At 40.3% G+C, this 144,179-nt stretch overlaps 1 protein-coding gene and 1 long non-coding RNA gene across 10 annotated transcripts; one reads left to right on the top strand and one right to left on the bottom strand.

Annotated features, from left to right (window-relative positions):
• The first annotated feature begins 28,619 nt into the window (after positions 1 to 28,619).
• epha7 (eph receptor A7) lies at positions 28,620 to 119,232 on the top strand. Of its 9 annotated transcripts, none has more exons than XM_042389558.1 (17): positions 28,630 to 28,993; positions 30,601 to 30,665; positions 31,292 to 31,961; positions 51,197 to 51,352; positions 60,560 to 60,895; positions 94,367 to 94,491; positions 96,270 to 96,438; positions 98,584 to 98,728; positions 100,739 to 100,794; positions 103,489 to 103,602; positions 104,052 to 104,237; positions 104,623 to 104,684; positions 104,892 to 105,101; positions 105,901 to 106,116; positions 111,542 to 111,735; positions 112,375 to 112,530; positions 114,671 to 119,232. In XM_042389558.1, exons 1-17 carry the CDS (start codon positions 28,900 to 28,902, stop codon positions 114,783 to 114,785), a joined length of 3,069 nt encoding a protein of 1,022 aa, XP_042245492.1. In that variant the 5' UTR covers positions 28,630 to 28,899; the 3' UTR covers positions 114,786 to 119,232. The 9 variants fall into 9 exon arrangements, with proteins under 9 accessions (XP_042245499.1, XP_042245500.1, XP_042245492.1 ...); XM_042389557.1 differs by having other exon boundaries at positions 28,631 to 28,993; positions 103,477 to 103,602; XM_042389562.1 differs by having other exon boundaries at positions 28,631 to 28,993; positions 103,477 to 103,602; positions 105,967 to 106,116.
• LOC121881830 lies at positions 40,514 to 117,131 on the bottom strand. Its single transcript, XR_006091928.1, has 4 exons — positions 117,064 to 117,131; positions 62,425 to 62,461; positions 42,610 to 42,844; positions 40,514 to 40,589 (listed from the first exon to the last, which is right to left on the bottom strand). It is a non-coding gene; the product is annotated as an uncharacterized LOC121881830 (long non-coding RNA).
• Positions 119,233 to 144,179: the final 24,947 nt, after the last annotated feature.

A 144,179-nucleotide genomic window follows, 5' to 3' on the forward strand; every position in this document is an offset into this window, starting at 1 on the left:
CCAGTTTAAAGTTGGATCACATAACCTGAATTATGCAGACTCATATAAATATCTCGGTTTCTATATTGACGAACATATGGATTTCATAAAAGGTATTAAGATTCTTGGTGAATCATCTTGGGAGGAATCATTGGTAAAAGTAAAAATTTGAAGGATATGAGTTTTCAAACTTGCTCTAAACGGTCTCAAGCTTGTGTGTGTCCTGTGCTTGATTATACTGCCGGGGGTTAGAGGCCTTAGCAATATCTCTGTGTGAATCAGTGCATAACAGTGCTATAAGATATTTTCTGTGTGTTCACAAAATATGCACCAAAGTCAGCTATAGTGGGGACATGGGATGGGGATCATGTGAGGCTCGTTGGAAGATGTGTATGGCTCAGTTATGGAATTGGTTGCTTAGTATGGGAGAAAGTAGGTTGAAGAGACAAATATTTATCTGGGATAAACAAATTATCGGTTCTGGGTCTAAAGATGTGAGCACATTGTTCTGCTACCCAGGGTTTGGTGAGGCTTTTTTTTTTTAAAATGAAAAGGTCAACATTTGTTTGTTTAGAGAGTCTGTGTTTGCTCAGAGCAAAGGGCAGTGGGCTGACAATATATGGACTAAACCAAAACTGTGTATTTTTATGATGATAAAAACTGAATATGGTATGGAGAGTTATGTTGTATGTAATTTATCTAAAAAGCAAAGATCTCTATGTGCCCAGCTGGTATTTTCCCTCTGACTGTTGAAACTGGACAGTTTGTTAATGTAGAAGAAGAAAAGCGGATTAGTCCGATGTGCTCTAAATGATATAGAAAATGAGTTCCTGTTTGTTTGCTACTGTCCTTTTTTATTGTGAAATGTGCCATGCTTTGTTTAGTAAGATAAAAATAGATATTGATTATGTTAATATAGATGATGCACAAAGACTGAGTTGGCTGTTCACATATGAAACATGCAGTTATCTGTAGAAAGCCTGGAAGAAGAGGAAAAAAGCTCTGTATGGAGACAATCCATAGATATATAATAGTTCTTTATGTGAACAGTTCATTTGGGATTTTTGTTTTGTTTTGATTTCTTTTCTTTCCCTTTATCCACATGCTTTGTATATGCAATACCAGAAGATGTATGTTCTATAAAATAGTGGTGTCTTGTAATCCCAAGTGGGATGGGCCAAATGTTTGTCATGACACAGAAATATAAATAAAACTAAAACATGCTGGTGTTACAGTAATTACAGGGCCATGTTGTTGCCACCTTGCGGCACTGAAAATATGTTAAGTGCTAGTATCTCTGCAAACATGTTAATACTTGTTTGTGCCTATCCGTTGCCTCATCACAGCTGTTCAGGATATACTGTATTAGCATCAAAGCAACGCAGAGTGTGACAGTGAGTCACAGCTCCAGCTAAATGAGTAAAACACCTAGCCTTTCCTGTTACATGCTGTGCAAAACAGGCCGCCACACTACTTACAAGGAACAGTCAGATTTGAGTCAGAGCAGACGCGTGAGTGAGGAAGGGATCATGGTGTAGAAATACATCCTAAACGTATTACCAACTGGAAAGTTAAAATGCAGGTCTGGACTGGAGAAAAGTAAAAAGTCAGACTTTCTGGGTAGATCCCACGCCTTGGGAAAGCTGACGTCATGTATTCTGTGTTGCTCAGATGTCGGACATAAACAGGGCACAGCGGTCTGCGGATGATGATGACAGGTTATATGATGCACTACTGAGTACTGTTCTTTCAACCAACACGCACTCCCAAGTACATGTAGAAACTTCTTCACGGGGAGTACAGATAAGTGGGGGAGGGTGGCATTCGATCCCCAGGTGGACAGAGCAGCAAACTGGGGCTGTGAGTGTGTCCATTTCTACCTGCTGGGAGAACTGGGGGAGGGAAGTCCTGTGGGTATTGAGCCTCTCCCCAGCCTGTAGAAAATGTTCCATAAACAGCTCTCGTCCTTCAGGCAGCCAGCTTCCATAGGTGGATCAGTAGCAACTCAAACAAACGAAGGAAGCACTGTGGGAGGAAGAGGCTGGATGCTTACAGTATTCTCAGACAAACACAGCGTTCCTTACTGTAAGACTTCCTGAACACCTCACAGAGGCATAAGCACAGACTGAGGGCTTTAATAATATCCCCATATTCAGATTCCATCATTTTATTAAAGCGGGGCAAATTGATAAGTAATGCATTTGTAAGGAAATGAACGGGGGAATTCCTGAGCGAATAATGTGGTTTTGCATATTGTAGAGTGCTTATTAATTCCAAACACATCTGTAAAATTTGCCAAATGGGAGTAAAATTACAATTTGTGTCGGCTGCCAGCAGTTAAAGACAAATGTGATTATTCTCAGTGATTTATAATCATCTTTGTACTGTCTTACTTTATATCTGCCAATGTAAAAGTGGTTGTCAGTGGTAATACTATGAAATATGTTATTTTCGCAGGGCTAGATTAACCTCCTATGGTGACAAAGATTATACTGTATGTCGACCCCACCCCCACCATCTATTTCTTACTGTGCAACTGTGCATTTGTGTATCTATGTGTTAGCAATTAGCATATAGTTTGTGGTAATTTGATTACGCCCACAGGCACCAAGCACAATATATATTCTGAAATATTTAAGGCCATAAAACTAGAATTTAACTCCGGGCCCTTCTCCAATATGGCACTTTAATATTAGGCAATAAGACAGGTGTCACCTTAAGGTCCTGATAATTTCAGTTTATAATGTAGTTTAAAGGTGAGTAAAGCTTTTTAAAAACAAAATTGTGATTACTTAAATACACTATTTGCCAAACAGTGAATCGGGTGCCTTTGGGCCCCTGAGGGTATAGGACCCCTGGGGAATTGCCAGCAGCCTTGCTCCTAAGAGATGGCACGGTAGTGTTAGATACACTATATTAACTAACAATATTGAACCAAAATAGCAACATTACTGGCTTTATACCAAAACAATGAGCTGAAAAACATTAAAATGCAGAGTAGAGCTGAGGGGAACTGCAGAGTTGGTGGTAATTCTTTAAGGGTTTTTCACTATGAGCCATTTTTTACTTTATGCTGCACATTTGATCCATTGTTTATATATATTCTTTTCTTAACTGGTTTTATGCATGAAATATATTTCCAGGAGAAACTCAAATATCAAGGTAACAATCAAATATGAATTTCTGTTCATCTTCTCGGATTTCTACTGATTTGCTGCAATCATATACTTAAAAGCTCAACAAATATTAAGCACATCAACATACTTCGTCCTGGATGAGAATGCTTGCTGAGCTATAAAAAGCACAAAACACATTAAAAAGTGGTATAATATATAAAGTGGAAAGCGTCCAAGTTAACCAAGCTGTCATCTCGGTTTCTTTGCCAAAGTCGGAGCTGTCCCTTCCAAATTTAATGCAATATATTAACTAACAGTGGGTGTATAGTATAAGCACTCATATGTGTGTGTTGTGGGTGTTTCTTTCCGACTGAAAAAACAGAAATGGTCTAAATGGACACTGCTCATATTTGTCATCTGAGAAGCTATTAGCTAAAAGAGATACACATATGCTCTGTGGGGGCATACTGCAATGCTTCTAATGAACATAGGTTGCATGTGGTGATGTTGTGACTCTAATAAAACATATCAATCTAAAAAACTTTGAGATTGAAATTTAATTACTAAACACAGCTGGCGGATTTAAAATAAACTGTGATAATCCAGAAAATGTAATATCAAATATATCCTTTCATATTGTCTGCATTTTTCACCATGTTAGCAGTGGGTCCTTATGAGGGTGAAGTTAGCTGATCAGTCTTCGAGTCCTTATCTCTGTCAGAAGCAAAGGCAGAAGTGGCATGATGTTGATAGGGGTGAGGTAATGGTGGATAGTTCCGTGTACAAAGTATAACACTCGACACCAGAGACTATCATGTCCTAGCAACAGTCAATGTTATTTTAAAGTGTACATATTATGAACATTTCCAGCTTTAAATTTTTGATCCAGGGCTCTACTGTAATATGTTGGAATGATTTACAATTAAAAAAGCTCCTTAATTATCTTATATTGGCTCTTTATGCAGCCCCTCACTTCAGCCTCTGTCTGAAACAGGTCATTTGAGCTCCTGTCCCTTTAAGGACCCCTCCTAAGGAGTCCACTCTGTTCTGATTGGTCAGCTCTCTGAAGCTGTCCACCGGCTCCGGACGTTACGTAAACAAACAGTAGTAGTAGGATTCTGCTTCTTTTTCTCCTTCATTACTCAAATGGAAACTTCTCTAATACATCCTTACATGTTCGAGCCCAAATCTGATCCAAAATATGCAAGTGAACAGTGTGAACAACCTTAGCAACAACCTTAGCAACCATGGCTACCAACGGATGTCCATTTAAGGGCATGCATTAACAATCTGACATCAACATGAGAAGGAAGTAGAGGTAACTTTGCAAACAAAGCGTTCAGAGCAGGTTGGAGCCCTCGCCTTTTGACTCTCAGGGAGTATTTTACATACAAGTGTAGGGAAAACTGCAGCAGCAGCTGCTGTTTACTAAAATTTACATATCTATAATCTTTACCTAAACTTAACCAAGTAGGTTTAGTTGCCTAAACTTAACCAAACCTTAGCCATAACTTAATTGTGCAAATTGTTTTAATCATCATATGGTTAATTTATGAAGGCTAAGACAAACAATGAAATTACATGTTTAAGCATGAGGGCTTTGTGTGTCATTTATACGTATCTATTTCATCCCAAAATATGCCTCACGATCAATGGGTTAACATATACAGTTTGTCTTCAGGTTGGCTCTAGGAAAGGCCATGGGGTTATTAAAGTCAAAAGGGTTAACCACCCACAGATAGACCCTCCTGGGTTCATCCTCTGGGGAGCATGAATGTGCTCGGTAATGTCATTACAATCTCTACATTAGACTTTGAAATTTTAGCCTGACAGTGATGCTTATAGAAAAGGTCAGGAGGTCACCAACATCATCAAGAATTGTCCTCTGGGGACCATTAAAACCTGGATCACATTTCCCAACAATCTGGTCTGTATCTGTTGACATGTTGTGTTCTGGATGAACAGACCTACTGAGCAACCAGTAGATATCACCATCCATCTATAGACCTGGCTAAAAATCTCCATACAACTCTTCTCTGAGGGAAGTATCATACATCCATGACCTGCAAGCACCTCTGGAGCAGTGCCCTCTCAAAGATCATTTTCATGACATTTCTGCTTTATTAGACAGTTCACGGTGCGACGAGATGTAGGGAAAAATGGGAAACACAGCAACAAAGGTCTGAAGCAGAATTTGTATCTGAGTCACCAGAAAAATTTACAAATGCTCTTTATGGAGATTTTGGCCCGTGCCCCTCTTACAGTCCCTGGCATGAGAATTAGTGCCCCATTTCAGGTTTGAACAGCAGCTGAGCAGATTTTTGTATTTGCCAGGAAAAAAAATGACCTGAAATAAATTCCAAAGGGAAAGTGTCTGTGCTCTAATTCCTGTGATGACAAACTGCAGGTAAAAATAAAGTTGACAGCAATCTGATGGAATGTCTGAGCTGCTTAGTTTTGTGAGACATCAAAAAGATGAATGATCGTATGTGACAAATGTCAATGTGGGATATGTGGAATTCTAAACAAATGATTATGAACTGCAGTGAAAGACGAGTGGGGACAGAGAGAAAAGGTGAAAACTCGTCTACGTGTGCAAATTCTGTGGGCGGGACGCGCTCGGTACATTCTACACACTCTCGCAGCTCACACTTTCATGGTTGAGTCTTGGTGACAGGTCATGAAAGGAAAGAATGTTGAGAGAGATATTTATCAGGTCTGAAAGATGAGAAACGGTGACAACAATCAGAGGAGGGAAGAGGGGAAGGTAACAACAGGTTTGGTTAAAGGAACATTTTTCTGTTGGATACACTCATGACAGCAGGATCACATTAAATTAAACTAATCGGTTGGCAACAGCTTGTTACCTCACAAAGATTTCATGTTTTGCTGAATTCTGAAAGGTGGTGAGATGGACTGGTTACCTCTTACCTGCTCACTGATGACCAACTTTGACTACAAATATGTTGTTGTTGGGGGAATGATATCATCGGGGGTGATGAGGAAAGAAGCAGCACAGACAAGGTATTTTTTACTATTTTCTACATTGTAGAGCAATACTGAAGACTTCAAAACTATAAAATAACACATATGGAATTATGTAGTGAACAAAATACTGTATGTACATATTTAGATCCCACAAAATAGCCACCTTTTGCTTCGACGACAGCTTTGCTATGTGAGGGCTGTTTGACCAACGAGGAGAGTAATAGAGTGCTGCATCGGATGATCTGGCCTCCATAATCACCCAACCTAAACCTGACTGAGATGGTTTAGGATGAGTCGGACCGCAGAGTGAAAGAAAAACAGCCGACAAGTGTTCAGCATATGTGGCAACTCCTTCAAGACCGTTGGGAAAGAATTCCAGGTGACGACCTCATGAAGCTGGCTGAGCGAATGCCAAGAGTGTGCAAAGCCGTCATCAAGACAAACAGTGGCTACTTTGAGGAGTCTAAAATATGAAACATATTTTGGTTTCTTTAGCATTTTTTTTGGTTTACTACATTCCATAGGTGTTATTTAATAGCTTTGATGTCTTGAATCGTCTTGAATGTGTCCAAACCTTTGTCTGGTACTGTATATATATATATATATATATATATATGGCTCCAATATAGTTCTTTTAATCATTTTATAGTATTTGAATGTATTCCAATTCAAATATGAAATAATATAGAAAAATTACAAAGGCAGGATTCTTGTGATTTTGAAGCGAAAGCACATATTCAAAAGCATTTACTGATTAAGCAATATTATAGTCAATAGACTACAAAATCTAATCTAACTTTTCTATTACAAAGTAAAATGTTCCCCCCCAGCAGTGGTCAGTGCTGACACTCATGCTACAGTATTAATGAACCATAGCAGCACTTTCACTGGTGCCTCAATTAGTCGCATATTTGTGGAGGCAACACATTTTCTCTGCCATAAACTGTACAGTGGGGACACTGTGTCTCCTTACTGTATACCTGAGGTGCAGCGGGCAGCTCCGTTTGACCGCTCAAAGCCATGTGGATGGATGTGACCAGCATACATATATTTTGAAAACACGTCTCCCCCACAGAGGGAGGAGGAGAAGATCGGCGTGCCCGTGCAGGACTTGGATTCAAGCCCTCTCGACTGCTCGCCTGAAGTCATGACACACACAGAAAAAAAAAAAAAAAAAAAATCGCTTTAAATCTAGAAAGATCATCAAGCCCTGACAAGCCACCGGAGAGGCAATCGACACATTTAAAAACACTGTATCCGCTTGTGTTGCGTCGTGCAAAAGTTTTGGACTCTGAAACACTGCAGCGGAGAGACTAATGGGATTATCATGAATATCATGTGGCGATGTGGCAGCTACACTGATGACTAGCCCAAGGGTGCGGAAAAACAATTATTGTGCAAAACCACCAAGGGGAAAAGAGGGAGCATTTTCAAAAGCCATGCATTTTCTCTCCCCCTTCATCTTCATAACCTGTGGAGAGAGATGCTCGGGAGACGCTGTGCTTTAATCGCTGTCACAGGATGTCACTCATGTTTCAGCAGTTTTGACAGGCCCCAACATTATCCCTCCAGCCACAGAAATGTAGAGCAGCGCGCACGCCAGCGGCTACTGTAAAGTTGATGAGCTGTTAAAGTGACTTATTATGATTTCAGATGCCTTATCTATTATGTCAAGGGAACAGGATTTCAATTTAACGGCAAATATAACTTTACAACCGGTCCGGCCCATAAAGTGTGATTTTCACACTCCCTTTGTTATACGGTGGCTATTATTAAGCAAAGCTCTCGAAGTGAGGAATAAGTGCTTCTCTTGTTCTTTGTAATCCCCTGATGCTTGTGATACGTCCGTCCTCGTCCCCCTTTTGTGTGTCGGAGTGACAGTTTCCATTTCACATGTTCAATCGGACATGTAAGAAGACGTGAAGCACAATTGTTTTGAGATTTAATTATCTGATAACATTGTATGAAGTATAGCTTTTCCAATTATTGTAAATTCATGTGTGTTGCCCTGTCGTGTCAATCCTGACTCCGGGTCAAGCTTTCTCCGTCTTCTCTGAGCATCTTTCGGATCATAAACTGATCGGTATCTCTGTCTCATTCTGCGTCTGTAGTCCACGTCCTCATATTTATCCTCTTAGTCACAAATCATACTGTCACTTTTTTATTGCTTTTATGTATTTTGATTCCACATTGTCTGCTCCCCTCAAGCTCTTCTTTGCAACTGTGTGTTTGCTCTCAGTCGTACAGGCCAAAGTTATTGTCATGTAATGTAGACAGAAGTCAACTCTCTGACCTGTTGTGTAAACTAGCCAATAAGGGTTCTAGAAACCTACGCATCTGCTGTTTTGTGTTTGCTTCTTTTGCAAATCTTTCAGAGGGGTTTCCTAACTGAAACCACAATAACTCATAGATTTTTGCATCAAAAATCACATCAAACTGATATTGTTCATGTTGTTTTTATCATTGAAATGAAAGAAAGAAATCTGAAATGCTCCTTTACCCTCCAAACAGAGGCACAATGTAAAGGAACTTATGCTGGGAACTGTAGTTTACATGATAAGGAGAAAGAGCCTTCAGTTAGCAGTGGTGTTGAAGAATAAGGATCCACAACATTTAGTGTTTAAAATGACCAGTGTTGTCATTTGTAGCTAAATTTTAAGCTGTTCAATGTACTACAACTGAATTGCCATTTATCTATCTATCTAGTCTACAAATTGTCATTAACAGTGTCACTTTTCTCAGGTGGATATTTGTTTGGTCTGGTTGTTAGTGCCCTGTGCACGTTTACCTACGTGCAGCCTGAACAAAGCCCCAAAACACAGAGAAGATGAGTTTTTACTTTGTTCCACATCAGAGTGGACATGTCCCAAAAGTCTAAGAACAGGGATTATGTTCGTTTTAACCATGGCTGTATTACAGGAACTGGATATTGGACTGAAAATGGTGCCTATTCAGTCCAATAAGAATGTCCCCACTGACTGTGTACAGTAGCATTTCTCCTGCTGGCCCCGCCCGCCAGCTCCCGCTCGGCCCATAACCTCTCCATTGCGATGATGTCATGTATTTTAAAATCACTTTTCTTGGCTCGAGCAAAGTTTTACAAATATAAAACCTTCAGGGATCAAAAATTAATAAAAGAAAGAGTCATAATTGACCTTATTGGCAGTTAAAGGTGTCCTGTCAACAGTTACAGATGTCTATTATAATGGTTGTCCATGTGGAAAATGCTTTTTGGGGCGGAGGGGATTTTTTTTTACTGCAATACCGTTCGTGGCCACTGGGCAAAATTGGAAGCAAGACAGAGCAGCAGCTCTGTATGCAGGTTTTATTATACATTCATAATTTTTACACATAGAAGGTGTAGCGTGAGCAGCATGTGTAGCAGAGCAGCAGCAGCAGCAGCAGCGAGTACTCTGTTGGTTTGTGTGTCTACAATGAAGGCGTTCAGGTACAGTGTGGAGTGTAGGTCACCCACACTTTGGCAGCACTAAGAGCTCAATACACAATCACATAAAAAACAGAGGAAAATAGACTTGAAGCCTGAAAATACGCTTCAAGTCACGGTTACACACGTATAGCACGAGTGAAACACGAGCCGTTATGCGGGCATGTAGACAGCTGGGTTGATTAAAATAGGAGCGTATCTGTTGGCAGACGGGCTCGAGACGGACGACTGAAAAACACGGCTGAGAGGCTTTCAGTGTAGACACGGTGTAAAGGCTCAATCTGAACGTGTTTCATCGTGAGTCCTGACTCAGTTGTTTGCTCGGCAGATTAATTGTAGTTTAACCCTTTGTGCCCAAGGGATGCAGTTTTCATCAAAATTCATACCTCTTAATCTCAAACCAGAACACACTGTAATAATCGATCTTTTTTGAGATCATAGAGAACAGTCACTTCTTATAACTTGAGATCTCGGTTGTTAATTGTTACATTTAGGACTTTTTCTACAGTCAAAGTAACACAGTCGGTTTTTTTTTTTCAGCTGCATGTCTGTGTGTGAACAGGAAGTGTTGAGAATGTGACTCCATGGAGCAGATTCAACATGATGTCAACAACAACAACAAACACAACTCTCTTTTCTTTCCCGAAAACATGACATCACAACTTGATATCAGTTACAATCAGTTTGACATGAATGTCCCATCAGCATGGTTCTTATATCCCTAGAACCCTGACAATCTCTTCTATCCATTCATGGACATTTGCACCATACTGAAAACTTCTGAACACAAAACCAAAATTTCAATTAGCATTTTTTATTTGTCTTGTTTATGTATAAAAAGCATGTATCGTGCTACTCACATGCAAAGTGATGACGGCATTTCTGAGTAGCCTAACTTGTCATGAATAAAACAAAATATACCAGTCTGGGTGACACATACAGTATAATGACTAGGCCCTGAACCTATAAATGAAGGAAATTAAAAACAAGCAAAACCACCCTTGGGTTCAAATTGTTAAGGTGTTTTACTTTTGTGTCTGTCATCTCGTGGAAAATTCATAATGTGGTAACAAAGGATTCAATGTTTAAATTAAGCCGCCACACATCCATGCTGGATTAAACAAAGTGATGTGATGTTGAAGCAATGAATTTCATACCTTGGATTTCTAATTTTAGAAGGAAATGTCTGTCTCAGAATATCCTTCCTTGTTGCACTTGTGTCTCAAACTGTCTCTTCCTTCTCGACATCCCATAACAGCCTTTAATAAACCCATTACTGGTTTCTCTTGGAAATGCTTATTGGCATAGTGGTGGGATTTATGCATGAAACATGCGAGGTTACAGGCTTCACACTATTTCACACTGGATATGTTTGGTGACAGCCAGCTGTAATGGATTCAAAGGTGTGAATCCATATGGATTTACTATAGGGAAGTAATAAAACATGTTGGCTCTTTTTTTTTCAGGGGGGGGGAGTGGGTGACCCAGCTGCAGACCCTAGAAGATGAACAGTCTTTTTTGGCTTATAGCAGGAATGCAGACACATTTCACATAATCGCAAATGTGCAGCTTCAATCCCCACCGTTCATCCAACACATTGAAATAAGGGTCTGCAGAGGTTTTAACGTTATGCTTTGCAACTTTATTATCAATCAAAAAGTTTCTGCTGTCCTTTTCTGCATTTATGTAGTCCATTTATTATTTCAAAACAAATGTTTAACTTGTTAATTTGCTCACATTTGCTTCCATATTATTTTATTGACTGTAGAAAATGACATTCTCTCCTCCTCTCTCATATAAGGTTTCCCAATTACCTGTATCGCTGTTACATCTCTGTTTAATCCCTCATTTCACTGTATCTGTGCTTGACTGCTTATTAAACTTAACTTCTTTTTTTTTTCTTTTACTTTCTTCTGTCTTGTTGAAATGTGTTTTTTTCAAAAGACCATTGTGGTTTCTGTCTCTAACCCTCACAGTGTTCATTTATTCACTCGGTGCTCTGCTGCTATCAGTTGTATGCAATTAGAGTAAACATGCAAAGCTGCTAATTCCAATGAGCCTCGAGCATGACGATATGTGACTAGATAGTCATCATAACACTTGGAAAAAGGAAGTGGGAAAGTCTCCTGGGCTCAGTATAAAAGCCATTAACCATCTGAAGATTTATTTCTAAAACACTGTTACGAAATAAAAAGAAAAATTAAAAGTCACGACCTGCAGTTCTTTACACAATATCTATCAAATCTAAATGCAACAGTCTCTTGACGTATTATTATGTCGACCAGAGCCAAGGACATAAGTTACCTGTTATATTCCATCATATTTATGAATATTTTGCCATTTTCTGAAAGCAACTTCTACATTTTATTGAAACCATACAAAAGATTCTTTATTGTATCTTTCAGACTGGGTGAACATCTCTCCTCCTCCCCTCCAGGGAGATGTCAGTACAATAAAGTATAATCATAATAATAATACAGGATGTTGAAGAACAATAATATACATTAAAATGAAGTATAAAAAAAAAGCAATGAGTAATAATTTTAAAAGCACAACAAAAAGTAGGACATGAAATAAAATACTCCTTCAGGGTACTGATGCATTTACTGTGAGTGTAAGTTTACTTTTTTATATTAAAGTTTTTCACTTTATTATTTCACTTAATATTTCTGTTTTTATTTCTTGTTTTATTTTTTTTTTTTAAACTTTTACTGGCAAATATGAATTTAAACTAGTTTATGCACCATATTAAGCTGAGTCATGCACAGTATTTAATATGTAAAATCTTGATTGTAAAGTAGCTGTCAGATAAATGAAGTGGAGTAAAAAGTAGAACGTCTTTGTGAAATGTAGCAGATTGAGTAAATGTACGTTGTTCACTTCTACAACACTGACTTCAATCCCGCAGCATGTTAACTTGGCGTGCTACTATCAGCATAATAAATGTTATATGTGAAGCATTACAAGTGTGTAAATGTGCACGTGTTTATACATTAATGTCAAAAGAATAGTTTAACATTTTGGGAAATATGCGGAGCCTATTTATTTCCTTTGAGGGTGAGATGAAAAGATCCGTATCAATCAATCAACTTGATTTGTATAACACTTCCAGCAGGTTAGTGCAAGTGTTTCACATATATCAAACTCATGTCTGTGTTACGTACAGCTGGAGTCAGAGGGAAGCAGTTAGCCTTGCTTTGTCCAAGGAAAAAAACAACACCCATTAAGCTGAATTACCACATTGTATCTTGTATGTTTAATCCATACATAAACAGACATTTTAAATGGTTAATGGACTGCATTTATAAAGCCCTTTTCTAGTCTACCGACCGCTCAAAACGCTTTACACTACATGCCAACATTCATCCATTCACACATATGTTCATAGACTGATGGCAGAGGCTGCCATGCAAGGTGCCAACCTGCTCATCAGGAGTGATACAGTGCTTTACAATGTTTCTAATGCTCACTCACCCATTCACACACACACACACACACACACACACACACACACACACCAATGGATGGTGGAGCCATCAGGAGCAATTTGGGGTTCAGTATCTTGCCTAAGGGCAGACTGCAGACTGGAGGAGCTGGGGATTTTGCCACCAACCTTCTGATTAGCGGACGACCCGCTCAACCTCCTGAGCCACAGCCGCCCAAAACTGACATCCCCAAAAAATGATAGTTAGAGTTAGATTTACACCTCTTGTACTTCTTGGTGAACAGTGGTGACAGTCGCAGTGACTGTGCACAGTTTCCTGGAGTTTTATCGTCATGACAACATTGCAATGTTTAGTTCCAACACGCCTGCACACAGGCCAAGACCTGTCCTCACCAGTAGTATCTGAGATGATAGACTGTTATTCATCTGGAAATATTATGACATGTTGCTCCCGTTAAAACGTCTAGTTGTCATTTTTAATGTTTCAAATTAAACAAACCAGATACACCATGTTTATTAGTGAGCTTCAGGTGTAGGCGTAGGTGGTAGGTGTATTTTCCACAGATGCCCAAGTTCAGACCAACTTAATTAAAAACACAGCTTCGTTTGAATGGGGGCAGTCCCCCCGCAGCTGGGGTGCGCTCTGGCAAAACAACACAGGGTTGAACCAGTTGAACCAGACTCAACTTTTGCCACAACCAACGAGGCACTGAGCTGACCAGTTAAATATGTGCACACGCACATTCCTGGCAGATTACTTTGTACCATGAAGGCCAGTTTTCTACTGTTTAACTCACCATTATCACAACAAAAGATAACATTATGCCAAGATAACTTAAAACCTCGGTGCAGAGTATTATCTGTCATATAAACTGGGCTTTCTGTGTTGTATTTCATGTCTGACTGGTACCTGAAGCAACACCCCCCCACCAACACAGCCCCTTGCTCTGCTTTAACGCAGTGCCGATGCACTGTAGATCACAAAATAAACACACAGCTCATGTAAATCCCAATGAATCTCAAACAGGTCTGACAGAAATAGTGCGCTGATGACATTTTTTTTCTATAACAACACTTTCAATCATCATAAGTGAAGCAGGCTGCTGTTTATCATGTGTTGATAACAAATAAAGTACGTCTCCAGTCTCGAACTGCAACACATGACATATATATTCACTTATGAGTCATTTTTAGCCAAACAACTAATAACTCTATTAGCCCTCCCCTACTGATGGGTAAAATGACACCTGCCCTTAGATACATAAATAAATTAAAAGAAATTAACAAAACATACAAACCTGTGTTTCCACTGCACCTGTTAACGGCTGCCTAATGAAAAATCCTGAAAAAACTGGCCCATGGTTGACCCTCAATGTTGACACTAACTTATAGGCTGAACAGTGTGAATCGACAAAAATCAAAAAAATGCAAGAATCAAACGTGTGATAAAGATGTGTATGCAAACCGATTGAAAACAAAAGCTCAAACTTAATGTACTTGATGTAGAGAATTTGGAAAGTGAGAAAGATGCTCTCCTCTCTACTCATTCAAACAGAGCTGTGTTATGGGTGCTGTCCATCTCCTGCTTCAAAGCTACATCCACTCTGCATGTCTAGCATTTCTCCCTGCTCCTTCCTCCGACCAATAATTATCTCAATCAGAAGATAAAAAGGAGCAGAGGGGCCGGGGCTAGATGTGGGCCGATCTCTTTAAATCTTACATAATCCCTCTTGTTTCCCTGAAGGGGGAAAAGAACTGAATCTGGAGTCAAAAGTGCACACGGGGTGTTTTAATGACAGGCACGAGCCGAAAAGTTTGGAGCTAGCCAGTGGCGTCTCATTAATATATACACACAGGCTGGAGCCGGTGTTAAAGGATGACTACCTGCTCCCATATTCCACCTCAGTCGGTGCTGATGTACTGCGGTTGAAACGAGTGGTGATGGGGAAGGAGTTTAAGAGAGCCGAGTGGCGATTGATGTTATAATGATAGCGAGTTTCTCCCAAGGCTGCTGTCTTGCTGCCGGAAAGCTGTGGGCCTGAGTAAAAATCTGCTGAGGATTCTACACATTTTCTCAGATTTGTCAGATGATGAAGATATTCTGTGAGGGCTAAAGTCCTCACATAGTTGTAACGTATACAAGAAAAGATTGCAGAGCTGTAGCACTTGAGCATAAAATTCTCTCTTCTATTTATGATGTAAGGAGCCATCTTTAGCTGCTTTTGTACTCACAAAGGGTGAAGAGTGATTGATTTCTTCCGATAACTTTAATCCTGGTTTAACCAAATGTCAAATATAAAAAAGAAAACTTCACAAATAAAACAAAGGACGCCCTGCATAGCCACAATCTCACCCTAATGTAACAAAATGTACTGAAAACGATCGATATTTGCTCAGCGTCACATTAAGTTAGGCATCTCTAACTGAATTCAGTCTGTGACAGGTGGAATAAATAGCAACACAATGCATTAACTAGGTTTTTTTTGAGTTGCTGTAATTTGCAGTAATCCAGGCGAGCTGACAGCAGGCATGCACTGCATAATGTGTTTAGAGGAATTTAAACAGCCACATTTGACATCACTGTCTGGTAACTTCTTCAGAATAAAATACACCACATTTGATTTTATATTCCTCTCACGTGTTGAAATATGTGAGTTTGTCCTCTAAGAAAATACAACATCCAAACATATCACCTGAAACACTGATGATTTCACACACACCTCATCCAGTTAATGTGGGTTTAATTGCTTTGAAGGGTGGACTTCTGTATTATGAAGCGTCAAGTTGGATATATCTGAGTGGTCAGAAGAATCTGAATTTCCTAGTTGTTGACTTGGATGTCCACATGGACGCCATTTACAAGTCAAAATCTCGTAATTACGACATAAACACAGCTTTACTTTCTTCTCCACTTGAAGGGAACACTATGGCCTGTGTTCGCAAGAATTCTGGTTTATTCTAGTAGGTAAATAGTATGTTGCACATTCATCCAATACGAACGTAACACTTATACTGTGTTGGGAATAGAAAGGTTAAACTCTTGTCATGTGACCAACATTTTGGGCTGTACAATGTTCACACTAATTTCAGTTTACTGTCTGCCCACTACTCCAGAATAATCCACACCACAGTTTATTTCCTGTTGCTATGACATGTTGGGATATAATAGATTGTTGTGAGTGAATCTGTAGGAAATGACATGGCTGACTTTAAAATAACTGAGGAAATATTTCCACCTTGGTGTTGTGAGAGGGCTCACATTAAGTCAGTCTTGGTCGTGGGCCCATTTTAAACTTGAACTTGAGTCTTTAAGCTTAGACTTACATTGTATTGTCTTCTCTACAGCTCTCAACTCTACACTGTTGCTCCAGAGGACACCGGAACTCTGGAACAACCTGCCAGAGGAGATCAGGTAAGCTAGCTCTTTATCTTCATTTAAATTAGCCAAAAAACACGTTATTTTGCATTTTCTTAAACTGTTTTTGTTCTCTGCTTTTAGTGCATGTGTTCTTTTAATTTCATCTCTTAAATGTCACTTATGATTTAAATGATTTGTATTTTATTGCACCATACATGTGTTGGTTTTATGTCTTTTGTAACACGTTTTGTAACTTGTTTTTGAAAAGTGCTATTATTCTTACTCTATACTGAACAAAAGAGAATAGATTTTGGCATTTTTGGCACATGGTTTGATGCTTGTGTGCTGCACAGCACAATGTTATAGAGTACAAAATGTTAGTTGAGTTCAAGGTTATACTCTGACTTCTGCATGCCTCTAAGCTGTACTTGTGAATGCGCGTGTCCGAGTCAAAAGAACAAAGGGCAGGAACTTTTCTGCATGTTTTTGGTATTTGCATGGACATTAATATATTTGCATGCCGTTAGGTATGTTAATTTTGTGTGGTTCACAACAGTGAAGTCATTTCAAAATGGCTTTTGCCTGTTGGAAGTTGTTACGAAACAGAGAAAAGCACTAAAACAAACTATTCTTCCAGTGGCAAAATGCAGCAAAATTCAGACATCGGATAGAAGGGAGGGATACAGAATTTAATTTTCTCATACCTACAACAGTTTCAGCTGCATGCTAAAACGCTCAACCTATTGTGCAGGCAGCTGATTAAAGAGCAATTGTAAAAAAAAAAAAAGAAGAGGAGGACATCTATTTCTCAGGGGTCGCAAGTGCCAGACAGGCAGCGTGGCTGAAGGCTGTGTCTGGGCCGAGGACAGCCGCTGGACAGCCTGCCCGGGGGACACGCAGGCCAAACATCACCAGAACTGAATGCTGTCAGCATTGCAGCACAGGCAGCTGGAGAAACAGTGAAATAAAACACCTTTCTGCTGAGCATCCTTCAGATTCAAGGGGGCAACCTTCTTCTTTTTCATGCCATGGAAAACGCTAACTGACACAGCCTGTACCCTGAACGCTCAGCTCTCAATGAGAAAGTTCATTTATAGGAGACAGTTAAGTAACTCGACACTGTTGCTACATTTGGATCTGGATGATATACAGTATACCTAACAGTCTGACGTGTTCAGTACCTGAGCAAGGCGATAGCAGCCTCGCGGAGCCTTGTTAATCCTGTTTCACTTCATAAAAAGAGATTTATAGCTCAATGAGCAGCTGAACAATCCTATCACTAAAGTGTGTTTGCAGTTGTGCCTTCACATCTCCGGCTGTACGGAACTCCAAAAGTATTAAATACATTTGAAGTACAATTTAAAAAATTAATTATGAAATAAAGAATCATGTGAATAAATAGAGAAAAAATCAATACAGTAAATCCCAACCTCTAATTGTAAAATTCTCTTTTTCTTATCAAAATAGCTATTATTATTTAGAAATGTTCCCTTTTAATGCCTTTTAATTATTTCCTCATGGCATTTTTTCCTACTTAAGATGTGTTCAGAGTGAATAGAACTCAAATTTTAGAAGTGGTGCAATTACATATATATAAACTCAATGCAGACGTGCTAGTATATGCTAAATTGCCTTTGAGGCTAAGATAACTCCGTCTTAGCAAAATTGTTGAACAAAAAGCTGAGCAAAATTTTAGGGTAAATCTCAAGGCTCTATGACTCCACCTGAGTCATGAATGCTCAGAGACAAGAAGAAAAGAAAAGGGGTCTAATAGTAAAGTGGGCTAAGCTCACCTCAAACACACACACACAAGTCCTCCACACTAAATGACAAAATACATAGTTTCTAATTTAAATAGCTCCATTTTATTATACAGTCATATAATCATTTATTTTATACATTGAAATTTATTTAACATGGACCCTTTGGAGTTCCATACTAGCATCAACGTCCTCTACATGCAATGCGGCAAGCTGTATGTCACACCACAAGCTATTAATATGTATAACAGCCCTATGTCATAGCATGCACACATTCTGCTTTGGTACAGATAATTGCAAAGAAAAATATGGTCCTTCATATAGCTAGGGTACTACTGCAGACACATTAACATTGACCCAAGAGTTCCTGACTTCCTCCACTCCTCATGTTTCACTGGGATCGTTTCTTTCGATTTTGTTTCCACAAGTCTGGACTGTGGGACAAGCTACAAGGACGCCATTTTAATCACTCTCTAAATAAACAAACAACACAATGACGGTGGAAGAGGCAGGCCCTCCGTCACGCACGAATGATGTCGAGTGAAACTGACCACATGTTTCCCATAACCGTAGATGTCTGCATATCTTCATTTGTCAACACTGATTTCGACAATCCCACAATCGTACCGACAAGAGCAGTGACACAGGAAATAAAGCGGTCGTCAGGGCGACACACCGCAGCGTTGTGACATTTCACTAACTGGAAGTGATGTTTCTGTAAAGCCCTTGTATTAGTTTAAAGTGAACGAGCAGCCGTGATCCTGGAATAATTTGAAATTGGACTATAAAAGCAGTGTCTTATGTGAGCAAGGCTGATAATTAGCACTTTAATTAATTTTCATTTGCATGGAAATATCAAACTGGAATTAAAAGGATTGCCTTCAAATGCGGTTGTCTTTAATGTGGATACTTCAATTACTACATTTCTGTGTTAGGAATAGTGAGAATGTTGAGTCATTTGAGGCTCCATTAGTCATGTTTGTGTCTCATTTTCCATTCTGGCTGCTGTTCTTCCTGTAATTACAGCAAAAAATGTATTTTTCTTCTGTTCTGCGGCAAAAATTAGTTAATTAATATCTTGTTCACTCTGAAGTTGCAATATCACACACCCTGTGACTTATTAACTTAGATACAACACACCAAACTTCTGCTGCACCGTACCTACATAACTTAAAACTAGAGCAACATACCAGACAGAAATGTGCTTAATAAATACAACTGCATATTCCTCTCTTTGAATCGCCTAATTGGATCACAAAGAAATGTGGATTTCTGGTGTACTTCCTTATCTTCTGATGAACCAATTTTCATAATTGTGACCCAAGGCACATGTGAGTTTAAACACAGGGGAAATGTTGAGTGGAATGATTACTCTTTCTCCGGCGCTTTGCATTTTAAAACTTCACCGGAGTCACAGACAGACTCCAGCAGGAATGTGATTATATCAACAAAACGGTGTCAGGTGCAAATGGCTTTGAGCTGCCCCACAACAATACCAGTTGAATTTTCAACACTTGAGATTTCCTCTGGGACAGGCATTCCATATTACTGATCTATAAAAAGAAGCAAATTGCCTGCTTGCACAACCAAACCGACAGGGCCTCTGGGCTGCTTCTCATGGTCGCTATTAAAGCTCTGGGTGGTGTTTTCCTGCAGGGCTTGACAGGCAGACTTCAGACTTCCCCCACCCTGCCTGCTGGATGCCAGGATCAGCCTGCACGGAGCCCAGGTTGTTCGCTACTTACTGACACAGCCGGAGAAGTGCATGGGAACAAGATACAACTGTGTACATAAGTATTTCCAACTTCTTTACACATCTCTGCAGTCTGTGTGACTCTCTCTTAGACGTGTAATTCGAGCCTGGAGGGAGAAGGCACTAGGAGAAGAGTTAAGTACTGTCTGCTGATGAGGACACTAGATGAATGTTGAACAGATTTCTCTGGACAGGAAAACACGTTGTAAATGTTTGTGTATGTGCTTGTGTATTTCATATGTTTTCCCACTCTTTTGAGAATTATGGCCCTTAAAACACTGAGAGCATCACGGGACACTAAAACTTTCCACTGACACCAGAGCTGGTGAAATTTATTGTGGTGTGTTGGCAACTCCTTAAGGCAGATTGACCCGCTGAACTGGTGCAGATGGAGGGGGAATCATTGTTATAGTATGAGGGATCAGGGCCATATGAATTTATAGGAATCCAAATTCCCCCACATTTCCCACCAGTGCCATAAAAGCATTTATTCATTTAACTTTAGTTTGACAGAAACAAAACTTAACTCAAGGTCCACTTATGAACCTCTTATGGACATTTCAAATGCATCTTGAAAACTTTATCGGTGGATCAGAGGAGTTTTCATTCATTTTCACTCACTGACAAAGATCATGAGATGCATTTCCTTCACAGAAAAGTAGCAAATGAACCTTAACATCAAAAAAATTTGTTTTACAACAATTTCCATGTTTAGAAATGAACTTTCATGCTCCATGTTCTCTGAAAATTAAATCTCATTACATGCTAGTCTAAATGCTGTTTCAGAGCCCTCCATAAATTCTGTCTCCAGGAAAATACATTTTATGGAGAAATATTAAACCTGTTGTATAATTACTATTACTATTTTATTTCAATTTACCATATTATCTAAAAGTTTTTAAAGATTTCGAGACTGAAAAATATCAGTTTCTGTCTGGAAAAACACTAAGACTGCAGTCTGCATGATCCCAATTTACAGTGTAATGTTTTGTACAAGGTACAAGATGCATAGTTAGGGAATAATGGGATAACAATCAGGGAACTTTATACTGTAAGTATTTTTGAACTAATGGGTACCCATTCTATTATTACAGATACAGCATGACCACTATGTCATTAAAATTACCACATTTTGACACACAATCAGAACATGGTTATGTGCCCTTAAAGGTATAGGGGCAGGTTAGGGATGTTTAATATATTTGTTAATACATAAACAGTGCATTTTATGCAAATATTTTTTCTTTCTGAATTTGTTCAGTATTAAAGTGCTGTAGCTACCATTGGACCCTGGGTTGGGGGTTTTACAAAAAAAAAAAGCTACACAAGGTGTGTGTTTTATAGGCTGATTCCAGTATTTTTAGAATCAGTATATTTATTTAGATAGATAAATACTTTACTATTTTAGGCTAACAAGAATTAAATTATACAAAAGTCTCATTCAGGAATTTTGACCTTTTTCTTAGTGTTGGGTAGCTAGGAGGTGTTCAGGGAATTTGTCCCCAGTATACTCAAAATCTTGTCTATGGCAATGTTTTCTTTGTTATTTTTCAAAGCATACAATAATACTCTGGGTGTTTGAATGTGTTTTTCTTACCATCCAAAGAGTCTTTGGTTTCAGTTCATTTAACTTACAGAGACTTGAAACATATAGTATTTAATCTAAACTGAAATCAGGGCACCAGCACACTTGACTGACAGACTGTTATTAATGTTTAATGTATTTTTATTTTATTTTCATTGTTTGTGACCTGTGTTGCTATTCTATATATATTATATACCATTTTATTACAGTTGTCTTCCTTTTTCTTTAGCTTTTGTCTCTTTTTATCAAGTTGTACCGTCTTGGAATGACAAGACTATATTTCATTGTATGCCAGTATAATGACAATAAAGATGAACTGAAATGAATCAATTTATGTAAGTAACTGTATTATGGTGTGTTGTCATTCAAAGTACGGACTATAATTTGAGAAGTTTAAGTGTCAACAGGTGTCAATTCCAAAGTAATAATAATAAAAAAACGATAAGTGAGATGGGTGTGAACTGGTCCTGTGCTGTCCATGAGTGAAGTTGTGTCATGTCAGTGATATCTGCACAACTGGGGGTCCTAGAAACACTAACTGGGTCTGTTAAGTGTGTGTCAGTCCACAGTTTGCCTCAGCGATACTTGCTGCGACAGCTGCGTCTTCTTCGAGACACTCCCTCCCTCGTCATTGTTGCCTGTTATGACAGACTGCCTACTGAACCTAAATTAGCTTGAAAAGGTTCCATTGGAGCTTACACACACTTAAGGTTTCACAGCTCTATCTATCTATCTATCTATCTCCGAATGACCTTTTACCGTGTCACACACTTATACTTTTCTCTGTTAGCCAATCAATTTGGCAACAACAAGGCAAGATGATACCAGCTTCATTACTGTCAGAGCTGAACATAATACCTCTAATGCTTAGTGTCACTTCCATATGAGGATAACAGGAACAGTTTAATTAGAGAATGCCATGGCAACAGTGAACATGTTTAAGTTAGGTACAATGAGGTGAAACAGACAGCTTCCAATTTGGTGAGATACGTCACACTAGTCAAGCAGTTAGGACTATTGTTAAGATACTCAGTGTGTTAAGAGAATGACAAAATGACAACAGTAAGGATGCACAGGCACTGTTCCCTGGGCTTCATCTTGTCCTTAAGGTTGAAGAAATACATGCCAAAGAGGAATCACTGAATCTTGAAGTCTATATTTAAGGAAGAAGCTTTAAGGAAGAAGCTGTAAGGAAGAAGATGTAGGATAATTGCCATTTCTTACATCTTGCGTCTCACTTTTGTAGGTCTGGCCATCATTCCATTCTATTGACCATTCTAATTTTATTGTATCCTTTATTCGTATTCCAAATAAGTTTGGATAACCTGAGTGTTTGTCTACAACCTGTATTCTCATCCAGCCCTGATCAAGAACTATCATGACATCATGGCATTTTATGCCTTTGGTAAACAGTGACAGTGGAGAGATGACAGGAGTCAGAATCAGATGGTGGTCCATGGCCACCGTCTTCACCCCTAATCCACTAGGGTGTCCCCTGGGAGATAGTAATCCATAATAATCTGGTGCAGGAATACAAGTTATATTTAAAGACACCGACTCTTAAGAATATCAGAATTATCCATAAACAAGGCTAAAAATGTACAGCCATGCCAACGGCTCTGAGGCTGTACTTGAGCTAAATGCTCACACCAGCATGCTAACAGGCTCACAATGAGAATGCTTGCATGTTACTGTTAACAGGTATAATGTTTACCATGTTCATAGTGTTAGCATTCTAACATTTGCTAATTAACACTAAACACAAAGTAGAGCTGAGGTTGATGGGAATGTCAAGAGTCTTGCAGGTAAGTCAGTAGGATTCATCCTCTAGAGGCCATAAATGTCTCTACAAAATTTCAGTTCATGTGATAGTAGTTGAGATATTTCAGTTTGAACCAAAGGTGGACCAAACGACAGAGTGACGTAGCCATCCCTCACAAAACTGAGGACATGACCTCAGTGTCCACCCATGAAACGGTAGCTACGGCCTTGGTACAATGTCATTGTAAGTGATAAAAATGATGTCCAGAGCTACAATAATAAGACACAAGTTGTAATAAATTATAGTTATCCTTTAAGGGAGTACAGATTTAAAATGTCTTGTCCTTAACCTTTAAGAAAAGCATTCCTAAAAGGATGATACCTTGCACAGGGGCAAGCAGAGAGCCGTTTTGCCATCCATAGTTTTTCCTAATAGTAGACCATATTTTCAGAGACTGTGTTACAATAGGATTGTTCTTAACATAGTGTAATTACAGAGGCATTGAAGAAAACAAAAGGGCAGTCAGGGATGTCAGATAGCACAAATTGTGTTCCATTTGTACCCAAATTGGATTTTCAGCATGCTCATCAGATTGAGCCCAAAAGGAGAGAGCATTAACGTTACACCCCCAATAGTAAAACTGTAAATGAGGTAGTCCCATTCCCCCACCTGGTCTTGACCGCTGCAAATAAGCTTTCCTAATTCTAGATGTCATCTTGTTCCAAATGAAAATAGAAATTAGTTTGTCAATGGATGTAAAGAAGGATTGTTGTATTAGTATGCAAATAGTTTGAAACGGAAACAAATTTTTTGAAGGATATTCATTTTTACAGCATTGATTCTGCCTGCCAGGCAGCAATAGGGAGATGGGACCACCTTTCAAGTTTATAAATAGCGTGCTCAAATAGCGACTTAAAGTTTGCTTATATTATATGGTAGATATATATTATATCTACCATATAATTATGGTATATTAAATAGTAGATGTGAGTATGAAAGGCTTTGGGCAACAGTTCACTCTTTGACAAGTTTAACCAGAAATCTCGGTATATTCTTTCAAAGTAGACATTATGTTGGGGATGGATAGATAGCGGTTTGTTACATATAAGAGCAGGTCATCCACGTACAAAGACACTCTGTTTTCCACCCCTCTTCTACAAATTCCCCCATAGCCCTTGAGAGAACACAGAGCAATAACCAAAGTTTCAATAGCAAGAACAAATAAAAGCCGGGAAAAGGGGCAGCCCTTCCTTGTCCCCCGTTGCAGGGGGAAATAGGGAGATCTGAAGGAGTTGGTTAGCACAGAAGCAAGAGGGGACTGATACAGCAGCTTGATCCAAGCTATAAAATTATCACCAAGGCCAAACTTTCCAACAACACCAAAAAGAAAGTCCCTTTCAACTCAGTCAAAGGCCTTCTCAGCATCTAGAGAAACTAGAATGGTTTTTAACAAACCCAGTCTAATCTGTCAATATGATTGATGGGAGAATTTTTTCCAGTTGAGTGGCAAGCATCTTGGTTAATAATTTGGTATCTACATTTGAAAGACTAATGGATTGGTAGGAAACTGGCTTCCTAGGGTCCCTACTTTCCTTTAATAAAACTGATATGGATGCCTGATAAAAGGTAGGAGGAAGAGTTTAAGCAGCAAAGGCTTTGTTAAAGGCATTGAGTAATACAGGGGAGATTAATTTAGAAAAGCTTTAAAGAACTCAGAGGTAAACCCATCAGGGCAAGGGATTTTAGAGCGATGCATACTTTTTAGTGCATGTGTTAAGTCTTGAAGCGAGAGAGGCTCATAAAGACTGGCTTTGTGGCTTGCTTCTATTATTGGAATTTGTAGTTTATTTAGAAAGTCACTTATTAATGAAGGGTCATATTTGGACTCCACAGGGCATGGTCAGAAATAACAACTGCTTCATAGTGCACAGTGCACAGTGCTTGACATGTGGCAGAAGTTTTCAGTCTATAAGAAAATAATCGTGAATATGATTGGTGAACAGGGTGGAAGAAAGAAAAGCAATGAGTAGATGGATTTTTGAACTGCCAACGATCAACAATCCCATAATCCTTTGGAAAAAGATTCTATATTCCTGATTATGAAAATATTCTATACTCCTTGCTGAGTTGGAAAGAGGTTGAATGGTTTTGGAGGATCTCTCCAGTTTTGGGTTTAGGACACAATTGAAGTCTCCCCCCATGATTAAACAACTCAAATTCAAATTGGGAATTGAAGACCATAATAAAGAGAAAAATTGATTGTCATAGTAATTTGGAGCATACACAGTATACAGATTAGAATAAGCGGGACATTGTATAGCTTCCCATCTACAGTTAAATACCTACCCTGGCTAGAAAAAGATTGGGAACAAACAAACAGAGTTTGCTGCCCCTCTGGATTTAAACTGGAAGCGCGACTGGTACACCAGGCCCACCCAACCTTTGTGTGACGGCCATGGTCTTGACTGCTCAGGTGAGTCTCCTGAAGAAATATTATGTCTGCCTTTAATTTTTTGAGATGTGAAAGAGAGACAGAAAGGTGAGGGGGCCCTTGCCCTTCTCTCTCTTTCTGTACATAATAATGTAGCTGGACGATAATGGGTCTTGGCTGGGCTCCCTTTTCAGGTAGTGATTGACTGATGGGCATGGTCAATCACTACTGGGGAGGGAAAGTTCTCAGCATGCAGAATCTCTGGAATGAGCTCCATCATAAATTTAGTGGGACAGGAGCCCTCTGATCCTTCCACGATGCCGATGAACCACAAGTTTTTTCGCTGACTCCTTCTTTCGAGATCAAAACATTTGTCCTTTAGCTGCTTCAGCTCTTTCATTTTCAATTCATCAAGGTGCTCCAGTTGAATGCCGTCAAGAGTGTCTGTGAGACTGTGTGCCATGTCAACTTGCTCAGCTATCACCTGGGCATGGTCCTGGCGGAGTCTGTTTATTTCTTCTCCCATCTCATGGTGAAGGCCTTGAAAACTTGTTGTTGTCTCTGAACGTATGACCTCAATTTATTGCCTCAGCTCTGTGCGAAGGGTGTACATTTCTGCCCTGAAGTCTGTCAGGATAGCCTCATGGGAGAGCTGAAGTTCCTCACGAAGAAGTTCCACTGTGAGTTAGCCGCCATTCGCCATCTTGTCTCACTCGTTAGCTTAGCTGTCTTAGCTGTTCACTCTTGTTATTCTCTAGATTATTTCTGTCCGAGCAAGGTGAGGTGGACAGTGAATTTTAAACAATATCACATCAAAATAATTCAACTATGGTCGAAGAAGTGTGTAAAATAAGTAAAAAGAATCCATATATGTGCAAACACTCCTAAATCCTGTTTCTAACACTGACTTTCCACTGACGGAGACATGGTGGAGTGATGGTTTCATGCAGACAGTTTATGATAAAGGAAACATTAATCCAGATTAATTCAACAATCATTAGTAATACAGTTCTGTGCAGAACTCGACTGTGTATCAAGGGCAAAAAGGATTAGCTGCAATTTGCATAATAAACAGGCCAAACAAACAAACACAAAACAAAAAAAAGCAAAGGTAAATAAACCTTGAAGTGAGTCCTTGTCTGCCTCTGTCCATTTTTATGTATACAATTTATTAATCAATATTTGTGGGCCATAATTACAGCTGTTTTGCTTGTTGGGAGGTAATGGAGATTAATTAGTGACCTGCAACAAAAGCTGTATGTATGAAGGGATAATGAGCTCCGCTTTACGCTTTAATTTTTAAGCGATATGCCAAGTCATCTGAGAAAGTGGAAAATTAACTTTAGACTTTTAAATTATGTTTTTTTTTGTTTGTCTTTGTTTGCTGTTTAAGACCCCCGGCGGTTCCATCTTCATGGTGAAAGTCTCTCAAGCAGCAGCGCAATAATGAATCAAGTCCTGCCGCGTGAATAGTCTGTCTCAGTGGGACTTTCCCTTACTTAAGGTGACCTTCCACACATAAAAAAAAAAAACACCATTTAATGTCTCTCCATCAGATGCAATATTTGGATCCAACATTAAAGGAAACACTGAATGAAAGCCTTTAACACTCTTCCGGAAACTTTTCAACTTGTTAATTAGTATTAGATCTTTGTATTTTCTTTTCTTTACGTTATCATTTTGTTTCTCCGTATTGTGATTCTACTGCTGCCACTTCTGTCTACTCTGTACACCCTTTGTCCCTTTTGTCTCATTAAAGGCTTTTTGAGGGAATTGCTTCTTAACCAAATCAAAAGTCTAAAGACAGAGGGCATCATATGATCGTGCAGACTGTAAAACATTAGCAACACATAGTAACACATAGCTGAGCACAAGCAGGCAGGATGAGGAGTGTTATCTGGTAGTTTTACATTGTGTCTTTATTGTGTCTTTTACTGTGAAGCACTTTGTGACATCTGTTCTAGAAAGATGCAAAAATATATACATTGTTACTTACTTACTGTCTCCTCACACACACACACACACACACACACACACACACACACACACACACACACACCTACAAGTAGGGGCTCTCCAAGATGCCACTAAAATATATATTTTAAAGCAGCACACTTTAGCTGCAGCCCGGTGCTCTATAATCATGTATATACAACACTGTGCAGGTGATCAGTTGAAGTGTCGGGCAGATGACGTCCCACTTCAAAATAAAGGCTTTCTATTCTACATTTTTACTTGGCCACAAGCTGGCTGTTTATCTGTTGCACTGCATCAAATAAAGAACAGCATTACAGGCATCGATGATAAGCAAGGTTGTAGAGACCATGAAATGTATTTCAGTTGATTTTTAATTGACATTTGAGTATCTTAACAAAAAATACCACATATGTTTTTTGTTGTTATGAATTTTACAATATTTTAAATTCAATAAAAATAATAATATGCTATAAAAAACAGCTTGTGCAGGGCTAGACAGTTTCCTAGTTTGCCTCTATAACACCTCCTCCTCCTCCTCAACACCCAACATGTGGGGCCAATATGTTGTTTAACACTCAGGCTGAAGTGAGTGAGTCACACATCTTTCATTAAAACAAAGCTCAATTCTAATTCATAATCTTTGATCCAGGAAGCAGTGAGCTCTGAAACTTTAAGTCTGTCAGTTAAAATAATAAAGCACCAAAAATAAGAAACAGAAACAAGATTTAGAACTAATTCCTCGCTAATTCCTGCTGGAGATATTGGTGTAAAGTGTGTCTTTGGAGGATATAAATCTGATATAAAACTTTAAAGACTGTGGAGCTCGTTGTTTGTTTGTTTGTTTGTTTTTTTGAGGAGCTGTTTCAGTTCCTGGCACATACTGCTGTGGTGTGTGTGTGTGTGTGTGTGTGTGTGTGTGTGTGTGTGTGTGTCTATGTGGAGACACCAACTGTGCTACAGCATCCCTTGCCCTTTTCCTGAAGAAAACCAAAAATATCTGCTCTAAGTTGTGACAACATCTCCTCCGTCGTGCATTCCCTAAAACCCAGCCAGCTCCACGCGCCTACTGGCCCTCGGTTTGCATGACGTTTCCTCTTCTTGCTTACAATTGGACAAGCTCTCCGCCTGTCACTTTGACTGACATCACCGGAGCCATAGACTCCTCCCAGCGGCAGCAGACGCTATTTGAGTGGGGAACAGCGGATTGTTGTACATAGAGCCGGTTTAGTGTCGTCAATGGGAAGCACGCGAGACGGTGGCAAAGCGAGTTACGGTCTAGATTGAAACCCGCGGCTGCACCATGCTCTCCACGTCTATCTCGTGTCTGTGGATTACATTTTGCCTTCATGTATGCTGTTTTGTAGACAGCGTGGAAGCACAGAATGCGAAGGAAGGTAAGTTCTTAAAGTTTGGACTCTCTTCCATCCCATCGCGTTACAGACATGCGCCAAAATGAATAGAGATGTGTCCAAATCCAGCAGACAGCGTTATGGCTTTTTCTCTTGTTGCTTTTTTATTCCACGCGATTTTTTTTAATAATTCCTTAAAAAAAAGTGGATGTTTTATGAGCCCGGCGCAGTCAGATGAGGCCAGTGTGCGGGGATGACAGCGCTGTCGGCTCCCGGGCTGTAGCGATGAGCGACCTCTCGGTGTTTTTACGCACGGCAATTAAACGCTGTAGAGCACAGATTACGCAGAAGCTTAGTTTATATCATACTTCATCACCAGTGCGATATTGGCACAAGTAGCCTGCTCATTATAGATTAACAATCTATCTTGCCAAACAAGGTAATATCAGCGGATCGATCGTCCCAGCAGGCTCGCCTCGATGGCAGAGAGTGAGCCCGACTATCTGGACGCAGTTTTCGGAAGGTTATTTCCTCCAAAGTGGCCTCGGCTCTAACAGTCCTGTTTAGTCTTGTATCTTGGAAGGAAGATGCCGCAGATTGACGCGGAGATGTAATCTATCTCAGACGCTCAAATTGGCGTGAATGAAGGCTATAAAACACCAAAAAAAGAGAGGATTTAAATAACTCAAAATGGCAAAAAAAAAATTTGGCACTTTTAATTTATCGGATTCCGTTTAAATTAATGACATTATGTTATGCGTAAAAACAGAAAATCACACGATAGGTAATGATTTTCTCACCACCAAAACTACAGTGTAATAACCGTGCGCGGTCTGGATGTGAGGCTGATATGAATTGTAAATCCTCGGTGTTTATATGCGGGATTTCGTGTAACCTCCACATCAGTCTCCTGGTAGATAGAACCAGAGCAATTTTTTCTTTTGTTTTACGGCGGTGCGTCCTGACTTGCGTCCCCTCTTTCACGACGGAGCTGTCTGCTGACACTGAACACAATTAAAACAAGTTCTTTTTTTAAAAATTTCAATTCGATGAAAGCCGCCGCGTTTCGCCGCTTTGCGCTCTCGCACGTTTTTCCAGAACATAAATCAGACTGCAATGACAAAATCTTCTTCTCTGGTTAAAACTGAAAACAAGCCGCCCGGTTGGAAGGTTTCACTGTAGTTTTATGACCGCTTCCAACGGAAAATATTCCTCAGTTTAAACACATGTACTGTGTGTGCGTCGGGATGGAGGAAGACGCAGCTCGTTTGACCTTAACGCAACTCCAAAAAATGAGTTTTAACAAACTGGTGTGTAAAATAAACCATCGATAAATAGATCCAATGCGCGTAAATCCTATGCGTAATGATTCCCATCCCGTTCTGACCCGTCTCTATTTCTAGTCTTTATTCCCTCTTTATATGTAATGCCAGTGTCTTCATTTGCGCCGCAAAAAGTTCCCCCCGCAGAACCGAGGACTTGTCTGCTGCAGCATACTATATATTCTTATTGCATGTTTTTGCTTTAGCTGCTGCTGGTAGAAATTAGGTCACGGCTATATGCTATAGATATAAATGTGTGGCCTATCAGTGATACCCAGCCCCGTGCCCCGGTGAGATTTAACCACCTGCCTCTCGGTTTCCTGTCACTAGTGATTCTGCTGGACTCCAAGGCACAGCAGACAGAACTGGAGTGGATCTCCTATCCTCCCAATGGGGTAAGTCTGCAGAATCTCTGCATCACTGGCACAGGAACTGACTCCATATCTCTTAAATATATGTTTCCTGCTTTCTCTGATGTCCCACATCTGTGATAGGAATAATAATATCCAAAGGTGTTAAATATACATCAGTAGCCTATATTTCTCTGCTCACAGACGTCTTTACATAACACCAGATACAGAATGCAAGATGTTGTTTCTTCTACTAAACTCTCACGGCTTTTGACATTCAGAGCACAAAGGCCTTTAGCAAACCACTTCCAACTCGCTAGTCTGATTAAAAGCATGCAGGCTGTGAAACTTTTTAAATAAATAATGTGAGTAGAAGCAGATAAACTGAGCGCAATCATTCTTTAAAGATGTGCGTGTGATAAAACTGCAACTGCTGATCTCCCTTCATTCACTGCTTTTTATTGTACATAGAACCATCTAAAATAACTATATTTCATACACCTTTGTCATATTCATTGCACTGTAATCACTTCCAGTCGACGTTTGATTGCCAATCATTAGACGTCTTTATGGAGGTTTCAGTCTGATGGTTTTCACTTTTTAAATTGAACATGGTGGCGTTCCCTAATGGACTGTGTTCATTTACAAATGTATGTCTTCTGTTTTTTCAGTGGGAAGAGATCAGCGGTTTGGATGAGAACTATACACCCATTCGCACATACCAGGTTTGCCAAGTCATGGAGCCCAATCAGAATAACTGGCTTCGGACTAACTGGATAGAGAAGGGCGATGCCCAGAGAATTTTTGTGGAACTGAAGTTCACCTTGAGGGATTGTAACAGTCTACCCGGTGTGGTGGGCACTTGCAAGGAGACGTTCAACTTGTATTACCAGGAAACTGATTCAGAAGTAGGCAGGAGCTTGCGGGAGAACCAGTACGTGAAAATTGACACGATCGCCGCAGATGAAAGCTTCACTCAGGGCGACCTGGGTGAAAGGAAGATGAAGCTGAATACCGAAGTGCGCATAATTGGCCCGCTGTCCAGGCGGGGCTTTTATCTGGCCTTCCAGGATGTAGGGGCATGTATCGCCCTGGTCTCTGTCAAAGTTTATTACAAGAAGTGCTGGTCTATCATCGAGAACCTGGCCACCTTCCCAGACACCGTGACGGGATCGGAGTTCTCCTCGCTGGTGGAGGTCGAGGGCATATGCGTGAACGACGCCGAGGAGGAGGCCGACAACTCTCCCAAGATGCACTGCAGCGCCGAAGGGGAATGGCTGGTGCCCATTGGGAAATGTATATGCAAAGCAGGATTTCATCAGAAAGGAGATGCATGTGAACGTGAGTGCCTGTATTTATTTATTTTTTCATGATCACAGTGAAACATTTTTTAAGTAGTAATTTAATTTACTCATCAGAATTCCCAGAGTTGTTTTCTTGTTGAACTAACTTTTAGAAATCAGTCAGGGGCGTCCTGGATTTCACACAACAAAAGGTGTGCCAAGAAAAAAAAAAAACCACAGGCAATAAACTGGGGAGTATTTGTGATTTGATTATGCAAAACAGGTAAATGACAATTTAGGCATCATTGGCTGAATAGTTGTGTTGGCAAATGGGATTAAAGCAGCTGATTTGACAGCAGTAAAGATGGATAAAATATTGAGGCCAGGCATCCGCAGTGTAATAACTGGAATCCGTGTTAATTGATTACAAGGCTTTTAATTTATAGCCACAATTCTGTTGACACTGGGATTAAATAATAACTGGAGTTTAGCTCCTCAGCTCAAACACTGCTCTCTTTCTCTACTGGCAGGGATCCAAGACAATCACTAGCAGAATACACAGGTCTAGAGGAAGTCCAGCCAGTCTTTCAGTATCTCTTTGCCCCGGCCGAATGACCCTGACAGAAAAGGAAAACAAATAGCTGGCGAACTGTGGCATTTAGGCCTCGGGATATTTATGAAGGAACCTAACAGGAAGGGCAAATACAGCCTCGGTGGAGCTCATTTTTTTGTTATGGTGCAGGATTGTGCCACCACAATTAACAATAACATGCTTTCTGTCACTCTAAATGCTCAGAGGATTATTTTCAGTGGCCACCTGACTTGAAAGATAAAAATCACTATGGATTAAGGGGGGTGGCTTAGGTCACAGAACTTAAGTGGCCTGCCTTGTCAGCCAAGCCTTTCTTTTTCTTTTTTTTTTTTTTTTTGCAAAGTGGGCAACCGCAATCTAAGCAGCTTATGAGAAGCAGCAGCCAGTAATAATTGAAGGGAATGCGTCTAAGAACAAATTAGTGTCCCTGGCAGACAAGCTTTTATGCCACGCTGTCATCCATTAGGGACCCCAATGAGGGAGGTGTGTTAATGAAATATATTAGGCCATGTAATTTAGAGCAACACAACCCACCTCAAGTTGTGCTATGTCTCTAATGTTAGTAGACTATCGCTGATTCAACCCCAAGGAGTTCCTTTTTATTGTTCTTGTTGTTTTAATATGCATAGATGGAAGATCCAGTTGTGCTCTTAGGTGGAAAGGAAGCCCATGATTTATTTCCACAGGGAGAGCGATGCAGCATAACAGCCAACAGCTCTGGCTTGTCAAAGTAATTCTAAGCTACCTTTTCTTATTATGTCCTGGTGCACAGCCTTCAGTATCAGAAGACTGTTGCACCTCTCTATTAATTAATTGTTTATGTGTCACTTAAACAAATACCTGTGGATAGAGGTGACAGTACAGTGAATACCCTACCCCTTAGGTTGTTTAAAACCTGAAGAAGAAGCCTCCTTAATGTGTATGTGGATCAAATTCCAGTCTTGACACTGCACCTTTATGAGCTTTATCTCCACTGAGGCATGAGAAGCCTTTGTATTAAGGGGTAGTTAATCTAAATAAAATGAGAATCACGGTGCACCATCAGCACTTCTTCCAGCGGCTCCACAGACATTAAATTGTCCATTCAGTAGTTTCCCCCAGAACAATCTAAAAGCTATTCAAAGTATTTCTATCAGCTGAACAGCAGAGCAATAAGTCCAAGTGGCTGTGACCGTTAAAAATGTGAGATCCTGGTTGTTGGATGTCGGACTTGTCTCGGTTGCTGTAAAAGTCTTTCAGCTGAGGGGACTTTCTCTAATGGTGCCTCATGGTGATTCTGCACCTTAACTATAAAGGGTTCAGTGTGCTTCAAATGAACTATTTTGTACAGTCTGTGGTTTGAACATCTCTAAAGGATAAAGTGTTTATACATGTTCCAAATTGGTTGACTTGAAAGCAGCGTGGAAAAAAATGCCGTCGAGACGTTAAGAATCGTACAAATTGGGATAACAGTGCACGCTTTCAAAAGCATTCTTGGTGTTGCACTCGGTTGTACACATATAAAGTAAAAAATAGTTGTGTGAGGAATGAAAAAAGACAGCTTTAGAGAAAAGCCAATGATTGCATAAACTAGGTGTGCATGTTTTGGAATGTAACAAAAATTGTTGCAAATCCCCGAATTCCTGCATCGGAAAAAAGAGTTTAGACAGTCTGACAGGCGCATCATTTTATTATACTGAGGCCGTTAAAGTGCTGGAGCCAGGAATTTAACATTTTTGACTAGCCACCAAAAAGGTGCAAATTCATTTAACCGTTCAAACATATTTTTTGTAGATGATCCAATGGAAAAACATTAAAATTGTCAGATGTAGCCTTCCAAAGTCTGACATGGAAAAGGTGTGGGGGGGGTTTCAGATGCCACTGAATGATCTGACAGTCGCTTATTTTGAAGCAATCTAGCTCTTTAAGACAGTCCTCAGCTGGCCTATTTTAGTATCTGCAGTGTGCTATGATTATGACATGGCTGCTGAGTAAAATATTCAGGCACAGGGTGGGTGCAGGTGGAGTAAGTGAGTTGAGCTGTCAGTCATGTCATTTGAGGAGCCCCCTGTGTGGATGCAAAGGCCTCCTCCGAAACGTGTTGTGATCCACTCATTCATCACCGTCAACGAAGAGGGACCCCTTGTCTTTTCACTCCAACCCCCCCCCCGCCCCCTTTCCCCTGTCTCTCTTTAACTCTTTGTGTGGCAATCTGTGGCAGTAAATGTCACTCTTCTTCTCCGCCCGCTGCGTTCAGTGGTCTCAGTGTAATGGGTGTTGAAAAAGGCCAGTTGAAGTGTCCCCGCAGCCTGCGCGGGGTTCATTTTGCGAAGTGCGTGTTGTGAAAATAGCGCCCATTCATTCGCTGGTCCTGTTTAGCACTGGCTTCTGGTTGCAATGGAGCCACAGAGTCATTTGGACAGAGAGAGGGCCCTTGTGGGAGGACATTGGCGCCTTTGTTCCGCTCAATCCCGGGAATGTATGTTGTCCGATTTTGACACATCACATCATTGTGGTACTAAGTAACCAGTGCCTGAGAAATGATTAACTGTTGACCCTCACCCAAAAAAGGGAGAGGTCTCTATCTGGTGGAAAACAGATAAAACAGGCTGTATCTCACTGCTATCGGTGCATGCTAACAAGAGAATTAATGAGAGGATACAGCATCCTGTAGACGCTGGCACCATCCATCTTGACTGTCAGAGAGTTGGACAGAAGTTAGTTGGAGACTGATTGATGACTGGGCCCCTGAGGGAAGAGACTGAGCAGTCGGGGTCTGACCACGACAACTAGCGTGTATGGAAGCCACCAGGCAGCCTGGGCAGGCCAGGCCCAGCTCCAGGCCTGTAGAAAAAGCTGCACTTAGCATTTCAAATGAAGCCAGGAAGCCAAGAGTCAGGAGGTCCTCATACATCTTGACGCTCCACTGATTGATAAGGTGTGAATTTAATACACCAAATGGCTGTCTTTTACAACTGCTCCAGAGCTTAATTATGCAAATGACAGGTGTGCTTGGAATCCACAGGAGCACCAAATGGACCTAAATCACTCAAGATTGAAATAAATTGGTGATGGATGGGAGCTCGTCCTGTCACTGCCAGTGTCTGCTTCCTGTGAATAGTATCATTCTTCTACAGCCCAGGGCTTTTCCTCCTTGTTGTCCCGGCATGGCAGGTAGCAGTCAGACTCACAGATGTGGTATTCTCTGCTCATGATGGTACTACCAATACATACAATGGCAGTTTCCAAAAATTGGTCACTCAGGGGAGGACTTTGAGACATGAGACACAAAAAACCTAAAATGATTAGTGGTGAACCAATTAATTAATTAAACATTGAAGTCATTCATTGAGTAAAATGCCAAACATTTGCTGATTCCAGCTCCTCAAATATGACAATTTGCTTCCTTTCTCTGCTTTATACCCTTGTGAATGGAATGTTTTTGGGTTTTGGACATTAAATCAGACAAAACCGGCAGTTCAAAGGCATCATCCTGAGCTGTGGGAACGCATGATTGGCATGTTTCACTATTTGCCAATTATTTTTCTAAGCATTTAGAGTGAGCTGAAAGTGACGTTTTAAAATGTCTTCTTCAGTCCAAACCCCAGAGATATTCACTTTACCATCCAAGTGAAAAGTTAAAACCAGTGATTATTTGCCATCTGTGCCTAAAAAAATACTAAAACAACGAATCGATTGTCAAGATTTACTTTTCTGTCAATCGTTTAATTTGATAATCAAATGATTTTTTAAGATCATGGGATTACTTAGTTCTAATTTGTATGTTCCGTGCAGCCCAAGAGTTACTCAACTCTATGGTCAACCATTGTCATTCACTTTCTTTCTTCACCCACTGTTGCCTGCATTGTCTCTACTTCAGTTACTGGAGGATTTCCAATGTCGCCCCAGAAAAGAAGGTTGTGCTCAATATGCTGTATGAAGGTGGACAAAACAATAGATTGCATAGTAAGTTTCTGCAGGAAAGGAGACAATGGTACAAAAAAGGCCAAGGAAAAGGGTGTTACGTTTCAGTTGACGTGATGCTGCTAAGAACATATTCTGGTCATGTAGACTTGTGTTCATGACAGGACGATATTACTGCATCTAATTCCTTCTCATTAGACACAGCGACTTCTTCAGAGGATGAAAAGAAGGCAGAATGTTTGAAATTGTGATTTGGCAAGCTATGATAAAGAGTATTTATTTTCCACATCCAGTGCCCCCTTTTTAAATATAAACTTCCAAATGAGAAGTAAAAGCAAGAATAAGTCGTTTCCCGGGATATGAGGACATCTTGCTAGAGCCGGTGCCAGCAGTGCTTTCTGTGGGATCCGGCTGCACTGTCAACACGTCAAATTAAGTACAAATGCCTCATTTTGCATACTGGGAGGCTCATTCACATAGTTGTTTGGCTTGGTAAATATTTATCTCCAAGTTATATTCATATGAAGCGCTTTAATTCATACACCGAGGCAAATGCAAAGAAACAAAAACCTTGTCGTGACTAATTATTTGCTCCAACTGGTTTTCAGGTTTATTGATATCACATTAAGGCTGGATCTAAAACGCACTATCTAAGCACAGAGAACTGAGCTTTAAGAGGGACAAGAGGCTGCCAGCGTCTGGTCACTGGTAATAGGTTTGTCTCTCACCTCTGCTGATAAGCTACAGCAACTGATTGCATACATGAATATCAAGTAGCTGATGGAAAAGCTCAATCCACTCAGCTGTTGTAGGCGCACAAACCTTGTTAAGAAAACACTTTGAGAAGCATCAGAAACAATCTTATCGTTACTTTCCTTCAAATTAGTAACCTTAAGGTTCTTTACACTTAACCCGTTGAACCCTGTGATGTTTTCACTCCCTTTATTTGCAGGCGTATTACATATATATCATTATATGGTCATATATCATATTTTCAGTGAATATGTTAAGCTATTCAGAAATACCATTCATTTGCATGTTAGTGGTGTTATACATGCCCTAGGACTGAAAAAAGCTTTTCCCAATTTAAAACTGTTTGATGAGGGTTTTCAACAAATGGCAAATACCTGAATATGAATAGAGATGAGGAGAGTGTCCATGTATCAAGGATATAAGAACACGTTGATAGGACATTCCGGGTACATCTCAAGTCTCTTAATTGCGTCCACGTTACCCTCTCTTGCATCTTCTCCTTGCGTCTTAGTCCTTCCCACTGAGGATGCATGGAGAGACGTGAGGAAACCATGCGAGGTGGGAGGAAACGCGGAAATATGTGTTTTAGAGAAATGAGACGTCACGTGAAGCGACGTCGGCGGATCACAGCTGATCAGCTGTCAGCTTTAACAGCTATAGAGACTTTTTATGGAGTTACCGTCTACACACATGTGCACTGTGCTGATACTAATAAAAGGTGTTTGCAGCTGTTTGTAGCCTGTTACCTGTGATGTTTAACAAACATCTGCACATGAATATAAACCTGCATTCTGTATTTATATTGTGTTCTGTGTCCTGCTCAGAGGCACAGGAATCATTTCAACTGGCAGAATACATTTATATTATTTATTCATTATTTGCGTCTGTATTTATTGATATTCTGATTGAGAATTCATTATTTGATAACTAAGAATATGATCAGAGTCTCTTTTGAACACTGGAAATTATTTATTAGGCTAAATTGTTCAGGCAAAAAGAAAATTATGAGACTCAAACCCGGAGTTTACTCTGTCATCTGTCTTCCCTCCGATACGCAAACCGCACTGATGTTGTGATGTATCAGATCAGTCCGATCAGCTGTAGCGTCCAATCAATAACTGATATCCAGGGGGGAGCGTCAGCTGATAAAAGACTTCCGTGAAGGCTGCTCTCGTGCGTCTTCGCTCATAGATCCTCAGAGATCCCTCTTCACTCCTCACCGCTCAGAGCAGGAATAAGACATCTGAGACGGCCTTCAAGATGTCGGACTGGAACAACTTGTGGTTCAAGCGAGGATCGAGGAGTGAGGAAATATCAAATAAGAGACTTGAGATGTACCCCATAAGCCTTAAAAATGTCAAAAAAAAAAACAGATGTACAAACAACAATCAACTGGATAAATGTTTAGCCTTGATTCAAATCAGAGGTATGACTCTCAGAAGATGTGGTGAGATTTTGGATGCAAATTGCGCCAAATCAGCTCTTTTATTCTGTTTCAAGTAGCCAAGAAAAAAAAAAAAAAACAGAGAGTGATGACTTATCAGTATCCAGGTCTTGGAATCTGACCTGCTAGTCCAAATTTGAGACCTTCTGTTGAATACACAGAATCAAAGCAAACATTCCTCATTCTCACACAAACAAAGGCATATGGTCAGCTTTACTGGTAAGAGACTTTGTTAACCCCCTAAAAGGGAGACCTCTGTGACTTTGTGTCAGATAGCATTATTTCCAAGGTGACACCAGGGTCCACATTTTGCCATGCATAAGGTCAGTGAATATTAACTTCATTTACACATGGCTGCAGACCAGCACAGCGCCACAATGGGGGCCTGCCTGTTGTGTTTAGTAACGTGAGCGCACCGGCTGACAGGACACTGTCAAGACGGAAGATGGATGATCGCAGCAGTTGACCCCTGATCGCTAGAGGAGTCACCTCTCCGGCCCCCTCTCCCTGCATGACAAAAGAGCCCCCCTCCCCGTGCAGCAGCCCTCATCTCCACTTGCACTAACAGGTTCAGACATCTTCATCGATCCCTTCTTCCATACCTCTTGCAATTCTAAGCTTTTGCCCTTTTTAGCTATCCAAACTGTGGTGCAGATGTCTTTTTTGTAATTGCTTGCCTGCTGACTGCTTGAGAGGGATGTAATCAGACAGGCGAACTCCATGTCAGAAGACAATGCCTCTGGTGTTCTGTGTAGTGTCCCTGTGGCATGAGGGGGGGAAAGTGATATGCGACTGGGTCCGGGGTCTCGCCACCTTAAGAGGCAGCAGGGAGGGCCCTGTTGTCAGCGGAGCAAGCTCCTCTGGGAGTCTTCAGACCACTGGCTCTGTACTTCAATCTTCCTTTAAGAGGGAAATCGATAACTTATTACATAACTTCACACTTTTTTTTCCCCACTTACACCCAGAGCAGAGGAAGCAAAACTTAAAATGTGCTTAGCATGGCTCTGTTGTGGGAAATTCTGCTGTTTCTTCCAGAGAGTGCTCAAAACCACTTTTTTGGGGGGGTATTCAGGATGATTTGATTAAATGTTTGGTCTATAAAATGTAAGCAAATAGTGAAAAATTCCCATTACACATAATGAGAATGCCTGTTAGTCATTTTCTGTCTGTCTATCTAGATTATCTGCAGGACTTGATACCTCTAGGTGTGAATGGTAAATATATAACTATGTATATATTTTGTTATTTGGATGAACTGACCCTTTAAGAGCAGACCCAGATTTGAACAACCACTCGTGGGCATCTGAGGCCAAGCTGGTGTCTTTGTGTGTCAGGGGAGGCCATGGGGGCCTGGCCGCAGCAGTGATGAGCGGCTGGTTTGACATTGTTCCATTCCTTTCTGTCACAGCTCTGGGACCAGAGGGAGGGGGGGGCGAGGGGGGTGGTGGTGGTGGTGGATTGGGATGGGCGGGGGCTGGGTCAGGAGGGTTGGTAGGCATTGGCACAATTCAGAGATAATGCTCAGTTGCTGACTGGGGACATTTTCACTGCCGATTTCGCTTGGGCTGCAGGGGGCTTTGGATCAGTCAGACCTTTGGACCCTGTGCTTTCATCCCCCAGAATGCAGAGTCCTCGCCTCATCTGCTGTGTCTTTTAGTACAGCTCCCTTTTAGAGCTGGCCACCTCATCCATTAAAGGTAGCCGCCTGGCTGGCCTTAAGGGCCCTCTCTCCTGTTTCCATGTGAGTTAAATGAACTAAACAAAAGACGATTAGGCAGGGACATTTTCCATGTCACTGAGAATCCATTTCAAAAAGCTCACTCCGCATGATAACTTAAAGAAGCAGAGACCTCTTAGGAGGACTTTGCGCACTCATGATACAGCTTCTGCTCAGAGGAGAGTGAGAGGCCATAAATTCTCTGATGTAATGGGTTTAATTTTAAAATGCCCTTCATTTTCCACATCCGAATCCATGCAGTAAATCAGCAGGAGAGCTGGAAGAGAAAACAGGTGTTCATGTTTGTTGTTTGTAATTTGTATTGATGTCAGCAGTGACCCTAATGCAGCTAAAGCAGTTGTCTTTTGTGAGATCATATTACTTCCTCCTGTGTATTTCACTCATAACCTTTGCAGACGCATTGATTCTACGGTCTCGGTTTCATACGCATGGCTTGATAGTTTCTTCATTTTCTCCACGACAGTCTCATTTACAAATGAACTAAAGAGACATTGGAGTTACAGTTCATTACAGGATCACCCCCCACTGAGGGGCAGGGCACAGCCTGTTGAGTTATACACTGTGAATTCTGAACTTGATACAGTTATTTCAGATTAAATGTTACATTTTTTCCCCACATTTGAACATTAGTTTAAATTTCAGAGACAGATTTAAGGGGTAGGTTCACAAAAATGCAGATACAATGGAGATAAATGGAATTCCTATTGCTGTACTCACAGGAATTTGAAAAATTACATTAGAGAAGAGTATTTTTATCTGAACCCACATGTACGCATAAATCATCCACCCGCCACCCATCCAAACCAATTATTTCTTCCAATTTAGAGACCCGCATCCGATTATCATTACCGTTACTTCTCAGTGGGATATATGTAAGTGTGATGATATGGTAACATATTACACTGAAGTATGCTGGTTTTAAATTAATAAACTTTTTTTTTTTAAAGTAAAAGTTCTTTTTTTGGCGTTGCAGTGCAGGGAAAACTTTGCTTTGCAGAAATGTTGTAATTTATTTATGACCAAACAGATGGTGGCGCTGCGTTTCAATGGAAGAGGAAGAAGAACACAATAATGACATATGGCTTCATGCAAGTGTTGATCTCTTTATGGTCTACTAACATCGATATTATTATTAATATTTTCCTCATTAATAATGTATTAATTCACCCACCCACAACCCATCTGCTATTAATCACAATGTTAATTTTTATGACCCTGCCCGCCTGATCTGCGGATTAACTGCGGTGCCCGCGGACATAACTGTGAATCCGTGCATGACTAATAGCTAGTGTCCTGGTTACTATGGATAATCTACAAAAAAAACTTTTTACTGGGACTATTTCTTTGGTAGAAAGAAGTTCCATTGACCTCCATGTTGTTGTGGTGGAATCTCAGAGAAAGATATCTTAAAAATCTGAGCAACTAAAACCAAAACTATGTAGATAGCTTGATAGCACTAGTGAGACTAAGTGAGAAAATGTTTTTATGTTATTTGGGTGAACGACCTCGTAAAATTTTGAAAATGCATAAGGCTAAAGTTAGTGGTTTTATGGTGAGAGTAGTCTGAAAGAAATATAAATGGAGATTATTTAAAATGATGGTAATCTCCACTTGTTCATTAGAAGAAGAAGAAATACTTTATTGATCCTCGTGGGGAAACTGATCCCCATCCTATTTACACACACTAGGAGCGGTGGGCAACCACAGTGCAGCCTTGGTCAGAGGCACTGAAAGTAGTATTAACCCTAATATACATGTCTTTGATGTTATTAGTGTTAGTATTAGTGTTATTAGATTGCTGTTTAATTCTAAATTGGCCCACTTTTAGGCTAAATGTAGTGAACTGGCTGTAGCAGTAGTAGCAGTAGTTAGTAGCAACATAGCAAGAGCATTAGCTTAAATTTTAGTATAACTTAATCAGTGGCTGACTTTGATCTTTGCTGTGTACAACCAATCAGGCACTTCCTTTGGGTTTTCTCTGCTTAGAGGGCAAAGCTGCATGCCCTCCAACACAGTGTAAGGGAATGCTAATCTTCTCTTTGTTTCTCATGGAAAGCTACTTATCTCCTGCTAAGCACAGGTACCTCGGATGAATGGGCCAGTTGTCTGTATGTGTGGAGTGCAGCAGCAGCCAGACAGAGCCATTCCAAGTATGTGTGGGGCAGAGGGAGGATTCGGCAACAATATGACATCAGATTTTTTTTTAACCGTTTAAACGTATGTTTCAGCGGCTCTGACTTGTTTTTTTTTTTGACGTCATTGTAGCCATGTCCTACCTTCTCTGCTTCCTCTGAAACCCACGGGAGGTGTTGGTGTTGTTTGGAAGGGGTTTGACATTGAAACTCTATCTCCGTCCCATGAAGAGATTTTCAGCACGGCCTCAGTTCTTTTCCCTTTTCTTTGTGTGTTCTGCCACTGTTTCCAGGAGCTGGGTAGGCGCCTCGCCTCTCATAGGTGGGAGATTAACATGTCTGCGGGCAAAAACCCAGCTGCTGAGCATCTCCTTCTTTACTGAAAGAGAAAAAAAAAAGGAGCTTTAGAGCAGTGCAGAAGACTCATAGGAAAAAGAAACATTTGACAAACACCTGCTGCTTCCTTTGTTGCTCCTGTGATCACACTCAAACACAAAACATGTTTGAATATGAAAAAAATTAGAGTGTAAACCACACAAATTCTGTAGCATAAAATGAATTCTTGCATACTTTGAATATGGTTTAGATGATACAAAGGTATAAACAAAATGTTAGCCTGCACTGCAGTAAGCTTAATAAATAACTCATGTCTCCCTTCAAGGTACACTTGATTTCTCCAAAACCTTTGCAGCTACAAAAATCCACACATCACCCACAAGATGAGATCAATTGAGCTGTCCTTTGGCTTTTCAAGTAGAAGAAATACACTCAGCTCGGATTTTTCTCAGGTCTGCCTGCCTGCTTTGCTCTGAAATTACTCACAAGATGTACTGCCTCTTACATTGCAGGGGAAAACACCACGGGCTTTAGTCCATAAAAGAGATGCAGCCATAGTTCAGCATGCATAAAATGTAGTAAACAGAGTCTGATGAATGTCCACACTAAGGCCTACTATTTATTGAGGCAAAGAACATAAGTCACATCTAATCAGAGCTGCACACATAGGCCTTAGGCTACATTAATGCATAAGAAATAAGCTCTGTGTGAGCTATTGACATCCCTCTCTATAGTCGTAACGCACGGTCATGGTCCTAATCGTACGCCCTGAAAGTAAAACCGAAAAACATAAAGCAGGAGTTGGGTTTTTAAATAGCATTTCATGGTCGTCTGAACAACCAGCTAGACACACACAGCATTTTGAAATATCTGACAGAGAATGTTTATGGCAGCATTGACATCAGATTGCAATGTAATAGAAGTGATCAGACAGGTTTGAGGGAGAAAATGTCTTTGTTTCTCACAAAAATGTGAGCGAGTATCCAACTGTCACATATTTTGATCATATTTAGGCAATGATCTTGTACAGCTGCTTGTTATTAGACGACATTTAACAGCTAAGTGTGGTCAGATTACCCTGCTAAATCCCCTATTAACCCTAGTAACCCTCTGTTCTTCCTCTATTCTTAGTAATGTGGATGGTATTCCCATGAAAAAATACTATTCAGCCCCAGGCTTACTGTATGCTAATTTGATTTAACATATTAATGTAGGAATAAAGAACATATAAGTGAAAAAAATGAACATTTTAAAAAAGATTTTGACACAAGGATCCCCTTCAAGTCAGGGCCTGGAGAAGCAGGATCTGCTTTAAGGTATCTATTATTCTTGTGCTTTAGTGATGCATATTCCCAAATTAGCACAAACTAGTTGACACACAGTAAAGCTGCAGCTTTTGTGGCCCCTGGACTTCTGGTGCCCCGAGTAGTTTATCACCAAAAAGTTCTGTTTTGTGTGTCTTTACCAAAACTCATATCAGCAAAAACAGTGTAGAAGACTGATCACTATCTGAGGGTATGTGTTGAGGACCGTGCAGCACTGGATGTCACAATCAAGCAGACAGAGGCAGAGACGCTGGAAGGAAACACACACTCATGTAAACCACTGGTGACAGGCTCCACATCTCACCAGGCTTGTGTTTAGAGTTGATATTTATAAAGACATTTCCCTATCGGAGTGGCAGCAGCCATGGCGACCGTTTTTACGGAAAGCAATGGTGTCTTTTTGAAATAAGAAAATAAACTGTTTCCTTTATCACGCTTGACCCGTTCCACCTGGCATTCATCAGCGGCGGGGGCCTGCATGTTGGTCCTGTCGGCTGCTCTCCTCCCTCTGCCTCTTTTATCACTCTAATGGGGTGCTATCTCCAGGCTGCTCTCTCCGGGTCTCCGCGGCCCCCGCTCGGCTCCCTTCAGCGAGCATTCTTTCCACATCCATCCCGACACACGGGCGGATTTAACACATAATCAGGCCGGACGGGAGGGCAGCCGGAGAAAGGGGGAGGCTCGGCCCTGACAGGACTCATCATGCTAGGACCGTGGAGACAGAAAGGCCCACACTAGTCATTCTCTCTCTCTTGCTGTCTGCAAAAAAACGGAGGGAATCTCCCACATTCCCACACTGCGGCTCACTTTGAGCCCCGTCCGTAGGAATATTGAGACAGATGGGGAGAAACTCAATATCCCAGCTGCCCTGCTTGGACCAGTTACTCCCCTCTGTGCTCAGCTGTAATAAGGACAGTAACCTTGATTGGATTTGTGGGCTGTAAGCAAGCAATGAAGGTTGTTTTCCAGCTTCTGAGAATACTAAGACAAAGTATTGTTAGAAGTTTTTTGATATCAGGACCAATACAACACATGGTTTTTGTACCAACATTGAAACAATACTTTTTTGATACTTTCGGACAACTAAAGCTCAAATCATATTTTTTGCATCCACATAGCCACAACGGTCCGCCAAAGTAAGTTTGGACATCTGGTCACGTCAATGATTGTTTGTATGAACGTCTTTGCCGACATGTGCGACATGTGTTGACTGTACACATGGACCATTCTTGTTCAGATTTGATGATTGACAGTTCTTGATACTTGATACTATGAACAGATTTAGGTCTGTACTCACAAAGTTTGGGGATTCAGTAAACAGCCCTAATGAATACATAGAAAACTAGAAAAGTGCATAGAAACTGAAAAGGTGCCACTGCATCACCCCATAGAACTTGGTGAGTACAGTGACCTGACTGGATTTGTGGGTTGTAAGAAAGCAAGGAAGGAAGTTGACTCCCAGTTTCTGTGAATTCTAGGAATAGATAAGGTTTGGAATTTTCTTGCCATCGTGATACCTGAGTTTTGGTCCCAATACCATGATGATCACTTTTTGATATCTAAAGCTCAAATTATACTTTCTGCATCTGCATAGCCATGAAGATACACATGCCACAAATAGTGTCATTTGCATACCTACATTGGTCACAAGAAACAAATCTGAACAAACCTTTGATTCATCGTCAGATTCCGACCAAGCATTCTTGATCAGTTTTGATATTTGATGCTACGGACACATTTCAGTTGGTACTCAAAGAGTTTCAATAAGACTGAATAACCAGCTGTAGTGAAAACTGCGTAGGACACGAAAGGGCAAATTTGGAATCCGATCTGTCAACAAAGACACAAGATTAACTCAAGAAAAAAAAACCCACTGAGTGCCATGGCGTCACCCCCAGACAAGGGAAATAATTATTTTCTATTTTGGCCAGGAAGGGATATGTCAGACGGGCGTATAAGGAGTCACTGCCGCTCCCCCCCCCCCCCTCCCCGCCCTGTCTGTCCCTCACCCAGAGTGTCATGACACTGCCAGAGCGTGAGAGAAATTGGATGTAATTCAAGAATGTTAAGAAGCTCAGCTCAGAGGAAAAAGAAATAAACCGAGATCTTACGAAAATACAGAAATCCGTTCGCTCCCTTTTTTTTTTTTTTTTTGTGTATGTGTGCCTGCTTAAGATAAGGAGACTTTGTTTTACTCTCTGGACTGTGATTGAGACACCATAGTCACAGGAGCATTTGATTATCTCTATCCCACCGCTCTCAGGACCTCTCCTTTCTCAGGCTCCTCTTCCTCTCCGTGTATAAAATTGCTGACTGCAGCTTGTCCCCCCACACATCACTGAATGAAAGTGCTTGACCACTGGAAGGGAAATTACAGATGCTGGTTCTGTAGCTTGCCGAGGAGTTGGCTGGAATGTAAGACTTGTATTTTTTTTTTTTTCTCTGCTTAACCCAAACCCGCTTCTCTAGGGACTGACTAATTTCTCAGTGTCGTAAATAAGCCGACTGTTGTGTCTGCCGCTGAGCTTTTTTAGCGGGCCCGTGTCAACAAGCACAAGCTATTAGGCGGCCTTTATCTGCGCCAGAAGAGGACCAGACTTACATAAATGGGAGTTTTTTTTCAAGGAGTCACTCTTATACACTTCATCCTTACAAATGTAATTACACGTTGGGCTCTAAGTCCTCTTGTCAAAGTCAGCACAACTTGTAAAGGGTCTTGGGTTTTGTATGGTGTTTTAACATGTTTGCGTGTCAGTGTTTGCCAGTAAGGTGTCAGTCATTTTGTCAGGTGAGAAGGCTATTGGGTGAACAGACTTGGTGTAATTGCTTTGTAGGTATTTCCACTCAGAAGGGAAGTGTTGCTGCGGGGACAGTCAACAAAGAACCTCTCACTCAATATCATCCCATCTCAGTGTCGGTTTTACAGAGTCTCTTCAGCATCTGGTGCCAGGAAGGGGAACCAGCCAGCAAATCAGTGTTCACTGCTGCTGCTGTTGCTGTTGCTGCTGCTGCAGCCGCCACTGGGGCAGGAATGCTGGGCAGGGACGGCTATGTTTGTACTTGTCACTCAATGCACTGGCAGCGGTGGGAAGAGCTGCAGAAACACTTAGTTGCCTATGTCATACAGGCATTTGATTTTGAGGCCTCATTTGCCGCTTTGTTGCTTCTGTAAATATTTCTGGGTGCCAAACTCGGTCGGACGCACTGATAAACACATCTGTCACTGAAAAAGCAAGAAAAATGAACCGTGTTTTGCTCATGAGCTTGAGTCAAAGGATCCAAGTTCATTACAACAGAGGTCTGGTTTCTGGAGTTTTGGCCATCGGTTATGATAACATTATCCTAAAGTAATTTCTGAGATATGGGGAAATGGCAACATTGCAACAATGACGTCCAACAGATGATCAGGCAGGTTCGATACAAGCTGACTGCTAGATTGCTTGGTTTTCTGTACTTACCTGTTCATTCGCTGCTGTTTGCTAACGTTGCATGTTCATGTAAAGTCAGTAGTAGGCCGTAACTGTTAACAGTGACATCCATGATTAGCTAATGTTACCTGCCCAGCGACTGCAGATGGGAAGTAGCAGTAGTAGAGTGTATGCTGATATAATTTAAAAATTTCACACACCTAAAAAATATGTTGGTGTGTGAACGTCTCCTATTACAGTTAAACAGTTTTATACATTTTAGAAAAGAGGGCACTAGTTGGTACTCAGCTAGTGCTTTTAGCTTGGGTATTGAAATCAGTGTTGGGGGGGAAGAAGCATAATCATAATAAGTAGAAATCACAGTCAAAGCTACAAAAATAATTTGCAATAAACTAGAATTTTCCTTTAAAGTTGTGTTTACTTCCGAAAGACCTCCCCTCCCAGGCCTTATACTCGTCGTAATCTGTCCTGCGGATCCCTTCATCCGCTGTCGTGGCGGTTGCGGTGGGAGACAGCTCCGGTCCCTGCCGGGCTTTCCCCCTCTACACACTGGCCACCCAGCAGACGGACTCTCAGAAACCCAAAGGCAAACAGACATGCTGGCTTATCAGAATGTTTAAACAGCCTGGCATGGTGGGAGAAAACAGCGTCTTAAACTGGATCTGGCCAATCTTTAACCTGCTGGAGAAAATGCTTCAGTGTCATTATCAACATCCATGGGGGAGTGTATACACAACGTATCAGATACTGCAACTAGACAGGGTTTACTTTGCTGTTTGTCTGAATGTTATCGCTCATCAGAATTGTACATACACTCAAAGCTGCTAAATATAATGAGTAAGCACTTACAGACTCTGCGTATGTATTTTTCGCCTGGTCAGCATTCAAGACCCGCCGCTCGCAGCCTCCTTGTGGCTCTGTTTTCAATTACTGGCTCAAAAAGGTAAAGAAAGATTAGAGATAAAATCATGTCTTTTTCCTCTTGGAAAAAAAAAGGTCTTGTTTCACAAGGCTGTGGCAGTGCGATAAATGGAGAATGACAGGGCTTTCATGTAGCTGAAATGGGGATACCCTGTGCCTCGGCCTCCTCTTCACGCCGCTGTGGAAGCGTTAAAACTCAAAAACTCTGATCCCTCTATCCTTCTTATTGCCGCCCTGTCACAAGAAGTAGAGGCCAATATTTTTAAATCCTCCTGGAAAAAAAAGGAAATAAAAAAAAATAGCAGAGCAGAATTGAGATCTGAAAATCGGGTGGGGTGACCCACTATGAAAATCACTGCTCATTTCCCACAGTGGCTCATGAAAAATGCATTTTAGTATAATTTGATAGTTTGTATGCAGAGCTATTCGTAGAAAATATAGATTTCTTGCAGATTGTTTAAGAAATCATGTGGCCTAGATTGCAGTTATTCACCAGGCTAAGCTCTGTTTTTGCAGTGTGGATTAGCCCATTTGGAGGCTAAAATAGCCAGACCCAGATTAGACATTTTACTCCTTAGTAGTATTTAAACATTAACTCAACAAATGCATGTGATTCACAGTGTGGGGGGGGGGGGGTTGCTGTATTTGTTTGGCATTTCCTTTCTGTCTTCGTCATGACTTGTTATCATGGCTCATTTGGAACCTACAAATCACTTGTAATTTTAGACACATGGTAGGTGGATGAATTAATTGAGTTTAAGAGTGTTATTTATTTTACTGTCTCACCACACAGACAGTGAGGAGGCTTCCTCGATTAGTCAGATCAGTCTTAGGTTTGTTTACCTACTTGGTCAAAGGTAAAATGTTGAAAAGATCCACATGCTTTCTGCTAAATGTAGACTTATCTCTGCTCTGTTGGAGAATGTTTCCTCTAAGAGATAGGACTCGTTATAAACAAGTCGGACCCCTTTACTGACCTGAGGATTCATCAGATTAAAAATAGTCTTGTTATTTTCCTTTTTCAAGTGAGAGGTTGTAGTTTATCCCTCGGTGAATGCTTCAACACAAGATTTTTGTAACACTGTCTCATGGCTCGGCCTGCTTGATGAAGCCTGAGGGGGGAAGGTTCATTCAAATACCGGCTGCATCAAGATGTGAACACAGTGGTTTGTTCTGTCATGCCCTCCTCGTGATGGGAATTCAGGTGCAAAGTGAAGACTCTTTCAGACAGTGTTTGCACAGGACTAATATAACCTGGAGACATCCACTTATTTGTTAACTGCTGAGATCATCAGTGAATATAATCCTGTGTGAACCCGGCTCTGCTGGGCTTTACTAAATAGAAAACGCTGTGTGAATTCCAGGTTGAATTTCTGGCTAGGGGTGGGTATCCTAACATGGCCGTATTAAGCCATTAGGGGGGCCAGGTGCAAGAATGAGCCCCCACTGACCCCCCCTACCCTTCATTACTACAGTACTGGAATACTAATTTTGTCTTCTTTTTTTTTTTCACTAGAAATATATTTTGAACAGCCCTTCCCACCAGAGGACCTTGTTTTCTGTAAACTCTGGTGAACATTTTCCTCTGGCAGAGAGAAATGCATCAACTACTGCTGCAATATGAGGATATTTCTAAATTGACAATAAAACAAGACAACAATTTAAGGGATCCTTATCAAAAATACTTATGTTATGAAAATGAATCACATTAAGTCTAAAATTGCCTCAAAAACTAATACCAGTCTGGCTACATTAACTAGTTAACACATGGTACAGCTGAGACTGTTAAGGGTCTGGGTGGTCTGGGGCTCCAGGGAAGTTGCCCACTTTGTTTGGTAATGAAACTTTACCATGACAGGAGTTTTCATCCCTATAACTAAATAATACATTTTTCAAGTAGAAAGTTTATGAATGTAAACATGTTTTTCCATGATATACCCATTTATTCGTTTAACAAAATACATCACAATTCTCAAAATGTAATATTGTTTTGACATAAGCAGTTGGATGAGAAATTTTCCCAAACAAAATATGAAATAAAGAATAGGTAGACAAGCTGGCGGCCATTTTCCATATTTTAAAGTTTTCAATACTTTCCAAGTCAAGTCAGTTTTATTTGTATAGCCCAATATCACAAATCACAAATTTGCCTCAGGGGGCTTTACAATGTGTACAGCATACAACACCCTCTATCCTTAGAAAAACTCCTCAAAATAAAATGTAAGTTGTGCTACACAAATTAGTTTTTTCATTCTTTTTTTGTTTAAGGTTGAGTTTTCTCTAAACTATGATATATTTTTCTAAAAAGTTTTTACCTCATCTGGCCTCAACAATTATTCAAATGAAACAATCTGAGATGTTTTGAAAGGAAAATCACTGGTGGAACTGTTCACCACTCATAGACGTGCAATCTGTAAGACGGGGTCGCAAGTAGACACTGAATCATTTTAAATGGTCAGAAACCAATAATACTCTATTCATCATCTTTTTCTTCTTTTTTTTAAATAAGGAAGTGAAAATTGTAAAAAAAAATTTGAGTACTGTACTTTACTTGTATTTAATTTCCACAAATTTCCCTACACAGATACAGGGGATCAACTGGTAAACGACATGACATTCCCACTTGATTCTGTACTAGTTTGTACAGAGCTTTCGACTCAGTGTTTCTGTCTTTGTCTTCCTCTCTCCCCCGGCCTCAACCCTTTTTATTTCCTTCCACAGCGTGCGGTCGTGGTTTCTACAAGTCCTCCTCCCAGGACCTTCAGTGCTCTCGCTGCCCGGCGCACAGCTTTAACGACCGCGAGGGCTCTTGGCGCTGCAACTGCGAGGATGGCTACTACCGAGCACTCTCTGACCCTCCGTCTGTGGCCTGCACAAGTAAGTCTGCCATGCCGTTGCTAGGTAAACACAGCGCAGATCACTTGCCGGGATCTGAATTTAAACAGCCACACATGCGTGGGGGAAAAAAAACACACGCCAGACCTGCTCAGTCAGTCTGCAGTGGCCCCATGAAAGCCCCAGATGTGTTCCATAGCAGTTCCTCTGCCTCCCAGTATGTCATTATAATTATGTTTGCAGGCTTGCATGTCTGTTTTCTGTCTTAGCTGGTTGCTAATGATGAGAGGTGCAATTTGCCATTTCCCGTCTGAAAGATTGCAATTACAGTCAGCAGCGGCAGCCCAGGCAGCACCCTGCGTCTTCATTTGTCCTGGCTAGTGTAACAGTTATGTGACAGCCATTGATGGCTTATTTACACAGGCCGGGGGATTCAGTCTGAAGGGTGGGGCTCATTTGCTTCCAAATCCATTCTCTAACACGTTTATTTCAAGGCAATGCTGTAGGTTTTTTTTTTCTCCTGTTGCCGTCAGCTACTGTGCATGGGGAGTGACACACCCTGCCGGGGCAATGTTAGCACTCTGCTTTATCTCTTGAGGTAAACAGCACCCCTAAACATAATCTGTGCACCTTATCTGTGTGCCTTCATTCTACTGATAATCTATCACAAGACTACTGGATAGGCCCACACGCTTCTGGCTGCTGGATACACAGTTATGTCATTCTTTTTTTTTGACGTATCTATTAGGAAGGAGACGGGCAAATTAACAATTCAGATTGTGGTTATTTATTTTGTACCATTTTCTGTTGATTAAAACACAACAAAGACACATATGCATGTGCGGGAAATCAGCATGCCTGGATCACATCCTGAGCAGAGCTGCTCTTTTCCTGCCAAAGTAGGCCAAGTCAGAATCTTTAATGTGTGTGTGTGTGTGTGTGTGTGTGTGTGTGTGTGACACAGAGAGAGAGACTGCTGCTGAGATATTATTCAAATAGTAGAATTTTATAGTGCTGCATTAGCTTGTCTATGCATTAAATCAGAGAATCAAAGAGAGGATTATATGGATTGGAGTTTGGACTTATTGTTGTAAATGTCATATGAAAAACAATTCTTTGTCATTTATGAGTGTCGGTAAAACAACACATTGAGCAACATCTCTGTTGTCCCTGCCTGCCCTTTTGCTCTTCCCATTCATTTCAACATATCTTCAGTACACAGACATGTTCATGTTGCCCCAAGTGTGTGTGTCAGTCATGAACTATTTGGTACAAGTTTGCACCTTTTCTTTTTTTAATTCCACCCCTTCGGAAGAATAATGTTGAGCAAGTTGTGGCATTATTATAGAAGTGAAAATAAATGATCAGGAAAGAATATTTTAGTTACAACACTGGGTGAGATAGAGGATTTGCAAGAAAAAATGATTAAGATTATAACTTGAATAAGAAAAGCTGAGCTATGATGTCCTACAAACATTATCTATCATTAAAACTTCAGCCTTCTATTTTGCATTTTAGCTGGCTGTTCTTCTCCATGTGCTCCACAAATGTGGAAGAAATGTTCTAAGCAACAGAAACTTTGCCTGTTTATAGGAATACTCCACAGGACACTTTTTATTAGCTTGAAGTCATTGTTAACATGTCATTTTAAGAAAGATGATGTCACTTTTGAAAAAAAAGAGATAGCACTGTCTTCTTCATAGACATAGTTAAATTAATAAGAAATAAAACACCCTCTTGTTCAACTCAGCCCACTTAGGAGTTTTGTTGCTACAGCCTTACTTATGGTGGCTAATGTTAGCTAATGTTAGCTAATGTTAGCACTCTTCTGTACTTCTGTGCTATGCTATGTTGAGCATGTCACAAATAAACATTTCAAGGGTTTTATCTCGGGCTGCAACTAAGGCTTATTTTCATTACTTTATCTGTTGATTATTTTCTCAGTTGGTTGTTTGGTCTATAAAATGTCAGAAAATGGTGAAAAATGTTGATTACTGTTTCCCTAAAGCCCAAGACCTCAAATATCCCAACCAACAGTTCATAACACAAAGATATTCAGTTTACTATCATAGAATACTAAAGAAATCTGAAAATATTCACATTTAAGACATGTTTAATCAATTATCAAAATAGTTGGTGATTAATTTAATAGTTGACAACCAATCAATTAATCAAATTAAGTATATGAGACATGCTTGTTTGCTGCTTGTGGTAAGATTTTTGCTCTTAGAAAATACCATTATTGTATAATCATAATCATGTTCAGCAAAAGTTACACTGTATAGTTTTAACTTAGTGAAGAGGAAAAAAATGTAGCTAGCTGTGTCAAATGGTTTCAAACAGGTAAGAACTGTGGAATGTCCTCACGTTGAACTAGCGTCACATGAAGCAAAACAGAGAGCAATATTATAGTGTTCCTTTAGCAAATTTGTCTTTTTAACTCCATTCCCAGAACCATCTGACACAAACAAGGACATAGCTCAGACTAAGCAAATTGAGGCCGGCCAAAGACCACAAATCACCAATCTCTCCGTGTAGCACAGGGGCAACCATACAGATCTTGTTCTAAAAGACAGGTCCATTACTCACTTCTCCAACCATCCTAATCGGATGTTAACGCTTCACTCTAACGTATCCCACTGATCAAGGGCAGGACACACATGCGATGGTAAGAAAGAGAAAGTTCCCACTTCTTTGCAGTGTCCTCTGGCTGTTCCCTTCTGGGTAATCACCTTGGCCAAGTAGCGCAGTAATTACTGAAGTTGCCTAATGCACACTTTCCATTATTCATTTTCATTAACTTTGGGTCTACACTTGATGACCCCATACCATTATATGTAAATATGTATTTTTAACTTGTATGAATAGCTTCGCCCTCCTCTACATTCGCCCAGTACAATTTTTTTTGCACAGCTTTCTGTACGTGCATTTCCTCATTCATCACTGGATTAAGTCAGTGTGACCAATAGTTACTGTGATTTCCTTTTTTCAAGCCTTATCCAGGCCAGGAGTGAATAGTAATTGAAAATGAATTTGCACTGCCTGAACAAATAGCTTGATTGACAGATTTTTTTAAATAGGGGTTTGTAAAGCTACCATATCGTAGGCCTTAGCAAAACAGTGAGATGGATCTCTGGCACACAGAGATTAAGAATGTGTCTATGAGGATTTGAGAGGAAATGAGATGAAGATGTAATGTGGGGACATGAAAAGCCAAATCCACGTTGAATAAAGATGAGGGAAGAAGAAGTTCCAAAAACATAGCTCCAAATACATTGTTTCCCATGTGCTATGTGTTGAGAGGAGGCGGAAGGAAGAAATGCTTTTGTTTGTCGAATGTTTGTCTAAGCCATTCATATGCAAAGTTGTGAGAAAATGAGATATATGGGGACAGCTATGGGGAGGCATTTTCTCTAGAGGCAGGGCAGAGACTGGAGCTGTTGACAGGTTGGGGAGTGGGCATCAATCATGCAACAGCTGTGAGCAGTGCTGGTGCAAGCTCGGGGCTGAAAAGGGCAGTCGTGAACAGTCGTGTCTTCCTTTCAGCCCTGCCGCCCCCCTTAAAAATGTGCCACCTCAACAAGTTGACGTCCATCAGAGGGTCCATCCTGCCTGGAGTTGCTAGGGGACTGTGATAGAATGTAGGGGCTTGTGTTGCTACCAAATATCAGAACCGGTGTTCATATTCTTTTTCATTCTGCTGAGGCTCAGACCCAGATTCACTTCAAGAGGATTCCAGTTTCCTTCATTCTGTTTTCCTGTCAAATGAGGATATTTTACCAACATTCACTTTCAGTTTTACCTCCGAGTAAAGTGGTCTAAATTGTTAGCTTGTTTACAACCTGCTTGATTGTGTATTGTCAGACTTCATTGTAGCAATGTCACCACAGTCCCAGATCTCAGTAATTACTGTGGTCAGGGCTGGATTAACCCACTGGGAGTGCCCGGGGCAAAAACCCCTCCCCCAGTTCCCCAAGTTAGTGTGGACATAATTTAGCAAACTTGTTGAAGAATATGCATTGTGTAAGTATAAAAGGGCCATTCTACATGATAGGGTAGGAAGTATGGTATAGGTAAAAAGTGTAGTAAAATGTATATTACTGGCAGAGATGCAGAAAGAATGCCTTTACCATTTTATGGTGCTTCAGTGAACCAAACACATTTTCAATTAACTTTGTTTAAAATACTTGCTGCCCAGTTGATTTAAGGCCTTTAGGGCCCTTAATGGTCTGGGGCCACTGGGCATTTGCTTGCTTTGCCCAGTTGGTAATTCATCCCAACCACCCATCTACTATCCATACCAAAGTTGTAATGACCCACGATTGTCCTGTAAGATTTATGCGGGGAAAACAAACAACACATCACCACAATGACCAAATCTGCAGTGCTATTAATTACATGGATGCGATACATGGAAATTCTGTTCTGTCCCCGTCCTGATCATGCACATGTAAAGTCAATGTAAATGACGGCATTATATTTCACTTGCATTGTAATTGGATGAGCTCATGCACAGTGTGATTGCAGCTTGTTAACTCACAACAACATTTACAATTACCACCACATATATGGTAACTGAGGAGTTTGTGTAAAGACATTACACAGTGTTTGACCACTGACAAGGGCTTCTGTCATTGTTCCAAGACTCATTGTTTTACAGATGTGACAAGGGAGGCACCATGTAGCTCCATAATGCTTTCATCAAATGTGTTTTGGCATCAGAACTTCATTTATGTAGATTTGTTTGCATATTTTAGTTGTTTACTATGAGTGAAAACTCTGAGCACAGAAAACGTGTATTGTTCAAATGCATTCTTAGTGATTCTTTCCTTCAGTTTTTTTATTCATGTCCATGTGCCATCATGCACTCTCCAGAGATGGGGCTGAAATGGAATTTCAGCTTGCAGCACACATTTTGTGCAAGTAGCAAATCCAATATTGAATTCAGTGTGGTAGTATTGAAGTAGTATTGAAATTTTAGATATTACAACAACAGCAGTTGGAGGTCCTTCAGCCAAAAACTCTTCTCCGAGCTCTTCTGCATGGCTTCCCTCGTACAGGTTTTGCTGCAGCCCCATCATTAGAGGCTGGGTCACGGGGTCACAACACACATTTGTAGAGTGAGGATTACCTCATGGGCGATTTGAATACCACTCACCCCTGCCGCCCCTCTTCCCACAGCTCCCCAATTAGAGCACAGCCAGCTAATAGGCTGTGGAGGGTTAAGGCAGCCCCGAGCACCTCTCAAGGCCGATAAGCGCCAGATTCTTCCCTCTTAAGCTTGGATTTACTCAGGTCTCACAACTCTGCACAGAGTCGAGATGGGCTTTGAAACATGACCTAAAAACTATCAGCTACCATACTATATTTTCTATATGGTAGATTATTGGATGTAGTGGATACTTCAGTGCACCAGGAGCCTTTTTCTCACCACTTTTACACATGGGAGTGCTTTGTTTATTCCACAAAATCACAGGTTCTACCTTAAAATCTCTGCAATGTTAGCATGCAAATGATTTAGCAGGAAACATAAATTGTACGCACATATACTTCATACTCATGCACAACAACAAAAACACCCTCACACACATGCTAACCCATGCTCGGTCACAGCGGCAGCGTTGGAGGGAAGCGAGCAAGTGATTGAGACATTTCAGGCTGTGGGGGCTCTGGCAGGCTAATCCGTGAAATGAAACTTGACTGGGAGGAGGGGTGAGAGGAGAGAACACGAAAAGATAAGACAGAGTGGGGGAGTGAGAGACAGGCAAAAAAGTAGAAAGAAGAGGGAGAGCAACAAGCCCTTGAGCTATAAGGATGAGCAGACAGACAGACAGCGGAGGGCTCAGGATGCGGCGCAAATCTGTGCTGCAGGTGAAGTAGGGGCAGAAGAGTTTCATATTCCTCAGTCCAGACAGAACATATATGGCGAAACAAAGAGACGCCAAGGAAGAAGAAGAAGAAGAAAGAGGAGTGGAGGGTTTGGTGCTCTTCAAACGAAATATGATGTGTCGTCTGACCATGACAGACAGAAAGTCTTTATACCATTTCTGAAAAAGACCTTTCGCAACCTTCTCCTGTCTGCTTCCTACTGCCCTGATTTCTCTCCCGAGAACTCTCCAAAAACACTTTCAGTCAGACAGTCTCTCCTCAAGAGCATTTGTGGTGTTGCACATGTGGCATTGTACACATAAAAAGCGATGGATGTCGTTGTGTGAAGAATGAAAAACAATAGCTTGAGAGAGAAGTTCAAACCCTGTTTTGGGAAGTTCCAAAAAAGATTCTGCTTTTGGAAAGGGAGTTTCAGTTTCATGATGTGACAAACACTTTGGAAGTTGGAAGTAAACCAAGGCCTTCAGAGGAGGAAAAGCACAGCCTGCAGTGTAGTGTGCACCTCAGAAACAATACAAAAGACAAAGGTCATACAGATACGGGGTCAGTCTAATCTAATTTCCTTTTTGGCCTGTTGTTGCAGAGAAATCGTGTATTTGATCTGTGGCACCTGAGACACAAATAAGAGTGGCATGGGCAAAATGAGATGTTATCATAGCCTACCGTGGTCATGGAAATGCAAGAATAAAAGATCCCTGAGGTTTGGGGCGGGGGGTGGGAGGTGTGTGTGGGTGTGCGAGTGAGTGCGCACATGTGCGTGGGCGTCTAAGTGCATATGTGTCGAGGCACACCTTTCCCTTTGTCCGCAAGGAAGATTGAGAGTGCGGGTCGAGTGTCAATGCCAAGGCTGAAGTCGAGTGGCGCTATCAGCAGTCACTCCTCTCCACTTCACCTGCCACAGCAGGCTCTTTCATCTTCCCAGTCCACAGTCTGTCTCTTATCTTAGCCGATAATCATGAATATGGATGTCTCCGTTGAGCCCTTACTTCTAATGGGTGGAACAGGGAAAAACAACTAAGTGCTGTATTAATGAGCCCGAATATTGTGATAGCAGTTTTGGCTCTATGCATACAGTATGCATGACCTATTTTGTTAGTTAATGTGACAAATTTAATGAGTTGAGAGGTCCCTCCCCAAGATTCCCTCAAAGAATATTTCCTGAGCAAACAAAATGATTTCAGTGTCCCAGTGAACAAAATGAAGATGTTCTTAAAACATTCATAAATAAAGAATAAAAGTCATATAATTTTTACTGCGTTGGGGGGCGATTATTTATATCAACATCTGGGCCATAAAAGGCAACATCCTGGAATTTGAGAGATGAAAGCCGCAATTTGTTATTTATTGTTTTACAAGATGAACTAATCTCTTTGCCATTACGTGAACGTTTATAAGGAAATGGTCTGCGGTCCTGTGCACTTTTGATGCCACAGAGCTAGTTGTTATTGTATGTCAAGTGAAACTGTATATGGCAGTTACAGGGCGGTGATAATCCAGGTTTAAATCTTGTTCATAAATTGTGTGGGTGAACCAGGCTTTAAGTCTTTTTTTGGGAGACATTAACTTTAAGTGTCCTGCTGTCTACATGATATACCTTTGGAAGGAAACCCAGTAAAGCCAATCTCTCCAGCTGGGATAGTGGTATATTTTTGGAGAACAGGAAAGACTTGGAGAGAGACTGTTTGTGGCTTCTGATTCCATGCTTAGCATTTGTCTGACCGTGTAACCATGTCTCCATCATTTCCATAGCAGCTGCAGCTTTTATGCTGTTAACAATCGCTTTGTAAACAAAGCCCATAGTCCATCTGGATGAATCACCACCTACGTTTGCATGCATGAAGTACACTGTAAAAACAAACATTTGATTATTTCATGGTTAAAGTATGAGTGACCAGGCTACCTTACAGTTTCACTTTTTACCCACCCAACTCTGTACTTCCCCTCAGCTCCACAGAGCTTTGCAGTCTCTTTCAAATCATTGTTTTGGAGTTCAGACCCACATACTTATATTCAGTCTCGCAGCTGTCATCAACCTAATTTCCAACAGTCAGATATTATCAGCAAAAAAGCTCTAATAAACTGACGCATGCTACCTGCTCAGCACCAAACAGCAGGCAGACAAAGTTACAGAACAGGTGGTGAAAATAGTGGAGCATTAGAAGAGCTAGATACTTTTTCTCAAGAGTTGGTGGAGACCAAAACAAAGCTGAAAGGAGAGTGAATATTGGACAAACATTTGTCAGGTGACCAAAAACAATTCCAAATTAATGCTAATGTTGCGCCCTCTCTGCTGGATGTAATAACAGCCATTATGACTTAAAAAAGCCATAACATGTGAAGTTCTAACCCTAACCCCCTAACCCCTAACCCTAACCCTAATCCTAACCCAAGTGGCAAATATGAACAAATAAAAGATTAAAGTAGCTTTAAAATTTTGAGTTAACTGAATGGTTTGGTCTCTTTAAGCCAACGTAACTATCACCCTCTAAATATAGATTTGAGAATCTTTGAGAACCGATGTCAGCCAACATCTGTTTTGCTATGTTGACCACCGTTTGTAGTCAGGCTTCATTTCTAGTTGTATTTTTTCAAAGGTAAAGCAGTTACAAATCTAATCCCTCATGCACTGCGGTGACTAATCATTACACCTTTTGCTGCACTGTTAGTATAAATACTTAAGTGCTTTGACACATGTATAAAAGGAAAAATATCAAAAGAGAATTGTATTCCAAATAAAATGCATGCTGGGAAGTATTAGCTAATAAGATAGCAATGTTTCTAAAATTAATTGGATGAGATTAAGTAACAAGACTGAAACTCATTATAAGTTCTGAAATGGTTCTGAATGTGGACCTGACTTTAAATAGAAAAACCTCTTGCACTGTAAAATCTCATAATCAATTTAATTACAAGACTTTACAGTGTGTAGAGTGGTGACGGTGCAATGAGGTGGAAGTGAAGTGTGGGGTTAGATGGGTACACAACCTTTTTAATGACAATTCATAAAAACAGTGACATAAAACTGTGTTGCATGAACTCTGACAATGAAATTATTCTCCCTTTGAAACTCTGGACTCCAACTCTTTGATTTCACAGCCTTCTAACACTGACCTTGGCGCCTGCCAGAGCTGACTTCCTTTCAGTGTACCTGTACCATTTTTTCTGGGTCTGAGTCTTATTATAATTGAGTGTCAGTGTTTGGCTCTAGGGCTGGAGCTGGCATGTCCTGTAGTGTTTTTTTTTCTTTTTTTTCTCAAAGAACAGTGAAAGCACAGATCCAGTCAATGCACACTCTTGGCTGTCACTTTCCTTGGCACGCAGTTATTTAATTCTGGCTTTCTCTTTGTCCACCTCTGACAGGGCCTCCCTCGGCACCACAGAACCTGGTCTACAACATCAACCAGACCACCGTTACCTTGGAGTGGAGCCCACCGGCAGATACGGGCGGCCGAAACGATGTCACCTACAGGGTTATATGCCGGCGCTGCAGCTGGGAACCTGAAGAGTGTGTGCCGTGTGGGCCTAATGTGGGATACTCCCCCGCACAGTCAGGATTAGTGGACACTTATGTGACCATCATGGACCTGCTCGCCCACGCCAACTACACTTTTGAGGTGGAGGCTGTCAATGGGGTGTCAGACCTGAGCCGCACACAGAGGCTGTTTGCCGCGGTTAGCATCGCCACTGGTCAAGCAGGTAAGGACTGCATAAAAGTATTAATAACTGATAATGTTGTGCTTCTGTGGGGTAGAAGCCCCTTTTGATTTAACTGTTGTGAAAGGAAATGTGTCAGTTGATCTGCTGAGTTTTTCTTGATAAGGTTTCAGTTTAAAGGAATAGCATAACATTTTGGGAAATGTGCTTATTTGCCTTCTTTCCGAGAGCTGGATGAGTAGATTGATGCCAATCTCATGCCTCTGTCTTAAGTGTGGAACTAGAGATACAAGGCTATTAGCCTAGCTTAGCAAAAACATTTGAAGCAGGGGAACTAGCTTGCTTGGTCCAAAGTAAAAAAAACAAAAAACACTTACCAAATCACAATGTATTTCATTTGCTTAATCTGTACACAAACTGAAATGTAAAAACAAAAGTTGTGGTTTTAGGGGCAGTTACATAAACTATAATTATATATTGAAAGAAGTGCTGGGCAGATGGATAAACTGTTCCTTAAGAAATAGTTTCCTGTCTCTGGCCTTAATGCTAAGCTAGGCTAACCAAATCCTACATCCAGCTCCGTACTAAAGGCACTGACATGAGGTTGGTATTGATCTTCTCATCTCACTCCTGGAAAGAAAGCCATATGTGTTTTTTTCGTAAATGTTGAACTATATTCTTTTGGAAAGTGTTTGGCTCACACTAGTCTATGCACAGTGTACAGGATTTGATATATGGTGGCATAGAGCTCATCTTTTGCTCCAGCTGAGAGAGCATTAGGCAATAAGGAACATGGCAATTGACAGTTTAATTTTGAAAACCTCTCACATGCAAACTACAGTAATGATTCCCCATTAGCATTAATGACCATAGTTTGATATGATCCATAATATTTCCAGTATGCATATTACCCAGATTAATTTAATGTGTATATCAGCACTACAGTGGCAAACATTATTAGCTTAGCAGTGATGTAGATTCCCAGTGGCACCTTAAGAGCCAGTACTGTATTTGCAGCTTGGTCTCCAGGGAATCCGCCGTAATTAAAATGCTGTATTTTGCGGTGACAAACTTTATTCATTATTTCTATGGATCCAGCCAACAAGATTCCTCTTTCACGCTCGAGCATCCATGAAACACACTTGGCCCAAAAGAGTGTACTGACTATGGTGATTAAAAGAAGCCCGGCTACAGCAAGAGCACTGAAGCTTTTTCTGAATGTTTTATTATAACCACTAATTACACCTGTCCTCTTCCATGTGATGGCCAGTCATGTCCTGCTGTCTTCTTACACCATCATCATACAGTACTAGTTGAGACACTGACATTATTTTAGTCATGTAAAGCTGCTCACTTGCCGCTTTTTTGCTTCAAAGTTCAAATTATACCATCTTTTACTACCAAAAATCAATAATATGAGAACAGAATGATTTATTGTACAATCAGCATCTCAGTTTACTAGATGTGTGCATTTGTAGGAAACACAGAGCAGAGAAAGGAAGAGGTTCAGTTGTGTGTGGGATACAGTGTTGGGGATGATGTATTGGAGCTGGAATGTACTGAGGGGTTACCTGGTCAAGGACACAAGGACGTCAAAAGAAGGACGACCTGCAGGAAAAAGTTAGGGAAAAAAACAAACAATTAACTCATGCTCTTTTAGAGTCACTCATAATTACACCTAGCATGTTCACAACAGACAATTACTTAGTTAACCCAATGAAATATTTAGCCATTAGCTAGTGTGGAAGGGTACACTTGGCCAAGGTGGTTTCATGTTTACCATTGCGAGTCAGTGGCACCATTTATAGTGCTATAACACAATGATCAGGTAGATGACACGTTGCTGATTCAATATGGGATTTTGTTGATTGATTCCTTGATTCACTTGAAGTATCACATGGTATCAGGATGAAATAGGCTCTGCATTAGTCTACAGACTATGATGCAATACTAACACCCCTCTTTTAAACCCAGACTTTCAAATCAAATTACTTGATAAGATGTCCCTATTGGCCTGATAGTGATCTAATCCTAGAAGGATGTTTCCAACTAGTGCACCGGTGTCTTTCTAGTACTAGTACGTGGAATAAAAGACAGAAAATCTAATTTCTCATTTCCTTTTAGAACCACCCATATGAGTTATTGCAAAGCTTTTAACAGCGTCCTACAGACTCCACTAGCAAATGGAGTTTGGTCAGTTGTTATGGAAATGGCTCAATTATCATCACGTGACAAGTGATGACACATTTGTCATTTCATAAGACCACTCATGATCTTGACAAAGGTTAAGGAAAGATTGCAGTTTGGGTGAAAATAAACATGTCATTAAGATTAAGAAACAATGCGGTCATGGTTAAAAGAAAGCAGCACTGAGAACAGGACCCGGTCAGTAGTCTTCAATGTCAAAATAAGAGGCTTGATCATCCAAATGCCACTTCCTCCCCTGTACAGGGTTTTATGGCTCTATGGCACCGCACCAGGTCTGCCTTTGCTTCTTGGTCAAAAAAAGAATACACTGTGAAAGAAACAAACATTTGATGGCCTAACTATCTGAGAAAAGTACAAAATTGCACATCTACATTGGAAAAGAGAGAAATAGTGGAAAAGTCCCTGGCATTCTGTGACCCGAGGAAGGCGGCAGAGCTACCCAGCTTTTGGCTAAAGTGCAAATCAGTAGGCAGCAGTAGGCTGATGTTGACGGCCATGTGAACACTCTTGTCTTGTTTCCCATCTCGAGCAGACATTAGCTCTATGCTGCAGTGCTCATTGTCCTGCTCACTGGACCCTCACTGTGTCCAGAGCTCTCTGGGCTGTTAGGAATTGCTTGAGTGCTTTGTAATTGGGACGTCGGAGCTTCCTAAAACAATCGGCCCTTCCCGAGCGAGCATGCAGGACCACTCATTAGAGAATGACTGCATTATTAAAGCTTTTATAGCTCATCATTCAGAATTGATTAACCTTTGCGTGGTGAGGCGCCGGAGCCCCATAGCAGTGAAAGAACCTTAAAAAAGAGAAGCTCTCTCCTCCATGCCTCCCATCTCCACCTCCTGCATGATAATCAGCATGTACATAGGTTTGTAGCTCGGGACTAAGGGAATGAACTTGCAGTATGTGAATACAGATGGTGATCCATGATGAGGAATTCACACCTCCCCTAATTACACCAAAGGAAACGTCTGAAGCGAAGCTGGAGCTACACAAGGTGCTGAGTGCTTATTGTTCCCAGAAACCTAATTACCTCTCAGCTCTGTCTTAAATGAGTTTAAGTAGAGGCTGCAAGTTCATAAGCTTGATTTCCTCAGCTCCGTCCTTGTAGCCGTTGAATGGAAATCGTCGCATCGAGGATTTTCGTTGTCTTTGCCGCCGCCGTACACTGCGAGTTAAGAGTGTGTTTCAATCAGCACTCCATTGTGAGCCGACAGCACCACAGAGCCGCCCTCGGAGGCACTCCGCGCCTTAGCTTTCCTCAAGCGCACTTGTAAACAAGGCCTTTGTTCTTCCAGCACACTTGTGAGTGGGCACTGCTCATAGAATAACCATTAATATTTATTCAAGCGGGTGTTCACATCTCTGAGCCAGAAAAATCACTGTGGAGAAGGGCACAGAAATAGGATTTGAAATTGGTTATGGGGAAAGGCTACAGGACCTGTGTGTGTGTGTGTGCATGTGTGTGTGTGTGTGTGTATACATGCTGTGTGTTCACATTCAACTTGAGACCAGTGCAATGGGGTTTAGGTGCGATCGGCAAGAGGTATAAACAATATAATGAGTGAGAGGAAGAGCCTGTGGAAATTGATTTTAATGTTGACTGCTTGTATTAGCCAGCAGCACAAAGCCTGTTACACTCAGATAGCAACTTTCACAATAGTTGAGCTGTGCTCCGAAGTATTCACAGACTTCATGGGTGAGTCAGAGCAGAAAAACAGGGGGTGTGACTTAGCCAGCATGCATGATTTAGACTGTGGCAACTAGAAATGCCTCAGAATGTAAAGAATGCCACGGCACTTATTTGAAACACATGTGATAGATAGAGACATCATTTCAAATTTCAGATCTAAAGCCCCTTTTCTGACACCAGATACATAACATCGCCGGCTTCATCTATTCGTTAATGTGTTCAGACAAAGCCGTCCTTTACGTAAATCTTTGTCATGACTTTATTCAGACATGACAGGACTGTTATTTGGGATTGAGCCGCAATGCTCGCGGGGTATTTGGCACCCGGTGCCTGAGAAGGAGTGGTGGAACAGCTGGAGGAGAGCGGTGAGTTCAAAGAACCCTCTTTACAGGCTGCATCAGCGATGGATTTTTAAAATGATTTTGCCATTAAAGCCTTAATTGATGAGCGTCATAAATCTGACGGTCACGAGTGAGTGTACTATGAAAATGTGTGTGTGTTTTATAACGTCTGATAGTGCACAAGCACTGAATGACAAGACGTTTAGTTGGGACTCCTTGTTTACTTCCTATTTGCATACAAGCTGTGTTTAAAGTTTGTTCATAAGTTCAGGCATGCCAACTGCTAGCATTAAAAATGTTAATCTAATAGAGAGAAGGCACATGTGATTGTTATTGTGGTTATATGTGGGATTGTTTTTAATAAAATTTTAGGCAACTTCTTTTGCTCTGTAGTTCGAAGGACAAAAAGTCATATTTCGACACACTGATCTGACATAAACCTCCTCAATTTAAAATAGTCTCATTCAGTGTTTTGTATTATAATTAATTCAATGTCAAATTTCTCATAATGCTTGGATATTTGATTTATTTTCTTTCATCTCTCCTGATATTTTATTCATTTATTTTATTTCTATATTTTTCATTTCTATACCTCGTGTTTCTTTTATAAACGGCATTCAGAGTGGAAGGCATCCAGGGAAACTTGTTTTAACTGCATATGACAATACAACAACTTGATGTGCATTTTCTTTACCTTCATTTAACTGCATTCAATTCAGACGTGTGACGTGTGTGTGTGAGATGTCAGATTCCCTTCCTGACTTTTTTTTTTTTTTTTTTTAAGTGGCATTTATTTAAACATGAGCTCAACATGTAAAATGACTATCACATTGATGTAACGAGGTCTGTCTGAAAGAGAACTGTAGATTGTGACTAAAAATGTCTCAGAATGCCAAGAATGTCATGACCGTCATTCCAGAACATCTGATAAGACAGAGATATCACTCAACTTGTAAATCAGCCTTTGTGTAAAAAAACTGTGAAGTTCAACACTTTATACATGCGAGGAATTTCAAAATCAGCGAGAAGAAGTTATCTTCTTGTGGTTAGTGTAAGTCATTCTCCACTTCATTTGTTGTGCAACACTGTGTGAATGTAGGATGATGTTATAGCCCCCCTCAAGTACCAACCTACTTAAACATTCAATGAAAAGAGCACGCTATTCCCTTTAGTACAATCTCTCTGTGCAAAAGAAAAAAAAAAAAAAGAGGCACCCAAGAATGTAAGCTAAGCATTCTACTTTGATCTGAAAAGCCTCTCTCCCTTTGCATTGCATGAGACACAAATATTCCTGTTTTGTTTGGCTGTTTCAGTCAAAGTCTGCTTCAGTGTCCTCCAGCAGTTTACTGTCTGGAGTTCAAAGAGGTAGATAGCAGAGAGTTTGATCATTATTTACCTCTACAAGACAGCAGTGATCATAAAAAAAAAAAATGAAATGTTGAAGGGTGCAAATTGATACCCCCCAGCTCCTCCTCGGTAATCTATACGACCGCTTTATTGACACTTTATCATCACTAAAAGGATATTTGTTCAGTGCGTTTGTGAAAGTAACACTTGGGGAAACAATAAGGCCATTGATTTATACCTTTTTTTGTTCTAATCTGCCATGGTGGCCTTAAACAGAAGGATTGATTGATTCTGAGGAGTCCCCACTGACCAGTGCCAGCCAGTGTAATTTTCTAGTTAAGCGGATCCTCCTTTGTAGCATTTGTCCCCGGTTTTACGTTACCTGGGAGCCCATTCTTTTCACCCCCGCCTCCCCTCTCCGCCCCCCCAGCTCCACATGCTCGCCGTAATTTGATGAGAGCTGGGCAAAGCAGTAAGATTCAACAGCTGCAATAAAACTGTGGTGGTCTCAGAGCAGCAGCTCGGAGCACTTAACCTGTAGCTTTTCTGTAAATGCCTCCTGATTTGTCTGTCACCCAATCCGTCAGCAATGAATAATTTTCATGGAAGGTGCACTTTAATTACTTTCCCATTTAAATGGCATTATCGTGGCCTATCTAGGTAATTAATCTCACCAAGTATCCTGTTTCAGCCTTTTATTGCTGGCAGACGAGCTCCCTAAATCCCCCTGAATCTACCGTGCTTGAATGAGCCCTCCCTCATAGAAGCTGGCGTTGCCTCTTTCCCCTTCACTTGGTCCCTATTGCAGCCATTGGACAGTCCTTTTCTCTTGGTGCAGGCAGCCTGTCAGAGCAACGGGCTGTTTCACTGCCTTGGAAAGGACACAGGCAGACACATCCATAAAGGGCTATAGTCAAGACCAGGCTTCCACCAATACCAGCTTAGAGGGCCAGTAATTGCAAATAGCTATATGTTGATATTCAGAGTCCTTAAAGGATAAGTCTGGTGATATTCTATATCTTTTTTTATTGTCAACAAATCCCATGAAAACACCAAACCAGCAGTGAATTGATCTACTAACAAGTATTGACTGTGTATCCTCTGCACCACAGAGCACCACTCTCATCCAAAAACTGTTAAAAACACATCAATGAGTCACACTGTTGCAATGGGTGACATGTTTCTTCATTACCATGAATAGACATACTGTAGTTTAATTCGACTCGGTCCCACACACACACACACACACACACACACACACCGTCCTGCTGCCAGAAATACTCACTCAAACAAAATGTGTATTAATCCACAGCTGAAAATAGTCCCCAACAAATGCACTATTCTTCCTTTTTTAGCTACATTTGCTTAACAGTGTCCAGCTGTTTTTGGGAAAGTACAGAGCCTTTTTCTAAGAATGAAACTATATATTTGTTACCTAAAAGTGTACATCTTCAGTAGGTCTCTGTTGACAATAGCAGCCTTATCTGGTAAAGTCGACCATTTGTACGCCTCAAACCTTCGAAGACGTCAGTATTCACATGTTAATATAGTGCTAATCGATCTAGAAAAGCACCATGGACATCATTTATGAGACAGATTTTTCTCATACTAGAGGAAGATCATACAGAGTGTATGAAATAAAGGAGTCTTCCTCTAGGTAGCAGAAATGGAATTGGTGATTTTAGGGGAATCTGCATGCTGTATTGTTAGACTTCTTGTATTATTGCAGATTTTACAGACTCACCTGTACTGTCACTATCAAACAATGGCAAAAAAAAAAACACTTGAAAAAAAGGTGCCTGGAACTGTTATTTTTCAGTCAAGACACAACTAAGATCAGAGCGATTCTCCTTTTGACATCACATCTTTTCACATCTGAACAATAATATTCCAGCTGCTTCAGAGATGCAGACGTGTGCCGGAGCTCTGAACTGGAGCCTGCAACGTCCAACTAGTTATTACAGAGGATCAGGAAAGAAGTGGAGTCAGCATTCTGTAGTGGACCAAAGGAAATCCAAGACATCAGCAAAAATCGTCTAAAGATTGAAGACATGCACAGAAACATGTTCATTCGTTCCAACAGCTAAAGAAAAAAACAACAAAAAAACACAGGTGGTTCTACTGGTCGGCTGCCTATAATATTCACTCAAACATCATCGGAGAAAGAGTTAATACTGAAAGTAAAATGTGATCTAATGTTTAGTTTTACTCATGCTGGTATAAAGCCAAACATATCATCAAATAGATTATTTCTAATGGTAGCAGTATTACTGTTATTACTATAATTGCAAGTCCAGTTATTAATGTTCTGTTTTTCTTTGATTCTCCCTCATTTCCCCTTGATTATTTGTGCTTCTTTCTCCCTCCGACCCTGTTTGTTGGTGTTTGGATGCGGCGTTATTATTAATTTGAGAACTTTGTCGGGAGAGCCATCTTATTTCATTTCTGAAAACTGTCGGAAAAAGTTGCAGCATTCTGATGTTTTGGTCTCAGCTGGGGAATATGTGGAAGTTAAAAAGGGAGCGCTGATTCACATTCAGCTTCATCCTATAGGCTGTGTTCCCCCGGAGCACACACAGACACAGCTTTAATTATTCAGACCAGCAGCAGAAAGAGATTGAGGCAAGGGGTTTTTTTTTTTTTTTTTGGCAGTCAATCTACTGTTTACCTTCCACATAGCCGCTCGGCATCTCAGTCAGACCCTCACCTTTCTGGAATTACGTCTTTTTTTTTCTCTCACGGACGTCAGCAGCTCTCATTTATCAGCCGAGACATTTGACAACTCATTTTTGCAGAAGTTGGCCACTTAACAAGTTTCCCAGAGCATTGTTGCATTTATCAGTGTGTGCGGGATATTAAATGTGTGTTAGTGTGTGTGTGTGTGTATTTTACAATATCTTAAACACCTCTGTAAACAAATAAGAATTTCTCTGCAGGCGTAAAAAAGAAGAAAGCACAGACATTGAAAAAAATGTTTGAATAGAATCGGCTGCGTGTTTACTTGTTGGCGACAGGCTGGCCGAGTGGTTAGACTGACAGACCGCTGAGTCAAAGGTTACAAGTTCAGCTCGCTCAGAATTACAGAAGACGCTTTGAACTCGTTTTCACTCGTCATGAATTTATTTCCTCTGTGGCAGAAAAACATGTTACACGAGCCTTCAGACACTCCTGCAGGTTAAACTGGACTAACCAAACACTTTTAGTGCTGACTGAAAACTTTTCAAATGCATACGATTCCTGAAGTAGTCTATTCTTTATAGTGTCTATAGTCTAAATGTCTATCTTCATCCCAGTGTTGTCATTAAGAGTCTGACTTTGCAGCAGGCACGTCGTTCTTTATGTTAAGCCTGAGAGAATAACTAATGTTCCGTTATTTGAGCCGCTCAGTCAGCAGTGAAGCGGTGATCAGCTTGACTCTGTCATGGATGTGACATGATTGCGTTACCGCGGCGATGCAGTAACCGCAGCAGCTCTACTTATCTGTCCATGAGATCTCTGAACCTCCAGTACGATGGATTGTATGGAATTTGATTTTTGGTGCTAAAAGTCTTGACATGTTTAGTTTATTTACGGTGATTTTGAAAAATGTTACTTTTTTACAGGTAAAAACAGGATTTTTCACCACAAATGAAGTTTGATTTTAAGAACAGAAGTGTGGAAAAATTAAACGTTGTAATATTTGTTAATACATTCTTAGTGGAGCAGCAATTCCTCTTAAAATGACACAATGCCACACAGCTGACATTTTAGTATGGAAAGTAAAACACAGTTTAAAAGTTCATCCAATCATATATTACTGTAATAACAGTGTTTCAACAACAGACTTAGTATATAACTACAACAATTAATGAAGAAGGTGAAGAGGAACACGATAGTCTTTAGTATGTGAACACACATACTGTACATGCATATATACAAACAAGATGAACAATTTTGGTGAGAAATTCCATTTTGGAGAAGTCCAGTTTTCATTGGAACTGCTTTCTACTGAAGAAACTGTTCACAGTGAGTTGTAGTAAGTGAGTTGTGGAATGTATAGAGTACCTGCAACACTTATTCTGTAAAGATATGTCATTTTTCAACGCCACAACCACCACAAATGCCATTATATTGGAGCGAGGTAGAAATATGACAGATATCTCAGAGCATGGGTAAATAAAACTAAAACTCTCTGCATGGCTTGATACTACTGGAGGTAAGTGAGAAATCATGTTTTTTTAATTTGGGTGAATGGACCCTTTAATGTGCTTAAATGAACTGGCTGTGTGAACAAGCGTTAGCTAACCTTGATAAAGGCTGCAACAGATACATACAAGCTTCTGCCTGAATTTGAATAGTAATTTCTATGTAAATAGAATAACATACATGAGCAGATTAAGGCATGAGCGCCTGAGCCTTCTCCACGCCACCACCACCACCACAGGGTGACAGATTACGAGCAGGGAATATTCGCTCAGTGAAATTACAGACCTGAGGGGTAGTTGATGAGAAATGTCACTGTCGACAAAAATGGAACTCTAATATATTCCATCTCAGGTTTGTTGGACACTTATTAATGTCTCTCAGTGAGTGCCAGTAATTAAGGTAGTCAGTCTGGTGCGGCAGATGAAGCGTGGGACAAATAACAGCGTGACCTGAGAACAAAAGAGCTGCAATGAGAATATACATATTTAGCACTGCCACGGAGCCCTCAGAGCGCACAGTGTTCTCAGGTTGAGCAACAAAAGCCCTCATTGTGGCTCAGAGCAATTATTCATCTTCTCACTTTTAAATGTTGATGATCTTTTTCACAGCTTGTGAGAGTTTCATCTCTAGCAACAAAATTGGATAATAATAGCGCCGTTTGGAAAGCGTTTGATGAAGCTGTGAAAGTTTTATAGGTTATAAATCGGTTAGTGCATCAGGTGCAAACAAAAAAAAAAACCCAACGTCATTAAAGTGTAAAGACTGTGTAACTTTAGAAGAGGAAAAAAGACACTTTGTTCTTCCTACAAATAAAAAGGCAAAGTCACATACAATAAATCACACCCTTTCTCAGTTTAATACACTGTTTTGCTGCTACAGCCTGGTATGACCAGTAGCTTATGGTGGCTAATGTTAGCTACTGTTAGCAAACTAGACAATTACTGTTTAATGGAAAGTACTGAATAAGGTCACTGACTTCATGACTCTAATCTACTTGTGCTTAAGTTAGTGCTACTGTTTTAGCTTGTCACGCATCTACATTTCAGTGGTTTTATCACAAAAGTAGTGAGTTAAACACAATATCTCAACAAGAAACATGTTTGTTGTTTCCTTTATGTGATTTCATTCTCCTCTATGTCTTTAAAGTAACCGAGCCAACAGAATCTTGGGAAATGAAGGGAAATTCATTGTGCCATTATCCTACAAAAGTTTAAGAAAAGTTACATAGACTCACTTTAAACAGTTTCATATTACAGTGATCTTAGCATGCTAATGTTTAGCAAATTTCTGTTGCCAAATGAGCAAACTAAAATAAAATAAAAAAAATGTTTTTGAAGTTTTAGGTTTACACATATGAGTTTTGTTTTTAGTACAACACTTAATAAATCATCACTTTGATTATATTATATGTGATTTTTGCATAAATTGACCATATTGTGTATATCAACCTGATTTATGTGTAGAAGTTCATTCTTGACATTAGAAGCAGTAATTTGACTACAAATCTAGACTTTCAACTCCATCTCATGGTCTTCATTATTTTTTTTGGTAAAATATGTATTTAATGAACATGAAAGGGCACAGTAAAGAGTCACAGCCAACTAGTGCTGACACAGTCAAGCAATCTATCAGTCAGTTATTAGGAAATCCATCAACAATATCACTGAATTATCAATTATCACTGAAGTCATTTATCAAACAACAGTGGCAGGATTTGCATCATTTCTCTCTTTTACATCACTGTAAACAGACTATCTTTGGTTTTGAGTGTTGGTCAAAACAAAACAAGTTGTTGTCAGTCTCTGTCAACTTTTGATTGCCATTTTCCACAATTTTCTGACATTTTAAAAAACTAAATGCTTAATTGATCAATCAACAGATCAATCAAAGATGAAGATAATTGTTAGTTAGTACAGCCAACAATAAATCACAAGAAAATCCAGCTGTCGTTGTCCTCTTTGAAAAAGTTCTAACTAAAAAGTTAACTTCAGCTTCCATATTTAAAGTTGCACTGTGTGATTTCAGGCGCTTACCGGTCAGTGAAGGCAGCTGGCTTTGGCTCTGGAATGCAGCAGCTCTCCATTTTACTGCCCACGGGTGACTGTAAGGCCTCAGTAAACACCAAAATACTTTCTTTCCTTCTCTCTCTTTATCTACTCGCTCCCGACTCGCATATACATTCACAGACACACACACATGCACACACACATACCACACGCACCCTGCCGGCATGCACCTGTGACTCCCAGAGACTCTCTTTATATGGAACACATGCTCGGGAATGTCACGGCCCTAGCTGCAAATGGCTCCGGCACTTTGCAATAGAGCCATTGGAGTGTTTCATTTCCTGCTGAAGGAGTTAAAAGGACTTCCAAGGGTAATAAAAGCCAAGCAGGGTTGCATGCCATAGGTGCCCAATAGGAGTGAATTCCCTGGTCAAAAACCGGACAAAAAAACACACACCCACACACAAACATACACACAGCAGCAATCCCAAGTCAATAGCTAAACTTTGATCGCTGTTTCCTGTAGGCGATGGTATTTTGTCTGGCGGTGCAGAGGGATTGTTTATAGCCCAGAGAGTGTTAGCATGCTAGCTGGCGGGCGAGGGCACATTTCATTTGTCTCACACAGGAAAAGAGCAACATCAGCCTGCATTTATCAAACTGTTGCGAGTGAAATTTTTTAGAGATTGTAGTTTTTGATTCAAGAAAATAAGTTTAAAGCTGCACTAATCAACATTTTTATACCATCAATGCATCAAAAGACTATGTATAGTGTGAAAGAATAACACCCTAACTCTGCAGTTCTCCTCAGCTCTATGGGGATTTTCAGCTTCATCGAGACAATAGACAGAGATGCAGTCACTCCGCTAAGTGGCCCCGTGGCAAAACTGAGTTGCGGGTCCCTAGGTGTTGACACCAGGCCCCTCGACAAAACCAGGCCTTGAGATTAGATGATACTTAATGTCGCACCCACTTTAAGAACCTTTTAATTTTAGTTCATTTTATTGTTCATTAGCAGTACATATTCAAATGTCAACAATCTGTTTGACACATAGTGAAGTTTTGGCTTTTTTGGGGGCCCCTGAAGGTCTGGGGCCCCTCTACCATGTTGGTAATCCAGCCTCGCTTCTGAGACATGTTTTGGAATGACTGTACAATGTAGATAATATGTTATCTGAAGCAATATGTATAATTCAGAATTCTGCTTTTTCTCACCATGTGTTAATTACTAGTGGAGATATTAAAGATTCCCCACAAATGAATTCATTTAACAAATTAATAGCACACAGGCTTTAAAAGAATAATAATCAGAGAAAATGTAAGAATGTTTAACAGAATGAACAGGCAGATAGATAGATGTAATCCTTGTGTCTTATTGGCTATTCCAGCGCCGAGTATAGTACATGTGATTAATCATATGTTCTTGAAAGCTGCTCTTTAAGGTTACTCCTATACTTTCCATGAAGTCTCTTGATAAATGTGTCCTATTCTTAACTTTTAGTGAAGAAATGTTTCACTCTTAAGTGAGCTCTCCAAGCATTATCAGAAGTTATCAGAACTTTGATGGTTTTGACCCTTGTATCAGATATATTTTCTATCTATTTGCGGTCTTGAACCTTTTTATTCATTTCCAGCGCTGTGACTGAGCTTGACCCAGATCATGTTTGCTAGAAAGCCTCGCTTCTCCAAATAGTTTGTTTTTCTTCCTCCTTGAGGTCTATGAAATGGTTTATGGTTGTAGGATTGGCAGAGGTTTGCATTGCGTAACACAATTGCGGTTGCAGGGTTTGTGGAGATTTTTTTTGGGGGGTCTGTGAGCATTACTCACTGGTGCTTTGTGAGATGAAAGAAACAGGGGAGATTGACAGCTCGGCTTTTTTTTCCCGTCTTTCATTGTCTCATCAGCATACTGTCTCCTGCAGTGAGGAAAACTAATTATGTCTTCAACCCCCTGCTTCACCCCCTCCCCTTTTATTCAGATCATCACACTTGGAAATCATAATGAGTTTGTGGCAGACCACTTTGGCTTTGGAGAAAGGAAGAGAAAAAAATTCAGAAAGTCCATTTGCCTCCACTCAAACAGGCCGCTGGCAATTACGGACAACCTTTTAACCCTGGAAAGCTGTCGCCTCAAATTCTTTCAGGGCCTGACCAAGACTTAGTTTAGTCCTGCACACCTGCTAGCTTCCTCAGCTGTATTTCTTGTGCTTTAAACCAGCGCTGTACCAAAACCTTTTTGTTATCAAAGCACAGGGTGTGTATGACAGCCATCTGGTAGACTGCTTTTAACTATTTGGTATAAAACAACAGTAAAAAGATTATGGCAGCCGAGGATCCGAAAGGACGTTGGTATTCGCCGTGGAGCAGATGGGCTTCACATCTGGACTAGAGGAAGTTAGTGAGGGCACAAGCGATGCTGTGACAAGGTAACACGGCCAAGAGCTCATCTCAAAGCTTCCCAGTCCCTTTGTATCAGACAATCTCCTTCACCCATCCATGCTCTCTGCTCATTCTGCTGCATCCTTGGACGGCCAGGACAAAGAGGTAGTGGGAAGTATTTTGGTCTAACTGAGACAACATGATTCCTGCTGGCAGAAAATAGTCGCCTGTTTAACCTTGTGATTTCAGAGATTTCAGAGATGACAGAATGCAAGAGCACAACACAGTTTAGTTGGAAATAGATCAATTAGAAAAAAGAGAAATCCAGAGAAACAACTTACAGGCAGGTGGATGTAGATAAGAAGTGTCCAATCCTTGGACAACAAGTTTTTTGGTGCACTTTCTTTGCCTTAACCTGCCTTTGGTACTTTTACTTCATTTAATGCATTCTTATTAAGGGTGTAACGGTATGTACCTCAGTTTTGGGATCACAGTTCAGTACAATTTCAGTATAGCGGGGAAAAAAAAAAGTTGGAAAATAACATTTACTTTTATTTTGAAAAATGTAGACATCCAACAATGGCTGACTGTCCAAAACTACTGAAACATTTTAGTTGTGCTGCAGTGGAAAAGGAAAACAACCTTTCTGTTTCTTGCAAGGAGTCAGGACACCTGCTGACAGCTGTGTTATGATGATTTATGGTCTAACTGTGTATAAAGTAGTTGAAACTAGCTCCACCTCCAGCAGCTAGACAGTAACATGCTGCTCTAACACTGATGCTTCACTATTAATAATCTAATGATGTCATATATGATAATATATAATGTATGGAAAAATTTAAAGCCATGTGAAAAGTCCACGTAACTGAGAATTGCAACTGCCTTATTTGAGCTGGATGTGTTATTTTCACTATTTATTTTGACACTCTTTACACTCTCTGGAACCAAGCAGCTGGCGTCTATGCGTGTTGTCAAGCAGTGAGGCTGAAGAGAGCTCTTCTTCTGTGAAAACTGTGTGGTGAAATGTATTCTCTAAAGAAAGATTACATCTAAATGAAAGTTGGAAGAGCTTGTATCCTTAGAGACCAAGCTAATTAAATTTGTAAATTCCCCCCCAAATCATCTCCCTATCACGCTGGTGGCTCGCCATCGAACACTGCCAAAAAGTATGTCACAATGTGTTAAAACCAGTATACTTTGGCAGTAGATATCTAGATGAGAAATGAAATTAAAGGCGTGCAGAGACCCCCGTGTTTTTTGTAAAAACACTCCTCTATATAGTGGCCAGGAAGAGAGATAATCACTTATTAATGTCATGACGTTATTTGATTTTGTCTACTATTCAAAATTAAATTACATCTCGCTTGCAAGATTCGGCGACTTAATGCATTGACTGGATGTATTTCAGCTGTATGGGCTTTTTAATCTGACATATTACAGATAACATCCTCTGCTTTCTGGCTGAAATTAAATCGCGGTTGATATCACAAGATGAATTTAGCCCGGAAGTCCAAAGTGTGCAGCATCTGACAGCCGCTAGAAACAAGTGCATACTGTAAAGTCCCCACACACTGAAAGCATGGTGTGTTGGAGGAGGGGAAGACTAACTCCCCCAGACTGCCAACATGGTTTTTGTTATTTTGTCACCTCAACCTAACTGAAGGTAGCCCGCTTTAAATTGTGTGAACATGCCTGACATTTGCATCAGAATAACTTACTGCTCTCCAATTAACTGGTGACAAAGTGGATTGGAGATACGCTAAGTAAACACACTGGACGTCTGACACAAAGAGGCAAAAAGCTGCTGTCTGTCATTGTTCAAGGGGTAATTGGGATGAGGTTTGGGAGAAGCTCAGCACCCTGAAAAGCAAATTCTCGTCCGGGCCCTCCTGCTAAGTCTTAAGCCTCGTCTCCCTCGCCGCCTATCAGACACAAATCACCAATTACAGTAATGGCAAATCCTGCGGCCAATACACAAAGGCTGACAATGATGTGACACCTTGCCAGCCTTAATCAGGATGTTGGGCTTCATTTCTCAATTTGCGAGTCTACTGTCACTGGCGTTGTTATGCAATTTTAAGCTGCTTTTACCCAATTTCAAATGGTGCTGTTATCCTTTTTGGACTTTGTTAGGAGAGAAACCGTCTGTAAGTGGGTTTAGTCTGTGTACATTCACAGCCATTAACTCAGATTTATATTTCTTGTATGAAAACCTTGACGTTTTTGTGTCACATCTTTTGAAAACTCCTGAGTCTGTTTTTTCTACTTTTGTCAGATGAAAAACTAAGAGCTGCCACAATATTCTTTGCCTTAAGTTTTTTGGGGGTTGATGTAAACTTGAGAAAAGTTGATATGAGGTGAGGTTGGTAGGCTCAGTGTTTCATGTTAATAAAAAAAAAAAAACACCATAGTCTGTGTTACAATTGAACTATAATGTGGTTAAAGCTACTGGTAGCTAATATTTTGTAGCAATTGTCAACATTTATCTATATGTTTGCATGTTTTTTCATGTCACTCATAGCTTTTATGCTTGTCAGGGTGTTTTTTGACCTATTGTTAATGTCAAAAACGCTCCATCAAAGGCCCTGTCATGCTAGCATGTTACACATGTTTGCATAATTCTTTTGTGTTAAGTTCATCTATGGTGAACTTTAACACACAAAGGTTTTGAGAGTTGAGCCTTGAAGGAATGGAGAGCAGCAGAGTCCAAAACAGAGAAAGCTATCTTTAACTTTCAGCTAGCTTAACTGCCAGTTAGCAAAGCAGCTAGCTTGGAGAGCTATTTTGGCTGGTGAGTGCAAGCATGTTCCTGGCTGGCTAGTCTGTTAGTGGTTAGCTCGCCAGCAGTGGTACTGTAGTTCATCAACTGTAACCAGTCACTATGTCACTAAGCTTGTAGCACTACCTGTGTCAGATGTGCAGATGATCCTTGATGTGCAACTTTCTGCTATGACCAGGTCTAAACACTAATTTTATGCTATTGCTGATATGATACCTGAATTCCATACATATACCAGAATGACTTTCTGATATCATACTTTGGAATCCAGGGCACAACTAGAAAATCCTCTTTTTATTTCACAGAAGAAACTAAACTTTGTTCACTGTTGTTTAAACAGACATATCACACATAAGCAGATAGAACTTACAGTACTTGACAGTGCGACACATTTCGAGCAATACCAAAAAAAGTACTGGGGTTTGATATCCAGCTCTAATTAACACCAGTATAAATTAAAATCTTTCAGCAGCTTGTTAATGCAGGCTGAGGCAAGTTGACACCTCTGCAGTCCGATAGGAGTAAAATCCTAAACCTCCTTCCATCATATCAGCAGGGGACAACACTGCCTGGCTGATATATGACTTTTAGCACAAGGCCAGGCTCAGCCTGATATACTGACAAACCAGCATACTGTATGAGTGTGTATGTGTGTGTGTTTGTGCTCCACACTGCTGGTGGTCCTCTTCTAGTGGGGAATCTGCATCACAAACAGCCAGCACCCCCTCTCACCCCCTGCTGCTGCTTTCTGAGCCTGAATCCACACAGCTCTGCTAGGCTGCAGCGCAGCACAGAGCAACTGCCTATATAGATACGAATGGTCCCACCAACTATTCTAGAGTTTAATAGTGAAGGATTAAGGCAATTCAGACAGATTTACAAAGGCAGCTTTTTTAATTGTCCCTGTGTGACTAATGGCAGTTGGGTTAGGCCGGGTGTTTTAGGAGACAACACAATGTGTTTGAGGCATTGACTGCTGATTATTTCCATGTGGAGGCTGAGAATGTATTTGACCAGAGCATGGCATTTGCAGCAGGGGAAGATTAAGAAATAGTTTTTTTTTTTATTTCTTCTCCGTACAGAACCACTTTGACAGCTTCTCTTTGTGCTGTACCTGCTTCTTTTTCCTCTTAAAGAAAATAGAAATAGATTCCCAGCTAAAGAAAAAAGCAGTTAAGTACAGATTGAGCTTTTTTTTTTTTTTTTTTACTTTTAGTCTGGCCAATCTCCAAACTTTAATCAGTCTGCCGACTTCAAGGAGGTCCAGTACTTTCCACAGGCGTCTTTCTTACCCAGTACGGAATGCGATTCATCTCCTCAGCCTGCAGTTTTATTTGAACGTTCCCTGCTTCTGTCGTTTTAAGCGGCTCTCCATAAGCTCACCACAAAGCCATGGAACAGCCAAAATGAGAAAACATTACACAGCTAATAGAGCTGTTACAAAAACTACCTTTCTGGATTGCCTAATGCCACAAGGTGCCACCTTGAGCGCACTGGATGTATTATGTTGCTCAGCTTATGCTAGTGTTTTGAAGTCCTCTGTTCTCTGGCCGTTATTCTCTCTCCAGCTTCACTGATGATCTCTGACATCTCATTAGACCGTCTGTTATCCGTATTACCCACACTAAAGCAAAGTGATCACGGTGGATATTGTTAACTAAATTTCTGTAACCAGCCAAAGAAGAAAAGAGTCATTATCAAGTCCAATATATAGTTGGCAGCAAAACAGAGACACTTTGCTCGAAGGAGAAAGTATGAGCTATGAGATTGTTTCCCAAGATACATTTTCAAGGCTAATTATCTCACAATAATGACATCATTATAATGATAGTGAGCCAGGGCTCAGACTGCTAAAGAATGAAGCTTTGTTCATGCAGCACTCACACATATTCCCTTCAACGCGCAGGTTGGTTTTTTTTTGTTTTTTTTTTACACGGATAACAAATAATTTCACACACAATAAGTAAAACATTCAAAGCTGCAGGTGTTTTTAAAAGAAGCATTTCTGCTCAGATTTATGCATCGAAACAAAAGCTTTCAATGAAAACACCAGCTTCAGATACAGTCCTATAATCAAGCTGGGATGTCCCATACATAGATGATTGAATTCTATGAGGAAATATTGTTTTTTTTTTGTCACATTTGTCCCTCAAGATGAGTAAGTTATTTCCTACATTTCCCAGACTTTGACAGCCCACAGAGAGCCGGTGTGAACTTGCTGCTGTCAACTGTGGGTTTAATGCACAGGTGGAGAGAGCAACAGTGAGAGAAAAAAGTCGAGTCGAGAGAAAGTGAAAGTCACGACCCTGACGGAAATAGTCTTGTGGCTGCAAGGGATTCTGCTTCAGTGGCTGGAGAAACCGGTACCTCTATTTCTTCTGTGGGTGGATTTCTCCCTGTATGATCATTGAACATCAGCGTGAAACGGCCGCTCTCACTTTTTAGAGCATGAAGCATTTCCATTTATTGTTATTGTTGTACTTTTTCAGTCAGTTTTTCTTTGGAATATGTACCATGTAGGGGTGTTTGATATGACATTATGTGCTGTGAGACGTTGTAAATATATCTACTGGACTGCTTTATGCAGTATGGGGATTTTTTTATATGATTTTGCATCAATGTGATGAGCTACGTTGATTTGTAAGGTATTTAAATGAACTGGATTTGCCAAAAAAGATTGTATCAACAGGAAAATAATCAGGAACAATGGATTCATCATTCAAGTGAAACAAAAAAAATCTGCACACTGCACAGATAGCTCCCAGTAAATTGAATTTGACAGAGCAACATTTGGATAGATCTTTATCTTCATTGTCAAAAACTGTCATTTTAAAAAAAAATTATTTATTAATTTTGCCCTCAAAGTGTTATTTGATCCATTTTGCACGCTCTACACTCTCTGTGCTTTTAACATTGCATTGTATGTCAGTGGTGCGATCTCCCTAACAAGTTTGCACTTGGTCAAGATACCAAGAAACAACTGACCTCTGGCTTCTGGAGCCCCGAGGTTAAGTAACTCTTCCACCCGCTTTAAAGATACATCTCTGAAAGCTGTTTTCATTTTTTTTAATTTCAACACTGCAAAGGCTATATAGGGCGGATTATCCCTTTAACTCAGAGCAAGCACAGCGGCAAACAGCTGCATCTCCCACCTCAGCGAGCCCTCCTGCTTGCTCTCTGTCCTCGGTCAAAGGTCATATTTGGTGGGAGTCCCTCGCAAAGCGCTGGCATCGGTTATTATCCTCTTCCTCCAGAACAGAATAGGAAAAGAGGATTTAGGTCCTGCTTTCTCTGGACACGCTGTTTATCTAGCAGGTGTTACAGCATTACCGGGCGTCTCGCCACGCAGTGAATCTGACTGTGCCCGGTGATTACGGCCAGTCACTTACCCTGGAAACCAGCGGTGGTTGGAGGGTGGGGCGGGCGGGGGGGGGGGGGGCGTAGGTGGGACAAAGGACACTGGACGTGCCTTTGTAGGGCAGTGGGAGCCAGGGGCTGATCTGTGCCGAGTTCAGCCGGGCAACCTGAGAGCTGGCTTTGTCTCTACAAGCAGCCGATCACTCAGCACGGTTTCGGTTGAAAACAGTTCGGAGGGGTAGAAGGCAGGCGATGCTGTTCTGAGCCTGGGAATAATCAGCTCTTGTTAGACTCTGTTGCTTTTTAGCACCGCAAACAGCTTTTACATGACACATGATAATAAATCATAGTTATGAATTTGATCTAAACAGATTGTTACACGCAGCGAGTTGTGACAAACCAACTCTGAAATTGTTTCAAAAGCATGTGATACTTTTTTTTTTTTTTTTTAAAGAATCCCGCAATATCCATAAGTCTCACAGAGACGGAGTCACCGCTCGTCTCTCTCCGTCATTAATCATAATCAGTTAGCTGCTTCCATAAGTTAACAGAACATAAAAAAGAAAAGATGTGGCTCAGGAGGTCAATCATTTAAAGGATCAACACTCTCTACGCAGTGATACACATGAGTTATCACCACTGTAAAGTATTCCTCAAGGACACGCCTGGTGTGTGTTTTCGTCGAGCGTGAGGAGACACACCCAGTCGTGAGCGTCGGTGCGCTGCCGTCTGGTTCCCTTCACGTCCTGTCATTCGCTTTTTTTTGTCTAAGCATAAAGAAGACATCAAGTGAGCTCATAGCAGACAGATGAGTGATAGAAGAGCTCACCGCGAATGACAGACACAAAAAAGCCAATCCCCAAAACTACAGTCAGCCACTAAGTAGGCTTTTGTGCAATCTTTTTTTTTTTCTCTCTCTCTCTCTCTCTCACACATGCCGTCTGGCTGGAGGCCTGTCTGGAGTGTCTGGCCCGGGGGTTACTCATCATGAGCGCGGCTGCCAGCATCAGGCCATCCCCTTGATTACAGGGCTGCTGCTGAGCCGGCTGGGCGTTCCAGTCTTATCCTTTATCACCAGGTGCATTTACTCTGGCTATGCACTGCTCAATTTCCTGCAGATGCACTCAAACCGAGTGTGCAGTCAAATGAGTTCTATACTCCCCCCCCCCTCCCCCCATAAGGTCATTATCACCGTCCAGTTTCTGTTTTCTCTGGCAGAATTAGGTATTGTCAGACAGAGCTTAGAAGGAGGCATTTATTGGATCAGTGCGGGATTTATTTATTTATTTATTTAAAAGTCAAAGCGTATACCTCAGAACCGCCAGCGTGAATGTGACCTAAGCATTAATACCTTCAGCATGAGGTACTTTTTTTTAAAACAGAGAAGTCAGAATCACAAGGGCATCAGGAGTCACTGCTTCATTACTCTCCCAGTTTGCCATCTTTTAATATTTTCCCCTTTTATTTCCCCTTAAGTTGCTTTAAGGTTGCTGAAATCCTCTTATTTCACACCATGTGACAGTATCACACTGTATCTATATTGTAGCAGCATGTTCCAACCCTTCACTGAGGCTGTGTGATGTTTACTCAAAGTGAAATATTCACACAAGACACAAGACTCCATGTTTTGATGCCTGCATCCATGGCCAGATGAACCTGCTACATGGCAAAAATAAACTGAGATCCCCCAGTCCACAAGTTCCCAGAGCTCAAGATGACATATTTATACTGCTTGTTTTATCCAACCAGCAATCCAAAACACAAATATAATCAGTTTACCATAAAAAGATCCAGCAAATATTCACATTTCTGTGACATTTTTGCTTAAAAAATGACTGAGGATCAATCATTTTTTAAGATTGTTGCTAATTAATTCTATAGTGGTCAACTAAAAGATTAAATGAATAATTGTTTCAGCTCTAAATAAATTTTTTTCTAGGAATACTACTTGGCTCCTTTGCTGTTGTGTTAAATTATTTTGAAATTTATTTGTGAATATGCAACATTTAAACACAATATGAAGGTCTTAAAATGAGATTAGACACGTAGTGAACTCAGGGCTTTTGGGGCGACTGGGGTACAGTTGTTAATCTAGATCTTGGTCTTGATGTTGGTGGCTCAGGGCAGCACTACTTCTTCTTCCTCTTATGTTGGACTGAGGGCAGACTGGACGCTACAGTGACTCACTATCACCTCTTGAGGTACAAAGTGGCATTACGAGACAGGACGGGCCGGGGCTAGCTTGTTAGCATGCTAACTTCAGTAGATATCTCTGCAACAAAATACACAGATGTCTTTGACATAACGTCAAAACTGTTATTTCTTCACATTCTGTTGATTATTTTTGTTAATTTTTGAATGTTTTCAATTCAAATTCTGGCCTAATCTTACATAGTGCACCTTTAAGCCATGACTAGGGTTTTTTTTTTGTGCTGTTTTTGTCTCCAACTAGTTTATTTTCAGTTTGAAGATGAAGGCGATCCCCCTAGAACGAGGTATGTTTGCACTCTTGCAGATCTGTCCCGCTTGCTGTGCGGCAGATTGTTTTCTGTCCTCTTGCAAAATGAAATATCAAAACATCAGCCTAATGCGGAAAATAACCAAACTTGGAATGTGTGGCTGTCACTTCATCCGGGCCGCGTACTGAACTTGTTGACAGATTCAAGGTGCTCAGCAACCCCGACTACAGCACCGAGGGAGCACATTCTGCACCTTACACAACTGTCCACAGCCATATGAGCGGGGTCATTTTGAGTGCTTGTTGGACTAGTTTCAGACTGATCTGATTTAACTGTATGGTGTCTGGGAGAGCTGCAGGCCTGGCCTCGATCTGTTGGCAATCAGCAGAGTGTGTTGGAGCAGTCTGCTCTGAGCAAAATTACAGAGGCGGCTAGAGAGGCCCTGGATATGATTTCCCTGGGATGGAGTCTGTCCAAGACTGTGATTAAAGAGCATATGAGTGCTGATTAATATGATCATCTTCCTGATGACAGAGGTATTTCTATAATAAATGGATGTTTATGATGCCAGCCCTCAGCGATCATATGTCCCCCCCATTCTACAGAATGGTGGCGGTGGGTTTAATTTGAAATTTTAATATTTCTCCAGCCGAATGCTAAACATTAGATTTATTTGCTGATAATAAGAGAAGAAGAGCAGTGTTAGGAGCAGCTGCCTCTGTGTGAAGCCACAGATAAGTGTGACTATAGGGGTTGAAACCTCAAAATAATAGCAGCGCCTAAGGATTGTGACCCAATGTGCCATCGGTCTGCAGCGCAGCGCGTTTTTGTGAATTATCTCACTTATCAATCCCCATAGAGCTCAGATGTCCAATCAGGGTTTCTGATTGGAGCGCAGGGGCCTCGGGGTGCGCTTTGACATTTAAGGGAAGCAAAGAGGTGGAAGGCCGTTTGGCTGCTTAGCAGCTCCTGTAAATATCCACAGTCACCGCGCTGGGCTCTCGCCATAATCGGCTCTGTGCCTTTTCACTCCGCAGTCTTTGTTTTATTAAGATAAACGATAAAGCCACTGTGTATGCAAACGCATATCTCTGCTTAGCTTGGTCATGTATTTGAAAAGACATGCCTTGCAGCTGCTTGTAGCAGAAAGGTCAGTGAGGCAGCGGATAAGCAAAGCCAAGCGTGTTTATATTATAACAAGTACCAGTGCTTTCATTTCTCATCTGGCCTGCGCCTGTTTGTTTCACAGTGTATTCTCTCTGACAGTCCATGTGCTGAGCCTGAGTTAGATAGCATCATTATAACACAGCTCACTAGCAAAAGGGATTTGGACAAGCATGGCATATTTTTATGACTTCATCAGGCTGTCTGGGCAATGAATTCTGTAGATCTCAATTCTGCAATTAAGAATGAGGATATCAGGCTATACATCATGCAGCCAGGCAGCTCTCAGGGATTTACTCTGATTAAGTGGGGTCCGATGGAAAGCGGTCCGTGGACAAAACCCAAGGTTTATTTACAAACTACACAGAGCTTTTCCTCTGTTTTTGACCCTGTCATTTATTTCCAGCGACCTCCCTGAAACAAGTCTACATCTCAAAGCGTTTAGCTTCATCACCCCACACCACCTCACATTACATTACATCCAGTACACACATGCTGGCCTGCTGTGCTTTGTCACTATAATTATGAGTGCCAGAAGAAGTCAACAAATGGTCTTATTTGTCAGCCAGGGACATTCATTATAAACAACTGGGCCCTGTGTTGCTTAGGTGAACGGTAAAGGATTTTAAATCAAGAGGCTCAGTTTTATGTCTGCGGTAAATACAAGGTTTTGGCACGATCAAGCTGCACTACACATTTAGTTTATGCTCCATGTCATTGTTCTTTGAGTCATATTGCTGTTTCCCATCTGTCCAGCTAATCATTACGACCTTCTAAAACATGACCTGGTTTCTGTGAGACAGAGGAGGAAATTACAGTTCACACCTGGCATTATTAAAATGCATCTCAACTAGGGCTGCACCGTATATCGTTTTAGCATCAACAATGCAATGTGCGTACGTGCCATGATGAGGACGCGTGACGTCAAGGAAGGCAAATGAACTCAAACACGTCGTGCTACATCTTTTTTTGCTGCTTGATACAAAAGAAAAACTTGCAAGATTCTCATTCTCCATGAGTTCCATTAGTCCAATTTAAGGGTTTTTGGATACATGGAGTTTGATCAGTTCCCAATCTGCTATATTGTGATGTGTATTGATATTATGGTTATTGACTGATATTAACTCATCACAGATATATTAGCATTGGCATGTACAGTATGTTGGTCAATTAGAAGAAACTGCAGTAGAGAAATACCAAAGATAATATCACATTACACAGGTTTGTCCACTGACAAGTTTATTTTAGAACTGTAAAACATTCTGTCCGGCACATATTTGGTTGCAATCCTTCAAAAAACAAATTTACCAACATTTGTTAATCAAAAACGTTTGTATATGTAAGTTGTTTATTTCAAATGATTCAAATTCATGTCAACCAATATCAGTATTGGATCTTTTAAATGATCAAATATCAATATCCGTGTTGGCAGCATTTAGTATCGCTTGGGCTCTAATTGTGATATCACATTTTATACATGACGCTGGAGTATTTTATGTTTCCTACTGAATTGGGACATTGAGTGAAAATGACTTTAAACTGGTATTAAAAATATGGCTCTCAACCTTATATTATAGCCATGTCCATTTGAGACAGGATCACCCCAAGATGCATTTTAGTGCCCAATGTGAACAGGGCCATCATTTCATCATTACTGGTATATGATTATGTAAATTTAGACTATGGCACAATGGAGTGGAGACTCTATTCTTGCCCCACATGAGGGCAAAATAACTATGGCTATTGCAACCCCAATTCTAGCTGACTTGAAGAAATCAGGGAGTGTGCTAAGAGCTGCTGATGATAGGCTGCCAGCCCTGCTCCCTAATTTGGACACTGACACGGGAAAGCTGAGTGCTTCTTCAATAAACGGGGTCCCTGCTGGCTTAACAATTATGTAACAAAGCTGACCAATGATTTCTGCATCTGTTACACCACTGAATGGCATTTTGATATTTTTATGAGAGCGCTCTGTGTGGGACAGCACTGCAGGTTAAAATGAGCTCCCTGTCAGGAGGCATTGAAGGGGCAATCATGCACAGTGCGCCTTATGTGTGCATGTCAGTGTAGCATGAATGCAATTTCCCCCACTGACCTTCCACTGTGATTCTGATTCCTGGCTTCACAGTAGCGCACAGGGCTATACTTAAGCTGTTAGGTGTGGGTGATGCACTCAGCAAAAAAACATTTACTTGCTTGAGCGCAGGGAGGATTCAAGGAGGGATTCTATTAACTGAAGAAATTCTCATTGACATCTAATGCGCCTTTGATAAGCACAGCTCAGACCTCAGACTGTTGACTGTTACACTTAAGAAAAGCTCTGAGGCAAAGAGAATTGGATTTGATACCTCTCTGTTGATCCAGAGAATTGATGTGAATATATGATGGTGGGGTCCTTGAACTGGGAAATAATGAGGAGAAATTTGATGGCTGTGTTGAGCTGTCAGCGGTGGAAAGCATCAGATATGTATTAATAATCATCCCGTCACCTCTGGAGCTGTCAGCCCTATAGAACATGAAAGACCCCGCCTAGGTCTCCTTCAAATCAGGCCTAGCTAATTGCTTTCAAACGGAGCCGCCTTTGACCTCCCCCGCATGGTCACTAAAGGTGTCCCTGCCTCGACCGGCATTGTTATGCAGCCGGCACTCCGTCCTCTGCCAGGCTCTTTAAAACTCTATTTTCAAACACACTTGGTTCAAGGGTATTTCATGCACCTCTCACCGAAGTGTTGGTGGTGAATAGGAATCATCGGGTTATCAAAACATTTCAGAAATTATACTGTTAGCCTTTGATGGGAGGACACGCTGCAGCTTTGGCCACAATGTCCACCCATTGTCTTCATGATCTTTCTAATGGAGAGCTTGTAAAGGAATGAGATTGATCAGAGTGATTCATAAAAACATCTACAAGGGTGTAGGTTTGGTTTGAAAAGTGGGAGGATACAATTGTTTTATGGGTTCATCAGAATTTTAGCAGAGTTTGCAAGCTGGAAAACCAGAACAATGAGCTGAAAGAGGCTAAAAGCTTTGTAGAACTGAGGGGAACTGCAGAGTCACTGATTCATCATAGTGGGTTCATCACTGTGAGTGGCACCTTTAGCATTGCACGTAGTCATTTGATGACAAAAGTATGATTGTGTCTTTGGATGAGGCATTGTAACTCTTTGAAACACTGTGGGATGTCCACAGTTAAAGCCCTGATCCCCTCGCAAAAGGAAAAGTGCTACTGACTGGATCAGCCCTCCCCTTTTCTGCCTGTTTAGGTCTAAGCAGAGGTGACACAGCACTGAGCAGCAGTTGCTGGTGAAACACATTTCCGTGCAGAGCCTCAGAGCCACGGGCAAGACACTGGCTCTGTAGCCCAAGAGCAAGAAACTTGTCACACCAGTTTTGACAGTTCCCCTCACATTTATCAGAGCCTGGGTCTATTATTGTCCTCCATCCTTTTACTTTCTGACTCACTGAGCACGCTCCGAGAGTGCACACGGAAACTAAACGGAATTCTGTTTTTAATTCAAGTATGCTCAAGTTGCGTTTGCCCACCGAGTGGACGGATGGCCTCCAGAGCTAAGCTGCAAGTTAGTTTCAGTCTGGCCAGCTCTGCAGCCAGACAGGTGGAGAGTAGCTCGGGGCAGATAACATCCTCCCACGCACACACACTCTCTCTGCTGGGTTCACACGGGCAAGCAAATACCCACACACCAACATACACAGGCATTCCAGCTGTAAAAACCAGCTGGGGTCGCATGAAATTTGGTGAAACGAGCACTTAATCTCAAAATGCAAATTGCATCCTCCATGCAGGAAGAGACAAACTACGAAAGGATTACACAGAGAAGAGAAGACGAGGAGCAGGCGTCAGTTTGACACTGAAACAGAGTAGTAGAAAGAGAGGTTATGGAGGTCAGAGGCGGGGCGGATTGTTCAGATACATTTTCTTTTGAATCCAGTGAACCACGTGCAATTCTCAACTCAAGCAGACAATGTTTCTGAGCGAGTGAAGTCTCTATTTTGATTCATAAGCAAGATTTAACCAAACTGCCTAGCCTTGACCTTAAAAGGGAATTCCACCAGGTGTGCACATAAAACTCAGTTTACTAGTGATGAGGAATACTCCTCTGCCTGAGAAAACAGTTGTATGTGTCCCGTGGCTCCGCAGGAACCTTGTCAAGTCTGAGAAATATACCTTATGATTTTTCAGGGTTATCGTGCTTTGACTTGGAGATGTAATATTTTGAATGGAAAGCCTGCAAAACAAATTGGATATTTACCAGGCAGGCAAGGTCTAATAAAAAGATGGTATTGAATGCATTATGGGAAATGTAGGATGTAGTTGTTTTGGGGCTTGCTCGATACCAAGGACCAATAGTATAGATATTTCAGAATATCTGAAAGACTGGAAAGATAGTTCTAGAAGTTTAATACCCTTGATCATAATACTACAGAGTTGCATCATGGGAAGTGTAGGACACTGCTTACTCCATGATTTCATATATCTCAAGATATCTAAAAGACCAACTCTGGCCCCCAGGCTGGTGGTTTAAACCCCTGGTCAAACAAAAGGCACTGAGCTGCATCATGGGAAGTGTAGGATCCAAGGTTTTGGGGCTTGCCCCTTACTAGGGACTAATAATCAGGATATCTCAAATAATATCGGAATATCTAAAAGCTGGATACCAGCCTCCAGGCCAGGAGTTTTCACCCCCTGCTCTAACGGAAGACACAACCAAGTTGCATCATGGGACATGTAGGAACCAGTTTTTGGAGCTTTCCCCTAAAATATCTGTGTCTCCCAAGTTGCAAGTATTTCAACAGCAGTCACTTTTTGCTCTGTTATGGGAGTCACAACATCAAGTAGAAGTAATCTTTATTATGTCATACCTCGTTAAAGACTGTACCGTCGTCAGTCCTTCGTTTTACAGTTTGCTGGAGATGATGGGTTAAAAAGGCTTCAGTCTAATAACCAGACTCCCCTGAAATGTAAATATTCAACGCTGCCGTGATGAAAGGGGAAACTGAATAAACCTACAGTATGTTAATGACATCAATAGCTGTTAACTACTCCAAATGTCTGCACAGTTTCTTTGTCAAACACATTTCATTTCCGCTGTTTGATATTATAAGGTAGACATGCTCTAAATGTGTTTATGTGCCCATATTGGACCCAGAGGATTCTTTTCTTTTTATTATTTTTTTCAAGGAGACATTGTATCTCCTGTTTAAATTAAAAACCTGTTAAAAACCTTTCAAACACTGTTAAACCGCAGCAATCTCGCGCGTGCTTCGACACAGATAGAGCCGCGGGCATTAAGATACACGAGCACATCTTGAAAACAGCAGTAATTAATATATGAGTTTATAGCATTGGTACGGTCCATGAGGCGAGCATGGAGGCAGAGAAAGGCGCTTATGTAATGAACTACCTCCGCTCTGCTGTTCGCCTCAGTCGAAATCAGCCGGCTGAATGAAAGAAGAGGATATTAAAAACACACTGTCTAATATATTCATAAGATATTCAAATGCAGAGCACGGTGGTGGCTGGCTTCTGGATCAGTTAGCTTTACAGGAGAAGGTGTTCAGGGTCACTAACACATTTTCTAATATTTCAAAATGAATGCACAAATGCCTTCCCAAACACTCTCTTTAAGAGCAGCATAACAATTATACAATTTTCCGCCGTGCTAAGCCCCACAGGTATGTTAAAAGTCTGAGAGTGGCTGACTGGTTCTGGTCTCCATGATATCAAGTCAGTCATTAACGGCTGTCACACAGTGCCGCCTGAGCGATCCGCGGGGGAGACAGACAGAGCCAGAGGAGCAGATTTTTTTTCTTAGAATTAACGCTCAACTCCGGTCTTCATTCAAGCCCCGAGAAATGGAGAGTGACTGCTTTTCCGTTCTGAAAATCACCTTCCTGGAATGATCACCTTTTAGCCTGTGGAACACGGCGTCTGTTCACTGATCTCATGATCTCTGTGGAAACACAGGGCCTCGGCTCTCTTGTCACCCGTGGCGGGGTAAGGGAGTGATGGAAGGGGCGGGGCTGGGCTGAGTCATTGCTACTACAGCTGTGGGCCAAAGCGGGGTAAATGGGGCAGATCTGGTGTCTGAGCCTGTGTCACACTCTGGAGGGAGAAGAAGCTGTGTGGGAAAGTAGCTCATCATATTGCGCACCGGCTCTGTGACTCAGGCAGTATCGCTGCTGCTGCTGCTGCTGCTTAAAAACCACACATCCCTGACGAGTATGTGGTTTTAGGAGTGAGGAGTGCTTCCTCTCTCAGCAAGAGCCATCATTTTTTTTAATTAGAGCAGGGTTGACAAAACTCTTAAGTACATACAATATATGACATTTCAAACTTTTATTTCAATAAACACAAAAAGACCAAGCACAAAAGCACAAAAAGCACAAAAGACCAAAAATAAGTTGACTACTTAGCAACAGAAACCAATCTATGTTCTGAGTTTTGTTGTAGCTCACCCCGTACCAGAGACTAAAAGTCAAGATATCTCAAATATCTCTGAATATTTTTCAGGATGGGTCTGGCCCAGAGCGTAGCAGTTTGACACCTTTCCTCAGACCAAATACACTACTGAGTTGCATCATGGGAAGTGTAGGATCCCACATATTTGGGGATCTTGACCCATACCAAGATCTGAAGGTCACGATATTAGAAATATCTCTATATTCAAAAGGCTGCTGCCGGCTTCTGGGTTGGTAGTTAGAGACCCCTGGTCTACCCAAAGACACTAATGAGTTGCATTATGGGGAGTGAAGGATCTGGTGTTTTTGGAGCTTGTGCCATACCACGGACAAAAAAATCATGATTTCTCTGCCTCTATAACCAGTCTACAGTATGTTTTATCTACAAAAAGAACCAATACAGATTAAATCAAAGAGTTATTTTAGATCTGGATTGTATCATTAACGGTGCTGCAGTAAATCAATGTGTTTGTTTTTCTACTTCTTTCTTAAAAACAGCATGTGGGCCCTTTTTCTATGTAGTTTGTACATTGATTGATTTGAAAATCCCAAAGCATCTCACAGAGACAACACAAGAAATAAAGCATGTATTTTAAAGTGAAAGCTGTATAACCTTCAGCAGTATGCAGCTGAATCACAATTCAGTCACCATTGAAGTTGAGACAAACAAAGGCTGTCTCATAACGCCATGAACAACTGAAAAGTTAATTAGAAGAATTTTATTTTGTGATGTATTTAGTCACAAAATAATTATTATTTCCCCCAGTTCAGGTCATAAGCATAGACCATTGGACCTATAAGAAACTATATATTTTTGTCAGAGTCCAGGAGTTTCTAACAGTGCAAATATATATCCTGAAGTAGTGTCTCTCAGTGCATATACAGGGTAGCATAAGACATCCTGAGGGGATGAAAGCAAATGTCAGATTAAAGCAGTAAACACAGACAAGAAGCATCATTTAGTGCCCATAAACCCGAACCAGAATTAGGAGCGGGAATAGAAAGGTCCATATTTCAAGGACACCGTCTGGATGGGGGCAGAGAAAGCAGCCAAATTGGATGAAGTTAAGCTGCACTAACTGCTTGTTGTGACTCGAGAGAGAAAACTCAATCGTCCCTTTGACCGGCAGACTGCGCTGAAAAAGGATACATTGTTCTATGTTTTGGGTGGATTATGAGGGGACATGTCACAACAGCAGGTTTTTGACAAGGTCTTGGGTGTCCGCTGTCGTGCGCATTACTGTCAGGAATGCCGATGAGGCCTAATGAGGTTTTAATCCAGCCGGAGTCATTAGTGGCAGGTCATTTTAAAACAATCTGGGGTCAGGCTGCATTAAGGCTGCAGAGGTCTGCTCTCAACGGGTCACTGAGTATGGTACAGACACTTCAGCACTCCAGAAGCTTCAGCTAGTCCAGGGGAAAGGATTTTGTCTCTTGTTGGTTGTTGTTCAGTATTAAAACATATATCTCTGTCACTTGACACTTGTTGAGGCTGTATAATTTAAAGGTTTTGGAACATACGACTCTGCCAAATGGCACGTAAGCTTGTTGTTCAGTTTCATCCTTTGTAAACGGCTCAAAATGAGATGATCGACCCGAGTTTCTATCATTACAACACCATTCACATCTTCTTCCTAGGTGTAAATTCCTCATTCAGAAGCTTTCCTTCGGTTTGAAAGCTCTTTGCTGATCTGTGAAAGACCCAGGAAAGGAATCAAAGTACACCTCCTGACAAGTGGCTTTTACCTCGGAGTTAAAGTCGTTCCCAAGACGGCTTTTCAAACTTGCTAAGACGTGTTAATTAATATGTTATGTCCCAAGAGCGGCATGAGTCATCAAAATTTCACAGTTTGTTTACAGAAAGGATTTTGGGGATGTTTAGAGTGCAGATTTGCAGTAAGCATATATTTTCCTGAGCATCATCTCCTTGGGGTGAGGTTTAGTAATCCAAAAAGCTTACCCTTTTCCTCGCTGAGTCTTTAAGAAAAGTGCTATAAATGATGATGATTATAATTAAGATGATGATAATGATGTAAAGGTAATGGAAGTAGCACTAGAAGCAGCAGGCGCAGCTGCAGAAAGTTTTTTTTTTTTTTTTGAAGTCCAAAAGTGCAACAGGAGTGTTTCGGTCGGTTTCTAATACAGAAACTTGTTTTGAAGAACAATCTCAAAATTTATATCATGTGCAGTTTGAGGTGCATTTCACCATTTCTTTGTGAATTGCTTTGTGAATTATACGCCATCTTTTGGTCTCATTTGCACAAGTTTAGCCACTGCAAAAGCTGCACAATCCTTTTGTGGATTTAGCCCTAAGTGTAATGTGTCTGCAGTTCCCTCCAGTTCTACACAGCATTTTAGTATTTGCATGTAACTGTATGTAGATGTAATAGTAATAGTTACAGGAGTAGTTGAAGCAGCACTGCTAGTAGTTGTAGTAATATCATTACAGCATTAGCATTAGCCTTGTTATCATTAGTAGTAAAATCAGAAGTGTTAGCAGTGGAGGTGTGAATGGCAACAGGAGCAGTAGTTGACCAGTGACGACTTCAGCTTCTTCTACACAAGGTTAAGTTCAGCACCATGGTTTACCTTTGGGTATTGGCGGATAAAAAAATATAAGTCTGTGTGTGTGCACTGTTTAGCAAATCTAAATGTGGTAGCACTTAATCCAGGCAGCCAGACACTTAAAATGAGTCATGCACAGAGCCAGAGATAATTGTTGTGCATAAGACTGGTGTCAGAAGGTTACAGGTACACCCCTCTCCCTCTAAGAGGCTTTCTGAATAGCTCTGTCATCAGGGAGAGTAAAGTGCCTGCTTGTTCCACTGGAAATGTTGGAAATAATTGAACTGAATTGTCATTCATAATCTACACGATGCAGCTTTTCCACTGGCTGGTGGGAACGCTGGGATCTTCCACTGTTTGCACTGTAATTGAAATTTTGATCATGAGGTGTAAACATTTAGAAGCGCCCCTGTGAATATTCATCAGCTCGCGAGGGCCGCTGAGTGTCGGCGGAGGAGTCGCCGCAGTTGATTTGCGGCTTTGGAGTATGCGTGCGTGCGTGCGTGCGGAGAGGATTCGCCCTCCACTTATTGACATGTTCTTGTCCAAACAGCTCCGTCCCAGGTCAGCGAGGTCATCAAGGAGAAAGTGCAGCAGCGCAGCATCCAGCTCTCCTGGCAGGAGCCCCATCAACCCAACGGCGTCATCACAGAATATGAAATCAAGTACTACGAAAAAGTGAGTTTGCAAGTAGATTTGTTTTTCTTTGTGTCTTTATGAAACCCCCTTCGCCTTTCCGTCTCTCAGCTTGGCATTCACTTTTGTCAGCTCTTCAGTTTTGTATTCTATCCGCATTCTGCTGTGAGTAGAATTCACAAGATTCTGCAAGTACCTTCTTTGTCTCATAATTGCAATAATGAATGAGATGCTCATAAGATTTTAATCAGGCTGTAGTCCTTCACAGCCGCCCCCACACACATGTTAGCACACACACACACACACACACAATCCATGGCTGCTGCACTGCCAGAATTAGCAATCTGTTACTGTTATCTCCTTTCCCCCTTTCCACATAGACTATGCCGCTGCTTCCCTGTGTTTCAAGTCTGAACACATCAGCTTTTTTACAGCGAGGTTTAATGGAGCGAATTTAACCCAGCAAATCAAAGGCAAGAGTAGCAGAGCTCTGATGCCAGTCCTGCTGGCCACAGCCTCTCTCACACACACACACTGACGAATCAGTCTCCTGTGTCACGTACTGTGGCTGTGGTCTGCCCAGCTGTAAAAGTGGAAAATTGGAAACAACGACTACACCCCTAACAGACCTTGGCATTCCATTTGGGCTTTTGCCGAGCAAAACATTTACAGATCAACAACAAAGTACACAATGCGCGCAGCCTCTGCATCCAAATGGATTCTGTGATGGAGAAGATATTTTTATGTGTTTATGTTTTCTATGTGCCAACTCTAAACTACATATAGCCGTTTCACCTATAGGCAGAGAATAGAGATCTGCTTTATTCAACAATCTGTATAAAGTATCATAAGACAAAATGTTCAGCCACAAGTACTATCATTCTTTAATGCTGTAAATTCTCAAATGAAAGCCTAATAAAGGCTGGGTAAAAACAATGCAGCTGGTGGAATTACCTGTGCTAGCTCATATGGTAAATTTAGCATAAATTAGCATAAACAGAAATACTGATTTTTAGTAACTACCTACTTTAAATGGCTTCTACTTTTGTTGTCTTTGAAATCACTGTTAAACGACGTCAATGAAACACTTCCTGGTGACATTAAACATTTAAAGTCTAGCAGAAAAAGCCCTTTAAGCAACTACAAGGATTTTAATGTGAAACTATGTAGAAAGTCTTCATTTTCTTTGACAGTAGCTTCACAGAGATATAAAAAAGCAATGAAAACAGCATATCTGTAAAAAAGAAAAGAAAAGAAAGAAAATCAGAGCAACAGATTGGTGAGTGTGAAATGACTCTGTTGTTGTACTGATGGAATTCGTGCTGTTAAAATATAGATTATCCAGAATTTATAAAGAAGCGGGTAAAGGGATCAGAAAAAGATCAGAAAACAGGGACATGTTTTACTTATATATGTTCACATATACTTTCATATAAATCAGAGAACATCAGAAACAGGCCTGTCTCTAATATAACCTTGTTTCAAAGACCTAGTTCTGTTTGCATCTGCTATAAATAAAGGCCTTGGCCCCTATTTAGCCTACATCCTGTAAAATATATACCCTATGACTAATACATTTGTTTTCATCTCAAATCAGCATATTATGTATCCAGTTGGATGAAATATGGTTAAATCATATTCATTCCATTTACAAAGTGCAGGTAATTACATCCTCTGAAGTCAATCTGCAGTGTTTTACAAGCAAAGACGTAGAACACTTCAATAAGACTCCATTATAAACCAGACTTTTAAACAGCAGTTTCCACTGAAATGGTGAAAATTTTCACTGTAAACTAAGAGGTGATTTATTTCCCATACAGGATCAGAAGGACAGGATCTACTCCACAGTGAGGTCCAAGTCCACCTCAGCCACCGTGAGCAACCTGAAGCCCAGCACAGCGTACGTGTTCCAGATCAGGGCCTTCACTGAGGCAGGATACGGCACCTACGGCCCCAGATTAGAGATCACCACCAAGGAAGAGGCCACAGGTAGGGTACTGCAACAACACACCCTCCTCAAGTACTGCTGCTTTACTTACATATTATGTGTTTATGTACAGTATATTTTATTGAACGTCATGCTTGTAATGATGTGTGGTTTAGATTTACTGTTTCCTAGTCTCATATTCATCACTTACAATCATCTTTCTGTCCTCAAAATCAGTGTTTTTCATTCATTTTTAAAGATTCAATCAGTGCTATTAGCTTATTTTGCACATATGATCCCAATCCTGCAAAGAAGAACATATTTAAATGGAAAATCGAAGGCAAATTTGTGCCAAAAAATGTAAAAGCTCTCATGTAGTGGATATACACTTATCAGTTTATCCGTTGACCATGGTAGTAAAATAGACCCTGGATGAGAGGAAGATGTGAGGATTATTCTAAGCTCATTTAAGGAAAGATTCACCAGTGCAGTAAAGGAGGATTTACATCTGATGTCTCTCCTTATGCTTTTCATTGAGGGTCAGAGTAGCTCTAAACTCTGCTGATTTATATCTTTCAAAGTTGCATCTGTCCGATCATCTTTTGAATTAAAACACCTACAAAAGGCTATTTAGTTTTAGTTTGACCACAGCGGTATATATCAGCACATCATTTTTTGGAACACAGGCTTTCAAACTCCAAATTTATGCACAACCTGTTAATGTATCCAGCTACTGTAGTAATAGCCTAGGGAAATTATTTGCTTTCAAGCAAAGCAAACACAAATTGCTTTGACTTTACGCTCGCGAAACGTCATGGGAAAAATCACTAAGCGCAAGGACAAGCTACTGTAGCGTCATGAGGATAAACTCATTTAAATCTAATCACTTAGCGTTAGCTTTGCCCCGAGTGTCACAGTGTGTTACTGTGAGTTTAGGTGAGGGACAGTGCTGCGAGGTGTTTGTGTTATGGATCATGATGTTAGCATTATAATGTATTGTAAATGTGGAAACACATGAGGATAGACCGAAAAAATGTCAACTTTCAGGCTTCAATGAACAGAGCTAAAACTGCTGCTGGTGACCAAGTCTTTAGTGTTATTCTGTTTGAATGTGTTTCAGTAATAACATGACATGTGTTCCATAAAAGGGGGGTAATTTGGGGGTAAAACTATACTAAATCTATATGAGATCTATGAAGTATTAGAAAATTATATTAAATCTTGATAAAGTCATTATAAACCTTCCGTACCACCGTGCCTGGTATGTATTATTATTTATATTTGTTCATTCTTTCTATATCTTTTTGAAATCTGATTTGTTTCCATTCATTTCTCTTTAGTTTAGAGCCCCACCATTCCTCCTGCCCACCCAACTAGGACCCCCCACCCACTTTACCACCAACATTTCTGCATAAAAGGACACTCTAATTACTCATACCGCATGCAGAGTGTATCCTGTACCAAGGTTAGAAGTTTGCAGTCCAGTCAAAGTGTCCTTGAACCTACCAGCCTCCTCTGTGACAGCCTCAAGAGGAAAACCTGCAAATGTGTAATATGACAGTTGAGCCTTCTTAGTTCCTCCCAAAATAGACAATCGCTTACATATTCAATCCCCAATGAGGAACAGCTGATCGAATGTCGCCGCATTTTTCATCCCTGATAAGGCTTGTGTTCTCCCTCCGCCTCACACAGCCCCCCCCCAAAAAAAAATAATCATTCTCTTTCCAAGTATTTATTCAGCACAGATCCACTTGATTTAAAATGCATGAATTCCCCCCCCCTCCCCCTCCTCATACACCACTCGCGTTGACTTTATAGGATGCTACGGCAAGCCATTCTTCGGAGCAATCGGCAGTTTGTCAACGCAAACAGTCTGAGCTCTGTGAGAACTCGGAATGGGAAACAATCCAACCTGAATGTGTCTTTGTTTGAGATGAAGGGCATCGCCGTCGCCGTCTGGGACTATTAAGCCCACTTTCTGAAACAGTAGAGCCGTGTGTATAAGGACGGCTCAAAAATAGAACCGTCCCTCCTCCACTCTCTCAGAGGGAAGGAGAGGAGGGGGGTTATCAATCTCCACACCGCTCATTGGGCTCAATTATGTCCTGCAGATTGTGGTCTTTGATGTACTGAAGTTCACACTGAGCATTTCTGTCTTTCTTGCATGTCTTGTCCGTGTGTGTGTGTGTGTGTGTGCCTCTCATCAGCTGCGATTGTCTCCAGCGAGCAGAACCCCGTCATCATCATAGCAGTGGTGGCCGTAGCGGGGACCATCATCCTGGTGTTCATGGTGTTCGGCTTCATCATTGGGAGAAGGTACGCTCTCGCGGGCCCCATTGACTCTCCGCTCCTGTGAGTCTGCGCTTGTCAATTAGCCTTTCTGTCACTCACAGGTCTCCACGTCTGTGGAGTCGTCACACACACACACACACGTGCACCCATCATCTCGTGTTGCATGCTGTGCTAATGGGTTGTGATGTGATCATTTTCTTTTTTTTTTTTTATCCCCTCCTAGCCCCCAACAAAATTTTTAAGCTATTTCTGCAGAGCCATTATGAGACAAGTACTCCACAGCAGAGAAAGCTTTGGCTCTGCATTCCTGTGTGTGAGTGTGTGAAATCATAAGGGCAGGATGAAGCATAGTACTGCTTTTTTTTTCTTCTTCTTTTTTTTTCACCATCGTAAAGCACCCTGACCACTGTCATTATTACCATTCCCTCACATACTTCATCTGTGTTTTTCATCTGCACGAAAGGCACTTCATGAAAGCTCGCTGTTCATGGTGGTTTCATTAGAATTTGCCTCCCATGGTACACACAATTTGCGTTAAAAATATCATCCCTTCTGAGTCATAGCTCAGACGAAGTAGAATGAACAGACGTCACACACATTCTGCCAGGCCGATGGAAGATAAGCATCCATACATCCATTTGAAAATCATGTAAATGTATATCTTTATCTTGCTTTACAATCATCAGATTTTCTTTAGTTTTAGAAGTAATCTGGTTGATTATCTATACATCCATGGTTACACTGAAAACTAGAACAGCCAGCAGCTAATGTACAACTTTATGATACAAAAACAGGACACAGGAGCAGCACTTCCTGTTGACATCACTCAAAACATAATGGTTGCTGTAGCGCCAAAACACAAACATCCCAAATTGAAATTAAGTTCCACACACCGAGATGCTGCTTATTTTTAACACACTCTAAATTCCCTTTTTTTCAAGATACTGTGTATATACATTCTACATCTTCCTCTACATCATGGTCAATTAAATGCTACTACAGGTTTATATTATTTCAACTATTTTTTTTCTAAACAAATATATATTTTCTACACCAGCTTGTTTAGGCAATCATTAGTTTCTGCTTCATGCTAGAGAGTTTGAACCTCAGTTATCGGACGCTTCAAACAGAAATGCTCCCTGGGAGTACTAGTCCACTCACATTTCCATGCACTCAGGCATCTTTGACATTTTATCAGAGGACTAGATATGCTATTTTCTAATGCGGTTGCTTATTTTTTTTTTTTGCACTGATGACTCAGCTGTGAGAGTTTCATGTTCATCTAAGCCTTGATGAGCTCTAACGTCGTCTATGCAGAAAATAAATATTTTTACTTTGGGAAGTCTGAGCACATCCCGTCTTAATACTTTATAAGGCATCCTTTAAAAAAATGTGCTTTTTTTATTTTGCATTATGAATATTTTTTTAAGGCTCAAAATGTTCCATCAACATGATTCTTACATTTCTAGAACATTAACACTCTCCTGAGCCGCTCCATATATACAGATATCTGCCATGAGATCAATACATTCTTAATCTGTCCGAGAACAAATGATTGCATTTCTGAGTTACATCCTCTTACATTGAATGAAGTGTATGTGAGGACAAAACCACCAGTCTGGGGTTCAAGGGGTTTAAGTACATGCACTATGAGCTACACATGTGTAATGTTATGTACAGTAAGTGCATGTCCGTCACTTGTGGAATTCCACCTCCTCACATCATCGCTTTTTTTTCAGTTTATACTCAAAGACCAACCTTGTGCAGCAACTCACCTGCTTGAGGGAACCTTCAACACGTTAATATTACAAATTAATATTACAAGACATGTTGAACAGTCCTTTTACAGTGCATGTATTATTTGATATGTTACATGATTAGATACTCCAGCAGTTTCCCCAGGCTAGGCTGTTGGGTTCACAGCTCGTGCTGCTCAGCTGGGTTTCTTAAGAGATTTGTCATGCACGGCATTAGTTGCCGCATTAAAATTCTTGTAATTTAGGGCATTTATTTTCCTCCACACAATCAGTTGATTCTGCCACTCTCTTCCTCTCTCCCCCCCCCGTTCAGGCACTGCGGGTACAGCAAAGCGGATCAGGAGGGAGACGAGGAGCTCTACTTCCAGTGTGAGTGCCTGCCTGCATCGGCTCAAAACCCACACACATGTATAAATATATATGTACACACACACACACACTTACACAGACATCTCAATTACCGCACACTGAACAGGAAGGCTGCCTTAAAACCCATTAGCACCCACAGGCATGACCGTTTTTATCCCAGTTCATTTGATTTGAGTCAAAGCCGGGAACAATCAGGCAACATCTGCTACTGATTGGTTAGACTGAGGCTGTCGAGATGAAGAAGTCAGGAAACTACAAACGCATGAATGTGACAGCTGTCAGGGAGGGAGTAGAGGGTTGACCCGTGAGGAAGGTAGCGCTCTTTCAAAAAAAAAACGTAGAAGCCAGACAGTTTTAGCAAGCGACACAGAGTTTCTGGTGTACAAACAGTTTGCTTTGTCGTAGGTGCTGCTTCTAGGTGCCTTCTTTCAGTACACTACCCCCTAATGATGCCCCTGGAGATACAGCTGCAGACAGCTTCCCAGAGTGGAGCTGTAATGATCCGCACTGTAGGCAAACCGCTGATTTGGAAACAAAGGGTCAGGGGTGTCACAAAGTGTGCAGCTAAAGCAGAGGATGTGCCGGTAAGCCCAAGTTGGCTACTGCTAAGTATCTGACAGATCCACCTCTGCAGCTCACAGGTCCCACCTGCTGAAGGAAATTTTAAAAAAATAAATAATAACCGGGAGAAAACACAAACAAGGCTAGTGTCAGGCTTAATGGAGTGATATGCTGTGCAATATCAAATGACAAGAGGCTGCCGGGGCAACAGAAGCTAGATAGCGCACAAATTCAACAAGTAGACCCAATTTGTCTGCCATGTAGCAGTGAGGAAGTCGTGATAAGACATCTCCTATCAGATCCGCTGACATCTCGGATGGACGAAGCAATTATGGGAGCAAGTGGAGGGAAATCTCAGCTGCCGGCATCCCCTCACCGGAGCACAATGCATTTGTTGTATTGACGCTGTTGGATTGAGGCTAACGTGCCTTTTCCTCCATACAGAGAATAAGTGTCTCTCCAGCTGGACTCACTTGTGTTGTTTTGGTATTTATCCAATCTCATTAAATTTTAAAGGTGACAAGTTATATTGTTATCAGTGGGATTTAAAACGCATCATGTAATAGCCCCTACGAGTGGACTGTTAACTTCATAGTGCATAATACAGTCATTTGCTGTTAATTCGGAGCACCGTGCGAAACGGTAACTCCCTACACTATCCCTGGCTCTTTTCTTTTTTTTTTTAAACCTTATTTGTTTTCCTTATTTTCTACAAACTGCTTCCCCTCTCACTTCATGGATATTCATGAACTGTTCCTGTATCATTGTTATTTGAAATTGCACAGACTCCAATTTTAAGAAAATCCCCAAACTCTTGCCTGAGGCGGTGATATTTGTAATCAAGGCTGTAGGTTTGTTCTCAGAAGAGAGAGGGACACGGTGAAGTCAGAAGTTTGTTTTGGTTCCTCACCTAAAAGAAGCCGAGGATGGAAATTATGTGAATGCAATATATAATGCTATAGATATACTATTCATATGTATATTTTATACCATGTATAAAAAAATCATATAATCCCACCAAATAATACATTATACCATTGTGCTGACATTGCTTTCCACTGTTACAGTAGTCGAACAAAATCATTGAAAATTCATGATATATTATATTTCTTTTGCATCTGTTGTAGAAAAACCTTTACTGTCTTATCTCTGACTGATGTTCAATTGGTGTCTTTTTCAGATAATATGAGATTATTTATGAACCTGACAAACATGTAGAGGCAGTACGGTCGTTTTCTTTCCACCATCAGATGGAACAGCAGCCTGCATGTATCTAGGGAGGCAAAATCCAGGGTGTTAAAATTATGGAAGCAAATAAAGGCCAAAAGAATCTTTGAATTTTAATTCTACTGAATGTATTTACTTTGACAATTATCTTGATTTTAACTTTCATTTTGTCTTTTTCTCTATACTTAGGATTCACAAATTGAGACAGAATGTTCAAGTGTCCCATATTCAGAACCTGTTTTTAAGTTCAAATTCAGTCATTTTGGGAGCTGAAATAAATCAAGTTGCTGAAATTGAACTCATTAAATTTAGATTCAACAACTGAGATTGAAAAATTCAAACTTGAACATCTACAATAAGAAGCAATCACTTCTCAATAGAATCAATCAGACCTCTGTCTAAGGACAGTTTTTGTAAAACTGCAAACTACCTCGTGTAATTTTTCTAGAAAAAATAGTGGAATTCAAAACACATGAACTCATGTCAGCACACACTAGTAAGTAATCACTTTTTAGGACTCTTGTTAAGAGAGTAAACCAAACTGAAAATGTAAAAGCACGAGGTACAAAAGAAAAAGATTTTTATCTCTAGAATGATGAGCATGACAAGTGTATGAACCAACACGGCCTCTTCTTTTCAATGAGGTAGTCTCAGCTTCAGGGAGGTGAAAGGTAACCCGACAGCCTCATAAAAGCACCGCGCACAGGTTACTCAAATCTTGGTTTCCCCTTTTGTGATGAATTTTCCTGTGTGAAAACCCTTTTGACACCGGCCGCTGACTGTTCAGCAATTCCCTCTGAATTACTGGTCTTAGTAATCGTTTGCCTGTCAAGCGCCCGCTGGTGTGCAGTGTGCATATTTAATCGTAACAGTAATCCTCTTACCTTTCTACAGTTAAATTTCCAGGCACCAAAACGTACATTGACCCTGAAACCTACGAGGACCCAAACAGGGCTGTCCATCAATTTGCCAAGGAGCTGGATGCCTCCTGCATTAAAATTGAGCGGGTTATTGGAGCAGGTGAGCCCATCCTCTGTCTCTCAGCTCTTTCTGTTTAGTCACTCTGTGCTCTCATATATCACACTGACAGCCAAATATTTACACCTTGAATAGGGACACAGCTTTATGCATTGTATATTGATAGTGCAATTGCGAAGAGGGGAAAAAGTTCATTGCAATTAATGTGTGGGCTGCATCTCGTAGAGGCAGGCGCAAAGATTCCAACAGCTGAAAAATTGCTGCCACATGGGTTTTACAGAGGCGGTCAATGACAGTATCTATGCATCTCTAGCATGTCTTATTATAGGTCTCGGTTACACTCCCTGGAGTATAACAAGATGTTGCACTCCAATTTGTAATCCACCACAGCACAGCTGCTTTGTCTCAAAATACACTAATAAATTTGTCATTGTGAAGTGTTTCATTTTTTTTTTTTAACCCTCACTCATGAATGCTTTCACACCACACAGGAGAGTTCGGGGAGGTGTGCAGCGGCCGGCTGAAACTGCCCGGAAAGCGAGACGTGTCGGTCGCCATCAAGACGTTAAAAGTGGGCTACACGGAGAAGCAGAGGAGGGACTTCCTGTGCGAGGCAAGCATCATGGGACAGTTCGACCATCCCAATGTTGTGCATCTGGAGGGAGTCGTGACAAGAGGTAATCACACTTGAAGGTGACACAGAAACTAAACTACTAAAGCATGAACTCTACACTGATGCCGTGAGACAGTTCAGGAATCCCTGTAAAAATCCTTTTCATCACAGTTTGTTTAGCTTTGGCAGGTAAAAGCAGCACAGTTAGAGTGACATTATATCTGATTAAATTAACCACACTCTCTGTTTAACATTTTCTCATTTAGACACTCTAATAAAAGGAGCAGATGGTAACTTTTAATTAAAAGCCAATGAAAACTAAAAATAACTTGGAAGCACTTCGCCATAGTTGTTTATTGTGGGGAGTTCTGGAACCAAACAAAATTTAGGTATCAATTAATCATCTACTTTTGTCCGTCTTTTTCTTTTTTCTTTCTTTTTTTCTCCAGGAAAGCCAGTGATGATTGTCATCGAGTACATGGAAAACGGCTCATTAGATGCTTTCCTCAGGGTGAGTATCACCTTCGAAGCGCAGGAGGCTTAAAGCATCTTTGCCTTTTCTGGAAAGTCCCAGAGAGCAGGCAGTCTGCAGTAGGATCTGTGCATCGCATAAATATCATAAATCTTGTGCTAGAGCTGCTGCAGTGCTGTGACCTACATTTCCCTCATGGTCAGTGAAGATGGCTGACCTGCCTGTGTTTCTCTCTGTGCCACGCAGAAACACGATGGTCAGTTCACAGTCATCCAGTTGGTCGGGATGCTGCGGGGCATAGCGGCAGGAATGAGATATCTCTCTGATATGGGATACGTCCATCGAGATCTGGCTGCGCGAAACATCCTTGTCAACAGCAATCTCGTATGTAAAGTGTCTGACTTCGGCCTGTCAAGGGTGATAGACGACGATCCCGAGGCTGTCTACACAACAACTGTGAGTCAATTAAAGCACTTGCCTTCTCTACCCAGAGCTCTGGTTCTGAATTCTCTAATCAAGTCACAGCAGCTGCATGAAAATAGAGCAGAAGTACAGGTGCACGCCCATGCAGTCTGCACCATTTTCAATATGCAAAACAAGCACTTTCTCATGAAGCACAGTTTATAAAGTTGTACTTTATTAACAAATCATTTACTAATGCTTTATAAATCAGTTATAAGCCACTTTGGGGTTGCCAGGTTGTGAAATCTCTTTGGCTAGTTACAGAACAGTAACAGAAAGCATTGAATTCTTGAACACTGTCAACACTGAGCTTATTAAAAATCTAATGTTTCTGACCTTTGTCAAGTATCAAATTCACAATATGAAACAACAACTTCTTTCTATAAGAAGACAGATTGCAACAATCAAATTAATAGGAGCAAAATCACATGAAAAAAAGCTGAGACAATTACACCATCAATAACTGAGAAAATGAGACAATAATATATGGACAATAGGAATCAATTACTATCAAGGAAATATGGAATAAACAGTCTAATATGATAAGTGATATCAAGCCAATATTTCAAGTAAATGTATGTGTGTAAATGTATGTGTTCTCCTCAATGAGTTAACTAATCTATAAAGCATTAATAAAGCTTTAATCACAGGTTATAAAAACCTTTATAAATAGTGCCTCATTAGAAAGTGGTAGCAATCTCTCTGCTTAAGTTTTTTGGCAAAGTTGTTTTTTTTGTGTGTGTGTTCTGACCCTGTGTGTAACTGCAAAACTCTCACTAATTGATTTTTTTAGGGGAAGATGCAGGATGTAATGAATTTGATCTTTACTCCAGCCACTGACCTGCATTTCACTGAACAGGGTGGCAAAATACCCGTCCGATGGACCGCGCCAGAAGCCATCCAGTATCGTAAATTCACCTCCGCAAGTGATGTGTGGAGTTATGGCATTGTCATGTGGGAGGTCATGTCCTATGGGGAACGGCCTTACTGGGACATGTCCAATCAAGATGTGAGTTACTACCTTATATAAAGTCATTCAGTTACTAAACATAATACAGAACGTTTCTCTTTCAGTTTAGGGACTACCTCATTAAAACCTCTATTTAAAAAGACATTATTTCAACATTGTACTGGAGATGTAATAGATATTTACACATATTGACTTTGTTATTTGTTATCATGGCACACATGACTATGTGCCATGATATAGTATGATATAGTGAATTAATTGTTCAAGTAACTTATATCTGTTTTATATTGTTCTAAATTCAATATCTTTGAGTTTTAGTGGAACAAAACAACTAAAAAAGTAATGTGATTACACTGCATTGGGTTCAGGGAACTGCTAATGGGCATTTTCCAACTTTTTACTGACATTTTTTTAGATTAGTTTCAAAACTATAAATGATTTATTGCTCACAAATAACAAACAAGAATTAAGAGTATTAGTCCAGCGGAGGTTATGCATTACTTCCAATCCAGGAGAATAATTATCTCAGTAACTACCATCTAAAAGGGGCTATGAATTATGAGAATGCAAGATTTTCCCCAGCTTCATCCCTTTAGTAATTATCCCTAATGAAGTCATCCCACTAAAACAGAGAAAATCAAAGACAAAAATCCCAGTTTGTGGTTCTTCTTTGAGAAGCTTCATGAGAACAGCTCGGTGGGGACGGTAACCTTGGCCTTAATTAGTTCAAGACATCTTTCTGCTGTATAACCATGCAGTTTGAATCCATGTGAAGGAGAAACAGTCCTGAAATGGGATATGCATAAAAATGAAGTCCTGAGAACATGGATTTGATGTTTTTTAATAATATAAACAACAGGAGTGGAAAACGCTTGTCATGCAGAATGCTTTTGATTCAGATGTCTTTAAAACTTTATGAGTTATGGTTGAACCAATTACACAGCAAATTACTCTTGTGCTGTTTGCATTGCACGTATTGCTTTGTTTTAGACACAGTCACGTCCAAACATGTGTGTAGATGAGCTCTGATGTTAGGGGTCATTCCACTTCACCGTTTTACACATCAAGATCAGTTTACTCAACCTGTGATAATAGTTGAATAACACTTTCTGGAGGAAAGTAAAACGAGAAAATAACTGATGATGTCAGAGTGATTTCATTAGGGTTATATCAGCTTGGCTTGGAGACGGAAACCTGCGTCAAAAACTGCGGGTAGAATTTGTGAGAGGTGGGAATTTAGCAAGCAGGGAAGGTCTAATGAAGGGATGCTATCAAGTTGCATTATGGAAAACGTAGGATCCAGCATTTCTGGAGCTTGGCCCAGTTATCAATACAGAGTCAAATGTGACAGAAGTTCCAAAAATGGTCCAAATATCAGGATATCTCAGCCTCTGATTCTTCAATTTTCACCATTCTTTTTGAAATGTGTCTTTTTCGAGGCCCCCAACTTTATGGAAGTCCATTACTAAATCTCTGGAGTACCCCTTTAAATGAAACATATGAAGGCTTCAATACTTCAAGACTCACTTCTTGCAAGCTGCATCAGTCATACAACAAATATAGAAATACAGTACTTGAACAAGATTTAGGTTGGATACATGAGGGAAAAAAACTGAATATGTAATGTTTCTAAAGCTAGTGTCCCTTCTCTTTAGGTTAAAGCTGTATCACAAAGTAAAAGATAATAATAATTAATACAGTCACACATGAGTGAACTGCAAAACAGCTCTGTAGCTCCAGAGACCTTTCTCGCTTTAGCCACTTGTAGAAATACAGCTCTGAATAACTGAAACAAAGTCAAAACTACACACAGTGCAGTGAATTTCCAGAAAATACTCTCACCTTGCTCATGTTTTGAAACACACTTGAGCTGGAAGGGATGTTTGGAGACATGTTGGCTCTGTTTGGTGCTGAAATCTAATCAGAGAATGGATAGGACAAATTAGATGTCTAAAACTCAATTGGGTAATCATGATGCATAATCAGGATTATGGTTTTTGCCATACTGTCAAGTAAATTGTAAGAGTTGACTCCTGATATTACCCATACTTTTCTTCCTCAAAGAACATATTTGTTTTTTTTAAGTCCCACACCTCTTTTTACAAATGTCACAAATTACTATAATGACTGACTCACCCGCAGTTCTCTGAGTGCTGTTGCCTGCTTTCTTGCCAACTCCAACCGAGGGAGTCCAACTGTGCCAGACCACTTGAAGCTGTTCCTTATTGTCAGACACTTGACACATTTTGATTGATGGTGGAAGGCAAGTGAGTTCTGGCCTTAAGATTCCTATATGGCCCCCTGAGTTTAGCACCCACAGTATCAGGGCTAAACATGATTAAGATTCTCTGGCGCTCTTAAGCAGAGGCCAGTTGATTGAACAATCAGATGTTAGAAATGCTAAACAAGACGGCTGGGCATTTAAGTGGCGTATGTGGTGTTCTGACATTCCACTACTTGACAGACATCAATGTCAGAATTTTTTGCGCTTTGTCAAGACTTCAGCAAACATCCTCCGGGGATGCAGGAAGAACATTATTTGCATTTTTCCCAACAGTTTCAGTGTTTTGACACCTTTTCCCTCCATGACTCATTCTTGTCTGAGCGTTTCTGACAGGAATAGCTGATGAATATATGCAGAAACATACAAAGCTCCTTATCCACACAATAAAGGAAGAGGAGTCAGAGGTTCAAACCAAAGTGCCCGCTGCACCTACTGCTCTCACGGCATTGACTTTTAATGAACTCTGTGCTAAACTGCATGCATGATGCAGAGTGACAATAGATTAGATTTAAAGGCTCTGTGGAAAGATCTATTCTATTATTCATCAGAGCTGTATAAATATAGCCCTTTTGTTTAGACATATGAACATTGCTGGAAATGAATCTCAAGGAAACAAGTCTACACTGCGGCACATAAGAAACAACATGTAAAGAGAAGCCCGGCCCTGTCGCGCGTGAAGGGTTATCAGTGAAATCTTGAAATCAATTCTAAAACTCACACTCAGCCAGTAAAGAGGGATAAGGATGGGTGTAATATGATCCCATCTCCTCAGAAGTTGGTTAAAAGCATAGCTGCAGCGTGTAGCACTTACTGAAGGCAGGAGCCCAGTGAGAGGAGAGCTGCGATAATCAAGCCGAGACAAAATAAAAGCATGTGTAACCTTTTTTTTAGGATCAGGAAATGAAGGTCTGATTTTGGTAATGTGTCTGGAGCTGAATAAATTATTCAACCTTTTTAGCATGACCATCCAAGAAGGTTTATTCACTCATTATACGCTGAATCTCATTAATTTTGATTTGTGATAACACTTTGTGCTGATGTAGGGAAGTGGTGACTATGTTAGACACAGCTTTACAAGAGCACAAGTCATCATTCTCTTCTTTAAAAGCTGACAGTTGAGTCAATTTACATTAATACCCACTTTTATATAAGTGGTTTCGATCATTAGGGATTTGTTTAAAACTTGTCTGAATGTTTGACTGCCTTTTGGACCCTTTTGGACTGTTAAGCCACCATTTGTCATTGTGCCTCTAGGTCTTGACAATCAAACTGGTGAGTTAAATGTTGGCATAACATAACTCAAACAATATTGCGCTTTCATAACATTGGAGGAAGGTTCAGAGTTTCAGATATCCTGACTTTTAGTCACTTATATACAGGAAAGCTCCAAAAATACTGGATCCTACACATCCCATGATGCAACTTGATGCAACTCTTTGGTTAGACCCTCCCAACCTGGTAAACACCCACAACTACATTTTGAATTGCAGGTTTTCTTTAATTGATTTATAGTTTCTAAGCCCAAGCTGGGATAACCCTTTCTTAGTCAAAGTTCCTCCAGAGCTGATTTCACAGGCTGAGTAGTTCCCCCCAGGACAAATAAATTGACTTGGACAAGAAAAATCAGTGGAGTGCCCCTTTAAAACTGTATCGTCAGGCAGTACTTTGTGCAGAAAGGCTTCCCAGATAGAACTGGAGATTATCAATGCTCTAGCAAGGGCAAAGAGAAGCTTCATTTCTATAGAAAAAGTTGTTAGACATGAAATACTGCATATCTGAGTGGCATATTGGTATGATGGAATGGGGTATAATGAGAAACCTGTCGCTCCACAATTAGTGCTCAAAGCTCATCGGCTGCTTTGAATCACTCTGCTTTGAGTCCTCGTGTTCCCATTTACTGTAACAAAACTGGCACACAGCTATCAAGTCTGGTTAGGCCCGAAAGTCCTTGATGCACGACATCTGCTGCAGGTAACCATGAAATGATTAAGCTCCGACACTGTTTACAAAGTTGGTGATTAAAGGATGAAAGGGTCGTGAAGAGTAGAACATTATTCACTTTGTCAGTAAGAATTAGAGTTATTGTGACACTTACGGTTCAGGAAGAAACTTTTCTTCCTCAAACTTACCCTAACCGTGACAGTAGCGTAGCCAGAAATATTAATTTAGGTGAGCCTGTGAGATCAACCATAACAGTTTTTTACTTTTATTTTAAGATCTCATTAAAACATTATTACTGCTAGCATCAATTAGCACAATATACACAAGAAGCACATTCATATGACTCACACGGGTCAGCAAAGTGTAGGAGCAATGTTAGCTACATACACACAGCATCACAGTGCAAGAAGGCGGGGCTTGGTCTGGATCAATTAAATAATTTCATCATAATCCAAAGTGTCTGTCAACTCCTTTTCAAATGGAAGACTAGATAAACTGTTCAGTCAGCCTGTGAACATGTTGGCCCTGTTGCTTGCTTTGATAACAGTTTGTTAACAGTGGAAAACAAGCGCTCAACTGTGCAGCTTGTTATCAGAAGAGTAATGCGTGCCTGAAGTAAACAGTTCATGTTTGGAAAAATGTTTTCGGGACAGGAGTCGAGAACCTTGAAGAAATTTGTCCCAGCGAGTTCTCCTCTGTTGTAATGTTACTCATTAAAACAACCAAGATGGCGCCAGCTGCCTTCCTCCCGCTCTGAAGTCTTAACTTACCTGCTCTCCTGCTCCTGTGCTGGTATTTTTTTCTTTTTTGAAAAACCAATTTCTGAAGTCCATTTTGGCTACTGCCAAAAAAAAAAACTCATCAAGTGCAACACTGTGACACAGCAGCGTCAGTTGTGTCACATCACAGTAATCACTTGAGTATCACAGCCTGTCACAGCCTGTGGCACGAGATGCTATGATTATGCTGCGTGTGCCAGTTTGAGATGTAGATGCCACAGGCACATCCAGACACACCCCTGGCTATGTGGGTGAACTGTTATACTAAATGGTTAGGGGTAATAATAAAGGATACTACTAAAGAGTTAGGAGTTGTGGTTTAGGGTTAAGGTGACTCTGAAGGCTGATACTTAAAGGTTAGGATTAGGTTTACGCTAAAGGTTAATACTAAAAGATTATGGTTATAGTCGTTGTTACTCAAGTCTGAAACTAACGATTCAATGTGTTTTATATTCTCCAGGTCATTAAGGCCATAGAGGAGGGCTACCGTCTTCCGGCCCCTATGGACTGTCCTCCAGGCTTGCATCAGCTAATGTTGGACTGCTGGCAGAAAGACAGGGCCGAACGTCCCAAATTTGATCAGATAGTCGGCATCCTTGATAAGATGATCCGCAATCCCAACACATTGAAAACGCCAGTGGGAACATGTACGAGGTGAGGAATATAAAACCCCCAATTAATCATTTTAAAATGTGGTGTCATACAATAAAGAAGTTTTACTTTTATTTTAGCACATTAGTGGATGATCCAAAGTGTCCAGAGGATGATTTAGCCTCTGTAGTTCACAGATGAAAGATAAATCCCGGGGGATCGATACCCCAAAGCAGCTTCCATGGCTTTATGGTCAATAGCGGGGCTTTTAAATCAATCTCTATAATGAGTTCCTGGTACTTTAAAGTGCAGTGGGAACTCCAGACCTCACTCTGACGTTTATCAAATGAATTCTATTTGCAGTCAGAACATACTATCCCAGGGTGAGACTGAGATCCAGAGGTTACAACTGGTTAAAAAGCACTTTATTATATAGGGACTATATAGGAGGCAAATGTATTCAGATTGAAAAGATATTGACAAAAATATTTTTCAGAAGCAGAAAGCTGACATGCTGCATCTGTTTGTGAATTTCATATTGATTGAAGCCTCCAATCAGCTAGTTTTTTCCCCTCACGCAATTTACTGCACCGCTGGATGCCTTTGGTCGTCGCTTTGTCTCGTCTCCTGCTTGATTTTGTTTTCAGCAGAACGTTTCCTTTTCACATAAGACATAAACATCTTTCTGTGCTCATCCTGCAGACCAATTAGTCCACTGTTAGATCAGAGCACACCAGACTTCACTGCTTTCCGCTCAGTGGGAGAGTGGCTGGAAGCCATCAAGATGGAGCGATACAGAGACAACTTCACAGCAGCTGGCTACAGTTCCTTGGAATCTGTGGCCAGAATGTCAATCGAGTAAGTAGTTTTTGAAGCCCTCAAGGGGTTAAGCATCAGTAGAAGACATTAATACCAGCCATGTTTAGACTAGGATCTCACCTACACTTCCCTTTCTTCAACATCAACTTTGGTGCATTTTTAATTCAGGTAGAGTTTTGATATACTGCCATCCCATGAGGTTTACAAGTTTCTGTAACTTTACCCTTAAATTTTGAAATAGTAGCCTTGGCCTTTATTTACCTCATTTGCAGGGAGAACAAGACCTTTATTTGAAACAGTCTTATATCAGAGACATGCCTATATTTCTGATCTTTCCTGTTTTATTACTATACTTACATTATATACATCATATTTTTGTGAGATGCCTCCCTTGTTATTGATCCACTTGATTTAATTTGCTGTTGATGCAAACGTCCTCCATGTTTACCTGTTGTCTTGATAAATTCAGTATAATGTACATTTCCACAGCACTAATTCCATCAGTAAGGCAACATAGTCATGTCATACTCATCACTCTGCTGATCTGAATCTATCATTATAATAGAAATACTCTTTTACATTCACTTATTTCTAATCGCTTCTACTTTCCCGTTTTTGGCTGGACCAGCTCCGAATAACCCCAAATGTCCCGCTCACTGATGAAGTTACACCATTGGTCGGTTGGACGAGTGTTGGAGTTTCCCCATTGGCTGTTGCTCTTTCAAAATGAATCAGCATGAACAGATTCTATTACATCCTCAGGGGGCATTTACAGTGGAGCGCAGCCCTGCGATTAAGTTTTAAATACACACATTTACTGACCGAAGCATCTCACGCGGAGGCTCCGACACTGACAGGAGCAACAACCTGCGGATATAAAGAGACGTGACGGATCCATTTTACCAGCCCGCACGGTGGCTAGCAGCTAGTTACCTTGGCTAGCATCATTAGCATAGCCGTGCAATGCTGTGGGTAGCCCATAAACTGTATAAAAATACAGTGTAGCTGTGGTGTTTCCGGTTTAGCAGCATTTACTCTGCTCTGAAAGACATCACAGCGCAGATATAAATCACACAACTGACAGACTGGTAGCCTAGCATGTTAATCCTAGGTAAACACATGGATGAGACCATATGTTTACAGACATCTGTAGACAGAAACAGATGAAAGAGCAGGGGGAGGTAACAGATAATTAGAGTAGTTATAATTAAAATTAAAATAAGTTCTTTCAAATCAAACATCCCAAGATATGAGTGGAAAGTATTGTTCTTGCAACTGCATTTATAACGGTCCTGACATATACTAGGTTTTGATCTAGTTTTGTTTTATTCAGTGTTAAGCTACTGTTAGCATTTTCTACACAAAGGCTCTCCAGTGGATCAAAGGGCACAATATCTCCTTTTCCTGTTTGGCTCTCTATGTGAAACATCCGCAGGAATATTGAGTTTAGTTATTGGCATTTAAAAATCAACAAAGTAGAAAAGGAATTAATTGAGAACAGTTTGTTAAAAGGTGAAACTCACCAGCAGAGTAGTGAGTATGACATAAGAATTTTATTATGTTGAGCCATTTTAGCACAAAAAAATTCTTCAATCAAAATCTTGTAGGATAAATGCTCTGTGGTTGACTCGGACTCATATTTTAATGTTGTGTGTGGGGTTTTAAAAATGTAAAGACAGAATCTGTGAAAAAACTCATAACTTATGGTGTCTCCGATAATTCCATATCAAACATTATCATGTTTTGAGTTTCCATCTGAATGTTCATGAACTTGTGTGAACTCTTTGCTGTTTATTGCATTCTTACTAGTTGAGAGCAGCTGAATATGAGCATCGGCCCAGACTGTGGTTTGCCCTAAAGTTGTTACGCTAAACTTCCAATGACCATCAGATGTCAACATCCATCTCCACATCCCCATAAAATGCTCAGAGTTCAAATAAACTTTCCAAACATACTTACCAATAAAAAGGAAACTTTAGATCATACTTTTTTTGCTACATCATCCTTGAAATTGACCATATGAAATTTATTATCGAGATTCACAAACAAGATCGCTGTGTTTGGATGTCTTTTTCTACCCCTCACTCACAATAATGAAAAACCTGAGGCTGTAAATCTCACTTGTTTTGCCCCATACTGTGGTCCAGTGCGTTGATTGATGTGTTGTCCTGTCTTGCAGGGACGTGATGAGCTTGGGGATCACGCTGGTGGGACATCAGAAAAAGATCATGAGCAGCATACAGACTATGAGAGCCCAGATGCTGCATCTTCATGGCACGGGTGTTCAGGTGTGATGGACTGCGACGGGCCACCGCGGACAGGGCGAAAAACAAAAACAGAACTTATCTGGAGCAGCGCCTGGGACAGAACCTGGGATATTCGTCAAAGTAAACGGACATCTGTTATGTCTGACTCTTCCGGCTGTGTCTGGAGTGAAATCATTCCTTTGTTCCTCAGTGAAGGATTGTGGTCTGCCTCTTCAAAGGGCACTAAAGAGAGGAAAAGGGCAAAAAACAACAAAAAAAAGAAACTACCTGGACGAGACGACTTACTTGTTTTGTTTTGTTTTTTTCTTCTCCTTTTTTAGAAGCGCTTACGAACTCAACCACATATCAAATGGCGCACTGGAAAGGAGTTTATGTTCTTAATGAATGATTTAAGTGCACACCATAGCTATGGATTTTCTTTAAAAAGAACAAAAAACTAATTGTCTACTTGCAGTGTTTTTCGGTCACTTCTCTTGTTTCTTTTCTAATTTGTCAATTTTTTTATGTATGTCTGCCACAGTGACATGTTGTGGCACATACAAGTGTTCTTTTTTCCTTCTATTTGGACTCAACAACAGGGTAAATTCTCCTTTATCCAAACACAGAAGGAACTCAGTACAGATTCAAAGGTACTTTTTGTGCTGAGACACGCCGGACTGTTTGAACTGTTTGCAGTGACTCGTATTTTCCTTCATGTGCTGTTGAAGTGAAAATGGTATTCTCACATGCTTACCAGAGTGGGTTTTTGACTTGGTTTCAACCTTTCCTACTTTTTATTAAGAATTTTTTTGAAAGAGTGCAACACTGAGGAGACGCAGGAGGAGAATTGTTCTTCAAATCACCAGTCTTTTGTATCAGAGTAGCAATATCCTTTGTCTTAGTGTTCACTACAGGAAACGTTTGAGTTTCAGAACAGTTATTTGGTTACTGAGTAGAATGTTTCAGCACTGTTGAAAGATTGTATTGAAGCCGCCGCAAATTGTTTTGCCATCACTTTGCCTAAAATGTTGCACACAGTGTTGGTTTTTTGTGTTTTTTTTGGTGCATTGTTCAGCTGCAAATACAATTTTTAAAAGGTGAAAGGTGGAAGCTCTAGACGTATTACTGCCTTAAAATGTGTTCGACTAAGTATTGCCACTATTTTAGGCACTTGAATGGCAATACTCTCTGCGGTTCATTTTGAGGATGGGCGACTGGGACAAGCTCCCTATCTTTTATTTTTGTTTTCCTTTTAGTGTGATGTCTTTTTATCTAGAACTTGAACAGGTGAAATCAAGTGCAAGGCCACGGTTTAATGCCACGAGTGACACAGTCAGCGAAGAAGAGATGGACTAAACAGAGCAATAATTACCAGGTAGAAATGGTCCTCACCTGAGATTTTTAAGGTGCTAGGTGTTTGTGTGTGCTGTGCTGAGACGAACCCTTTGGAAAGATTCAGTCACTGCCAGAAAGTAAAGGAATATACCTGTTTGACCTAAAGAAAATGCTTTGGAATTTGCTCGGAAAACTGCCGTGCCAAGTCATCAGATGAAATCATCATTTGAGTGAGTGGCTGCAGAGATAAAAGAAGCACCATTCGAAACACTAGGTAGGTGCCAATTAGCCATGCTGACATCATTTCCTGACACCACCCAGAAATCAAAGAACCCCCTTCAGGGTTTGGGTATGAAAATGCAGGACCAAACAATCGGGCCAGAGTCAGATGGGGACCATGCTGTTAAATCCCACCTCCCGGCTCTGTAGGCAGCAATGCAGCTCCCTTGTTTATTCATGCTTCTCCGCCGCTCATCCTTCACAGGCGAAGATGTGACAGAACATGCATTAAAGTGTCTCTTAAGATTGCTCCTCTTTTCTTCCATACGGCTTTGTATGGAGAACAGAGACGAGGGGGCTTTGCAGAAGATGTGCTAAAAGCCAATCAACCTATTTGGTGCCATCTGTCTCCACTTCCAATGCAAAAAAAGAAAAGGTTTCTATGTTGAGTATGTTTTCAGCACGGTACTCTTTGATAAGAAAGTGTAGTGATTCAGCAGTCGTGTAGAGAGGAGTGGTGTTTACAGGGGAAAACCATTAGAACTTCTTTTACTGCTGCTGTAACCTAGGAGATAAATCTACAGTATATTGTCAAAGCAACATTCATTTACTTCAGCTTTTTTCATCTCAGATTTAAAGATGAAGCATAACCAGCTTTAGAAATGAACTGCAAGCTCACTGACAAGCAGTTAAACCATTAGCAGCTTTCTTCAGTCTGTCCATTGTGTCTTATGTTGTGTCCACAATAAGCCAGATACATCTGAAAACTCACCTTTTCTCTCCGTTCTGGCCCTCTGTCCACACTGAGCTGTTGTGAAGCCTTTTGAAAACGGTCTCCAGGGTGGATAAACCTGAAAGGCAAGGAAAACAAGGAAGACTTAAGCCTGTCTAGACATTGTCGAGGGCTATGTGGCAGTAACGTCTGTCGCCTCTAAAGGGGAAGATGTCTACAATCAGATGTGGACAGCAGACATGCACAGCTGCACAGATGGACATGTTCATACACACTTGTCAATACATGCATGTATTTCATTATTGATTAACCTGATGAGTATTTTCTCAATCCATTGTTTGTCTTATAAAATGCTAGAAAATACAGAAAAATGCTGGTCACAGTTTTCCAAATTCAAATTGTACATCTTAAAATTGCTTTTCTTTGTCTAAACAACCTTCTAAAACCAAAATATATTCGGTTTTGTGTCATGTAAATCCAAGAACATAAGCGAATATTCACATTTGAGAGGTCAGAACTAACTTTGCTAAAAAAAAAACTATTTCATTTCATCAGTATAGTTGCGTAGGAATGTCTATTTGGATTGTAAAAGTAATAGTTTTGGGAGTATTTAAATTTGGAAAATATATTTGGAGTAACATATTGTGGAAATGTCTCAGTGAACATCTGTACACCCAGCACTTCAAACCTCCTGCTGAAGTCACAACTCCCCGCTGTCATTTGCAAAGAAATAGTTCCAGCACCTAACTCCCCTTAAAACAGTGAACAGTGTTTTGATGAGATAAATCCTGTTATAAGTGAGCTTTTGAGTGAGCTTCAGAGGTGTTGGTTGATGTGTTTTTGAACTTCTGACAGAGCCAGACTAGCTGTTTTCAGCTTCCAGTCTTTATGCTAAGCTAGGCTAACCACATCCATGCCATGAATCCATCTCATGCGAGCGGATATGTGTGGATACACCTTGTTTTTTACACATAAACCGCATTTTCAAAATCTGCTGGCTTAGTGTGGATGTGTCTTTAGATCCATTTTCACTGTGGGACTCACCTTTGTAAGGAGACACCAGGAATTAGCCCTGACCAGCTCTGAGCCCCTGTGTCCCCCCCCCCCCACCACCCCACCCCACCTCCCTTTATCCATACAGCAAAGCTCAGCAATTGGACCTTTGCCAGACCTTTGAATTGAATACAGGCATAAAGTCATTCAGTCAGCACAAAACTCCCCAGTTCACAGGCAGCACTCTCTCTCCTCCTCCTCCCAACACCCTGCTCTGATTTTAAAAGGTGGGCCCCTGGAGGCCCCTCAGACCCTGAGGTAGAATGCCTATGTCCTTTTTTTCCTGTGCTGGGGAAACAGCAGTTTGAGCCAAATTGAGATTAAGGCCAGGATACAATCGATTCAACGTCCAAATCACTTGTAACCTTCACCAACAGAAGTCACTTTACCGTCTGTTTCAGCTTATTTCACACCCATTTTGAACTTCAGGTTGCTCAGCTCTGGACAAAAAAAAAAGTTTTGTTGTGGCTCTATTTCAGCAAAAACACAAAAAGAATAAAAAAAAATGTAAAAAGACAAAAAACAAAAACCTGCACGATGTAGAAGGCTGGAATCAGGACTAGCAGATAGAGTATGAAGTTATTTTTCAAATCTTGTGGTTCAGCAGTTGGAAATTTGTTTCACCACTTTGGCGAGGTGGTGGATAATTCCAAAGAGTGCAGCAGTGTTGATTGTGTCAGAAAGAGCCGAGATTTGAGGGAATCTTTGTATATGTTCTAATTGTAAAACTTGTACATTTTATTTATATTGTTTTTTACACATATTACTCAGTAGAGAGCTCTGAATACATTGAAAATGCACTATATTTTTCTATCTCGCAGATGAATTATTGTCACCCACAAGATTTCAGTTGTACATAATTTTTCATTTAGGACCAAAGACGGCTGATAGGATTTCCATCTTTACTTTGACTTTGTTTTTATTTTTGCCTTTTAGTTTGTTGTACAGTAATACAAATTGTCAATTTATTATTTATTTTTCTGTGCTGAAAGTATTGAGAATATTCACTGGTCAAAAGTATTTTCCCCAACAGCAGAACTGTAAGATCATTTAATTAGACAATTTCTTGTTACATAGACAATTCTTTTTGCTTTGTAATCTTTGTAATAGACTGTACATATATTTTTGGAAATATAATACAATCTCTATAGAAGTTTTGGGTGTCCTTTGCATTGTTTTTATCATTTCTCATATCTTGGATTTTATCAGCTATTTTTGGATTTAGAGTTATTCCTGAGATTAAATGTCCACATGATTTATCCTTCCTATTTTTAATCTTTTTTTAGTCAACAAAAACTCTGGACGTTTTAGTCTTGTCTAAGTAAAAAACAACGATTACACTATATTAGTCTCTTTTTAGTCAGTAATTACTTTGCTGACCAAAACTTTGTGAACATTTTCTGTTAATCAAGACCAAGTATGAGCATTTTATTTGAATTCATGCAAACTGTTTGCAAGTGTTTTAAGGTGTAACCATTTCTTCACCAATGGTTAATAAATCTAGGGCTTCAAATTATGATTATTTTCAAAATACATTCATCTGTAGATTACTTTCTTGATCTACAAAACATTGGTAAACTGTGAAAAATGCCTATCACAATTACCTTGAGGCAAAGGTGATGTCATCAGATGTTTTGCCAACTAACAATCCAAAACCGAAAGATATTCAGTTTACTATGATGTTAAGACAAGGAGACAAAGAAGATTATCATATTTTTGAAACTAGAAGCATCAAATCTTTGGTATTTCTGCTTGAAAAATAACTAAAATGATTATTTGCTTATCAAATTAGTTGCTGATTAATTTTCTATTGATTGACTAGTAGACATCTACATTTGATCTGGGTGCTGGAGGTCTCACATAATATATTGTTTTTTTTCTATCTGAATTATATGGAGAAGGATACAAAGGCAGATCAGACATGATAGAGATGATTTGTAGTGGGCTTGCCTCTGTTCTGCTACTGATCCCTTAATGCTGACATGCCTCATACATTTCAGAAACAAGCAAGGTCATTATTGCAAAATGAACACTGACAGGGTGATGCAGGACCTGAATCACTTCATTTTGCAATAATGACCCGCTCATTGTACATTATCCTACTTATTACACAGCTATTTACTAAAGAAATCAATAATTTGACACAAAACGTTGATTCAAAAATGGTTTTATTATTGCTTCCACTAAAAAAGATAGTCTGTTAGATTCTACTATTGGAACTGTGTCCATAGCAACGTAAACTCTGTAGCCTTCTTAAGATGAGTCTACTTAGCATTATAATCCATGTGCAACTGTACATTTCCATTGATGGTGAAGTGAGACAGGGTGACTTCTTTGGGAATATTGATGTTGATGTTTCTGTCCTCATTCATCTCTATGTTTCCTTCTTGCCAAGACCTTGCACATGACACACCTGGACACACAACCATTACTAATGTTACAACTGGTAGCAATAGTATTATTATTACTACTGCTTATTGCTTAAGTTAATATGTAGCGATAGGTAATTATGAGAGGTGCTCTGCTGCTGTAGCCTGGATTGAAGGAGAGAATCTTGCTCCATTTTCCCTTTCTGTAATATTTGGAGCTCAGTAGTTTTTTTGAAACAGGGTGTTGCGAATGAGCTGCAGTTGGTAATTTTATCAGACTTCTTTCTGCGGACGGATATGATTGGATGTAGTCCCCTCCAGAGTCTTACAACTGCGTCCATAGCAACAGTCTGTTATTCATAGCAGCGGTCTGCTATTCAGAAATAATAGACCATACAATGCCATAATTGACCAATCAGAATTGAGTATTCAACAAAGCCAATAATGTCATTTAAACTATTATTACTATTATACTATTATTATTCCGTTTTTGAGCTCTCCAGTATTTGCAACATTCAGTCTAATAATGGGTTTCCTGTTTACTAACTACAGTTAGACACTGAATGGGGAAAACTACTTAAAAATGAATTATTGACAAAAATAATTATGGAGTAAAACTAGGATTTCATTTCTTGATCAATCAGTCATATTTGAGGGGGCACATGCTCCTTAAAGTTTAATGGCCACAATATCTTGCACTGGTGTTTATCCTTTCTATTTGGTAAAAATGTGTTTTATTTTTAGTATCCATTAATAACAGCCTAATAAATTGTTAATGAATGGATTTTGGTCCAGATCCTCCACAACCCTTTTCTGGAAGGTAAGTTGTCCAATCAGTCAGAGGGACTTTACACAACCTGCCAACACAAAATTAGTTCTCATTTATGGTTTATAGCTGATATATGAAGCTTTAGTAAATGATTCATGAACTAGTAATGAAATCATTAGTTATAAACCAGTTATAAAGTAAGCCTTATTATAATGTGGTACCAACTTAAGTAATACATTCAGACATGAAACATGTTCTGATTTGCTAACAAAGGAAATACTGTCAGGAACATTAAATTTACTGAGTAGAAGAAAAATTGTGTCACACTTGAACCAACACTTTCATAAAGAGAAGTCCTCATATGAATGAAACAATGCAATGACAACAAGATGTAAGGACAATGAAAACTGCACTAAAAACATTTATCAAGTGTTATCAAGTTTTTTTTTTTTCCAACAAATCTTATTTAGCCTCATGAAATGGAGCACAGCACATGATGAGATTTCCAATCCTGCTTTCAATTTACAGATACAAACAATACCAAGATCCAAAATAAGATGTGATATGAAAATGAATGAATTCTGAGAGCTATTTTAGAGCTGTGGGGGTTAGTATATACACTCAGCAGCAACTACGGCTTGATGCTGAAGCCAATGTGGAAGTAGCTTAAAGTGCAATGCCACTGACAGCCACTAGATGCTCCAACTGACTCCCATTAAAAAAAGCTTCAACTTCTCTCTAGAAAGTCAGTAATTATTTTTAATGAGTCATTATGGTCTCAATCTCTAAATTCAGGCCCTTTAATAAGTGAGGTGGTGGACATTTTTGGAAATTATTGCTCCATTAATAAGATTTGAAGACTTATACAGTCGGCTTTATGTCTCTTCTGGACTTGCACTGAGTTGGAACATTATCGTAATATTTTAAGTTTAATGCTACTTCATTACAGTACCTTTCAGAGCATGAAAGGAAACACCCCACACTGCTTAATTGGAAGGTCTTGGCTCCGAACAGAAAAGAAGGTGCCGACCATAAGCTGCAACTCTGGGATTCAAACCGGCTCCAATGCAAACCAACGGGTGACGTCACACCTCGTTAAGTCAATCTTTATATACAGTCTATGGTGTATATGCACACTCTTTATTTCTGCAGCCCCAGCGGGTATGAATATTAATCTTTTTTTCTGCTAAGCCCTACTTATGCTGTAAGTTTTTTTTTTCTTTACCTGCTCACTTGGCTAAGCTCTTGAGGCTGTACAGTGCAGCTAGCTCCAGAATCCAGCTCTACCGACGCTGCACTGCAGGTGTGTTCCGCAGAAGACTCGTGCACATATGAGAAAAAAGTCTTCATGTAATTAAGAATAAAAACAGTTTTTGTTTTGTAAATTCTGTGTCTTGTCTTCTTCATGGAAAAAATGCTCATGCACATTTTGTCACAGTTTTTGTTAACAAATGAACTAATCATGCCAATAGAATGTGTTTTCTATTAGTCATCTTCTTCTGGATTAAAATTACTGCTGCTACTGAAGATTGTGTGTGCATGTGTGTGTGTGGGCTTGTGGGACCACATCAACATGCCTGTAAACTTGTTTGTACATGCGTACATAATAAGACAGACAGAACTGTCCAAACAGTCTTCCAAACTTCCCTGTTTCATCATTTAATCCTCCAGAAATTCCAACTGAGTGAGAGAGCTTCCACGGCTTTCTCTCCATCACATCTTTCAGCAGTTCTTATGTTTATTTTGGTAAGTCCAGCAGTGGCTCACCATGATGTCTCTGAGCCTGCTCGACTCTCTCTGCAAAGTACGAGTTTGGTTTTCCCATGAATTTGGCTTCCGCCGATGTGTTTCTCTGTGGCTATGCCTTACTTCCCATTAGCTTATGCTGCACAGTCTGATCCATGGTTGGATCATCTGCAAAGTATAGCAGTACATTTATCAGTGTGGAGGAGGAAATAGCGCTTTGGTGCTTTGTTTTAGGGCCTTGCTTTAAAATTAAACTTTAAAAGATCAATACTTATTTTAATACTTCATTTAACCACTGACTGTGACCACATATGACTCACTTTAGAACATCCGTGCCTTCTTTTTAGTTGTTACTGTCAAAGAAATTTTAGGATTAGAGTGCTTAGATGGCTTAGCCAAACTGCAGCTTGAGAGCCAAAAAACTTAAAGGGTCGGTTCACCGGAATTACCGATGACATTTTAAAATAATGTCACAAAAATAACCCTTCTTCCAGGGTTTGCAGGAGGAAGACCCTGCTTCTGGAAAGAAGAAGTCTCTGTTACATTGATTAATCCACAGAACACACATTTTCAGTTTTCAATGGGACTGCTTCTTTGGCAGAAAGTAGTTACAATGAAAGCCATTCTTACAAATAAGCAACTAACACACACAAAGGAAATCAAAGATAATTGTTCAATTGTATGACAACTGAATAAACTTCATCTAATGATGATGATTATGCGATATGGTTAAAAAGCTCCTGAACAGCTGTATAAATTGTTTACTCAATTCTGAGTGGGTGACGTTATCTTCATGATGAGGTCAGAGGGTAGCCAAATATCAATGCTGTAGATACTCTACATCCACATACTGTAATCATCCATTCCACGTGAGTTGGCTGACTGAGCTGTGTTGAAGGAACTGTAAGAGAACCTGTTCAAACCCATCAAAAGAGACAAAAGCACTTTGTTCCTCCAAGGCCGTGTGCCTTAAATGTTATCTCTGAGATATGAACACCTGCACATCTTGGCATGCTGTAGTGGGAAAGTTACATGAAGATATGCTGATCATAAATATTTTAGCAATATTTCAAGCAAGCACAATACAAGGAGGGCTTTGTTTGTTTTTGTCTCTCCTGCTCTTCTGTTTTCAGTGTCAGAATTTGATCAAGGCAGAAGTGTTTCTCCCCTACTTTAAAGCGGTGGCCCTTCCTTTATTGCTTCAGGATGAACATGTCATAACATGCAGCTTACCGACAACAGGTCTGACTCTACCTCACTGGGAAAACCCAATAGTATTCTTTTCGCAGTGATATGAAATTAAGAAAAAAATATGCAAATTTTTGTTTTTTTATTGATTCTGTGATACAAGGGATGATGGGAAGGGCCACCTGTTTTCATTATTGGATATGAGATTATTCTGTGTGGTTGTCGTATTTATGGTCACTGTGATAGAGTCACAGAGGGTCTGCAGTGGAGAAGAAAACTGACCCTTATTTCACATTGTGGTCTCTATCAGCTATGTCTACCAGCATCAGACACTTTTAAGTTAAAAGTCAAACAGCCCATGCAAACCGCTTTAGTAGTCCCCACATGGTATCTCCATAGCCCAAATGTGTAATTGCATTTTTGAGGAGGTGCATGTCAACTATGTAGCCATTGCAGGCATGGAATAACCTCTTAACTTACAAGTATATGTGAGCTGATAAGTAACAAGAAATCACAGGACAGAAAAGCCAAAGATGTTAGTGAGAGCATTACTGTCTCCATCATGCAGATAATACAGATACAGATACAGAGTTAAACTCAAATATGCTTTATTGCCACCCCCCAAAAAAACAGTATTAGTCAGGCTATACTTACACAAGTCACGATACACCCTAGATACAGTGTTTTTCATGGTAGAGTTAGGGCTGTGCTGTGTCTTATCTAGATCTTTACATGGTAAATTGATACAGTGTGAAAGCTTTGGAGTTGTTGGAAGTCATTTTAGCTCAGCTAGCAGTAGCCCCACACATCTCCAACCTGCCTCTGTACTGAAGGCACAGATATGAACATGACTAAAACAGCAAACAGATTCCCAAAATATGTTTCAGAAGTCAAATTGCCATTTCACTGCATGCTCTTTTTGAGATTTAAATGGCAAAGTAACCTTTGTGTAGGTAAAATGTATGCAGTTAGTTTCCAGTTGATTACATTACAGCTGTAAGCTAGTTAGGACCCTCTGATGAACATATAGGATCTTTATATATCAGAGTACAAAATGAGTACATCTACATCTCCCCAATACACTGATGTACTGCCATAGAAAAACAGAGAAACCTGGCAGACCGCCAGAGGAAGATAACAGAGAAAGAAATCATTTGTATTTGGCGATTCTGCAATAATCTCGAGCCCTGCTTCAACATTATTACAGTATCTGACATTTTGCATCTAATATAGAAGTCAAACAGGGATATGGAGATGAATGGTTTTAAACTGTGTAAATTGATTAGGAGGTACGTGCGAGCCTGACTAATGGTTTACCTGTTGGAATGCACAGAGAAAACAGATTATGACCCATTTAGAAAACAAAGGCTTTGCTTTTCTCAGTTCAGGTGTATCCCTTGGGGAAAGTAATATGGTATTTACAGATGCAACAAAGTCGACTTTTCACGCTTAACCTGTTGCTCTTGTCTTGAAGAAAAATAGAGGTGATTTCTGGGGAAAAGGGCCCCATATCCTAAAAACAGAGTCGGTGCTTCTTCAAAAGTTGCCAATGACTCGCCTGTAGGAAGGGCAACAATCCATTCTCATTATGTTGTGCATATTGCAGAAAGTTTCGCTCAGTAAGAGATTATTAGCTGTTTGTTCTAAGTACTGTGTGTTTATGCATGTTTCAAAATTGAAGAATACATGGAGAATGCAGCCTGTAGGATAACGAGAACCATGCAGGGTGGGTGCAAGGCCCTGTGCGAACTTGATGTGTGATGTCCTGATCATTGACATGTGTGCACATGACCCACAGCACTACACACATAAGGTCGCTAGTTTAATTTCAAGTTGCAGGGCACAATTTCATATAACTGCAGTTTTAAGCACTAAATAAACGATAATAAAACATTAAAACAAAAGAGTAATGAACAACATGAAAGGAAAAAAGCTCCTGAAACAAGCTTGAGGTGAAGCAGACATCAGCTGACGACTGTGGGTCAGGCTTAACCCTCATCCTACCAACATACTTGACATACAAGGACTACCAACTACTGTAAGAAACAATCGACATATCAAAAATAATTGATAAATTAAACCCATGGCAAACATGAACTCAATAATTTGTTCCCTCTATTAAAACTACAGAGGTGGAATTGGGTGCTTTTGACTGGGGTCCCCCAGAACCCCAATACATTGGTATTTTTCAGAAATGGAAAACAATGATATTAAGTCATTAGGAACAAATTGATTGACAAAGTCATAAAAACTTGGAATGTCAGGATAAGGCCTCTGAGATATGACAAAAAGTATACCTCTGGGGTTTTCGGGTACCCCATTTGGTATAATTAGGGTTAAAGGAGAACTCCACTAATTTTACACATCAAAGTCTGTTTCCAGGTGTTGGGAAGTACTACTGCATATGTGAAAAAAGTAGTATAAAGCCTTTTGTGTCTCCAGAGAGAGCTGTGTGACATCTGATGAACTGATTCAAGTTACATCACTTGAGTCATCCACTCAGTTGTGGATGAAGACTACAAGTCTGAAACTAAAAAAAAATCTGGGGGTGTGCAGTTAGAAAGAAGTGAGGTTAGCAGACCTCTGAAGCCGCTCTTCATCTCTGCTGGAGGCTGGCAGCTCCAGGCTACATAAGCTGCTACTAGCATAATACATCCAAATCTGTACAGCCAAGTGAATCAGGTTGAGTTGAATTGTGGGTAATGTAGGTGCTAGGGTCTGAAGAGAAAGAATAATGCATTGAATAAAAAGATGATATTTCTGGTGCTGCTGCATCAATTTTGATACTTTAAAAAAAATGTTGGAGTGCAATGCTAAATCACTGGAATATTCTTTTAGGGCCGTCATTGACTTTAAGGGATTTGAAACCACACTTTTTTTTTTAACTCATCCAAAACATTTTGGTTCCCTAAGACTGGGGGAGTATGTATAAAAAGTCTAATGTATACCTAAGTATAATGTAGGCCTATACAAACGGCTACAATTCCCAGATTGTTCAACTGATGTTGACATATAGTTAAAATGTCACATTTAAGGTTAGAGTCAGCACTTTAACCTCATACTTTTTATATGTTCGAATCCAAATACAGAGCTACAACAACAAGGCATGTGTCCATATCATAACACTCTCTAGATGCACTGCATTTATCTCAGTAAGGGCCTTTAAATCCCAAACATCACTGCCTCCCACTTCAGTTGCCCAGCTACCTACCATCAGAATAGTTCAAATTCACTGTGTGCTGTATTGAATCTGATGAGGTTCTTTCTGATTCAGCAAACAACATAACTTTGCCTTCATTTTCCCTTTAATGTTGTGTGTAATCCTGAGTAAAAAGCTACTCGGGCTCCATGTGTCAGATGTCAACAAAATAATCTGAAAATCAAACACTGTCTCTCGGCTTAATCTTCTCTCTGGTTTCATCATTAGCAGAGTAAACATCATATTTTCAGCACAAAGTAGCTGAAGCCGCTCTTGATCGACAAACCAGGATAAACGATTATGGTAGAGGTAATTAAGAAGCCTGAGTGACAGTTACAAGGGCATCTGAACCGTGACTGTTTTTAAAAGAGAGGATTGAATAATGAGCAGTAACATTACATCATCAAATACAATCTTCAAAGAGAGAGTTTGGTGATCACCATGATGATCCAGCTCATATGAATTCAGAATAAATAGCATTATTCAAGATTAATCCCAATTTTCATTTTTAGCTTCTATGAAAACTTGAACAATAACTGGAGAACCTGTATCTAACTGAGGGATTGATGCTGTAGATAATGACATTTTGTTGTAGAAATAACGAGCCAGTGGTTTCAGTGAAGCCGCCATCACTTGTGTTCAATCCTACAGATACAGTAGATATCATTCATGATTTGAAGCTGCGCTAATCAATATTTTTATATCAACAATAGATCAAATGATTACGGCTAATGTGACAGGGTTTTGGTCATACTAATGAACCCACAGAGAATTATCACCAGCACAACCGTACCTTTCAACGTTATGGAGCTTTTTTGTGTCTTTCAGCTCATTGTTTTGGTTTTACAGTTTTGGTTCAGTCTCAGTCCTCTCAACAATCTGGTTCAGCAGCAGCAGGCAGCTGTTTTCAGCGAAAAAGCCCACTGTACACTACCCGGCCAACAGCAAACAGCAGACAAAGTTAGCAACTAGTTGGTGACCATAGTGGAGCATTTAGCAGCTAAAGAGACAGATATTTTTTCTCAGGAGTTGGTGGATCAAAACGAAGCTGAAGGGAGAGTGAATATTATATTTACATTTATCAGGATGTTCAAATATGCCATATCAGCTATGTAAGGTGATGTCAATGTTGTGTATAGCTTGTTCTGCTGCCCCCAAGTGTCACATAAAGACACAATAAAAATATAGAATATGATCAGTGCCAAACTCTAGAATATTGCTATGTGGCTGCTCCCTCAAAATAAACCTTTCTTTCACTTTGGGAATTCTGAGGTCATTCCTTTTAAACAGCAAATCCAGCAGGTTGGTCAGAAGCAATTGGAGCAAAAACTACTGTTTATTATTTAGGTTGTATTTTAGATAAATCAGTGCTGAAAGCTGTAAGAAAAATTTCAGAAAAGCAGCTGTCCTTCCTGGACAGTGCAACATTAACAATTCTAAACCGCATTACCAGCCAAGAACGCTGATATTGGACCTTCCACTGCCAACATTGCTCTCTACAATATCTGCACATGGCAACAACACTTGGTTAAGGTTATGGAAAGATCATGGTTAGGGTTAATTAAAAAAAGTGAACGTTAATTGCAGGTCTGTGATGGAACAAGAACTCCAATGTCCTGCATGCAGGTCAAATGTTCAAAGCTGCCAACCTCCACACCATTACTTTCTTCCTCAACACATGGAGGGCACAAGACTACTTGTATTGGAACTGAACACTGGCAGAAAAATTGCCTTAACAGGCTTTACAATCTGTATAGAATACAGCATACAGTTTGTGAAGCTGTGGTTCTCTGGGACGGTGTGCAAGGATCCTTGACGCAAATGGCAGATTGAAAAACGTTTTAAAATGTGTTAAAAAGTCAATCTTATCATAAATATGTCTCTGTTATCACTATTGTCTATGTGCTCTCTGTTGGGATAATGGAAACAGACTCTTTTCCTGGTGGGAGCATGAAGTAGCTATTGTTATTTGTGTGAATAAAAAGTATAGATACATCACAAATTGTTTACAATCACTTGTTGTTGGCAAGTCAAAGGATAATGTGTTTGTAATGCAAACCTGACAGCCTTACCTTGAAGAATACTATGCTCACCATTCTGATTTTCTTCCTGAAACTAAATTTCATCTTGATTAAGTGTTGCAGCTAAAGTCAGATTCATCAAATGTCTCAGGATGCTTTCGGCTGATTGAGTGGCCTGGCCGCCTTGGATTCATGGGGTCCTTTTTATGGCCGGGCCCGTGGCACCTTCCTGCATTAAGTATTTAAGGAGGCAGTAAAATATGGCTCCCCCCGCTATGGTCCGCAATCCCCAAGGTAGATGATCAGTTTCACAGGCTGGCAAATGCCTCTGTGGGAAAGGTTGATGGATTTGGCAGATACAATGGTTTCTTCAAAGACACAGTGGAGCAGAATGAGTGATGGTGCTGTTGCCATCAGCTCGCTGCTTGCTGAGAGTAGCTCGGCTCTGTTTCCAGCTCTGGAAGCTCCTTCAAAAAAATCTACCACATAAGCTAATGCACTACATGGAAATTGTGTTACAGTATAGATTCAATTGTAATTATAACCAGAAACACTATAGAAATTAGTTAAGTGTTTGTATCCTGTCATATTTCAATTTCAAGTGTCGTACTATATTCAGCTCATTGTTTTATTGTTTTGTTTACATCTTTGCATATACATATATACAACTGTATTAAGTTATGTTCTATATTTTGAGTGTGCCTTTTGTTTTGTGTGTTATGTATATATTTGCAAGTATGGTATGTACAAAATATATTGTTTTACAGAATAAAATATCACTACACTACTACACTCATCACTACTATTACAGTATGCCTTACAAACCAGGAATATAATGCAGTTCCCTTTAAATTGGTATTATGTTTGTTTTATTATACTGGATTTTCAATAACCCTCTTCTATAGTCTACTTTGTCCTCTCTTTAGACATCTTTTTTAGTAAATGTACTTAAATCTATTTATTTTTGTATGTTTTTTAATTTTTAATTTTGAATTGTAAAATTAGCTCTTATAACTCTAAAAATGAGAAAAAAGATTAACTTAATAAGCCCAACTCTGAAGCAAACTGAAGCATCCCAGCAGCAAAATGAAGTACAAGATAGATACAGTATAGTACATAATGTAGTGTAGATATATAACCTTAAAAAACTAGAGTACTGTACACATCATGGATATCTACCATATAAAATATGAAGGATAGAGGTATCCATGCATGATACGTTACTACCAAGTGTACTCAGGCACCGATAATCATTAAGGAGATAAGGAAGTTACAATAAATAATTAAATAATTAAATATAAAAGTTGCACTTGAACAAAAACTGCACTTAAAGGAATGGAATCTGAGGGATGGATAAGGTGTCTGCTGGATTACTAACTGGACAAAGGTTTGTGCAATTTTGTACTTTTGTGATGCAAATTCCTACATTAATGTGCTTAATCAAACTGCTACACAGGAAAGCTGCAGCCAGGCAGTATTCATTCATAGAAAAACTGTGTTTTAGGGGCCCAGCAGTTCATTTCTGCCCCGGGGCCCCCTAACTGTTAAACCGGCCACGCAGATAGCAGTATTACCACACTTACTGCAGCATAATAAAAAAGCCTCTTTATGCAAAGACAGCAGAAAAGAAGGTTAACAGTTGGGCAGTGTTAGATAATTCCTGTTTGAAATTATGATAGTCTTGCTGTATTATCAGTAGATACCCATGGGGCAGTGGTGGCCTGTACTGTAGGTTAGAGAAGCGGGTTTGTGACTGGAAGGTCATCAGTTCAATACCCTGACCGGAAGGATAAATCTGGGTGGGTAAAGTGAAAAAGCAGCACTTGCCCCTCCCTCATTACCACCACTGAGGTGCCCTTGAGCAAAGCCCTTAACCCCAATGGCTCCAGTGGAGCTGCTCAGTGGCTAGCAGATCAGACTGTGGTTGTACTGGGCAGCTTCCAGGTGTGTAACTGTGTGAATGTGATCAGGGTGTTCCTGCAAAAGAGGCGATTCTGCTAATTGAAAATTCCCTGAATAAATAAAGGTTAAAAAAACATATTTGTCCGTCCTTAACAACTGCTGTCATTTTTGCCAACTTCACCTTGAAAAGCTTCTGTCTGTGATCAAACTGAGTGATTTTTGTAATACCACAGAGTGACTTTTAGAAAAGTTCAACAGATTCACTTGGTTGGCAGTAATGCACTGACATTTGGAAAAACTGGATGGTTTATGTTTTGCTATTCACTCTAATTACAAGTGCTGTGTGTTTGATTCTAATCTAAAGTGGACTGAATGAGATTTGGAAAAAACTCTTCAGCTGCAGCAGTGTCAGGTCTCTATGGCACGGCTTTAGGCTGACTGGAACACACAGAAACAGAAGAGAAAAAGTCAAAATATGTTAAAAATATCTGAGATCAGTTTGAGGGATATTTGATTTACTGGTATAGATAAACAGTCTTAATAAACTCCAGGAGATACATTATTACTTATGTTGTACATAAAATTGTGCCAGTGTGCTGAAGGTGTGTTAATGCACTTTTTGTATTTTTGTTGCCAGAAGCGTGAGGATCACCTGTGGTACACATGGATGTGAATTGGAATTGCAGTAGAAACAATACATGAACATACATTACAGGTAGGTGACTCAGAGGCTGGTGACAATCATTGTCATCACTTTAATAATTTAATTAAGTTCTCCTAAGAGGATGCTCTGCTGGATTTTCTGGCAAAAAAAATTGATAAAGTCATTCATGTTCACACATGATGTGTCCTAATATGTTTTTTTATCATTATTTCTGTAGGCATATCATGGGCAAGTGGCACATACCTCAGAACTTAAAGCCTTACAGCCTCATATTTCCCACAAGATGAATTGAACATTTTGGTGATCATCTGACTTTTACTCTAGTGCCATCATCAGGTCAAAATTGTCCATAAACTAAACACGCTAAACTAAGATTTTATTTTTAGTTGACCTGTGAAGAATTGTTTCATCTCTGACTGTCTTTCTTGTAGCACCTCTGCTTAATGTCACACTAAAGTAACAGTCTGTGATTAATTGTTTTGAACTCCAAACATTATTCTGGTCAAAGCAGTCAAACTATTCTGGTCACACCTAGTTATGGAACTACTTTGACTTCTCATATGATAACAGGGGGTTGTACATGGGGGGGAGATGGTAACTATTCAAAGGTGGTCTCTATTGTTGAATGTGAATGTCCTTTGATGCTTCTCCGGTCGTGCTCTGACTCCTAGTTGATGACCTCTGACCTCTTCCCAGTTGATTTTTTGAGCAGTTTTGGTCTGATGTTCACAGACAGCTGATGTCTGTTTCAAGTCTTCATTCAAGCTCCTATCCAGCATCTGTCCACCATTTCATCAATATAGTGTTTCCCTCAGCTCACATGATGTCATACACCACTTCAGTCGTCCTCTTGGGGGATGAGTCTGGTCTTCAGGGTGTACCAGTAGAGATCTTAAGGTGTTAAATATGGTAAGTGTAACTTGAAGGCTCTGGCTGGATGTTCTGACAGTCCAACACATAGAGTCTTACTGGTCCTGGGTGTCCTGAGTTAGCAGTGGCTGGAAGGGATTCCCACCGTCCACTCCTCTTGCCATTAGCCTGATAGCCCCTCTGACCTCACCTCTCTTTCTCTATCATTCTCCTAAATGGCATGGCCACTTGTAAATGGACCTTGAGTTGAGATATTCTGCCACACATACGGATCCGAAGGTCAAGAATGAACTTCCATGATCAAGACTCAACATGTAATGATGGCTGGGAGGTTGCTTCAAAATGTACGAAGGACCCAAAAAGATAATAAGGGCCAAAAGCCAAGTCCAGGATGCTTCATGCAGTGTTGATTCATGCAGTATTCATGTATGTCTTACGCCTCGTGTATTTATCCTTCTTTTCTATATCTTGATGGTCAATGCTGTGTTGATCAAGAGCAGAGTTCATTGACACTGCATGTACAAAACAGCCATTGAATCTCCCTTAAGGCAAAACTGTATCTAGCATCTTGTCAGCAGAGCCGCAGGAAGTGAACAAACCAGTCCAATCAGGACTGATCAGTAGCATCCCAGCAGTTAGGGGTCAACAAGAGTGATTTGTGTGGGTGTATGCCTGTGTAAGGTCAGGATATGCTTCTCTGCAAATCACCCTCTCACTGGGCAGCAATGTGAGGCATGAAGTGCTGGGAAAATCAAAGAATGGCCTATTGTAAATTGTGCTGAGCGGGAGATGTGGGGCCAGCATTGTGACACCATTATCTTTCCATCTGACATGAGATGTGCCACATTATTCATGGCAAATGAATAGATGGAAGATCCCAAAGGCTTGGGTGAGTGGAGACGGGCAAACAAAACAATAGATGAGTATTTATGCAGTCGCTGTAGTGGAAGCGCTGCCTGGAGATTACTTACAAACTGATATATAACATGCATGATATGCCATCCCTTTAGGATTGATTAGACTGTGCAGATTTGCAGATTTTCATAAAACGAACAGCGATTGTTAACATCTGTCCCATCCCCGCTTTATTTTACACAAACACATTTGCAGATAACATTCAAACACCTCTGAAATCAGCCACAATTCATTGCAACTCTTACAGTGAATATATAATAGTCCGGTCCTACTGGCAAACAGCTGCTTGGCCATCCTCTCACAGGAAGCTTGATTTTGATAAACACAGCTGATAAACCCGTTTTGCACAGTATCCAGTAATCACTGTAATAATAACAGTGCTCAGCTAGAATGCATGAGGGTTTAGTAATGCATGTGATGCACCTTTAGGAGCCGCAGCTCGACGTAGAGGGATGCCGCAACAGCCAGCAGGGCCTGTAGGGTCTCTTCACCGACCGGGGTGGGCAGGTCGATGCTCAGAAGCCATACCCAATAGGGGTCCCTAATGGGGCCTGTATTGATCCTAGCATGGTGTTCACCCTATGGGTCTAATGGAAAAGACTGCAGAGAAAAAAAAGAGAAAAGTGCTTTTCACTCTCTGAATGTTGAACACACATTGGGGCAGAAGTGTTCACTTTGTCGTGCCCTTCAGATAGACAGAACTGTTATGGAAGATGTTTTTTGAGCAACTGAGTGTAGATTTGCTGCTCCGAGGTGAGCTGATGTAGTAAAACAGCAGCTGAGGAGGCTCATGCTGGAAAACCAGGCTGCCCTTGAGTGCTTTGCTTTCCCTTTGAATAAGTGCTCACAGCCACCAGCTATGATGTATAGCCTACATGTCCCCTAATGACCTTGATGTGGTATATTGAATGTAAACTAGGTTTCAGTATGTTTGCACATAAAGTGTTGGTACATGGTGCTAAAGGGTCGTCAGCAGTCTTAAGGCTATATAAACAGGCAGCCTTGGTTCGATTTTCATCAGACCTGGGTGGCAGAGATGCAGGTAAGTGAGGCCTTTCTGGCACATATAAGTCCAGGATCCCTAGGAATTATGTTCCTATTGGATGATTCTGCAGTGAATAATAAGTGCCTGGAGGTTGACGTGAGGGGATGGGCAGGTAGTGCATTTGACTTTTACGTGTAAAACCACAGTTTCTTTTCCAAACCATAAGTGTTTAATGTGCCTACTCTTACCTTAACCACACATTCATTTATTTGCCATAACCATGAACCTTCCCTAACTTTACCCGTACTGTAGTTGCCATGCACAAATATTGTAGAGAGAAATTATTTCCAAAAGGTTGGCTTTGGACATTCAGAAAGGTGAAATGTAAACCCCAGAATGAATTTGGTGTGTTTTGACTGCCCAATGGCAGCATTGTGTCTGGTGACTGTATTGCATATACACTCACTGAACACTTTTTTAGGAACACCTTGGCAATCTAATGCAATCCAAGAGAATTATCACTTTTCTGACAAAGTCAACAGAAACTGAAAATGTAAAAGCCTTGTAAAGGTAGAGTTCATTGCAGAGCTGTTGACTTGGGTTGCATTAGATTGCAAAGATGTTCCTAGTAAAGTGCTTGGTGAACTGTGTGAGACTTGCTATTTCCAACAGAAGCTGTATGAAGCAGTGTCCTTATGTTGCTCTAAGTTAGGAATATGGTTTTGTAAATTCCTAAAATCTTTGCAGTTTAAGCACAGACTTTTATTTTGAAGGGTACAGTTTAATGCTTATCGATGTCTTTGTAAAATTGGTCTCCAGGGTGTTCCTTGTTACCATTTTTTAAAAGACATTTTGTTAGAATGGCATTTGTCTTTGATATATGTGGAACTTTCTGCTGGAAGTTATTGAACATTTATAAAATACTGTATATTAAACCTTCACTTCAGATCATTTAAATACTTTCTGCACATTTACTCATCTTATTTGCTAATTTTCAAAGAAGTCACATTTGTATCCTGTCAGGTTTCAACTGGGAAACATCCTTTTGTTTGATTCAATGATAAATGTCTCCTGTTGTCATAATTTATCGCAGCTATCATTACTGCAGATTCACTGATTACCAAATTAACCTTTAGATCACTATTCAACTGTGATTGTTAACAAGAAATGTTTGCCTGCAATTGCTCATTCTATTTTAGCCACTGACGCAGCTGTCAGCTGTTGTGCACATCTGCAGGGGAAACTGAGTATATGGGAAAAAGAACACACAGCAGCCACCATGAAAATGCTTTCCAACTCAAATATAGATACTGTGCATTATACCGCAAACTTTTCCAAATCCTGCAGAGTTCGATCAGATCACTCAGCTGTGATTTATGGAAAAGGTCAACTATATTCATGATGATTGCCTGTAGATTAAAGTGCTCTTCTGCTGATGTTTAGCGAGTCAATTCAGGGAGCAAAAGTTTTGCTCTCTTCTTTCCTATACCAATAAAAACTCATTTCAGTTTTATAACTTAGAATATCCATGTGAAGTGACTTTAAAGCATGAAATAACTGGATAACTGGCAGTCAAACTCACCCTAGTTTGACACAAATACATTGGTGTTGAAGTGTTAAGTCTTTCCAAAGTTCTGTAATATATTCTTTTAGAAGAAGGCTTTGATGCCTGCGAAAACCTCATAAATCCCATTCCTTGGCTTTTACAAGTTGAAAAAGGGGAATTTGTTTCACAGTAAAAAATGGATCTAAATATTTTATTGAGTGAACTTTATTTAGGTAATTTTAATTTACTGTGATTTAAGAAAAAAGGATCATCAAGCTTTTGTTTCATTTTACTTTCGTATGAACTAATCTGCAGTAAAAATGCTTCACTTTAAATCATAACAATTTAAGGATTAAGTCTGTTTATCATATTTCTTTTGATTTATAGAAACAGATGTGGGTATACACCTTCTAAGAAATATTCTCAACAAACAACAAGAATATTGTTTTTGGAAATCTGGATAAATCAGGATGAGATGTTTTATTTAGTGCCATCATCAGGTCAAAAAATTTTAATTTGTCCAACACTTTGATACATGACCAAGTACCTGCAAATCTATGAATATTTCCATCAGCCATGGTAAACATTACCTGCTTCATGTTTGTATGTTAGCATTGTAATTGTGAGAATGTTAGCATGTTCACATTAGCATTTAGCTCAAATCACCGTTGTATCTAAGTTCACAGAACTACTAGTGTGGCTGTAGACTCTTAGTTTTGTTATTTTAGGTGGTAGATACTAGGGATGTGCAGAGGGTCCACATTCGTATTTGTATCTGTATTTGTTGAGGCAGCAAAATTATTTGTATTTGTATTCGAATAAAAGTGGCAAGAGTTTTTATTTTTGTTTTTATTTTGCTTTTTAATTTAGGAAATTAAAGTGTTACAATAAGTGTTCATGAATAAACTACCTTACGAAGGAGGTCCCCACACCGGGTCTCGAACTGGAGTCTCCCAGATGATAAATGACTGTGCTGATTACTGAGCTAAAACTTTATTCATCACATCATTGCAGACAGACCTCTACTTATTTATACACCCACAACACAGAGACAACACACCATGTAACATGTAGGGAAGAACTTCAAAGGTGATTATTGCTTTGCACTTTTCATTTATGCCTAATTTTTACAACGTAACTTTGTGGAAAGCAGAAGGGGAACAACAGGTTATGGAGAGTCCCTTGGGAGCACTTGGCTTATGTCGGTTGCTCTGCTTTATCTCTGGAGAACACCGCCAACTATTATTTGCAGTGATGTCCAAATAAGGAAATGTGCATCATGTAGCAGGTGGATATGACTCCCCTCATTGAAACCTGCTGATAGACGTAACAGCGGAGCAGAGGAGAGAGACTGAAATAGCGATGTAACTGATCTGTGTGCTGGTATTTGACATGGGTTTTTTTTTCTTCCCAAAAACAAATATTTTTTAAAATATTTGTATGAAACAAATAAAAAAATAAATAAAAAACCCACTATTTGTGCTTTGCTGAATAATGTATTTGTATTCGGGCACACCCCTTGTAGATACAGTATATCATCCCTAAAAGAGAATTCCTCAAGTTTTGTTGGATTAATAAAGTTAACAAAGATCCTATTTATTTACAGTATACTGTGTAAGGATGACTAGATCCCCTCATACTCATATTTCCAACAAATTATCTGCCTGGGTTATGTTCTTGAAAAGAGAAACATGGCAGAGACACAGGGTTTGTTAATGACAATTGTCTTTGATATATGCTGTTTCTGCTGTATGTTATTGAACCTTTATATAGTATAGTAAATTGTTACTTTGAGTCATTTAAATCATTTAAATACATTGTCTCGCTATCTTTATCCATGTTTCAACCCTCTCTTTCAAAAATTAGCATTTTTATTGTTATAATGTAATTCTCACAACTTACAGTATAAATGTAGGTTCTGGTTCATGTCTCACAGTATAATGTAGTATTTTGTTGTTATCTGTGACCACTGATTGCTTTTACTACACAAACCACACCCAACCTTAACATTACTTTACCATGCAGGGACATTCAATGAAAAATATTGGGAACAAATGAATACATACAATATGGACATTCTGAAGAAAAACATAATCCATGCAGCATGGCATTCACCTCAAAACAAATTTAGCTGATGTATACTGGTTGCACATGAAGACAACAGTTGCTGTTTGTATCTGTTTGCCAAAAAGAAGTAATTTCACATGAACAGCTGAACTGGAATGGTGTGGGGGCACAAACAACTGGAATAATGCCCCATAAATGTAACATTCATCACACACAAAGGATAGAAGATGATGGATTGAGTGTGAGCAGTAGCAAGAGGAAACTGGCTTCTTCCTGATCTGTGTGTCAGACCATCAGAAGAGTTGAGGAATGGATGCAATTAACGCTGTGTCATTGGTTGCATTATCATAAATATTGCAAGGTGAGGGGTAATTTGTATGATTGATAGAAGGAGTCTGACCAAAGGCTCCTCCAAATATTACCTTCCGCATGGCTTTGCAATTCATGACTGATGGGAGACAAACAACACAATAATCAGGTAAAAAAAAAAAAAAGATCTCAAATATCATCTTTCTCATAGATTGACCAGGAAATCTTAATCTACCTGAATCATTCATTTGATTATAACAGCTTCATTGATCATCCTAATAACTGGCTAGGTATCCATCACTCAGATTTATAATGGTGTAAGAGTTATTAAAGAGTAACTTATCACTATACACTCTTTTGAGTTAGTAAGAATTAGCTGAGTGCATTTTTGAGTCTGTGGAGTTCTGATTTTATTTTCTATTTATATGCTGCATTTGGGACATCTATAAATATCATATATCACCATCCATATATTTTTGACTGTATTTGTGGAAACAACGTCTAACACTCATGGCAACTGAGAGCTGGTGATGCTAGGGCTATGTGCTGTCAACTTCCGTGGTGAACGTCATACATTATAAGCTACAAATGTTTATACAAGAAAAGTTTTGTACTTTTTGAGTAGGTCTATATCAGGTTTGTCTCTTTACAACTTTAATCATGTGCGAGGACTCATCATGCTGCTAAGTTTGTATTCTAGTCAGGAAAGGAAGCTAGTTAGGTTTGCTAGCATTAGCACAGATTCCCACCAGACGTTACTTCACAGTCAACACCAGCTGAGTCATCGGCAGCTCCTGCCATGTATTATAAGAACTGGAGACAGGACTGAAAGATGGCGCCCATTCACTCAAATGAAAACTGCTTGCCAAGCACATAAGCCAAAAAAGCTTCTGGATATACTTCCACGTTGTACAGCCCACTGCACATGTGCAGTAGTGTTTCTCCTGCTGGCCTTGCCCGCAAGCTCCAGCTTGGCCCATAGACTTTACATTGGGATGATGTCACACACTTTAAAATTGCTTTTCTCAGCTCTAGGAAATTTGTACAAATATAAAACCTTCATGGATTAAAATTAATTATACAAAAAGTAATAATTGATCTTCTTTGCAGTTTGAGGTGTCCTGTTAACAGTTGTACAGGCTTCTCTTTTATAATGGAAGTCTATGGTGAAAATGCTTTTTGGGCCACAGGGAATTTTTTAGTTTCAGTACCACACGTGGACACTAGGACATATCAAATCAAGGCTGAGTGGTGGCTCTGTATCCAGCTCTCTTAATACATCCATGACTGCTGCATACTCTTTGGTCTTCCTACATTATAGAAAGGAGGGTTCCAGCCAGTGTATTTCATCCATGGGTCCGTGGTGGTGCAATGGCCAATGACCAGACTGTCACAACTCACAGCTTTGTGTACTCCTATGACCTCATCAGTAACGCTAGTTTGCAAGTTAGCTAAATAGGTAGTCTGTTAGGCTGTTAGAATTAAAGTGATATAAAAAACTATTTTAGTGTCCGCCCTCACAGATATTGCACCAAGTGAATTACAATACCCCTGTCTGTACTGATAATTCACATCCCCTGTTGATGACCAGTGTGGGAATCTCACAGCAGAAACCAAAATAAAATCTAAATTTCTTCTTTTTGGTAATTTTTACCAAAGTATACATGTCAAAACACTAAGTAGATATACTGTCCCTCAGTATCCATCATTATTTTCCTTTTTATCCTTTAGCTTCCTACCTCTCCTGCACAAGTGTTTGTTCACTTTCAATTCATGTATAGCTGAGTAAATGAATGTAAATGCATAAAATGCATTTTTATATATATGAATGTCTTTGTGTGCATACTGAATCATTAAATCTTTGGTATTTTTTAGTGTGCAGACTAAAATAACAAATCAATAATGAATAAAAATAAATAATATGATGTACAGTGGTGGTTATTTTTTTGCATGTTTGTCACACTTAAACGTTTCAGATCATCAAACAAATTTAAATATTAGTCAAAGATACCACAAGTAAACACAAAATACAGTTTTTAAATGAAGGTTTTTATTACTAAGGGAGAAAAAAATCCAAACCTACATGGCCCTGTGTGAAAAAGTGTTTGGCCCCCTGTTAAAACATAACACACCTGAGTTCAATTTCTCTAGCCACACCCAGGCCTGATTACTGCCACACCTGTTCTCAATCAAGAAATCTCTTAAACTGGACCTGCCTGACAAAGTGAAGTAGACCAAAAGATCCTCAAAAGCTAGACATCATGCCGAGATCCAAAGAAATTCAGGAACAAATGAGAAAGAAATTGAGATCTATCAGTCTGGAAAAGGTTATAAAGCCATTTCTAAAGCATTGGGACTCCAGTGAATCACAGAGAGAGTCATTATCCACAAATGGTGAAAAACATGGAACAGTGGTGAACCTTCCCCGGAGTGGCCGGCCAACCAAAATTACCCCAAGAGCGCAGCAACGACTCATCCAAGAGGTCACAAAAGACCCCACAACAAAATCCAATGAACTGCAGGCCTCACTTGCCTCTGTTAAGGTCAGTGTTCATGGCTCCACCATAAGAAAGAGACTGGGCAAAAATGGCCTGCATGGCAGAGTTCCAAGACGAAAACCACTGCTGAGCAAAAAGAACATTAAGGCTCGTCTCATTTTTGCCAGAAAACATCTTGATGATCCCCAAGACTTTTGGGAAAATACTCTGTGGACTGACGAGACAAAAGTTGAACTTTTTGGAAGGTGTGTGTCCCATTACATCTGGCGTAAAAGTAACATCGCATTTCAGAAAAAGAACATCATACCAACTGTAAAATATGGTGGTGGTAGTGTGATGGTCTGGGGCTGTTTTGCTGCTTCAGAGCCTGGAAGACTTGCTGTGATAAATGGAATCATGAATTCTGCTGTCTACCAAAAAATCCTGAAGGAGAATGTCCGGCCATCTGTTCGTGACCTCAAGCTGCTGCAAACTTGGGTTCTGCAGCAGGACAATGATCCAAAACACACCAGCAAGTCCACCTCTGAATGGCTGAAGAAAAACAAAATGAAGACTTTGGAGTGGCCTAGTCAAAATCCTGACCTGAACCTATTGGGATGCTGTGGCATGACCTTAAAAAGGCGGTTCATGCTCCAAAACCCTCCAATGTGGCTGAATTACAACAATTCTGCAAAGATGAGTGGGCCAAAATTCCTCCACAGCGCTGTAAAAGACTAATTGCAAGTTATCGCAAATGCTTGATTGCAGTTGTTGCTGCTAAGGGTGGCCCAACCAGTTATTTGGTTTAGGGGGCAATCACTTTTTCACACAGGGCCATGTAGGTTTGGATTTTGATTTCCCTTAATAATGAAAACCTTCATTTAAAAACTGCATTTTGTGTTTACTTGTGTTGTCTTTGTCTTATATTTAAATTTGTTTGATGATCTGAAACATTTAGGTGTGACAAACATGCAAAAAAATAAGAAATCAGGAGGGGGACAAACACTTTTTCACTGTATGTTGATTTCTTAGCAAACATCTCTAACAGCTCTGATGAGCTTTTGCAGCTAGTTATAGTACTGAGCTGTTAACCCCCTGTGACCCCTGCAATATGCAAATGCTTATATCCCAGTCATTCCAAGGTGAGAATTTAGTCACAAAGATGATCGCGCATTTGCAGTCAGGGCTCCTAGACTCTGGAATGACCTACTGTACCTCTTAATACCAGGGTTTCTACTTTAAATCACTATTAAAAACACACTTTTACAAAGGCGCTTTAGGTGATTGGCTATGTTGGCATACTTTTATTACCTTAGGTTTTGTAAAGCACATAAACCAAAATATATTATTACTTTATTATTATTATTATTATTAACATTATTATTATTACTAGCATTATATTAATATCAGTTCTGCTTATATACAGCTGAACTGTGATGAATGTAAAGCCAGAAAGTTTTGAAAAGGGTACAGTGAACGTGTAAAATCAGAGACAGGCATGCTTGATGAAAACATCCTCCTGATCTCCATCTGTACATGAGAAAATCGTGACATCTCTCACGGCACGTGCTCAGGCTGCAATTAATCCTCCAAATTTTATTTTGTGCATTTGCATAAGTGATTAGTTTAGTCTGCAGTACCCATATGTTCCACCTGTGTTAATTGCTTAATGGCAGCACAAGGGGATTTGGAATTTCTATCTTCAGGGAAGCGCCTGCGGTGATAGCAGTGTCGTCTCCAATCAAATGTGGCATTTCCTTTTTTTGTAATGTCTGGAGCTGAAAGCAGAAACACCCCTCACTGACCCTTTGTCAGACTTTATATACAAGGTCGCTCCAACAGCGGAGCCAAGATCAATTGTATTCATGTCATTTCCGCTGACGCTGCTGTCTTGTAGTGGGTCAGTTCACTCACTCAAGCTGTCACCACACACCAACTCAGCAGTGTGGATGATCCTCTTGATCTTGCACACATTCACTCGTTCACCATTCTCTTTGTTGCTTCTGATTTGTCTAACATAGCCTCTGTAATTTTCCCCCACTACACATAAAAAAATTGTAGCATATGTCCCTTTTGAGATGTGGATAGAGTATAAAGGCGGTTTTGAGCTTTTGTGCAGGTGGAGTCCCTTAAAACCACAAACCGCAAAGGAGTATGAGAGAAATCTGTTTTTGTCGTTGCTGCATTTTTAGTTGGATTTGATCCCAAAAAGTGAGATTGCAACATAAAAGTCATCATTTAAAGCTGTCTCTTTGGCGTCCTTTGGTAAAAATGAGTGTGCAGTTTACACTTTGTTCATGGACCCTTGTGTCTTATGAATAGGGTGGGAAGTAGGCATTACTTGAGTTAGTGATGGTTCCTTTCACCGCTAAAAGCAACACTTGCTCTTTATGATAATTTGCATATTCAACATTACAGAATGTAAATTGTAATACAAAAGCTGATACTGACTCTAGAAAAATTGCTATCAGAATTGGAAGATGTATAACTGTCATTTATTGGTTTCTCCCTCTGAACACTTTTACAGAATGCTCCACATAAGCATGGATGGATGGATTATTAAATGGAACGACTGGGCACAGCCCTAGGGCTGTTCGAAATGACTGTTATAAATATTTCTTTCAGAAATTTCTAAGGGCCTTTGACTTTCTAAAGTGATCAGATATTTTGACTTCTGATCATTACCCATAACATTACCTTGCGAGACAGCTGGATTCACGAGATCACAGCATCACAAGATAATGTGATAATCCATCTTGTCAGGCTTCAACTTATGTGCTTGTGTCTGAACCACCAGTGGTTCAGACCAATCAGTGTCACGAATCCAGCTGCCTTGCGAGGTAAGACGGTGATAGACAGTGATAGACAGATGGGTCATCCAATCACCTGCCAAGTATTTTTTCAAAGTGCCTGCCCTTTTCCAAACAGTTTCCTAATTTCTTGGATGGTGCATCAGGTTAGATCCAAAGTTGCATAAAGAGTAACTGTCAATATCACGCCTAATGCAATTTATTTTTATTATATTTTGTTTGTTTTTCTTCATAATACAGCTGCACAATGCATACAGGCTACTTT

This window comes from Thunnus maccoyii, chromosome 17, assembly GCF_910596095.1.
Source record: "Thunnus maccoyii chromosome 17, fThuMac1.1, whole genome shotgun sequence".
Taxonomy (NCBI): domain Eukaryota; kingdom Metazoa; phylum Chordata; class Actinopteri; order Scombriformes; family Scombridae; genus Thunnus; species Thunnus maccoyii.

Bases quoted from the DNA above. Each gene is read 5' to 3' on its own strand.
- epha7 (XM_042389557.1), top strand. From the start codon at position 28,900: ATGCTCTCCACGTCTATCTCGTGTCTGTGGATTACATTTTGCCTTCAT. The intron at 30,666-31,291 runs GTAAGTCTGCAG...CTGTTTTTTCAG, and splicing joins TCTCCTATCCTCCCAATGGG to TGGGAAGAGATCAGCGGTTT. The intron at 106,117-111,541 runs GTGAGTTACTAC...TATATTCTCCAG, and splicing joins GGGACATGTCCAATCAAGAT to GTCATTAAGGCCATAGAGGA.